This window comes from Phyllobates terribilis, unplaced genomic scaffold (assembly GCF_046119375.1).
Source record: "Phyllobates terribilis strain yellow unplaced genomic scaffold, ASM4611937v1 Scaffold_11__3_contigs__length_659146591, whole genome shotgun sequence".
Taxonomy (NCBI): domain Eukaryota; kingdom Metazoa; phylum Chordata; class Amphibia; order Anura; family Dendrobatidae; genus Phyllobates; species Phyllobates terribilis.
This window is the reverse complement of record NW_027362771.1, coordinates 235,490,235-235,634,413: the sequence shown is the minus strand read 5'-3', so window position 1 is coordinate 235,634,413 and position 144,179 is coordinate 235,490,235.

Here is a 144,179-nt window from a genome sequence, read left to right as displayed (position 1 = left end):
TCTATTATTCAGGTTCTGGTTGTTTTTTCCGTAAAGAAAAACAGTAGTGTCTCCTGACTGTTGTGACATAAAAATATATCTGTTGAAAATAGTCTTGTGTAGGCCCGACATCCCAGTGTGGTTTCGCAGTTCCACGGGTAAAATCGCTGTACTATCCAGTTTTGGGCCTTTGGTATCTAAAAAAAAAGCAGTTTGAGTGTGTCGCTCACTGTTCTGCCGCAAATATCTCTATTTAAAAAAGTGTGGTATACCCCAGTAAACAATAACTGTGGTTTTGCCATCCCACGGTAAAAAATCTCTATTATTCAGGTTTTGGTAGTTTTTTCCGTAAAGAAAAACAGTAGTGTCTCCTGACTGTTGTGACACAAAAATATATCTGTTGAAAATCGTCTTGTGTAGGCCCGACATCCCAGTGTGGTTTCGCAGTTCCACGGGTCAAATCGCTGTACTATCCAGTTTTGGGCCTTTGGTATCTAAAAAAAAAGCAGTTTGAGTGTGTCGCTCACTGTTCAGCCGCAAATATCTCTATTTAAAAAAGTGTGGTATACCCCAGTAAACAATAACTGTGGTTTTGCCATCCCACGGTAAAAAATCTCTATTATTCAGGTTCTGGTTGTTTTTTCCGTAAAGAAAAACAGTAGTGTCTCCTGACTGTTGTGACACAAAAATATATCTGTTGAAAATAGTCTTGTGTAGGCCCGACATCCCAGTGTGGTTTCGCAGTTCCACGGGTAAAATCGCTGTACTATCCAGTTTTGGGCCTTTGGTATCTAAAAAAAAAGCAGTTTGAGTGTGTCGCTCACTGTTCTGCCGCAAATATCTCTATTTAAAAAAGTGTGGTATACCCCAGTAAACAATAACTGTGGTTTTGCCATCCCACGGTAAAAAATCTCTATTATTCAGGTTTTGGTAGTTTTTTCCGTAAAGAAAAACAGTAGTGTCTCCTGACTGTTGTGACACAAAAATATATCTGTTGAAAATCGTCTTGTGTAGGCCCGACATCCCAGTGTGGTTTCGCAGTTCCACGGGTCAAATCGCTGTACTATCCAGTTTTGGGCCTTTGGTATCTAAAAAAAAAGCAGTTTGAGTGTGTCGCTCACTGTTCAGCCGCAAATATCTCTATTTAAAAAAGTGTGGTATACCCCAGTAAACAATAACTGTGGTTTTGCCATCCCACGGTAAAAAATCTCTATTATTCAGGTTCTGGCTGTTTTTTCCATAAAGAAAAACAGTAGTGTCTCCTGACTGTTGTGACACAAAAATATATCTGTTGAAAATAGTCTTGTGTAGGCCCGACATCCCAGTGTGGTTTCGCAGTTCCACGGGTAAAATCGCTGTACTATCCAGTTTTGGGCCTTTGGTATCTAAAAAAAAAGCAGTTTGAGTGTGTCGCTCACTGTTCTGCCGCAAATATCTCTATTTAAAAAAGTGTGGTATACCCCAGTAAACAATAACTGTGGTTTTGCCATCCCACGGTAAAAAATCTCTATTATTCAGGTTTTGGTAGTTTTTTCCGTAAAGAAAAACAGTAGTGTCTCCTGACTGTTGTGACACAAAAATATATCTGTTGAAAATCGTCTTGTGTAGGCCCGACATCCCAGTGTGGTTTCGCAGTTCCACGGGTCAAATCGCTGTACTATCCAGTTTTGGGCCTTTGGTATCTAAAAAAAAAGCAGTTTGAGTGTGTCGCTCACTGTTCAGCCGCAAATATCTCTATTTAAAAAAGTGTGGTATACCCCAGTAAACAATAACTGTGGTTTTGCCATCCCACGGTAAAAAATCTCTATTATTCAGGTTCTGGTTGTTTTTTCCGTAAAGAAAAACAGTAGTGTCTCCTGACTGTTGTGACACAAAAATATATCTGTTGAAAATAGTCTTGTGTAGGCCCGACATCCCAGTGTGGTTTCGCAGTTCCACGGGTAAAATCGCTGTACTATCCAGTTTTGGGCCTTTGGTATCTAAAAAAAAAGCAGTTTGAGTGTGTCGCTCACTGTTCTGCCGCAAATATCTCTATTTAAAAAAGTGTGGTATACCCCAGTAAACAATAACTGTGGTTTTGCCATCCCACGGTAAAAAATCTCTATTATTCAGGTTTTGGTAGTTTTTTCCGTAAAGAAAAACAGTAGTGTCTCCTGACTGTTGTGACACAAAAATATATCTGTTGAAAATAGTCTTGTGTAGGCCCGACATCCCAGTGTGGTTTCTCAGTTCCACGGGTAAAATCGCTGTACTATCCAGTTTTGGGCCTTTGGTATCTAAAAAAAAAGCAGTTTGAGTGTGTCGCTCACTGTTCTGCCGCAAATATCTCTATTTAAAAAAGTGTGGTATACCCCAGTAAACAATAACTGTGGTTTTGCCATCCCACGGTAAAAAATCTCTATTATTCAGGTTTTGGTAGTTTTTTCCGTAAAGAAAAACAGTAGTGTCTCCTGACTGTTGTGACACAAAAATATATCTGTTGAAAATAGTCTTGTGTAGGCCCGACATCCCAGTGTGGTTTCTCAGTTCCACGGGTCAAATCGCTGTACTATCCAGTTTTGGGCCTTTGGTATCTAAAAAAAAAGCAGTTTGAGTGTGTCACTCACTGTTCAGCCGCAAATATCTCTATTTAAAAAAGTGTGGTATACCCCAGTAAACAATAACTGTGGTTTTGCATCCCACTGTAAAAAATCTCTATTATTCAGGTTTTGGTAGTTTTTTCTGTAAAGAAAAACAGTAGTGTCTCCTGACTGTTGTGACACAAAAATATATCTGTTGAAAATAGTCTTGTGTAGGCCCGACATCCCAATGTGGTTTCGCAGTTCCACGGGTAAAATCGCTGTACTATCCAGTTTTGGGCCTTTGGTATCTAAAAAAAAAGCAGTTTGACTGTGTCGCACACTGTTCAGCCGCAAATATCTCTATTTAAAAAAGTGTGGTATACCCCAGTAAACAATAACTGTGGTTTTGCCATCCCATGGTAAAAATCTCTATTATTCAGGTTTTGGTATTTTTTTCCGTAAAGAAAAACAGTAGTGTCTCCTGACTGTTGTGACACAAAAATATATCTGTTGAAAATAGTCTTGTGTAGGCCCGACATCCCAGTGTGGTTTCGCAGTTCCACGGGTCAAATCGCTGTACTATCCAGTTTTGGGCCTTTGGTATCTAAAAAAAAAGCAGTTTGAGTGTGTCGCTCACTGTTCTGCTGCAAATATCTCTATTTAAAAAAGTGTGGTATACCCCAGTAAACAATAACTGTGGTTTTGCCATCCCACGGTAAAAAATCTCTATTATTCAGCTTTTGGTAGTTTTTTCCGTAAAGAAAAACAGTAGTGTCTCCTGACTGTTGTGACACAAAAATATATCTGTTGAAAATAGTCTTGTGTAGGCCCGACATCCCAGTGTGGTTTCGCAGTTCCACGGGTCAAATCGCTGTACTATCCAGTTTTGGGCCTTTGGTATATAAAAAAAAAGCAGTTTAAGTGTGTCGCTCACTGTTCAGCCGCAAATATCTCTATTTAAAAAAGTGTGGTATACCCCAGTGAACAATAACTGTGGTTTTGCCATCCCACGGTAAAAAATCTCTATTATTCAGCTTTTGGTAGTTTTTTCCGTAAAGAAAAACAGTAGTGTCTCCTGACTGTTGTGACACAAAAATCTATCTGTTGAAAATAGTCTTGTGTAGACCTGACATCCCAGTGTGGTTTCGCAGTTCCACGGGTCAAATCGCTGTACTATCCAGTTTTGGGCCTTTGGTATCTAAAAAAAAAGCAGTTTGAGTGTGTCGCTCACTGCTCAGCCGCAAATATCTCTATTTAAAAAAGTGTGGTATACCCCAGTAAACAATAACTGTGGTTTTGCCATCCCATGGTAAAAAATCTCTATTATTCAGCTTTTTGTAGTTTTTTCCGTAAAGAAAATCAGTAGTGTCTCCTGACTGTTGTGACACAAAAATATATCTGTTGAAAATAGTCTTGTGTAGGCCCGACATCCCAGTGTGGTTTCGCAGTTCCACGGGTCAAATCGCTGTACTATCCAGTTTTGGGCCTTTGGTATCTAAAAAAAAGCAGTTTGAGTGTGTCGCTCACTGTTCAGCCGCAAATATCTCTATTCAAAAAAGTGTGGTATACCCCAGTAAACAATAACTGTGGTTTTGCCATCCCACGGTAAAAAATCTCTATTATTCAGCTTTTGGTAGTTTTTTCCGTAAAGAAAAACAGTACTGTCTCCTGACTGTTGTGACACAAAAATATATCTGTTGAAAATAGTCTTGTGTAGGCCTGACATCCCAGTGTTGTTTCTCAGTTCCACGGGTCAAATCGCTGTACTATCCAGTTTTGGGCCTTTGGTATCTAAAAAAAAAGCAGTTTGAGTGTGTCGCTCACTGCTCAGCCGCAAATATCTCTATTTAAAAAAGTGTGGTATACCCCAGTAAACAATAACTGTGGTTTTGCCATCCCATGGTAAAAAATCTCTATTATTCAGCTTTTGGTAGTTTTTTCCGTAAAGAAAAACAGTTGTGTCTCCTGACTGTTGTGACACAAAAATATATCTGTTGAAAATAGTCTTGTGTCGGCCCGACATCCCAGTGTGGTTTCGCAGTTCCACGGGTCAAATCGCTGTACTATCCAGTTTTGGGCCTTTGGTATCTAAAAAAAAAGCAGTTTGAGTGTGTCGCTCACTGCTCAGCCGCAAATATCTCTATTTAAAAAAGTGTGGTATACCCCAGTAAACAATAACTGTGGTTTTGCCATCCCATGGTAAAAAATCTCTATTATTCCGCTTTTGGTAGTTTTTTCCGTAAAGAAAAACAGTAGTGTCTCCTGACTGTTGTGACACAAAAATATATCTGTTGAAAATAGTCTTCTGTAGGCCCGACTTACCAGTGTGGTTTCGCAGTTCCACGGGTCAAATCGCTGTACTATCTAGTTTTTGGCCTTTGGTATCTAAAAAAAAAGCAGTTTGAGTGTGTCGCTCACTGTCCAGCCGCAAATATCTCTATTTAAAAAAGTGTGGTATACCCCAGTAAACAATAACTGTGGTTTTGCCATCCCACGGTAAAAAATCTCTATTATTCAAGTTTTGGTAGTTTTTTCCATAAAGAAAAACAGTAGTGTCTCCTGACTGTTGTGACACAAAAATATATCTGTTGAAAATAGTCTTGTGTAGGCCCGACATCCCAGTGTGGTTTCGCAGTTCCACGGGTCAAATCGCTGTACTATCCAGTTTTGGGCCTTTGGTATCTAAAAAAAAATCAGTTTGAGTGTGTCGCTCACTGTTCTGCCGCAAATATCTCTATTTAAAAAAGTGTGGTATACCCCAGTAAACAATAACTGTGGTTTTGCCATCCCACAATAAAAAATCTCTATTATTCAGGTTTTGGTAGTTTTTTCCGTAAAGAAAAACAGTAGTGTCTCCTGACTGTTGTGACACAAAAATATATCTGTTGAAAATAGTCTTGTGTAGGCCCGAAATCCCAGTGTGGTTTCGCAGTTCCACGGGTCAAATCGCTGTACTATCCAGTTTTGGGCCTTTAGTATCTAAAAAAAAAGCAGTTTGAGTGTGTCACTCACTGTTCAGCCGCAAATATCTCTATTTAAAAAAGTGTGGTATACCCCAGTAAACAATAACTGTGGTTTTGCATCCCACTGTAAAAAATCTCTATTATTCAGGTTTTGGTAGTTTTTTCCGTAAAGAAAAACAGTAGTGTCTCCTGACTGTTGTGACACAAAAATATATCTGTTGAAAATAGTCTTGTGTAGGCCCGACATCCCAGTGTGGTTTCGCAGTTCCACGGGTCAAATCGCTGTACTATCCAGTTTTGGGCCTTTGGTATCTAAAAAAAAAGCAGTTTGACTGTGTCGCACACTGTTCAGCCGCAAATATCTCTATTTAAAAAAGTGTGGTATACCCCAGTAAACAATAACTGTGGTTTTGCCATCCCATGGTAAAAATCTCTATTATTCAGGTTTTGGTAGTTTTTTCCGTAAAGAAAAACAGTAGTGTCTCCTGACTGTTGTGACACAAAAATATATCTGTTGAAAATAGTCTTGTGTAGGCCCGACATCCCAGTGTGGTTTCGCAGTTCCACGGGTCAAATCGCTGTACTATCCAGTTTTGGGCCTTTGGTATCTAAAAAAAAAGCAGTTTGAGTGTGTCGCTCACTGTTCTGCTGCAAATATCTCTATTTAAAAAAGTGTGGTATACCCCAGTAAACAATAACTGTGGTTTTGCCATCCCACGGTAAAAAATCTCTATTATTCAGCTTTTGGTAGTTTTTTCCGTAAAGAAAAACAGTAGTGTCTCCTGACTGTTGTGACACAAAAATCTATCTGTTGAAAATAGTCTTGTGTAGACCTGACATCCCAGTGTGGTTTCGCAGTTCCACGGGTCAAATCGCTGTACTATCCAGTTTTGGGCCTTTGGTATCTAAAAAAAAAGCAGTTTGAGTGTGTCGCTCACTGCTCAGCCGCAAATATCTCTATTTAAAAAAGTGTGGTATACCCCAGTAAACAATAACTGTGGTTTTGCCATCCCATGGTAAAAAATCTCTATTATTCAGCTTTTTGTAGTTTTTTCCGTAAAGAAAATCAGTAGTGTCTCCTGACTGTTGTGACACAAAATTATATCTGTTGAAAATAGTCTTGTGTAGGCCCGACATCCCAGTGTGGTTTCGCAGTTCCACGGGTCAAATCGCTGTACTATCCAGTTTTGGGCCTTTGGTATCTAAAAAAAAGCAGTTTGAGTGTGTCGCTCACTGTTCAGCCGCAAATATCTCTATTCAAAAAAGTGTGGTATACCCCAGTAAACAATAACTGTGGTTTTGCCATCCCACGGTAAAAAATCTCTATTATTCAGCTTTTGGTAGTTTTTTCCGTAAAGAAAAACAGTACTGTCTCCTGACTGTTGTGACACAAAAATATATCTGTTGAAAATAGTCTTGTGTAGGCCTGACATCCCAGTGTTGTTTCTCAGTTCCACGGGTCAAATCGCTGTACTATCCAGTTTTGGGCCTTTGGTATCTAAAAAAAAAGCAGTTTGAGTGTGTCGCTCACTGCTCAGCCGCAAATATCTCTATTTAAAAAAGTGTGGTATACCCCAGTAAACAATAACTGTGGTTTTGCCATCCCATGGTAAAAAATCTCTATTATTCAGCTTTTGGTAGTTTTTTCCGTAAAGAAAAACAGTTGTGTCTCCTGACTGTTGTGACACAAAAATATATCTGTTGAAAATAGTCTTGTGTCGGCCCGACATCCCAGTGTGGTTTCGCAGTTCCACGGGTCAAATCGCTGTACTATCCAGTTTTGGGCCTTTGGTATCTAAAAAAAAAGCAGTTTGAGTGTGTCGCTCACTGCTCAGCCGCAAATATCTCTATTTAAAAAAGTGTGGTATACCCCAGTAAACAATAACTGTGGTTTTGCCATCCCATGGTAAAAAATCTCTATTATTCCGCTTTTGGTAGTTTTTTCCGTAAAGAAAAACAGTAGTGTCTCCTGACTGTTGTGACACAAAAATATATCTGTTGAAAATAGTCTTCTGTAGGCCCGACTTACCAGTGTGGTTTCGCAGTTCCACGGGTCAAATCGCTGTACTATCTAGTTTTTGGCCTTTGGTATCTAAAAAAAAAGCAGTTTGAGTGTGTCGCTCACTGTCCAGCCGCAAATATCTCTATTTAAAAAAGTGTGGTATACCCCAGTAAACAATAACTGTGGTTTTGCCATCCCACGGTAAAAAATCTCTATTATTCAGGTTTTGGTAGTTTTTTCCATAAAGAAAAACAGTAGTGTCTCCTGACTGTTGTGACACAAAAATATATCTGTTGAAAATAGTCTTGTGTAGGCCCGACATCCCAGTGTGGTTTCGCAGTTCCACGGGTCAAATCGCTGTACTATCCAGTTTTGGGCCTTTGGTATCTAAAAAAAAATCAGTTTGAGTGTGTCGCTCACTGTTCTGCCGCAAATATCTCTATTTAAAAAAGTGTGGTATACCCCAGTAAACAATAACTGTGGTTTTGCCATCCCACAATAAAAAATCTCTATTATTCAGGTTTTGGTAGTTTTTTCCGTAAAGAAAAACAGTAGTGTCTCCTGACTGTTGTGACACAAAAATATATCTGTTGAAAATAGTCTTGTGTAGGCCCGACATCCCAGTGTGGTTTCGCAGTTCCACGGGTCAAATCGCTGTACTATCCAGTTTTGGGCCTTTGGTATCTAAAAAAAAAGCAGTTTGACTGTGTCGCACACTGTTCAGCCGCAAATATCTCTATTTAAAAAAGTGTGGTATACCCCAGTAAACAATAACTGTGGTTTTGCCATCCCATGGTAAAAATCTCTATTATTCAGGTTTTGGTAGTTTTTTCCGTAAAGAAAAACAGTAGTGTCTCCTGACTGTTGTGACACAAAAATATATCTGTTGAAAATAGTCTTGTGTAGGCCCGACATCCCAGTGTGGTTTCGCAGTTCCACGGGTCAAATCGCTGTACTATCCAGTTTTGGGCCTTTGGTATCTAAAAAAAAAGCAGTTTGACTGTGTCGGTCACTGTTCAGCCGCAAATATCTCTATTTAAAAAAGTGCGGTATACCCCAGTAAACAATAACTGTGGTTTTGCCATCCCACGGTAAAAAATCTCTATTATTCAGGTATTGGTAGTTTTTTCCGTAAAGAAAAGCAGTAGTGTCTCCTGAATGTTGTGATACAAAAATATATCTGTTGAAAATAGTCTTGTGTAGGCCCGACATCCCAGTGTGGTTTCGCAGTTCCACGGGTCAAATTGCTGTACTATCCAGTTTTGGGCCTTTGGTATCTAAAAAAAAATGCAGTTTGAGTGTGTCGCTCACTGTTCAGCCGCAAATATCTCTATTTAAAAAAGTGTGGTATACCCCAGTAAACAATAACTGTGGTTTTGCCATCCCACTGTAAAAAATCTCTATTATTCAGGTTTTGGTATTTTTTTCCATAAAGAAAAACAGTAGAGTCTCCTGACTGTTGTGACACAAAAATATATCTGTTGAAAATAGTCTTGTGTAGGCCCGACATCCCAGTGTGGTTTCGCAGTTCCACGGGTCAAATCGCTGTACTATCCAGTTTTGGGCCTTTGGTATCTAAAAAAAAAGAAGTTTGAGTGTGTCGTTCACTGTTCAGCCGCAAATATCTCTATTTAAAAAAGTGTGGTATACCCCAGTAAACAATAATTGTGGTTTTGCCATCCCACGGTAAAAAATCTCTATTATTCAGGTTTTGGTATTTTTTTCCGTAAAGAAAAACAATAGTGTCTCCTGACTGTTGTGACACAAAAATATAACTGTTGAAAATAGTCTTGTGTAGGCCCGACATCCCAGTGTGGTTTCGCAGTTCCACAGGTCAAATCGCTGTACTATCCAGTTTTGGGCCTTTGGTATCTAAAAAAAAAGCAGTTTGAGTGTGTCGCTCACTGTTCAGCCGCAAATATCTCTATTTAAAAAAGTGTGGTGTACCCCAGTAAACAATAACTGTGGTTTTGCCATCCCACGGTAAAAAATCTCTATTATTCAGCTTTTGGTATTTTTTTCCGTAAAGAAAAACAGTAGTGTCTCCTGACTGTTGTTACACAAAAGTATATCTGTTGAAAATAGTCTTGTGTAGGCCCGACATCCCAGTGTGGTTTCGCAGTTCCACGGGTCAAATCGCTGTACTATCCAGTTTTGGGCCTTTGGCATCTAAAAAAAAAGCAGTTTGAGTGTGTCGCTCACTGTTCTGCTGCAAATATCTCTATTTAAAAAAGTGTGGTATACCCCAGTAAACAATAACTGTGGTTTTGCCATCCCACGGTAAAAAATCTCTATTATTCAGCTTTTGGTAGTTTTTTCCGTAAAGAAAAACAGTAGTGTCTCCTGACTGTTGTGACACAAAAATATATCTGTTGAAAATAGTCTTGTGTAGGCCCGACATCCCAGTGTGGTTTCGCAGTTCCACGGGTCAAATCGCTGTACTATCCAGTTTTGGGCCTTTGGTATCTAAAAAAAAAGCAGTTTAAGTGTGTCGCTCACTGTTCAGCCGCAAATATCTCTATTTAAAAAAGTATGGTATACCCCAGTGAACAATAACTGTGGTTTTGCCATCCCGCGGTAAAAAATCTCTATTATTCAGCTTTTGGTAGTTTTTTCCGTAAAGAAAAACAGTAGTGTCTCCTGACTGTTGTGACACAAAAATCTATCTGTTGAAAATAGTCTTGTGTAGGCCTGACATCCCAGTGTGGTTTCGCAGTTCCACGGGTCAAATCGCTGTACTATCCAGTTTTGGACCTTTGGTATCTAAAAAAAAAGCAGTTTGAGTGTGTCGCTCACTGCTCAGCCGCAAATATCTCTATTTAAAAAAGTGTGGTATACCCCAGTAAACAATAACTGTGGTTTTGCCATCCCATGGTAAAAAATCTCTATTATTCAGCTTTTTGTAGTTTTTTCCGTAAAGAAAATCAGTAGTGTCTCCTGACTGTTGTGACACAAAAATATATCTGTTGAAAATAGTCTTGTGTAGGCCCGACATCCCAGTGTGGTTTCGCAGTTCCACGGGTCAAATCGCTGTACTATCCAGTTTTGGGCCTTTGGTATCTAAAAAAAAGCAGTTTGAGTGTGTCGCTCACTGTTCAGCCGCAAATATCTCTATTCAAAAAAGTGTGGTATACCCCAGTAAACAATAACTGTGGTTTTGCCATCCCACGGTAAAAAATCTCTATTATTCAGGTTTTGGTAGTTTTTGCCGTAAAGAAAAACAGTAGTGTCTCCTGACTGTTGTGACACAAAAATATATCTGTTGAACATAGTCTTGTGTAGGCCCGAAATCCCAGTGTGGTTTCGCAGTTCCACGGGTCAAATCGCTGTACTATCCAGTTTTGGGCCTTTAGTATCTAAAAAAAAAGCAGTTTGAGTGTGTCACTCACTGTTCAGCCGCAAATATCTCTATTTAAAAAAGTGTGGTATACCCCAGTAAACAATAACTGTGGTTTTGCATCCCACTGTAAAAAATCTCTATTATTCAGGTTTTGGTAGTTTTTTCCGTAAAGAAAAACAGTAGTGTCTCCTGACTGTTGTGACACAAAAATATATCTGTTGAAAATAGTCTTGTGTAGGCCCGACATCCCAGTGTGGTTTCGCAGTTCCACGGGTCAAATCGCTGTACTATCCAGTTTTGGGCCTTTGGTATCTAAAAAAAAAGCAGTTTAAGTGTGTCACTCACTGTTCAGCCGCAAATATCTCTATTTAAAAAAGTATGGTATACCCCAGTGAACAATAACTGTGGTTTTGCCATCCCGCGGTAAAAAATCTCTATTATTCAGCTTTTGGTAGTTTTTTCCGTAAAGAAAAACAGTAGTGTCTCCTGACTGTTGTGACACAAAAATCTATCTGTTGAAAATAGTCTTGTGTAGGCCTGACATCCCAGTGTGGTTTCGCAGTTCCACGGGTCAAATCGCTGTACTATCCAGTTTTGGACCTTTGGTATCTAAAAAAAAAGCAGTTTGAGTGTGTCGCTCACTGCTCAGCCGCAAATATCTCTATTTAAAAAAGTGTGGTATACCCCAGTAAACAATAACTGTGGTTTTGCCATCCCACGGTAAAAAATCTCTATTATTCAGCTTTTGGTAGTTTTTTCCGTAAAGAAAAACAGTACTGTCTCCTGACTGTTGTGACACAAAAATATATCTGTTGAAAATAGTCTTGTGTAGGCCTGACATCCCAGTGTTGTTTCTCAGTTCCACGGGTCAAATCGCTGTACTATCCAGTTTTGGGCCTTTGGTATCTAAAAAAAAAGCAGTTTGAGTGTGTCGCTCACTGCTCAGCCGCAAATATCTCTATTTAAAAAAGTGTGGTATACCCCAGTAAACAATAACTGTGGTTTTGCCATCCCATGGTAAAAAATCTCTATTATTCAGCTTTTGGTAGTTTTTTCCGTAAAGAAAAACAGTTGTGTCTCCTGACTGTTGTGACACAAAAATATATCTGTTGAAAATAGTCTTGTGTAGGCCCGACATCCCAGTGTGGTTTCGCAGTTCCACGGGTCAAATCGCTGTACTATCCAGTTTTGGGCCTTTGGTATCTAAAAAAAAAGCAGTTTCAGTGTGTCGCTCACTGCTCAGCCGCAAATATCTCTATTTAAAAAAGTGTGGTATACCCCAGTAAACAATAACTGTGGTTTTGCCATCCCATGGTAAAAAATCTCTATTATTCCACTTTTGGTAGTTTTTTCCGTAAAGAAAAACAGTAGTGTCTCCTGACTGTTGTGACACAAAAATATATCTGTTGAAAATAGTCTTCTGTAGGCCCGACTTACCAGTGTGGTTTCGCAGTTCCACGGGTCAAATCGCTGTACTATCTAGTTTTTGGCCTTTGGTATCTAAAAAAAAAGCAGTTTGAGTGTGTCGCTCACTGTCCAGCCGCAAATATCTCTATTTAAAAAAGTGTGGTATAACCCAGTAAACAATAACTGTGGTTTTGCCATCCCACGGTAAAAAATCTCTATTATTCAGGTTTTGGTAGTTTTTTCCGTAAAGAAAAACAGTAGTGTCTCCTGACTGTTGTGACACAAAAATATATCTGTTGAAAATAGTCTTGTGTAGGCCCGACATCCCAGTGTGGTTTCGCAGTTCCACGGGTCAAATCGCTGTACTATCCAGTTTTGGGCCTTTGGTATCTAAAAAAAAATCAGTTTGAGTGTGTCGCTCACTGTTCTGCCGCAAATATCTCTATTTAAAAAAGTGTGGTATACCCCAGTAAACAATAACTGTGGTTTTGCCATCCCACGGTAAAAAATCTCTATTATTCAGGTTTTGGTAGTTTTTTCCGTAAAGAAAAACAGTAGTGTCTCCTGACTGTTGTGACACAAAAATCTATCTGTTGAAAATAGTCTTGTGTAGGCCTGACATCCCAGTGTGGTTTCGCAGTTCCACGGGTCAAATCGCTGTACTATCCAGTTTTGGACCTTTGGTATCTAAAAAAAAAGCAGTTTGAGTGTGTCGCTCACTGCTCAGCCGCAAATATCTCTATTTAAAAAAGTGTGGTATACCCCAGTAAACAATAACTGTGGTTTTGCCATCCCATGGTAAAAAATCTCTATTATTCAGCTTTTTGTAGTTTTTTCCGTAAAGAAAATCAGTAGTGTCTCCTGACTGTTGTGACACAAAAATATATCTGTTGAAAATAGTCTTGTGTAGGCCCGACATCCCAGTGTGGTTTCGCAGTTCCACGGGTCAAATCGCTGTACTATCCAGTTTTGGGCCTTTGGTATCTAAAAAAAAGCAGTTTGAGTGTGTCGCTCACTGTTCAGCCGCAAATATCTCTATTCAAAAAAGTGTGGTATACCCCAGTAAACAATAACTGTGGTTTTGCCATCCCACGGTAAAAAATCTCTATTATTCAGGTTTTGGTAGTTTTTGCCGTAAAGAAAAACAGTAGTGTCTCCTGACTGTTGTGACACAAAAATATATCTGTTGAACATAGTCTTGTGTAGGCCCGAAATCCCAGTGTGGTTTCGCAGTTCCACGGGTCAAATCGCTGTACTATCCAGTTTTGGGCCTTTAGTATCTAAAAAAAAAGCAGTTTGAGTGTGTCACTCACTGTTCAGCCGCAAATATCTCTATTTAAAAAAGTGTGGTATACCCCAGTAAACAATAACTGTGGTTTTGCATCCCACTGTAAAAAATCTCTATTATTCAGGTTTTGGTAGTTTTTTCCGTAAAGAAAAACAGTAGTGTCTCCTGACTGTTGTGACACAAAAATATATCTGTTGAAAATAGTCTTGTGTAGGCCCGACATCCCAGTGTGGTTTCGCAGTTCCACGGGTCAAATGGCTGTACTATCCAGTTTTGGGCCTTTGGTATCTAAAAAAAAAGCAGTTTAAGTGTGTCACTCACTGTTCAGCCGCAAATATCTCTATTTAAAAAAGTATGGTATACCCCAGTGAACAATAACTGTGGTTTTGCCATCCCGCGGTAAAAAATCTCTATTATTCAGCTTTTGGTAGTTTTTTCCGTAAAGAAAAACAGTAGTGTCTCCTGACTGTTGTGACACAAAAATCTATCTGTTGAAAATAGTCTTGTGTAGGCCTGACATCCCAGTGTGGTTTCGCAGTTCCACGGGTCAAATCGCTGTACTATCCAGTTTTGGACCTTTGGTATCTAAAAAAAAAGCAGTTTGAGTGTGTCGCTCACTGCTCAGCCGCAAATATCTCTATTTAAAAAAGTGTGGTATACCCCAGTAAACAATAACTGTGGTTTTGCCATCCCACGGTAAAAAATCTCTATTATTCAGCTTTTGGTAGTTTTTTCCGTAAAGAAAAACAGTACTGTCTCCTGACTGTTGTGACACAAAAATATATCTGTTGAAAATAGTCTTGTGTAGGCCTGACATCCCAGTGTTGTTTCTCAGTTCCACGGGTCAAATCGCTGTACTATCCAGTTTTGGGCCTTTGGTATCTAAAAAAAAAGCAGTTTGAGTGTGTCGCTCACTGCTCAGCCGCAAATATCTCTATTTAAAAAAGTGTGGTATACCCCAGTAAACAATAACTGTGGTTTTGCCATCCCATGGTAAAAAATCTCTATTATTCAGCTTTTGGTAGTTTTTTCCGTAAAGAAAAACAGTTGTGTCTCCTGACTGTTGTGACACAAAAATATATCTGTTGAAAATAGTCTTGTGTAGGCCCGACATCCCAGTGTGGTTTCGCAGTTCCACGGGTCAAATCGCTGTACTATCCAGTTTTGGGCCTTTGGTATCTAAAAAAAAAGCAGTTTCAGTGTGTCGCTCACTGCTCAGCCGCAAATATCTCTATTTAAAAAAGTGTGGTATACCCCAGTAAACAATAACTGTGGTTTTGCCATCCCATGGTAAAAAATCTCTATTATTCCACTTTTGGTAGTTTTTTCCGTAAAGAAAAACAGTAGTGTCTCCTGACTGTTGTGACACAAAAATATATCTGTTGAAAATAGTCTTCTGTAGGCCCGACTTACCAGTGTGGTTTCGCAGTTCCACGGGTCAAATCGCTGTACTATCTAGTTTTTGGCCTTTGGTATCTAAAAAAAAAGCAGTTTGAGTGTGTCGCTCACTGTCCAGCCGCAAATATCTCTATTTAAAAAAGTGTGGTATAACCCAGTAAACAATAACTGTGGTTTTGCCATCCCACGGTAAAAAATCTCTATTATTCAGGTTTTGGTAGTTTTTTCCGTAAAGAAAAACAGTAGTGTCTCCTGACTGTTGTGACACAAAAATATATCTGTTGAAAATAGTCTTGTGTAGGCCCGACATCCCAGTGTGGTTTCGCAGTTCCACGGGTCAAATCGCTGTACTATCCAGTTTTGGGCCTTTGGTATCTAAAAAAAAATCAGTTTGAGTGTGTCGCTCACTGTTCTGCCGCAAATATCTCTATTTAAAAAAGTGTGGTATACCCCAGTAAACAATAACTGTGGTTTTGCCATCCCACGGTAAAAAATCTCTATTATTCAGGTTTTGGTAGTTTTTTCCGTAAAGAAAAACAGTAGTGTCTCCTGACTGTTGTGACACAAAAATATATCTGTTGAAAATAGTCTTGTGTAGGCCCGAAATCCCAATGTGGTTTCGCAGTTCCACGGGTCAAATCGCTGTACTATCCAGTTTTGGGCCTTTAGTATCTAAAAAAAAAGCAGTTTGAGTGTGTCACTCACTGTTCAGCCGCAAATATCTCTATTTAAAAAAGTGTGGTATACCCCAGTAAACAATAACTGTGGTTTTGCATCCCACTGTAAAAAATCTCTATTATTCAGGTTTTGGTAGTTTTTTCCGTAAAGAAAAACAGTAGTGTCTCCTGACTGTTGTGACACAAAAATATATCTGTTGAAAATAGTCTTGTGTAGGCCCGACATCCCAGTGTGGTTTCGCAGTTCCACGGGTCAAATCGCTGTACTATCCAGTTTTGGGCCTTTGGTATCTAAAAAAAAAGCAGTTTAAGTGTGTCACTCACTGTTCAGCCGCAAATATCTCTATTTAAAAAAGTATGGTATACCCCAGTGAACAATAACTGTGGTTTTGCCATCCCGCGGTAAAAAATCTCTATTATTCAGCTTTTGGTAGTTTTTTCCGTAAAGAAAAACAGTAGTGTCTCCTGACTGTTGTGACACAAAAATCTATCTGTTGAAAATAGTCTTGTGTAGGCCTGACATCCCAGTGTGGTTTCGCAGTTCCACGGGTCAAATCGCTGTACTATCCAGTTTTGGACCTTTGGTATCTAAAAAAAAAGCAGTTTGAGTGTGTCGCTCACTGCTCAGCCGCAAATATCTCTATTTAAAAAAGTGTGGTATACCCCAGTAAACAATAACTGTGGTTTTGCCATCCCACGGTAAAAAATCTCTATTATTCAGCTTTTGGTAGTTTTTTCCGTAAAGAAAAACAGTACTGTCTCCTGACTGTTGTGACACAAAAATATATCTGTTGAAAATAGTCTTGTGTAGGCCTGACATCCCAGTGTTGTTTCTCAGTTCCACGGGACAAATCGCTGTACTATCCAGTTTTGGGCCTTTGGTATCTAAAAAAAAAGCAGTTTGAGTGTGTCGCTCACTGCTCAGCCGCAAATATCTCTATTTAAAAAAGTGTGGTATACCCCAGTAAACAATAACTGTGGTTTTGCCATCCCATGGTAAAAAATCTCTATTATTCAGCTTTTGGTAGTTTTTTCCGTAAAGAAAAACAGTTGTGTCTCCTGACTGTTGTGACACAAAAATATATCTGTTGAAAATAGTCTTGTGTAGGCCCGACATCCCAGTGTGGTTTCGCAGTTCCACGGGTCAAATCGCTGTACTATCCAGTTTTGGGCCTTTGGTATCTAAAAAAAAAGCAGTTTGAGTGTGTCGCTCACTGCTCAGCCGCAAATATCTCTATTTAAAAAAGTGTGGTATACCCCAGTAAACAATAACTGTGGTTTTGCCATCCCATGGTAAAAAATCTCTATTATTCCGCTTTTGGTAGTTTTTTCCGTAAAGAAAAACAGTAGTGTCTCCTGACTGTTGTGACACAAAAATATATCTGTTGAAAATAGTCTTCTGTAGGCCCGACTTACCAGTGTGGTTTCGCAGTTCCACGGGTCAAATCGCTGTACTATCTAGTTATTGGCCTTTGGTATCTAAAAAAAAAGCAGTTTGAGTGTGTCGCTCACTGTCCAGCCGCAAATATCTCTATTTAAAAAAGTGTGGTATACCCCAGTAAACAATAACTGTGGTTTTGCCATCCCACGGTAAAAAATCTCTATTATTCAGGTTTTGGTAGTTTTTTCCGTAAAGAAAAACAGTAGTGTCTCCTGACTGTTGTGACACAAAAATATATCTGTTGAAAATAGTCTTGTGTAGGCCCGACATCCCAGTGTGGTTTCGCAGTTCCACGGGTCAAATCGCTGTACTATCCAGTTTTGGGCCTTTGGTATCTAAAAAAAAATCAGTTTGAGTGTGTCGCTCACTGTTCTGCCGCAAATATCTCTATTTAAAAAAGTGTGGTATACCCCAGTAAACAATAACTGTGGTTTTGCCATCCCACGGTAAAAAATCTCTATTATTCAGGTTTTGGTAGTTTTTTCCGTAAAGAAAAACAGTAGTGTCTCCTGACTGTTGTGACACAAAAATATATCTGTTGAAAATAGTCTTGTGTAGGCCCGAAATCCCAATGTGGTTTCGCAGTTCCACGGGTCAAATCGCTGTACTATCCAGTTTTGGGCCTTTAGTATCTAAAAAAAAAGCAGTTTGAGTGTGTCACTCACTGTTCAGCCGCAAATATCTCTATTTAAAAAAGTGTGGTATACCCCAGTAAACAATAACTGTGGTTTTGCATCCCACTGTAAAAAATCTCTATTATTCAGGTTTTGGTAGTTTTTTCTGTAAAGAAAAACAGTAGTGTCTCCTGACTGTTGTGACACAAAAATATATCTGTTGAAAATAGTCTTGTGTAGGCCCGACATCCCAGTGTGGTTTCGCAGTTCCACGGGTCAAATCGCTGTACTATCCAGTTTTGGGCCTTTGGTATCTAAAAAAAAAGCAGTTTGACTGTGTCGCACACTGTTCAGCCGCAAATATCTCTATTTAAAAAAGTGTGGTATACCCCAGTAAACAATAACTGTGGTTTTGCCATCCCATGGTAAAAATCTCTATTATTCAGGTTTTGGTAGTTTTTTCCGTAAAGAAAAACAGTAGTGTCTCCTGACTGTTGTGACACAAAAATATATCTGTTGAAAATAGTCTTGTGTAGGCCCGACATCCCAGTGTGGTTTCGCAGTTCCACGGGTCAAATCGCTGTACTATCCAGTTTTGGGCCTTTGGTATCTAAAAAAAAAGCAGTTTGACTGTGTCGCTCACTGTTCAGCCGCAAATATCTCTATTTAAAAAAGTGTGGTATACCCCAGTAAACAATAACTGTGGTTTTGCCATCCCACGGTAAAAAATCTCTATTATTCAGGTATTGATAGTTTTTTCCGTAAAGAAAAGCAGTAGTGTCTCCTGAATGTTGTGATACAAAAATATATCTGTTGAAAATAGTCTTGTGTAGGCCCGACATCCCAGTGTGGTTTCGCAGTTCCACGGGTCAAATCGCTGTACTATCCAGTTTTGGGCCTTTGGTATCTAAAAAAAAATGCAGTTTGAGTGTGTCGCTCACTGTTCAGCCGCAAATATCTCTATTTAAAAAAGTGTGGTATACCCCAGTAAACAATAACTGTGGTTTTGCCATCCCACTGTAAAAAATCTCTATTATTCAGGTTTTGGTATTTTTTTCCATAAAGAAAAACAGTAGAGTCTCCTGACTGTTGTGACACAAAAATATATCTGTTGAAAATAGTCTTGTGTAGGCCCGACATCCCAGTGTGGTTTCGCAGTTCCACGGGTCAAATCGCTGTACTATCCAGTTTTGGGCCTTTGGTATCTAAAAAAAAAGAAGTTTGAGTGTGTCGTTCACTGTTCAGCCGCAAATATCTCTATTTAAAAAAGTGTGGTATACCCCAGTAAACAATAATTGTGGTTTTGCCATCCCACGGTAAAAAATCTCTATTATTCAGGTTTTGGTAGTTTTTTCCGTAAAGAAAAACAGTAGTGTCTCCTGACTGTTGTGACACAAAAATATATCTGTTGAAAATAGTCTTGTGTAGGCCCGACATCCCAGTGTGGTTTCGCAGTTCCACGGGTCAAATCGCTGTACTATCCAGTTTTGGGCCTTTGCTATCTAAAAAAAAAAGCAGTTTGAGTGTGTCGCTCACTGTTCAGCCGCAAATATCTCTATTTAAAAAAGTGTGGTATACCCCAGTAAACAATAACTGTGGTTTTGCCATCCCACGGTAAAAAATCTCTATTATTCAGCTTTTGGTAGTTTTTTCCGTAAAGAAAAACAGTAGTGTCTCCTGACTGTTGTGACACAAAAATATATCTGTTGAAAATAGTCTTCTGTAGGCCCGACATCCCAGTGTGGTTTCGCAGTTCCACGGGTCAAATCGCTGTACTATCTAGTTTTGGGCCTTTGGTATCTAAAAAAAAAGCAGTTTGAGTGTGTCGCTCACTGTCCAGCCCCAAATATCTCTATTTAAAAAAGTGTGGTATACCCCAGTAAACAATAACTGTGGTTTTGCCATCCCACGGTAAAAAATCTCTATTATTCAGGTTTTGGTAGTTTTTTCCGTAAAGAAAAACAGTAGTGTCTCCTGACTGTTGTGACACAAAAATATATCTGTTGAAAATAGTCTTGTGTAGGCCCGACATCCCAGTGTGGTTTCGCAGTTCCACGGGTCAAATCGCTGTACTATCCAGTTTTGGGCCTTTGGTATCTAAAAAAAAAGCAGTTTGACTGTGTCGCTCACTGTTCAGCCGCAAATATCTCTATTTAAAAAAGTGTGGTATACCCCAGTAAACAATAACTGTGGTTTTGCCATCCCACGGTAAAAAATCTCTATTATTCAGGTATTGGTAGTTTTTTCCGTAAAGAAAAGCAGTAGTGTCTCCTGAATGTTGTGATACAAAAATATATCTGTTGAAAATAGTCTTGTGTAGGCCCGACATCCCAGTGTGGTTTCGCAGTTCCACGGGTCAAATCGCTGTACTATCCAGTTTTGGGCCTTTGGTATCTAAAAAAAAATGCAGTTTGAGTGTGTCGCTCACTGTTCAGCCGCAAATATCTCTATTTAAAAAAGTGTGGTATACCCGAGTAAACAATAACTGTGGTTTTGCCATCCCACTGTAAAAAATCTCTATTATTCAGGTTTTGGTATTTTTTTCCATAAAGAAAAACAGTAGAGTCTCCTGACTGTTGTGACACAAAAATATATCTGTTGAAAATAGTCTTGTGTAGGCCCGACATCCCAGTGTGGTTTCGCAGTTCCACGGGTCAAATCGCTGTACTATCCAGTTTTGGGCCTTTGGTATCTAAAAAAAAAGAAGTTTGAGTGTGTCGTTCACTGTTCAGCCGCAAATATCTCTATTTAAAAAAGTGTGGTATACCCCAGTAAACAATAATTGTGGTTTTGCCATCCCACGGTAAAAAATCTCTATTATTCAGGTTTTGGTAGTTTTTTCCGTAAAGAAAAACAATAGTGTCTCCTGACTGTTGTGACACAAAAATATAACTGTTGAAAATAGTCTTGTGTAGGCCCGACATCCCAGTGTGGTTTCGCAGTTCCACGGGTCAAATCGCTGTACTATCCAGTTTTGGGCCTTTGGTATCTAAAAAAAAAGCAGTTTGAGTGTGTCGCTCACTGTTCAGCCGCAAATATCTCTTTTTAAAAAAGTGTGGTGTACCCCAGTAAACAATAACTGTGGTTTTGCCATCCCACGGTAAAAAATCTCTATTATTCAGCTTTTGGTATTTTTTTCCGTAAAGAAAAACAGTAGTGTCTCCTGACTGTTGTGACACAAAAGTATATCTGTTGAAAATAGTCTTGTGTAGGCCCGACATCCCGGTGTGGTTTCGCAGTTCCACGGGTCAAATCGCTGTACTATCCAGTTTTGGGCCTTTGGTATCTAAAAAAAAGCAGTTTGAGTGTGTCGCTCACTGTTCAGCCGCAAATATCTCTATTTAAAAAAGTGTGGTATACCCCAGTAAACAATAACTGTGGTTTTGCCATCCCACAATAAAAAATCTCTATTATTCAGCTTTTGGTAGTTTTTTCCGTAAAGAAAAACAGTAGTGTCTCCTGACTGTTGTGACACAAAAATATATCTGTTGAAAATAGTCTTGTGTAGGCCCGACATCCCAGTGTGGTTTCGCAGTTCCACGGGTCAAATCGCTGTACTATCCAGTTTTGGGCCTTTGCTATCTAAAAAAAAAAGCAGTTTGAGTGTGTCGCTCACTGTTCAGCCGCAAATATCTCTATTTAAAAAAGTGTGGTATACCCCAGTAAACAATAACTGTGGTTTTGCCATCCCACGGTAAAAAATCTCTATTATTCAGCTTTTGGTAGTTTTTTCCGTAAAGAAAAACAGTAGTGTCTCCTGACTGTTGTGACACAAAAATATATCTGTTGAAAATAGTCTTCTGTAGGCCCGACATCCCAGTGTGGTTTCGCAGTTCCACGGGTCAAATCGCTGTACTATCTAGTTTTGGGCCTTTGGTATCTAAAAAAAAGCAGTTTGAGTGTGTCGCTCACTGTCCAGCCCCAAATATCTCTATTTAAAAAAGTGTGGTATACCCCAGTAAACAATAACTGTGGTTTTGCCATCCCACGGTAAAAAATCTCTATTATTCAGGTTTTGGTAGTTTTTTCCGTAAAGAAAAACAGTAGTGTCTCCTGACTGTTGTGACACAAAAATATATCTGTTGAAAATAGTCTTGTGTAGGCCCGACATCCCAGTGTGGTTTCGCAGTTCCACGGGTCAAATCGCTGTACTATCCAGTTTTGGGCCTTTGGTATCTAAAAAAAAAGCAGTTTGAGTGTGTCGCTCATTGTTCTGCTGCAAATATCTCTATTTAAAAAAGTGTGGTATACCCCAGTAAACAATAACTGTGGTTTTGCCATCCCACGGTAAAAAATCTCTATTATTCAGGTTTTGGTAGTTTTTTCCGTAAAGAAAAACAGTAGTGTCTCCTGACTGTTGTGACACAAAAATATATCTGTTGAAAATAGTCTTGTGTAGGCCCGACATCCCAGTGTGGTTTCGCAGTTCCACGGGTCAAATCGCTGTACTATCCAGTTTTGGGCCTTTTGTATCTAAAAAAAAAGCAGTTTGAGTGTGTCACTCACTGTTCAGCCGCAAATATCTCTATTTAAAAAAGTGTGGTATACCCCAGTAAACAATAACTGTGGTTTTGCATCCCACTGTAAAAATTCTCTATTATTCAGGTTTTGGTAGTTTTTTCCGTAAAGAAAAACAGTAGTGTCTCCTGACTGTTGTGACACAAAAATATATCTGTTGAAAATAGTCTTGTGTAGGCCAGACATCCCAGTGTGGTTTCGCAGTTCCATGGGTCAAATCGCTGTACTATCCAGTTTTGGGCCTTTGGTATCTAAAAAAAAAGCAGTTTGACTGTGTCGCACACTGTTCAGCCGCAAATATCTCTATTTAAAAAAGTGTGGTATACTCCAGTAAACAATAACTGTGGTTTTGCCATCCCACGGTAAAAAATCTCTATTATTCAGGTTTTGGTAGTTTTTTCCGTAAAGAAAAACAGTAGTGTCTCCTGACTGTTGTGACACAAAAATATATCTGTTGAAAATAGTCTTGTGTAGGCCCGACATCCCAGTGTGGTTTCGCAGTTCCACGGGTCAAATCGCTGTACTATCCAGTTTTGGGCCTTTGGTATCTAAAAAAAAAGCAGTTTGAGTGTGTCGCTCACTGTTCAGCCGCAAATATCTCTATTTAAAAAAGTGTGGTATACCCCAGTAAACAATAACTGTGGTTTTGCCATCCCACTGTAAAAAATCTCTATTATTCAGCTTTTGGTATTTTTTTCCGTAAAGAAAAACAGTAGTGTCTCCTGACTGTTGTGACACAAAAGTATATCTGTTGAAAATAGTCTTGTGTAGGCCCGACATCCCAGTGTGGTTTCGCAGTTCCACGGGTCAAATCGCTGTACTATCCAGTTTTGGGCCTTTGGTATCTAAAAAAAAGCAGTTTGAGTGTGTCGCTCACTGTTCAGCCGCAAATATCTCTATTTAAAAAAGTGTGGTATACCCCAGTAAACAATAACTGTGGTTTTGCCATCCCACAATAAAAAATCTCTATTATTCAGCTTTTGGTAGTTTTTTCCGTAAAGAAAAACAGTAGTGTCTCCTGACTGTTGTGACACAAAAATATATCTGTTGAAAATAGTCTTGTGTAGGCCCAACATCCCAGTGTGGTTTCGCAGTTCCACGGGTCAAATCGCTGTACTATCCAGTTTTGGGCCTTTGCTATCTAAAAAAAAAAGCAGTTTGAGTGTGTCGCTCACTGTTCAGCCGCAAATATCTCTATTTAAAAAAGTGTGGTATACCCCAGTAAACAATAACTGTGGTTTTGCCATCCCACGGTAAAAAATCTCTATTATTCAGCTTTTGGTAGTTTTTTCCGTAAAGAAAAACAGTAGTGTCTCCTGACTGTTGTGACACAAAAATATATCTGTTGAAAATCGTCTTGTGTAGGCCCGACAACCCAGTGTGGTTTCGCAGTTCCACGGGTCAAATCGCTGTACTATCCAGTTTTGGTCCTTTGGTATCTAAAAAAAAAGCAGTTTGAGTGTGTCGCTCACTGTTCAGCCGCAAATATCTCTATTTAAAAAAGTGTGGTATACCCCAGTAAACAATAACTGTGGTTTTGCCATCCCACGGTAAAAAATCTCTATTATTCAGGTTCTGGTTGTTTTTTCCGTAAAGAAAAACAGTAGTGTCTCCTGACTGTTGTGACACAAAAATATATCTGTTGAAAATAGTCTTGTGTAGGCCTGACATCCCAGTGTGGTTTCGCAGTTCCACGGGTAAAATCGCTGTACTATCCAGTTTTGCGCCTTTGGTATCTAAAAAAAAAGCAGTTTGAGTGTGTCGCTCACTGTTCTGCCGCAAATATCTCTATTTAAAAATGTGTGGTATACCCCAGTAAACAATAACTGTGGTTTTGCCATCCCACGGTAAAAAATCTCTATTATTCAGGTTTTGGTAGTTTTTTCCGGAAAGAAAAACAGTAGTGTCTCCTGACTGTTGTGACACAAAAATATATCTGTTGAAAATAGTCTTGTGTAGGCCCGACATCCCAGTGTGGTTTCTCAGTTCCACGGGTCACATCGCTGTACTATCCAGTTTTGGGCCTTTGGTATCTAAAAAAAAAGCAGTTTGAGTGTGTCACTCACTGTTCAGCCGCAAATATCTCTATTTAAAAAAGTGTGGTATACCCCAGTAAACAATAACTGTGGTTTTGCATCCCACTGTAAAAAATCTCTATTATTCAGGTTTTGGTAGTTTTTTCCGTAAAGAAAAACAGTAGTGTCTCCTGACTGTTGTGACACAAAAATATATCTGTTGAAAATCGTCTTTTGTAGGCCCGACATCCCAGTGTGGTTTCGCAGTTCCACGGGTCAAATCGCTGTACTATCCAGTTTTGGGCCTTTGGTATCTAAAAAAAAAGCAGTTTGAGTGTGTCGCTCACTGTTCAGCCGCAAATATCTCTATTTAAAAAAGTGTGGTATACCCCAGTAAACAATAACTGTGGTTTTGCCATCCCAAGGTAAAAAATCTCTATTATTCAGCTTTTGGTAGTTTTTTCCGTAAAGAAAAACAGTAGTGTCTCCTGACTGTTGTGACACAAAAATATATCTGTTGAAAATCGTCTTGTGTAGGCCCGACATCCCAGTGTGGTTTCGCAGTTCCACGGGTCAAATCGCTGTACTATCCAGTTTTGGGCCTTTGGTATCTAAAAAAAAAGCAGTTTGAGTGTGTCGCTCACTGTTCAGCCGCAAATATCTCTATTTAAAAAAGTGTGGTATACCCCAGTAAACAATAACTGTGGTTTTGCCATCCCACGGTAAAAAATCTCTATTATTCAGGTTCTGGTTGTTTTTTCCGTAAAGAAAAACAGTAGTGTCTCCTGACTGTTGTGACACAAAAATATAGTTGTTGAAAATAGTCTTGTGTAGGCCCGACATCCCAGTGTGGTTTCGCAGTTCCACGGGTCAAATCGCTGTACTATCCAGTTTTGGGCCTTTGGTATCTAAAAAAAAAGCAGTTTGAGTGTGTCGCTAACTGTTCTGCCGCAAATATCTCTATTTAAAAAAGTGTGGTATACCCCAGTAAACAATAACTGTGGTTTTGCCATCCCACGGTAAAAAATCTCTATTATTCAGGTTTTGGTAGTTTTTTCCGTAAAGAAAAACAGTAGTGTCTGCTGACTGTTGTGACACAAAAATATATCTGTTGAAAATAGTCTTGTGTAGGCCCGACATCCCAGTGTGGTTTCTCAGTTCCACAGGTCAAATCGCTGTACTATCCAGTTTTGGGCCTTTGGTATCTAAAAAAAAAGCAGTTTGAGTGTGTCACTCACTGTTCAGCCGCAAATATCTCTATTTAAAAAAGTGTGGTATACCCCAGTAAACAATAACTGTGGTTTTGCATCCCACTGTAAAAAATCTCTATTATTCAGGTTTTGTTAGTTTTTTCTGTAAAGAAAAACAGTAGTGTCTCCTGACTGTTGTGACACAAAAATATATCTGTTGAAAATAGTCTTGTGTAGGCCCGACATCCCAGTGTGGTTTCGCAGTTCCACGGGTCAAATCGCTGTACTATCCAGTTTTGGGCCTTTGCTATCTAAAAAAAAAGCAGTTTGACTGTGTCGCACACTGTTCAGCCGCAAATATCTCTATTTAAAAAAGTGTGGTATACCCCAGTAAACAATAACTGTGGTTTTGCCATCCCATGGTAAAAATCTCTATTATTCAGGTTTTGGTATTTTTTTCCGTAAAGAAAAACAGTAGTGTCTCCTGACTGTTGTGACACAAAAATATATCTGTTGAAAATAGTCTTGTGTAGGCCCGACATCCCAGTGTGGTTTCGCAGTTCCACGGGTCAAATCGCTGTACTATCCAGTTTTGGGCCTTTGGTATCTAAAAAAAAAGCAGTTTGAGTGTGTCGCTCACTGTTCTGCCGCAAATATCTCTATTTAAAAAAGTGTGGTATACCCCAGTAAACAATAACTGTGGTTTTGCCATCCCACGGTAAAAAATCTCTATTATTCAGGTTTTGGTAGTTTTTTCCGTAAAGAAAAACAGTAGTGTCTCCTGACTGTTGTGACACCAAAATATATCTGTTGAAAATAGTCTTGTGTAGGCCCGACATCCCAGTGTGGTTTCGCAGTTCCACGGGTCAAATCGCTGTACTATCCAGTTTTGGGCCTTTGGTATCTAAAAAAAAAGCAGTTTGAGTGTGTCGCTCACTGTTCAGCCGCAAATATCTCTATTTAAAAAAGTGTGGTATACCCCAGTAAACAATAACTGTGGTTTTGCCATCCCACGGTAAAAAATCTCTATTATTCAGGTTCTGGTTGTTTTTTCCGTAAAGAAAAACAGTAGTGTCTCCTGACTGTTGTGACACAAAAATATAGTTGTTGAAAATAGTCTTGTGTAGGCCCGACATCCCAGTGTGGTTTCGCAGTTCCACGGGTCAAATCGCTGTACTATCCAGTTTTGGGCCTTTGGTATCTAAAAAAAAAGCAGTTTGAGTGTGTCGCTCACTGTTCTGCCGCAAATATCTCTATTTAAAAAAGTGTGGTATACCCCAGTAAACAATAACTGTGGTTTTGCATTCCATTGTAAAAAATCTCTATTATTCAGGTTTTGGTAGTTTTTTCTGTAAAGAAAAACAGTAGTGTCTCCTGACTGTTGTGACACAAAAATATATCTGTTGAAAATAGTCTTGTGTAGGCCCGACATCCCAGTGTGGTTTCGCAGTTCCACGGGTCAAATCGCTGTACTATCCAGTTTTGGGCCTTTGGTATCTAAAAAAAAAGCAGTTTGAGTGTGTCGCTCACTGTTCTGCCGCAAATATCTCTATTTAAAAAAGTGTGGTATACCCCAGTAAACAATAACTGTGGTTTTGCCATCCCACGGTAAAAAATCTCTATTATTCAGGTTTTGGTAGTTTTTTCCGTAAAGAAAAACAGTAGTGTCTCCTGACTGTTGTGACACAAAAATATATCTGTTGAAAATAGTCTTGTGTAGGCCCGACATCCCAGTGTGGTTTCGCAGTTCCACGGGTCAAATCGCTGTACTATCCAGTTTTGGGCCTTTGGTATCTAAAAAAAATGCAGTTTGAGTGTGTCGCTCACTGTTCTGCCGCAAATATCTCTATTTAAAAAAGTGTGGTATACCCCAGTAAACAATAACTGTGGTTTTGCCATCCCTCGGTAAAAAATCTCTATTATTCAGGTTTTGGTAGTTTTTTCCGTAAAGAAAAACAGTAGTGTCTCCTGACTGTTGTGACACAAAAATATATCTGTTGAAAATAGTCTTGTGTAGGCCCGACATCCCAGTGTGGTTTCGCAGTTCCACGCGTCAAATCGCAGTACTATCCAGTTTTGGGCCTTTGGTATCTAAAAAAAAAGCAGTTTGAGTGTGTCGCTCACTGTTCAGCCGCAAATATCTCTATTTAAAAAAGTGTGGTATAACCCAGTAAACAATAACTGTGGTTTTGCCATCCCACGGTAAAAAATCTCTATTATTCAGGTTTTGGTATTTTTTTCCGTAAAGAAAAACAGTAGTGTCTCCTGACTGTTATGACACAAAAATATAACTGTTGAAAATAGTCTTGTGTAGGCCCGACATCCCAGTGTGGTTTCGCAGTTCCACGGGTCAAATCCCTGTACTATCCAGTTTTGGGCCTTTGGTATCTAAAAAAAAAGCAGTTTGAGTGTGTCGCTCACTGTTCAGCTGCAAATATCTCTATTTAAAAAAGTGTGGTATACCCCAGTAAACAATAACTGTGGTTTTGCCATCCCACGGTAAAAAATCTCTATTATTCAGCTTTTGGTAGTTTTTTCCGTAAAGAAAAACAGTAGTGTCTCCTGACTGTTGTGACACAAAAATATATCTGTTGAAAATAGTCTTGTGTAGGCCCGACATCCCAGTGTGGTTTCGCAGTTCCACAGGTCAAATCGCTGTACTATCCAGTTTTGGGCCTTTGGTATCTAAAAAAAAAGCAGTTTGAGTGTGTCGCTCACTGTTCAGCCGCAAATATCTCTATTTAAAAAAGTGTGGTATACCCCAGTAAACAATAACTGTGGTTTTGCCATCCCATGGTAAAAAATCTCTATTATTCAGCTTTTGGTAGTTTTTTCCGTAAAGAAAAACAGTAGTGTCTCCTGACTGTTGTGACACAAAAATATATCTGTTTAAAATAGTCTTGTGTAGGCCCGACATCCCAGTGTGGTTTCGCAGTTCCACGGGTCAAATCGCTGTACTATCCAGTTTTGGGCCTTTGGTATCTAAAAAAAAAGCAGTTTGAGTGTGTCGCTCACTGTTCAGCCGCAAATATCTCTATTTAAAAAAGTGTGGTATACCCCAGTAAACAATAACTGTGGTTTTGCCATCCCACGGTAAAAAATCTCTATTATTCAGGTTTTGGAAGTTTTTTCCGAAAAGAAAAACAGTAGTGTCTCCTGACTGCTGTGACACAAAAATATATCTGTTGAAAAAAGTCTTGTGTAGGCCCGACATCCCAGTGTGGTTTCGCAGTTCCACGGGTCAAATCGCTGTACTATCCAGTTTTGGGCCTTTGGTATCTAAGAATAAAGCAGTCTGAGTGTGTCGCTCACTGTTCAGCCGCAAATATCTCTATTTAAAAAAGTGTGGTATACCCCAGTAAACAATAACTGTGGTTTTGCCATCCCACAGTAAAAAATCTCTATTATTCAGGTTTTGGTAGTTTTTTCCGTAAAGAAAAACAGTAGTGTCTCCTGACTGTTGTGACACAAAAATATATCTGTTGAAAATAGTCTTGTGTAGGCCCGACATCCCAGTGTGGTTTCGCAGTTCCACGGGTCAAATCGCTGTACTATCCAGTTTTGGGCCTTTGGTATCTAAAAGAAAAGCAGTTTGAGTGTGTCGCTCACTGTTCAGCCGCAAATATCTCTATTTAAAAAAGTGTGGTATACCCCAGTAAACAATAACTGTGGTTTTGCCATCCCACGGTAAAAAATCTCTATTATTCAGGTTTTGGTAGTTTTTTCCGTAAAGAAAAACAGTAGTGTCTCCTGACTGTTGTGACACCAAAATATATCTGTTGAAAATAGTCTTGTGTAGGCCCGACATCCCAGTGTGGTTTCGCAGTTCCACGGGTCAAATCGCTGTACTATCCAGTTTTGGGCCTTTGGTATCTAAAAAAAAAGCAGTTTGAGTGTGTCGCTCACTGTTCAGCCGCAAATATCTCTATTTAAAAAAGTGTGGTATACCCCAGTAAACAATAACTGTGGTTTTGCCATCCCACGGTAAAAAATCTCTATTATTCAGGTTCTGGTTGTTTTTTCCGTAAAGAAAAACAGTAGTGTCTCCTGACTGTTGTGACACAAAAATATAGTTGTTGAAAATAGTCTTGTGTAGGCCCGACATCCCAGTGTGGTTTCGCAGTTCCACGGGTCAAATCGCTGTACTATCCAGTTTTGGGCCTTTGGTATCTAAAAAAAAAGCAGTTTGAGTGTGTCGCTCACTGTTCTGCCGCAAATATCTCTATTTAAAAAAGTGTGGTATACCCCAGTAAACAATAACTGTGGTTTTGCATTCCACTGTAAAAAATCTCTATTATTCAGGTTTTGGTAGTTTTTTCTGTAAAGAAAAACAGTAGTGTCTCCTGACTGTTGTGACACAAAAATATATCTGTTGAAAATAGTCTTGTGTAGGCCCGACATCCCAGTGTGGTTTCGCAGTTCCACGGGTCAAATCGCTGTACTATCCAGTTTTGGGCCTTTGGTATCTAAAAAAAAAGCAGTTTGAGTGTGTCGCTCACTGTTCTGCCGCAAATATCTCTATTTAAAAAAGTGTGGTATACCCCAGTAAACAATAACTGTGGTTTTGCCATCCCACGGTAAAAAATCTCTATTATTCAGGTTTTGGTAGTTTTTTCCGTAAAGAAAAACAGTAGTGTCTCCTGACTGTTGTGACACAAAAATATATCTGTTGAAAATAGTCTTGTGTAGGCCCGACATCCCAGTGTGGTTTCGCAGTTCCACGGGTCAAATCGCTGTACTATCCAGTTTTGGGCCTTTGGTATCTAAAAAAAATGCAGTTTGAGTGTGTCGCTCACTGTTCTGCCGCAAATATCTCTATTTAAAAAAGTGTGGTATACCCCAGTAAACAATAACTGTGGTTTTGCCATCCCACGGTAAAAAATCTCTATTATTCAGGTTTTGGTAGTTTTTTCCGTAAAGAAAAACAGTAGTGTCTCCTGACTGTTGTGACACAAAAATATATCTGTTGAAAATAGTCTTGTGTAGGCCCGACATCCCAGTGTGGTTTCGCAGTTCCACGGGTCAAATCGCAGTACTATCCAGTTTTGGGCCTTTGGTATCTAAAAAAAAAGCAGTTTGAGTGTGTCGCTCACTGTTCAGCCGCAAATATCTCTATTTAAAAAAGTGTGGTATAACCCAGTAAACAATAACTGTGGTTTTGCCATCCCACGGTAAAAAATCTCTATTATTCAGGTTTTGGTATTTTTTTCCGTAAAGAAAAACAGTAGTGTCTCCTGACTGTTATGACACAAAAATATAACTGTTGAAAATAGTCTTGTGTAGGCCCGACATCCCAGTGTGGTTTCGCAGTTCCACGGGTCAAATCCCTGTACTATCCAGTTTTGGGCCTTTGGTATCTAAAAAAAAAGCAGTTTGAGTGTGTCGCTCACTGTTCAGCTGCAAATATCTCTATTTAAAAAAGTGTGGTATACCCCAGTAAACAATAACTGTGGTTTTGCCATCCCACGGTAAAAAATCTCTATTATTCAGCTTTTGGTAGTTTTTTCCGTAAAGAAAAACAGTAGTGTCTCCTGACTGTTGTGACACAAAAATATATCTGTTGAAAATAGTCTTGTGTAGGCCCGACATCCCAGTGTGGTTTCGCAGTTCCACGGGTCAAATCGCTGTACTATCCAGTTTTGGGCCTTTGGTATCTAAGAATAAAGCAGTCTGAGTGTGTCGCTCACTGTTCAGCCGCAAATATCTCTATTTAAAAAAGTGTGGTATACCCCAGTAAACAATAACTGTGGTTTTGCCATCCCACAGTAAAAAATCTCTATTATTCAGGTTTTGGTAGTTTTTTCCGTAAAGAAAAACAGTAGTGTCTCCTGACTGTTGTGACACAAAAATATATCTGTTGAAAATAGTCTTGTGTAGTCCCGACATCCCAGTGTGGTTTCGCAGTTCCACGGGTCAAATCGCTGTACTATCCAGTTTTGGGCCTTTGGTATCTAAAAGAAAAGCAGTTTGAGTGTGTCGCTCACTGTTCAGCCGCAAATATCTCTATTTAAAAAAGTGTGGTATACCCCAGTAAACAATAACTGTGGTTTTGCCATCCCACGGTAAAAAATCTCTATTATTCAGCTTTTGGTAGTTTTTTCCGTAAAGAAAAACAGTAGTGTCTCCTGACTGTTGTGACACAAAAATATAACTGTTGAAAATAGTCTTGTGTAGGCCCGACATCCCAGTGTGGTTTCGCAGTTCCACGGGTCAAATCCCTGTACTATCCAGTTTTGGGCCTTTGGTATCTAAAAAAAAAGCAGTTTGAGTGTGTCGCTCACTGTTCAGCCGCAAATATCTCTATTTAAAAAAGTGTGGTATACCCCAGTAAACAATAACTGTGGTTTTGCCATCCCACAGTAAAAAATCTCTATTATTCAGCTTTTGGTAGTGTTTTCCGTAAAGAAAAACAGTAGTGTCTCCTGACTGTTGTGACACAAAAATATATCTGTTGAAAATCGTCTTGTGTAGGCCCGACATCCCAGTGTGGTTTCGCAGTTCCTCGGGTCAAATCGCTGTACTATCCAGTTTTGGGCCTTTGGTATCTAAGAAAAAAGCAGTTTGAGTGTGTCGCTCACTGTTCAGCCGCAAATATCTCTATTTAAAAAAGTGTGGTATACCCCAGTAAACAATAACTGTGGTTTTGCCATCCCACAGTAAAAAATCTCTATTATTCAGCTTTTGGTAGTGTTTTCCGTAAAGAAAAACAGTAGTGTCTCCTGACTGTTGTGACACAAAAATATATCTGTTGAAAATCGTCTTGTGTAGGCCCGACATCCCAGTGTGGTTTCGCAGTTCCTCGGGTCAAATCGCTGTACTATCCAGTTTTGGGCCTTTGGTATCTAAAAAAAAAGCAGTTTGAGTGTGTCGCTCACTGTTCAGCTGCAAATATCTCTATTTAAAAAAGTGTGGTATACCCCAGTAAACAATAACTGTGGTTTTGCCATCCCACGGTAAAAAATCTCTATTATTCAGGTTTTGGTAGTTTTTTCCGTAAAGAAAAACAGTAGTGTCTCCTGACTGTTGTGACACAAAAATATATCTGTTGAAAATAGTCTTGTGTAGGCCCGACATCCCAGTGTGGTTTCGCAGTTCCACGCGTCAAATCGCTGTACTATCCAGTTTTGGGCCTTTGGTATCTAAAAAAAAAGCAGTTTGAGTGTGTCGCTCACTGTTCAGCCGCAAATATCTCTATTTAAAAAAGTGTGGTATACCCCAGTAAACAATAACTGTGGTTTTGCCATCCCACGGTAAAAAATCTCTATTATTCAGGTTTTGGTAGTTTTTTCCGTAAAGAAAAACAGTAGTGTCTCCTGACTGTTGTGACACAAAAATATATCTGTTGAAAATAGTCTTGTGTAGGCCCGACATCCCAGTGAGGTTTCGCAGTTCCACGGGTCAAATCGCTGTACTATCCAGTTTTGGGCCTTTGGTATATAAAAATAAAGCAGTTTGAGTGTGTCGCTCACTGTTCAGCCGCAAATATCTCTATTTAAAAAAGTGTGGTATACCCCAGTAAACAATAACTGTGGTTTTGCCATCCCACGGTAAAAAATCTCTATTATTCAGGTTTTGGTAGTTTTTTCCGTAAAGAAAAACAGTAGTGTCTCCTGACTGTTGTGACACAAAAATATATCTGTTGAAAATAGTCTTGTGTAGGCCCGACATCCCAGTGTGGTTTCGCAGTTCCACGGGTCAAATCGCTGTACTATCCAGTTTTGGGCCTTTGGTATATAAAAATAAAGCAGTTTGAGTGTGTCGCTCACTGTTCAGCCGCAAATATCTCTATTTAAAAAAGTGTGGTATACCCCAGTAAACAATAACTGTGGTTTTGCCATCCCACGGTAAAACATCTCTATTATTCAGGTTTTGGTAGTTTTTTCCGTAAAGAAAAACAGCAGTGTCTCCTGACTGTTGTGACACAAAAATATATCTGTTGAAAATAGTCTTGTGTAGGCCCGACATCCCAGTGTGGTTTCGCAGTTCCACGGGTTAAATCACTGTACTATCCAGTTTTGGGCCTTTGGTATCTAAAAAAAAGCAGTTTTAGTGTGTCGCTCACTGTTCAGCCGCAAATATCTCTATTTAAAAAAGTGTGGTATACCCCAGTAAACAATAACTCTGGTTTTGCCATCACATGGTAAAAAATCTCTATTATTCAGGTTTTGGTAGTTTTTTCCGTAAAGAAAAACAGTAGTGTCTCCTGACTGTTGTGATGTAAAAATATATCTGTTGAAAACAGTCTTGGGTAGGCCCGACATCCCAGTGTGGTTTCGCAGTTCCATGGGTCAAATCGCTGTACTATCCAGTTTTGGGCCTTTGGTATCTAAAAAAAAAGCAGTTTGAGTGTGTCGCTCACTGTTCAGCCGCAAATATCTCTATTTAAAAAAGTGTGGTATACCCCAGTAAACAATAACTCTGGTTTTGCCATCCCACTGTAAAAAATCTCTATTATTCAGGTTTTGGTAGTTTTTTCCGTAAAGAAAAACAGTAGAGTCTCCTGACTGTTGTGACACAAAAATATATCTGTTGAAAATAGTCTTGTGTAGGCCCGACATCCCAGTGTGGTTTTGCAGTTCCACGGGTCAAATCGCTGTACTATCCAGTTTTGGGCCTTTGGTATCTAAAAAAAAAGCAGTTTGACTGTGTCGCTCACTGTTCAGGCGCAAATATCTCTATTTAAAAAAGTGTGGTATACCCCAGTAAACAATAACTCTGGTTTTGCCATCCCACGGTAAAAAATCTCTATTATTCAGCTTTTGGTAGTTTTTTCCGTAAAGAAAAACAGTAGTGTCTCCTGACTGTTGTGACACAAAAATATATCTGTTGAAAATAGTCTTGTGTAGGCCCGACATCCCAGTGTGGTTTCGCAGTTGCACGGGTCAAATCGCTGTACTATCCAGTTTTGGGCCTTTGGTATCTAAAAATAAAGCAGTTTGAGTGTGTCGCTCACTGTTCAGCCGCAAATATCTCTATTTAAAAAAGTGTGGTATACCCCAGTAAACAATAACTGTGGTTTTGCCATCCCACGGTAAAACATCTCTATTATTCAGGTTTTGGTAGTTTTTTCCGTAAAGAAAAACAGTAGTGTCTCCTGACTGTTGTGACACAAAAATATATCTGTTGAAAATAGACTTGTGTAGGCCCGACATCCCAGTGTGGTTTCGCAGTTCCACGGGTTAAATCGCTGTACTATCCAGTTTTGGGCCTTTGGTATCTAAAAAAAAAGCAGTTTGAGTGTGTCGCTCACTGTTCAGCCGCAAATATCTCTATTTAAAAAAGTGTGGTATACCCCAGTAAACAATAACTCTGGTTTTGCCATCACATGGTAAAAAATCTCTATTATTCAGGTTTTGGTAGTTTTTTCCGTAAAGAAAAACAGTAGTGTTTCCTGACTGTTGTGATGCAAAAATATATCTGTTGAAAATAGTCTTGTGTAGGCCCGACATCCCAGTGTGGTTTCGCAGTTCCACGGGTCAAATCGCTGTACTATCCAGTTTTGGGCCTTTGGTATCTAAAAAAAAAGCAGTTTGAGTGTGTCGCTCACTGTTCAGCCGCAAATATCTCTATTTAAAAAAGTGTGGTATACCCCAGTAAACAATAACTCTGGTTTTGCCATCCCACTGTAAAAAATCTCTATTATTCAGGTTTTGGTATTTTTTTCCGTAAAGAAAAACAGTAGAGTCTCCTGACTGTTGTGACACAAAAATATATCTGTTGAAAATAGTCTTGTGTAGGCCCGACATCCCAGTGTGGTTTTGCAGTTCCACGGGTCAAATCGCTGTACTATCCAGTTTTGGGCCTTTGGTATCTAAAAAAAAAGCAGTTTGACTGTGTCGCTCACTGTTCAGCCGCAAATATCTCTATTTAAAAAAGTGTGGTATACCCCAGTAAACAATAACTGTGGTTTTGCCATCCCACGGTAAAAAATCTCTATTATTCAGGTTTTGGTAGTTTTTTCCGTAAAGAAAAACAGTAGTGTCTCCTGACTGTTGTGACACAAAAATATATCTGTTGAAAATAGTCTTGTGTAGGCCCGAAATCCCAGTGTGGTTTCGCAGTTCCACGGGTCAAATCGCTGTACTATCCAGTTTTGGGCCTTTGGTATCTAAAAAAAAAGCAGTTTGAGTGTGTCGCTCACTGTTCAGCCGCAAATATCTCTATTTAAAAAAGTGTGGTATACCCCAGTAAACAATAACTGTGGTTTTGCCATCCCACGTTAAAAAATCTCTATTATTCAGCTTTTGGTAGTTTTTTCCGTAATGAAAAACAGTAGTATCTCCTGACTGTTGTGACACAAAAATATAACTGTTGAAAATAGTCTTGTGTAGGCCCGACATCCCAGTGTGGTTTCGCAGTTCCACGGGTCAAATCCCTGTACTATCCAGTTTTGGGCCTTTGGTATCTAAAAAAAAAGCAGTTTGAGTGTGTCGCTCACTGTTCAGCCGCAAATATCTCTATTTAAAAAAGTGTGGTATACCCCAGTAAACAATAACTGTGGTTTTCCTCTTCCAAGGTTCTAATCTACTCTTTATTACCCTTTTTCCATTGATAGTGCAAGTGTAAGCTATTTTACTTCATTTACAATGGGCAAGGCGCGTGGCAAGGGACGTGGAAGTGGAAGTTCTGGTGATGGTTCGTGCAGAGGACGGGGCCGTGGCCAAGGTGAAAATGTGCCACAACCAACAGCCACATCTTCTCGCTCCCACTTTTTGACCGAATTACTAGGGTAGCACAGAACAACACCAGTATTGAGAACTGATCAGTGTGAACAGGTTATTAATTGGATAGCAGATAATACTTCCAGTTACCTGGGCACCATCACCTCCGGTCTGTCTTCCACATGGTCAACTCTTAGTAGCCGTGAGTCTCGACCGCATACTCCTACTCACCCTGATGCTCCTTTCTCCCACCATGCTGAGTGTCGTCAGACAGCAAGTTATCCCACACTTGGACACTCTGAAGAGCTGTTCACTGGTCCATTTCCATATTTGGGCCCCTCGCCTGATACGCTTGAAGTGGTGGAAGAGGAGATCCCATGTTGCGATGCCCAAATATTTGAACAGCCACGGCCACAGGAAGTCGACGTTGGCAATCTGTCACAAGAGGTGGACGATGATGAGACACAATTGCCAGGAAGTGAGGAGGAGGATCGTGGTGCGCAAGTGGAAGAGGAGGAGGTGGTGGATGATCTAGTAACTGACCCAACGTGGAAGGAGGACTTGCAGAGTGATGCCAGCAGCACACAGGAGGAGGGAGGCAGAGTACCCCAACAGGCAGGAAGAAGCAGTGTGGTGGCCGCAGACAGAAGGCAGGCAACCGTTCCCCGTAACACCAACACGAGGGATGTTGCCAGTACAAGCGGTAGGTCTTCCAGAGTCTGGAATTTTTTTAATGACTCTGCTGATAACCCCAAAAAGGCCATATGTTCCACCTGCCATGCCAGCATCAGCAGGGGTGACAAAACTACCAGCCTGACCACCACCAGCATGATCAGACACATGGCAGCAAAGCACCCGACTTTGTGGGGCGAAACCCAGGGTCCACAACCAGTGTCAGCGGGTGTCACCACTGCTTCTTCCACTGTTGTGCGTGCAATAGAACCCCCTGTTGTGTGTGCAAGACAATCCCCTGTCCCTAGTGCATGTAAAGATGCCCCCTCCTCTCAGTCTTCACTTGTTATGGCAGTTTCTCAAGAAACAGCATCAACGTCCACATCCACGTCCCACCGCAGCGTTCAATTGTCCATATCCCAGACCTTTGAACGAAAGCGGAAATTCACAGCTAACGTCCCACAGGCCACAGTTCTAAATTCGCACATTTCATGACTGCTTGCATTGGAAATGCTGCCTTTTAGGCTGGTGGAGACGGAATTCTTCCGCAATCTTATGGCGGTGGCCGTCCCTCGGTACTCGGTCCCCAGCCGGCACTATTTTGCCCGGTGTGCCATCCCCGCACTATACAAGCACGTGTCCCAAAGCATCTGCCGTGCCCTCAACAACGCAGTTACTGGGAGAGTCCACCTGACAACGGACACGTGGACAAGTGCTTGTGGCCAGGGACGGTCCATCTCTCTGACGGCACACTGGGTAAACATAGTGGAAGCCGGGACCCAGTCGCACCTTGGGACGGAACACATCCTCCCCACACCGAGGATTGCGGGCCCTATGTCAGTCAGAGTTGCCCCCACAGTGTACAGCTCCTGCGCATCCTCCTCCTCCTCATGGTCAGCCTCCATCTCAGATATCACCACATCAGTTACAAGCTGGAAGCATTGCAGTACTGCCTCCGCCAAACGGCAACAGGCTGTTCTGAAACTCATAAGCTTAGGTGATAAACCTCACACTGCTTGTGAGTTGTGGACAGCTGTGAAAGAGCAGGCAGATCTGTGGCTGAGACCGCTGAACCTACATCCCGGCATGGTCGTGTGTGACAATGGCCGTAACCTGGTGGCGGCTCTGAGGCGAGGTGAGATCACACACGTACCATGCCTGGCTCATGTGCTTAACCTCGTGGTTCAGCAGTTTCTTAAATCGTACCCCGAGTTGCCAGATCTGCTCGTGAAAGTACGCCGCCTGTCAGCTCATTTTCGCAAGTCGGCTACAGCTTCCGCCGCCCTTGCTGTGTTGCAGCAGCGTTTGCAGCTTCCGGCACACCGACTGGTGTGTGATGTCCCCACACGTTGGAACTCTACCCTCCACATGTTGCAAAGGATTTGTGAGCAGAAGAGAGCAGTTGTGGAGTACCAGCTGCAACAAGGCCGTCGATATTCAGGTCAGACTCCACACATAAGACCTCAGGAGTGGACCTGGATGTCTGACATATGTACCATCCTGACAAACTTTGAGGAGGCCACCAAGATGGTGAGTGGCGATGACGCCATCATTAGTGTCAGCATCCCACTTGTCTGCCTTTTGCAACGCTCTCTGCAGAGAATTAAAGAGGAGGCATTGCAGCCAGAGTATGATGAGATGGATCAAGAAGCCGTAGCGGGCGATTACACACAGCCCAGCCTCATCTCATCCCAACGTGCATTGGGGGACAATGAGTGAGAGGAGGAGGAGGAGGAGGAGGAGGAAGAACAGGAGCTGCTATCATGCGTTGTAGACGGTAGTACCTGTACAAGTGTCATACCGTCGGTTCAGCGTGGGTGGCCTGAGGACAGGGGGGAGGAGGAAGAGGAGGAGGAGGAGGAGAGCATGGTCAGTCGTCATCTTGGTGAGGACACGGAAATCTTGCCCGTTACCAGTCTGGCACGTATGGCTGACTTTATGTTACGCTGCCTTAACCATGACCCTCGCGTTGTCAAAATGTTGGGTGACAGTCATTACTGGTTGGTGACACTTGTAGAACCCCGCTACAAGGAGAACTTTCACTCTCTTATTCCTGAGGTGGAGAGGTCTACAAAAATGGGGCTATACCAGAAGGCCCTTACTGCAGAACTCTTAAAAAAATTCCCATCTGAACACGCTAACGGCAGAGGTCACAGTTCGTTGCCCAACCAAGGCGTACAGGCGAGAGAGATGCAACTCCAATCCAGCAGAGGCAGGGGAACACTGTCAACGTTCTGGGACAGTTTTCTGACACCCGCCCAGCTTACAGGCCCTGAGGCGCGGGGTACTCTCACAAGGAGTGGAAAGTTTCAAAAGATGGTGACGGAGTGCCTTGCCGATCGTACCAGCGTCCTCCGTGATTCCTCTGTGCCTTTTAATTATTGGGTATCCAAGCTGGACACTTGTAATGAACTTGCTCTGTACGCCTTGGAGGTCCTGGCCTGCCCTGCCGCTAGCGTGTTATCGGAGCGTGTTTTTAGTGCCGCTGGGGGAATTATAACTGATAAGCGCACTCGCCTGTCAACTGACAATGCTCACAAGCTGACCCTTATCAAAATGAACAAGGGCTGGATTGGGCCAGACTTTTCATCACCACCAAATGACAGCAGAGTAACATAAAGTCAAATCCACTGTGTTATTTCGGGAGGTGTATTCACATGCACCGCTTCACACCCACACATGGGTATACGCTTCCTCGTTTCGGCTGTTTAATCTTCTTCTCCGTATCCTCAGCCTCCACCACCACTATACCACCAGGGTGCCAGCATTGAAAGTTCCTCCGTCCTTATTTTTGGCAGCTTTTGCTTGCAAGGCATAAGCAAATACTATGGGACACCCACTCCCCAATAATGGGACTTATGTTTGTAATATGCTGTACTGCATGGCTCTTGTAAGGGGCATTTCAAGTTGCTCCGTCCTAATTTTTGGCAGCTTTTGCTGGGAAAGCATAAGCAAATACTATGGGACACCCACTCCCCAATAATGGGACTTATGTTTGTAATATGCTGTACTGCATGACTCTTGTAAGGGGCATTGCAAGTTGCTCCATCCTAATTTTTGGCAGCTTTTGCTGGGAAAGCATAAGCAAATACTATGGGACACCCACTCCCCAATAATGGGACTTATGTTTGTAATATGCTGTACTGCATGGCTCTTGTAAGAGGCATTGCAAGTTGCTCCGTCCTAATTTTTGGCAGCTTTTGCTTGGAAAGCATAAGCAAATACTATGGGACACCCACTCCCCAATAATGGGACTTATGTTTGTAATATGCTGTACTGCATGTGACGCGCCCCCTGGGCCGTGTGTACACGTGTGTGGGATACCCGGTGCCGGGTCTCTGGGGTCTGTAGTCTCCGTGGCGGTGACCCGGTCCCGTGGCTCAGGCTGGTCAAACCAGTGGCAGTCTTTCTTAGGTTTTGAGGTTAATTGTCCGACTGCGCCACCCGTGGATTGCGGTCAGGGAGTACCACCGCTGCGAAGCAGACCGCTGAGGCTGGTGTTGTGTGCGCAGCATAGAATGGGATAACTCCCCTCGGGAGAAGTATAGCCTCAGGGCAGTGAGTGTGGATGATGGGGGTGATGGTGCACGAGCGCAGCAGGAATGACTCAGAGTCTTAGCAGTGCAGTTCAGGGTCTTTACTGATGATTATAAGGTAGACCCTCCCGGGACTACTGGCTAGCATAAGAGGCCTGGTCAGTCTGTGAGCAAGCAGGAGTTCCCCTGGCCAGGTGGAGTTGTAGGCCTCCCCGTCTGTCTGCACTCTTCTTGGCTACCTTGCTGTAAGCGGGTAGAAGTAGCCCACGTCCCTGAGTGTACCGTGTAGTGCTCACCTGTATGGCTGGTGACTTGGGGCCTTCTGTTAGCCTCCGCTCCACGACGGCAGTGCTGGTCCCTTGCTTGTGACTGAGCCTCCGGGCTTCTATGGCCAGAGGACCTGAAATCCCCTGCCGGCTGGTTTCTGCTGCTGGATATATAAGTCCTCACAGCTTTGGACTCCTGTGTCCGGTTTCTATTGTCTTCTGCCAGGGCGAGCTCTGCTCAGCTTCCAGCCCCTGGTCTTCAGCTCCTAGCTCCTACAGAACTCCTTGCTGTTACTTTCCCTTGCTCTCACTCTGACTCTGACTGTTCTCTGACTCACTCAACCCAGCCCCAGATCCAGTTTATAAGGGCAGAATTCTCCCCTCCCAGGATTGGGGCAGGAGGATGTTGCATGTTTAAGGGATCCTGACCAGGAAACCTCCCACTTGCTCTCCGACGTAATATCTCTATTACTGTGGTGACCAGACCCCTGGGGTGCCACACATGGCTCTTGTAAGGGGCATTGCAGTTCCTCATCATTTTTGGAAAGCTTTCCATTCACTGCTTAGGCCAACAGTGCACGGGAGACCCAGTTGCTATAAATGGAAAAAAAGGTTTAGTTAACGCCCTTTTCTCCATGTCATTTCCAAGGGGCATTGGAGTGCCTCAAAATTTTTGGTAGGCATTGCACTCACTGTATGCCCTATAACTGTGTAGCCGAACCGCTCCTTTTGTTACAGAAACATATCCTACAAGACATATCTGGTTGACTGGCCTGATATTGATGTGAATGGTTCCTGTTCCTCCTGCTCTTTCTCCTTTGCCACTACCTCATCCATCATTTATCACCTGAAGCTTTGTTTTAACGGGAGTCATAGAACTTGGATAGTAGCAGGAAAACATCCAGCAATCCTCGGATGAGGTAGGATATGCGCCAAAACGCTGACCACCTCAGGCCTAGCCGCTACTACATACATGCGCTTGCATTACAACAAAACAAAGCAGATGCTAACTTCTATCATCCTCATCATGCTCCTCACCTTGGCACTCTCAACTCCCCTGATGGAGAAGCCAGGGCCCACCGGAGGAGTCTGATAGTCCGGTGGGCTCGGCCAATGCTGCCCTAAAGCAGGCCAGGCTAAGAAAAGTGTGGGAAAGGTTACCGGGACAAATAGGGGTGGCTGGGGACCGAGTATGGACACCCGGCCACCCCCTGGAGGCTGGGGAGCAAGCCGGGACACCCGGCCAAAAGGCGGCTGGGGACTGAGTATGGATACCAGGCCGCCGACACAGCCATGGCGTGGTGGCCAGATTCCGCCTCCACATGCCTAAAAGGCCCAATTTAAAGTGCAAGCAAGCAATCAGTATGGTATTGCAGCCTGGGGGTGGGTGGGTGGCAGGCTGCATACTTGCGCTTGCATTGCAAGGAATGGGAGAGGTACAATTGAACACTGCCCTGGGACAAGGACTTGAATGGGGATAGTTGCAAGTCTGCAATGACAGGTGCAAGGTGGGAGGCATCTTCGCATGTACCATGAACAGGGGTTTGGCATGCACACACTACAGCGGAATAGGCTCTCCTTCCCACTAAATGCACTGGGGAGTGCACAGGTAATGTTTTGGTATACGCGCTTAATCTTATGTATAAGGCACACCAGGACAAATATGGGCGGCTGGGGACTGAGTATGGATAACTCACTGCCGAAGCAGCCATGAGGTAGTGGCCAGCTTCGGCCTCCTCCAAACTAAAAGGCCCCATTTCAAGTGCAAGCTAGCAGTATGGAATTGCAGTCTGGGGGTGGGTGGGTGGCAGGCTGCACACTTACACTTGCATTAAAAGAAAACATAGCAGATGCTAACTTCTGTCATCATCATCATGCTCCTCACCTTGGCACTCTCAACTCCACCGATGGAGAAGTCAGGGCCCACCGGAGGAGTCTGGTTCTCTGGTGGGCTCGTCCAATGCTGCCTAAAGCAGGCCGGGCTAAGAAAAGTGTGTGGGGGGATGTTCCAAGGAGAAATAGGGGCGGCTGGGGTCCGTTTATGGACACCTGGCTGCCCCCAGGCGGCTGGGGACCTTGTGTGGACACCCGGCCGCGGGGCGGCTGGGGACCGAGTATGGACACCCGGCCGCCGGGCGGCTGGGGACTGAGTATGGATTCCAGGTCGCCAACACAGCCATGACGTGGTGGCCAGATTCCGCCTCCACATGCCAAAAAGGCGCAATTTCAAGTTCAAGCAAGCAAGCAGTATGGTATTGCAGCCTGGGGGTGGGTGGGTGGCAGGCTGCATACTTGAGCTTGTATTGCAAGGAATGGGGGAGGTACAATTGAACTCTGCCCTGGGACTAGAACTTGCATGGGGATAGTTGCAAGCCTGCATCTTCTGATGCGGTAAGGATCACTTATGATGGGCACACTTTTAGACAGTAACCTGGGAGTCAGAGATGCTTCCAGGGGTCTTCCCCATGCTGTTCCCTTGTCTTTTCAGCACTTTATGCATGTGTCATACAGCACATGGCCAGATAAGGTTGTAAAATGTTAAAATGACATTTCACGGTGAATGCATTTGTCATAGTTGAAAGCAATACAAAAGTGCAAAAACGCATAAAAAATGCTAATTGTGAACATAGCCGAAGGTGTGGAGGAGTATTTTTGTTTTTGGTCATTTATTTTAACTTATACACAAGTATAAGGATGTTCCTTAACATATTTCACAGGAAAAAAGTTTCACTTTCGTTTTTGAACGTTTTATTGTGAGCCTGTAAAAGTGGCTTAATACCTCTGACCACGTTGTTGACAGCAGTGACCTGGGGGTCAGAAATGCTTCCTGGGGCGATCCCCATGCTGTCCCCATGTCATTTGAGCACTGTCACTATCGTTTTGGGCACTTGTTAGGCTTTTAAAAGACTGCCGGGGGTGCCACCGCAAAAATGCTCGAGTCTCCCATAAACTAACATTGGGCTCGTTGCTCGGGTCGAGCACCCGAGTATCACGGCGAGCTCGGCCCGAGCTTCGAGCACCCGAGCATTTTAGTGCTCACTCAACACTAATACTTATATGTGTAAGTGCTCTGCGCATACATGTGTGCATGTGCTTTGCGTATACATGTGTATATGTATGTGCTCTGTGTATTTGCTGTGTGAGTACATGTGTGTATGTGTTCTGAGTATATATACTGTATGTATGTGCTCTGTGTACATGCTCTATGGACGTGCACAGATACTCAAACAAACAGGTGGCTTGTTCAGGTCTACATTATTTATTTTCCATAAATATTTGCTTCATCTTTGTTCTAGCAGTTACTTTCTTTCACATCTACCACCCTTTTACACATTCTGCACATTTTCTTCACATAGGTTCCTCTATTCTCTCCTCTCTCATGTACAGCACTCAGGCTCAACTGACATTTCTCAATCACTCCAAATCATCCACTACCACTATACAGCGCACAAAACACTCTTATAAATCCCTGATTCACATGCTCTTTCTCTTTTTTCTCCTTCTCCTAGTTGTTGGCTACATCTCCCCTAAAACTGGCCCTCCTTCCACTAGTATTTATAACTCTCTTCCTGCAGCATATCGAAAGTATGCTAATCTTATTAACATTCAGTGCTTGCATTCTCATGTATCTTGTAATTGTGCCCTCTGGACCTCACAGTCAGCATATAACAAACTACTCTCCATTACTTCTTTCTTTATAATTCCTTTAAACTCCTAGCTCTACTGAAACCTAGATTCAGCATTCAGACACCACAGCTGAATACAGTTTTCACATACCCCCAGAGCTGAGAGCAGACAAAGTGAAGGCGTTGGTCTGCTCCTTTCATCACAATGTGCTTTCCAGGTTATCTCCCCTGTACTCTCGCTTATGTTTCTCTCCTTTGGAGTCTACACTTCAAACCTTCAAGTGGCGATTGATTATTACTCTCCAGGCAAAACCAACCAATTCCTCGATCACTTTGCCACTTGGCTTCCACAGTTTCTTTCCTGTAACATTCCCACTCTCATCATGGGTGATTTTAACATCCCCATTGATGATCCGCTCTCTACATCAGCCACTCATCTTTTTTCTTTAGCTTCCTTCTACAGTCTTTCACAGTTTGCTAACTCTCTTACACATAAATAAGGTAATACTCTGGACATAGTCTTCTCCCGGCTCTGCTCAGTGTACAACTTTACTAACTGCCCTGTCCCGCTCTCTGACCAAAACCTTCTTTCCTTCTCTGTTAAGAACTTTCTCCATGCCCAGGACACCCCGACTTATCACACATACAGAAATCTACATGCCATCAATACTAGGCAGCTTATGAACAATCTGCAGTCATCTTTGGCTCCGATCTCCTCCCTCTCCTGTCCAGACTCAGCATTGTCATATTATAATAATACATTGCAGAATGCACTGGATGAAGCAACACCTGCTACATGCCGAAAGACCTAACACAAACAACAGCGACCCTGGCACATGCTGCAAACACACTTTTTCAAGCATTGCTCAAGGTGTGCTGAGCGTCAGTGGTGAAAATCGTATTCGGTAGAAGATTTAAAGCTCAACTGTCAGCAGGATTGTGCTTAGTAAACTACACACACTGTCAGGTGGGCGCCATTACACTGAATAAAATGATACCTTTGATGATGAAATCCGTCCAGTGATTCTTGTATAATCTTTATTTTCAGTTCTGCCATAAGGATATGCATGTGCTCTGGTGCTCTCATTATGTATTCATGTATTCCTATCTGTGCCTGGTGACAGGTCACTGTTAGTGATGAGCGAGCATGCTCGCTACTGCTCGGTGCTTGCCCGAAGATCTCACTGCTCGAGATGCTCGGCGCTCGCCAAGTATTTCCGGGTTGCTCGGGTGGGAACTCGGGTCCCCTCCCTGCATGTTTGGCGCTCTTTAGAGAGCCAATGAACATGCAGGGATTGCCTGCCATGCACTGTAATGCCGTAGCAATGTTGGTTGTGGGCATTACAGTGATTGGCTGGCCGCACAGCGTCACAGTCACTACGGATCAGACAGTGAAGGGAGAGCTGCTGCTGCATCAGGGAGAGATTTGATTCTGTATTAGGTAGTGTAGGGAGAAAAAACGTACACTACACATATCCATCTTAACAAACAGTCTTTCTGAGGACTAATCCATCTGCAAAGATATCAGGTAGGCAGGGAGTATAGGCAGGCAGTGTATACAGCAGATTGCAGTGCATATAGCGCAAGAGGCTCCATTCCAATTCTGCCTTCTGCTGCTGTTAGATATTTCTATACAAAGGCCCAGGTCTCAGGGGCCAGGAATACTTTTCTTTGGACCTTAATCCTCATTATTTGCTTAAAAAGCAATCCAGAGAACACCGTTTTTCTGCGCCATTTGCTTGTGTAGGGAGAGGTGCTGCTTCGTCAGGGACAGATTTGCTTGTGTATTAGGTAGTGTAGGGAGAAAAACCGTACATTACACATATCCATCTTAACAAACTGTCCTTCTGAGGACTAATCCATCTGCAGAGATATCAGGCAGGCTGGGTGTATAGGCAGGCAGTGTATATAGCAGACTGCAGTGCATATAGCACAAGAGGCTCCATTCCAATTCTGCCTTCTGCTGCTGTTAGATATTTCTATACAAAGGCCCAGGTCTCAGGGGCCAGGAATACTTTTCTTTGGATCTTAATCCTCATTATTTGCTTAAAAAGCAATCCAGAGAACAACATTTTTTCTGCGCCATTTGCTTGTTGGCACTACAGAATACAGCCAGGTCCTTTCCATATTAGAGCGCTAGAAATCCAGCTATTTAAAACTGTGCTTTCTCTGTCAAATGGATCACATATACGTTGTCAGTAGTGATGAACGAGCACTAAAATGCTCGGGTGCTCGAAGCTCGGGTCGAGCACATTGGAATACTCGGGTGCTCAACCCGAGCAACGAGCCCAATGTAAGTCTAGGGAAAACTCAAACATTTTTCTGGTTGTAAACCCCCCCCCCCCGGTGGTCTGCACAAGGTCAAAAATTGTACAAATCGATGGGAACGGTGCTCAATTAAACATCAGGCAGGCAGAACATATAGGCAGACAAGCAGGCAGGGTATACAGGAGGGTGCATGAAAAACATAGCAGGGCACTTGGAACACACCAGTGCCTTCCGATTTTCATGCACCCGTCTCTTTAAAAAAGCCGGCCGGCAATTCATCAGTGGCATACACCGGTACCCGACAATTTAGAACAGAAAGAATAGAGCATCACACATAGATCAGATAGATAGAAACATGTCAGTCACATATATAATAAGTACAGTAACAGTGTTGATTACTGTACTTGTCATTTATTGTTAAAATAAAGGATTTATTAAAAAAACAATAGGCGTGGGGTTCCCCGCAATTTTAGTCTCTAGCGGAGGATAAGCAGACGGCTGGGGCAGATGTTTGAAGCCTGGGAAGGGGGTAATACCCACGGAGCTTCCCAGGCTACTAATATCAGCCCCCAGCTGAATACCTAGCCTTTACTAGCTATTAAAATGGGGGACGCCAAAAAAAATGACGTGGGGTCCCCACTATTTTAATCGCTAGCAAAGGCTAGAAAGACAGCTGGGGGCAGATATTAATAGCCCAGGAAGGGTGCCATGAATATTAGCCCCCTCCCAGGCTAGAAACACCAGCCGTCAGCCACCCCAGAAATGGCGCATCCATAGGATGCGCCAGTTGTGGCACTTAGCCTCGCTCTTCCCACTGCCATGTAGCGGTGGCAGTGGGGTAATAGGGCTGGGGTTGATGTCAGCTTATAATGCCAGCTGACATCAAGCCCAGGTTAGTAATGGAGAGGCATCTATAAGACACTCCCATTACTTACCCCATAGTCAAAGTTAAAACAACACAAACACCCAGAATAAAGTCCTTTAATTGAAATAAACACACAATTCTTTAATGTTCTAAATTAAACCATACTTACCATCACGCCCATTCCAGCTGAAGCCAACGATCTCCAGCAATAAAAATAAAATAATAAACCAACCTCATCCTTACCTTTCCATGGTTCCCAGGATGGCTCGAGCTCTGCTACATTCACATGACAGGCTGGATCACAGACGAAAGCTGCAATCCAGCTTGCCATGCTGCAGACACTCAGAAGCGCAGGCATGCTTGCTCTCCTCAGTGTCTAGCTGTGACGGCATCCAGATGAGCCGAGTTCATGTCCAATGAACTCAGATCACCTCATGCACGTCAATGACAGAGTGGGAGAATTCTCTCACCCTCACCGCAAGCGCAGGAGAATTTTTCCACGCTGTCAGTGACGTGCATGAGGTGAGCCGTCACAGCCAGACACTGAGGAGCGCAAGCATGACTGCACTTCTCAGTGTCTGCGGCATGGCAAGCTGGATGCAGCTTTCGGCTGCGATCCAGCCTGTCATGTGAATGTAGCGGAGCTGGAGCCGTCCTGGGAACCATGGAAAGGTAAGAATGAGGTTGGTTTATTATTTTACTTTTATTGCAGAAGACATTGGCTTCAGCTGGAATGAGTGTGATGGTAAGTATGGTTTAATTTAGAACATTAAAAATATGTGTGTTTATTTCAATTAAAGGACTTTATTCTGGGTGTTTTGTTTTTTTAAATACTTTACTAGAAATTCATGGCAGTCATGTCTAATATTGGCATGACCCCATGAATTTCGGGCTTAGGGCCAGCTGATAATAGCAAGCTGGCCCTAACCCCTTTATTACCCGGTGAGCCACCGCAACAGGGCCCTGGATGAGTTGGGTACAGCGCCAGAAGATGGTGCTTCTATGATGGCTGCGGACTGCAATTTGCAGTGGGGGGGCAGAAAGCTTGGGCCTCCCTGCGCTGCGGATTCCAGCCCCCAGCTGCCTAGTTGTACCTGGCTGGACACAAAAGTAGGGCAAAGCCCCACGTATTTTTTTTTTAAATTATTTCATGAAATTCATGAAATAATAAAAAAAAAGGGCTTCCCTATATTGTTGTGTCCGGCCAGGTACAAATAGGCAGCTGGTGGTTGGGGGCAGCCCGTTCCTGGATGCTGTACCTGGCTGGACACAAAAATAGGGCGAAGCCCCACGTATTTTTTTTTTAAATTATTTCATGAAATTCATGAAATAATAAAAAAAAATATTGACGTGGGGCTTCGCACTATTTTTGTGTCCAGCCAGGTCCAGCAGGCAGTGTGCAAATTGAGGTGGTCAGTGGGGCGCTAGAAACTGGATAAGGCACTGGAAAAGGATAAATCAAACCTCTTTATTGAAGTTCTAATGCCCACAACGCGTTTCTGCAGCGATCTGCTGCTTTCATCAGGTGGAGTTATGGGAAAATGGCAGAAACAGGCACTTTTAAACATAAAGCAAAGGAACTCAATGGGAGGTACCAAGGGAAAATTTGGTACTTAACCCCCTAATCAGCATTAAAAAAGACAATTACAATTTAATAACAAAGGGGACTTAAAAAAGCATTACGGGTCAATAACTACACAATAAACATACTATGAAGATACAAGATGCAGACATTAACGGCAATGCTTTAAAATACAGTATAGACCAAAAGTTTGGACACACTTTCTCATTTTAAGATTTTTCTGTATTTTCATGACTATGAAAATTGTACATTCACACTGAAGGCATCAAAACTATGAATTAACAAGTGCTAAGCATCTCTGGGAACTCCTCAAGATTGTTGGAAGACCATTTCCGGTGACTACCTCTTGAAGCTCATCAAGAGAATGCCAAGAGTGTGCAAAGCAATCATCAAAGCAAAAGGTGGCTACTTTGAAGAACCTAGAATATAAGACATATTTTCAGTTGTTTCACACTTTTTTTGTTAAGTATATAATTCCACATGTGTTAATTCATAGTTTTGATGCCTTCAGTGTGAATGTACAATTTTCATAGTCATGAAAATACAGAAAAATCGGTAAATGAGAAGGTGTGTCCAAACTTTTGGTCTGTACTGTACATACAGTACATTTAAAAATTCATATATAAATGAGGGTAAATAAGCATATTACATAAAAATTGGTGAGGCATATCCTAAGTATACACCTCAACCAGTTTTTATCCCAAAAAAATATATATATTAATATTAATAATTCATCTGCACACATTATCAATCTCTAAAGTCAAACCTTCCGGATATAATGTACCCAAATTAAAAATCCAAAAATTCTCTCTCTTCATAAGATAATTAAGCCGATTTGTTAGATTATCAGGGACTTGTTCTAAAATCGTGAGTTTCAATCTAATGGGATCTCTCTGGTGGGCAGTCAGAAAGTGCTTGGAAACACTATGCCGCACATACCCATTCTTAATATTAGAGCGATGTTTATTAAGGCGGGCCTGCATTCTTTGTATGGTTCGGCCCACGTATTGCAGACCACATCCACACTGCAACAAGTAGACCACATAGTCAGAATGACAGTCCACTTTACAGGTGATGGTGAATTGTTCACCAGTGGTTTGCGAGCAGAAGGATACTGCCCCATTATTAATGGTACTACAGCATAAACAGCCAGGAGATCTGCAAGCAAAACAACCTACTCCTTTTTGCCTTTGCCTCCCATATCTCCGTACTGAAGCTGCAGATTTCAATGTCGTGTTACTGGGCGATATGAAGGACCGTAAATTCCGATTCTTCCTATAAACAATCTTGGGTTTACATGGCAAATGCTTGGACAAAAGCGGATACCCCAACAGGACGCAATAGTTCCTGTATGTACACTCTAGATTTATTGAAAGTAGTCACTAAACTCCAATCTTTATATCCTGTATTCGCATGCTCACAGTTAGGGCCAAAATATCGAGCCAACCATGATTCCTGACTGAGCGGCTTAATTCTTTTATGTGCATCCCTAATCAATTTCTTAAGATACCCCTTCCTCAAGAATCTTTTCTCAAGGACATCAGCCTCCTTTTCAAAATCTTCATCCTGCGTACAATTTTTCCGTATACGCCAATACTGGCCCCACGTATTTTTTTTTTAAATTATTTCATTAAATTCATGAAATAATAAAAAAAATTGACGTGGGGCTTCGCCCTATTTTTGTGTCCAGCCAGGTCCAGCATGCAGGAACGGGCTGCCCCCAACCACCAGCTGCCTATTAGTACCAGGCCGGACAACAATACAGAGAAGCCCTTTTTTTAATTATTTCATGAATATCATGAAATAATTAAAAAAAAATATTTGGGGCTTTGCCAGGTGTCTAGCCAGGTACAACTATGCAGCTGGGGGCTGGAATCCGCAGCGCAGGGAGGCCCAAGCTTTCTGGGCCCCCCCGCAGCAAATTGCAGTCCGCAGCCATCCCAGAAAATGGCGCATTCATAGAAGCGCCATCTTCTGGCGCTGTACCCAACTCATCCAGGGCCCTGGTGCGGTGGCTCACTGGGTAATAAAGGGGTTAGGGCCAGCTTGGTATTATCAGCTGGCCCTTAGCCCGAAATTCATGGGGTCACGCCAATATTAGACATGACTGCCATGAATTTCTAGTAAAGAACACAACACCCAGAATAAAGTACTTTAATTGAAATAAACACACAATTCTTTAATGTTCTAAATTAAACCATACTTACCATCACGCCCATTCCAGCTGAAGCCAATGTCTTCTGCAATAAAAGTAAAATAATGAACCAGCCTCTTCCTTACCTTTCCATGGTTCCCAGGACAGCTTCAGCTCTGTTACATTCACATGACAGGCTGGATCGCAGCCGAAAGCTGCCATCCAGCTTGCCATGCCGCAGACACTGAGAAGCGCAGGCATGCTTGCGCTCCTCAGTGTCTGGCTGAGACGGCATCCAGATTAGCCGAGTTCATGTCCAATGAACTCAGCTTACCTCATGCATGTCACTGACATTGTGGGAAAATTCTCCTGCGCTTGCAGTGAGCGTGAGAGAATTCTCCTGCGCTCACGGCAGGAGAATTCTCCCACGCTGTCAGTGATGTGCATGAGGTGAGCTGAGTTCATTGGACATGAACTCGGCTCATCTGGATGCCGTCACAGCGAGACACTGAGGAGCGCAAGCATGCCTGCGCTTCTCAGAGTCTGCGGCATGGCAAGCAGGATTGTAGCTTTCTGCTGCGATCCAGCCTGTCATGTGAATGTAGCAGAGCTGGAGCCGTCCTGGGAACCATGGAAAGGTAAGGATGAAGTTGGTTTATTATTTTATTTTTATTGCAGGAGATCGTTGGCTTCAGCTGGAATGGGTGTGACGGTAAGTATGGTTTAATTTAGAACATTAAAGAATTGTGTATTTATTTCAATTAAAGGACTTTATTCTGGGTGTTTGTGTTTTTTTTTTAACTTTGACTATGGGGTTAGTAATGGGGGCGTCTTATAGACGCCTCTCCATTACTAACCTGGGCTTGATGTCAGCTGGCATTGTAAGCTGACATCAACCCCAGCCCTATTACCCCACTGCCACCGCTACATGGCAGTGGAAAGAGCAAGGCTAAGTGCCAGAATTGGCACATCCTATAGATGCGCCATTTCTGGGGTGGCTGATGGCTGGGGTTTCTAGCCTGGGAGGGGGCCAATATTCATGGCACCCTTCCTGGGCTATTAATATCAGCCCCCAGCTGTCTGCCTAGCCTTTGCTAGCTATTAACCCCTTAACAACATCTGACGTACTAATACGCGTCTGTGCCCTGGGACTTAAGAGCCAGACCCGTATTAGTACATCATGGCGATCGCGCGCGCACACAGGCTGTGCGGGCGCGATCGCCGCCGGGTGTCAGCTGACACACGATACTATATGCAGGGAGCGGCCCTGCACCGCTCCCAGCACATTAACCCCCGCGATGCTGCGATCGAAGTCGATCGCAGCATTGCGGGGGCAAGGGGAGGTGATCGCAGATACTCACCTCCTCTTCCGGCTTCCAGCGCTGTCTGCAAAGGCTTCCCGGGTGTTGCCATGACGACCCGATGTCGTCATGACAACATCCGGGTCACCAGGCAGCAGGAAGATTGTTTGGACATGCGCAGTGCATCTCCAAACAATCTTCTCCCTGTCCAGCGCTGACAGCCTGCATGACACAGGGATGGTGCTGCATTCCTGTGCCATGCAGGCGATCAGAGAAAAAAAAATGAAAGTCCCAGAGTGGGACAGAGTAAAAAACTGTAAAAACACCCAGAAAGTGAAAAAAAAAAAAATTGCAAAAAAAAAAAAATAATCCACCAAAAATAAAAATATAATGTACCCATCAATAAATATTATTATAAAAAAAAAAAAAACAATAAAAGTACACATATTTGGTATCGCCGCGTCTGGAACAACCTGACCTATAAAACTGTCCCACTAGTTAACCCCTTCAGTGAACACGGTAAAAAAAAAAAAAAAAACGAAGCAAAAAACAATGCTTTATCACCATACCGCCAAACAAAAAATGGAATAACACGCGATCAAAAAGACAAATATAAATAAAAATGGTACCGCTGAAAACTACATCTCGTCCTGCAAAAAACAAGCCAACATACAGCTCCATCAGCCGAAAAATAAAAAAGTTATAGCTCTCAGAATAAAGCTATGCTAAAAAATATTTTATTTTAAATATTTTATTTTAAATATTTTTTTCTATAAAATTGCTTTTATTATGTAAAAGTGCAAAACATAGAAAACCGATATAAATGTGGTACCGCTGTAAATGTACTGACCCGAAGAATAAAGCTACTTTATCAATTTTACCACACGTGGAACAGAATAAAAAAAAACAAAAAAAACACAATTTCTGAATTGTTGGTTTTTGTTTATTCTGCCTCCCAAAAATCGGAATAGAAAGCGATCAAAAAATGTCACGTGCCTGAAAATGGCACCAATAACAACATCAAGTCATCCCGCAAAAAACGAGCCATCACATGACTGTCTGCCAAAATATGGAAAAATTATAGCTCTCAAAATATGGCGATGCGAAAACTAGATTTTACAAAAAATGCGTCTTTTAGTGTGTGACAGCTGTCAGTCATAAAAAACCCATATGATTCTGGTACTGCTGTAATCACATCGACCCGAAGAATAAAGTCGTCTAATCAATTATACCGCACGAGGAAAGGCGTCAAAAATAAACTCTTGGGTGAGGATTGGGCTAGGGTTAGGGCTGGGTTTGGGGTTAGGGTTGTGCTAGGGTTAGGGTTGTGCTAGGGTTAGGGTTGTGCTAGGGTTAGGGTTGTGCTACGGTTAGGGCTGGGGTTGGGGTTAGGGTTGGGGTTAGGGTTGTGATGGGGTTGGGATTTTTTTCAAAAGAAAAAAAGATGACGATATGGCGACTAATGTTGAGCGCAAGTGCTCGCTACTTGAGTTTGCATCGGGTGCTCTGGTATGCATTGAGTATCGTGGGTATTTGAGTGACATGCTCGAGTCTCTGCCCCATAGGGTTCGCGGCCAAAAAAACTTTACAGGGATTGCCTGCCATGCACGAGCGATCCCTGCATGTTTTTTTTTGGGTGTCTAATAACCGTGAAACATGCGGAGCAGGGACTCGAGCATGTCACTCGAGCACACGCTGTACATGGTGCATACCTGAGTACCCAATGCAAATTCAAGTAGTGAGCACTTGCGCTCAAGACTAATGACAACTTATTCAATATGATGACCTAATGTAAACAAATTCTGTGTCGTACCTCTGGGTTCAAAATGTTCACTATACACCTTAATAAAATCCTTGAGGGGTATAGTTTCCAAAATGGGATCACTTGTGGGGGAGCTCCACTGTTTAGGCACATCACGGGCTCTCCAAACGCAACATGGTGTCCGCTAACAATTTGAGCCGATTTTCCATTCAATTTGTTAGCGGATACCATGTTGCATTTGGAGAGTCCCTGTGTGCCCAAACATTCCAGCTCCCCCACAAGTGACCCCATTTTGGAAACTAGAACCCCCAAGGCACCTATCTAGATGCATAGTGAGCACTTGGAACCCCTAGGTGCTTCACAAATTGATTCGTAAAAATGAAAAAGTGAAAAAAAAAACGCTTTTTCATTTTTACGAATCAATTTGTGAAGCACCTGGGGGTTCCAAGTGCTAACTATGCATCTATATATAGGTGCCTTGCGGGGTCTAGTTTCCAAAATGGGGTCACTTGTGGGGGAGCTCCAATGTTTGGGCACACAGGGGCTCTCCAAACACAACATGGCGTCCGCTAATTATTCAAGCAAATTTTACAATCAAAAAGTCAAATGGCGCTCCTTCCCTTCCGAGCCCTGCCGTGCGCCCAAACAGTGTTTTTTCCCCACATATTGGGTATCTGCGTGCCCAGGGTAAATTGCACAACAAATTTTGGGGTCCATTTTTTCTTGTTACCCCTGTGAAAATAAAAAAAATTGGGTCTAAAGTAACATTTTTGTGAAAAAAGTTAAATGTTCATTTTTTTCTTCCACATTCAAAAAATTCCTGTGAAGCACCTAAAGGGTTAATAAAGTTCTTGAATGTGGTTTTGAGTACCTTGAGGGGTGAAGTTTTTAGTATGGTGTCACTTTTGGGTATTTTCTGTCATAAAGACCTCTCAAAGTGACTTCAAATGTGATGTGGTCCCTAAAAAAATGGTTTTGTAAATTTTGTTGGAAAAATGAGAAATCGCTGGTCAACTTTTAACCCTTATAGCTCCCTAACAAAAAAAATTTTGGTTCCAAAATTGTGCTGATGTAAAGTAGATATGTGGGAAATGTTATTTATTAACTCTTTTGTGTGATATATCTCTCGGATTTAAAGGCATAAAAATTCAAATTTTGAAAATTGCAAAATTTTCAAAATTTTCTCCAAATTTCCATTTTTTTCACAAAAAAACGCAAGTGATATCAAAGAAATTTTACCACAATCATGAAGTACAATATGTCACGAAAAAACAATCTCAGAATCAGGGGGATCTGTTGAAGCGTTCCAGAGTAATTACCTTATAAAGTGACAGTGGTCAGAGTTGTAAAAATTGGCCTGGTCATTAACGTGCAAACCACCCTCGGGGCTTAAGGGGTTAAAATAGGGGGGACCCCACATCATTTTTTTTTGGGTCCCCCATTTTAATAGCTGGTAAAGGCTAGGTATTCAGCTGGGGGCTGATATTAGCAGCCTGGGAAGCTCCGTGGGTATTACCCCCTTCCCAGGCTTCAAACATCTGCCCCAGCCGTCTGCTTATCCTCCGCTAGAGACTAAAATTACGGGGAACCCTACGCCAATTTTTTTTTTAATAAATCCTTTATTTTAACACTAAATGACAAGTACAGTAACCAACACTGTCACTCTACTTATTATATATGTCACTGACATGTTTCTATATATCTAATCTATGTGTGATGCTCTATTCTTTCTGTTCTAAATTGTTGGGTACCGATGTATGCCGCTGATGAATTGCCGGCCGGCTTATTTAAAGAGACGGGTGCATGAAAACACTATTATTTATTTTTAAATAAATCCTTTATTTTAACACTAAATAACAAGTACAGTAACCAACACTGTCGCTGTACTTATTATATATGTGACTGACGCTCTATTCTTTCTGTTCTAAATTGTCGGGTATCGGTGTATGCCCCTTATGAATTGCCGGCTTTTCATGTTTCACTGTGAGCACTGTTCCCATCGATTTGGGCAATCACTGTAATGCCACAACCACCATGGCTGTGACATTACAGTGAGTAGCAGACAATCCCTGCATGATTAGTGCTCTAAATAGCGCCAAACATGCAGGATGGGGACCCGAGCTCCCGTCCGAGCATCTCGACAGAACTCGGCGAGCTCCGAGCATCTCGAGTACTGAGATACTCGGGCGAGTACCGAGCAGTGGCGAGCATGCTCGCTCATCACTAGTTGTCAGAAAATACTGCCATTTCTGGCCTCCATTGAAAATCTCCTTTAGTGTGTCATTGAAGCAATTCACAGCAGTTTGCTGTTCAAACTACTTACCTATAGGCCAGGTATTTAAAACTCTGTTATCTCCATCACACGGATCACATATACATTGTCTGAAAATACTGCCATTTCTGGCCTCCATTAAAAATTGCTTTCAGTGTGTCAGTGAAGCAATTCACAGCAGTTTGCTGGTCAAACTACTTACCTACAGGCCAGGTATTTAAAACTCTGTTTTCTCCATCACACGGATAACATATAAGTTAGCTCCAAACTCAGTCATTTGTAGTGAGCGTGGAAGATACTGTCCTCCATTTAAAATGGGCAAGGCATGTGGCAAGGGACGGGGAACTGGAAGTGATGGTAATGGTGCATGCAGATGCCGAGGACAAGGCCGTGGGCAAGCCGAAATTGTGCCACAACAAACACCCACATCTTCTCGCCTGACCTTCGTGTCCCAATTTCTAGGGGACCGCACCACACCACTATTGAACCCCGAGCCGTGTCAAAAGGTTGTTGGTTGGATAGCGGATAATGCTTCCAGTCACTTAGCCACCACCACCTTCATCCTGTCTTCCACATGGTCAAGTCTCAGTAGCCGTGAGTCTGGACCGCATATTCCTCACCCTGATCCTCCTTCCTCCCACCATGCCGAGTACCCAGAGACAACTAATCCCACACTTGGACACTCTGAAGAGCTGTTCACTTTTCCATCTTTAGATTCGGGACTCTCGCCCGGTCTACTTGAAGCAGGGCAAGAGGAGACCACATGTAGCAATGTCCAAATATTTGAGCAGCCAAGGTCACACGAAGGCGATGGTGGGAAAGTGTCACAAAAGGTGGACGATGATGAGACACAATTGCCAGAAAGTCAGGAGGAGGACCAGGGTACAGAAGTGGAAGACGAGGTGGTGGATGATATAGTAATTGACCCAACCTGGCAGGAGGACATGTAGAGCGAGGACAGCAGCACACAGGGGGAGGGAGGCAGAGCACCCCAACAGGCAGGAAGAAGCAGTGTGGTGGCCGCAGACAGAAGGCAGGCAACCGTTCCCCATAACACCAACATGAAGGAAGTTGCCAGTACAACTGTTAGGTCTTCCCAAGTCTGGTTGTTTTTTAAAGACTCTGCCGATAACCCCAAAAAGACCATTTGCACCACCTGCCATGCCAGCATCAGCAGGGGTGGCAAAACTAGCAGCCTGACCACCACCAGCATGATCAGTCACATGGCAGCAAAGCCCCTGACTTTGTGGGCCGAACCCCAGGGTCCAGGAACAGTGTCTGCGGGTGGCACCATTGCTTCTTCTGCTGTTATGCATGCAAGCCAATCCCCTGTCCATGGTGCATGCAAAGATGCCTCCGGCCCTGCACCTGTCATTGCACACTCTCAAGTAGCAGCATCTGGAAGCACGTCCATGTCCTTGTCCCAGCGCAGTGTTCAGTTGTCCATACCCCAGTCCTTGGAACGCAAGCGCAAATATTCAGCCAACGTCCCACAGGCCACACTACTAAATTCTCACATTTCTCGACTGCTTGCGCTCGAAATGTTGCCTTTTAGGCTCGTGGAGATGGAAGCATTCCACAACCTGATCGCAGTGGCCATCCCTCGGTACTCGGTCCCCAGCCGCCACTATTTCTCCCGGTGTGCCATCCCCGCATTACACAAGCACGTGTCCCAAAACATTAGCCATGCTCTGAACAACGCAGTTACCGGTAAAGTCCAACTAACCACGGACACGTGGACAAGTGCTTGTGGGCAGGGACGGTACATCTCACTGACGGCACACTGGGTTAACATAGTGGAAGCCGGGACCCAGTCGGACCTTGGGACGGAACACGTCCTCCCGACGCCAAGGATTGCGGGCCCAAGGTCAATCAGGGTTGCCCCCACGGTCTACAGCTCCTGCACGTCATCCTCCTCAGCCTCCTCCTCCTCTTCAGCCTCCATCTCCGAAATGACCACATCAGTCACAAGCTGGAAGCACTGCAGCACTGCCTCGGCCAAGCAGCAACAGGCTGTGCTAAAGCTAATATGCTTAGGTGAAAAATCGCACAATGCTGAAGAGTTGTGGACAGCTCTGAAAGAGCAGGCAGATCTGTGGCTCACACCGCTGAGCCTACAGCCAGGCATGGTCGTGTGTGACAATGGCCGGAACCTGGTGGCGGCTCTGAGGCGAGGCGAGCTCACACACGTACCATGCCTGGCGCATGTGCTTAACCTCGTGGTTAAGCGGTTTCTCAAATCCTACCCGGAGCTGCCAGATCTGCTTGTTAAAGTACGCCGCCTGTGTGCCCATTTTAAAAAGTCAGCTACAGCTTCCGCCGCCCTTGCAGTGTTTCAGCAGCGTTTGCAGCTTCCGGCTCACAGACTGGTGTGTGATGTCCACACGCGTTGGAACTCTACACTGCAGATGTTGGGAAGGATTTGTGAGCAGAAAAGGGCAGTTGTTGAGTGCCAGCATCAACAAGGCCGTCGGTATTCAGTTCCGACTCCAAACATAAGACCTCAGGAGTGGACATAGATGTCAGACATATATACCATCCTCTAAAACTTTGAGGACTCCACCAAGATGGTGAGTGGCGATGTCGCCATAATTAGCGTCACCATCCCGCTTCTCTGTCTTCTGAAACGCTATATGCTCACAATCAAAGAGGATGCATTGCAGGAGGAGCACAATGAGATGGAGCAAGGAACCATACAGGGTGATTACACACAGTCAAGCCTCATCTCATCCCAACATGGATTGGGTGACAATGAGGAAGAGGAGGAGGAGCAAGGACAGGAGCTAGTTTCATGCACTATAGACAGTACTACCTGCACAGCTGTCATACCATCTGTTCAGCGTGGATGGCCAGAGGACAGAGAGGAGGAGGAGAGCATGGTCAGTCATCCTCTTGGTGAGGACAAGGAAATCTTGCCTGTTAGTAGTCAGGCACGCATGGCTGAGTTTATGTTACGCTGCCTTTCCCATGACCCTCGAGTTCTCAAAATTTTGGGTGACAGTCATTGCTGGTTGGTGAAACTTCTAGACCCACGGTACAAGGAGAACTTTATATCTCTTATTCCTGAGGCGGACAGGTCTACAAAAATGGGGCTGTGCCAGAAGGCCCTTGTTGCGGAACTATTAAAAAAATTCCCATCTGAAAACGCTGGCGGCAGAGGGCACACTTCGCTGGACAACCAAGGAGTACAGGCGAGAGAGACAGAACTTCAATCCAGCAGAGGCAGGGGAACACTGTCAAAGTTCTGGGAGAGATTTCTCAGACCATCCCATCGCACAGGCCCTGAGGCGCGGGGTATTCTCACAAGGAGTGCAAAGTTTGGGTAGATGCTGAGGGAGTACCTTGCCGACCGTACCAACGTCCTCGGTGATTCCTCTGTGCCTTATAATTATTGGTATCCAAGCTGGATACGTGGAATGAACTGGCTCTCTGTGCCTTGGAGGTCCTGGCCTGCCCTGCCGCCAGCGTTTTATCAGAGCTGGTTTTTAGTGCCGCTGGTGGAATTATAACTGATAAGCGCATCCGCCTGTCAACTGAAAATTCTGACAGGCTGACTCTTATAAAAATGAACAAGGGCTGGATTAGGCCAGACTTCTCAACACCACCGAATGATAGCAGCATAACATAAACTCCAATCCAGTGTCTTTTCTTTGGAGGTGTATTCTCATGCACCTTTTCACACCCAGACATGGGTATACGCTTCCTGATTTTGGCTATTTGCTGTTGTCCTCCTCCTTCTCCTCATACTCCACCACCACATCACCAGGGTGACCGTGGTCCGTGATGCAACACCCACATAATTTTTTTAAAGGGTGCTTATGATGCCCGTAAAAAAAAATTTTTATACAGTATGTTCATGTATAACCCCCAGGGGTAAATGTTTGTCAGCCCATACACTTAGTGCATGGGCATTACAAGTATAGGAGACCCGCTCCTTTCTAATGGGAAAAATTTTTTATGAGTCCCTCCTCCACGTTTCTTCCAAAGGTCATTGAAGTGCCTCCAAATTTTTGGCAGCCCTTGCATTCACTGCATAGGCCAACACTATAGGAGACTCTCCTTTCTAATGGGAATTTGTCGTTACTGTGGCCCTGCTCTATGTGTCTTTAAATTGTTAGTGGGGTTTTTCCTAAAATTGGTCAGCCGTTGAACTCACTGCATACCCTATAACTGTATAGCGGACTCTCTCCTTTCTAATGGGAACATGTCGTACCTTGTTACTGTGGCCCTGCTCCGTGTGTCTTTAAATTCTTAGTGGGGTTTTTCCTAAAATTCGTTAGCCGTTGCACTCACTGCATACCCTACAACTGTATAGCAGACCCTATCCTTTCTAATGTGAACATGTCGTACCTTGTTACTGTGGCCCTGCTCTATGTGTCTTTAAATTCTTAGTGGGGTTTTTCCTAAAAATCGTCAGCCGTTGGACTCACTGCATACCCTATAACTGTATAGCAGACTCTCTCCTTTCTAATGGGAATTTGTTGTTACTGTGGCCCTGCTCTATGTGTCTTCAGTTTCTTAGTGGGGTTTTTACTAAATTTGGTCAGCCGTTGGACTCACTGTATGCCCTACAACTGTATAGCAGACTCTCTCCTTTCTAATGGGAACATGTCGTACCTTGGTACTGTGGCCTTGCTATATGTGTCTTTAAATTCTTAGTGGGGTTTTTCCTAAAATTAGTCAGCTGTTGGACTCACTGCATACCCTATAACTGTATAGCAGACTCTCTCCTTTCTAATGGGAATTTGTTGTTACTGTGGCCCTGCTCTATGTGTCTTTAATTTCTTATTGTTTTTTTTTCCTAAATTTGGTCAGCCGTTGGACTCACTGCATACCCTTTAACTGTATAGCAGACCCTCTCCTTTCTAATGGGAACATGTCGTACTTGTTACTGTGGCCCTGCTCTGCGTGTCTTTAAATTCTTAGTGGGGTTTTTCCTAAAATTGGTCAGCCATTGGACTCACTGCATACCCTTTAGCTGTATAGCAGACTCTCTCCTTTCTAATGGGAATTTGTCATTACTGTAGCCCTGCTCTATGTGTCTTTAATTTCTTAGTGGGGTTTTTCCTAAATTTGGTCAGCCGTTGGACTCACTGCATACCCCATAACTGTATAGCAGACCCTCTCCTTTCTAATGGGAACATGTCATACTTGTTACTGTGGCCCTGCTCTGTGTGTCTTTAAATTCTTAGTGGGGTTTTTACTAAAATTGGTCAGCCGTTGGACTCACTGCATACCCTATAACTGTATAGCAGACCCTCTTCTTTCTAATGTGAACATGTCGTACTTGTTACTGTGGCCTTGCTCTGTGTGTCTTTAAATTCTTAGTGGGGTTTTTCCTAAAATTGGTCAGCCATTGGACTCACTGCATACCCTATAACTGTATAGCAGACCCTCTCCTTTCTAATGGGAACATGTCGTACTTGTTACTGTGGCCCTGCTCTGTGTGTCTTTAAATTCTTAGTGGGGTTTTTCCTAAAATTGGTCAGCCGTTGGACTCACTGCATACCCTTTAGCTGTATAGCAGACTCTCTCCTTTCTAAATGGAATTTGTCGTTACTGTGGCCCTGCTCTATGTGTCTTTAAATTCTTAGTGGGGTTTTTCCCAAATTTTGGCAGCTCTTGCAGTCACAGCATGGGCATTACCACTATAGGAGACCCGCTCCTTTATAATGGGAACATTTTTTTTTACTGAGACCCTCCTCTATGTCTCTTCAATGGGGTATTGGGTTGCGTCCAAATTTTTGGCAGCCCTTGCAGTCACTGGATGCTCAATAACAGTATAGGAGACCCACTTGTTAATAATAAGAACAACAAAGCTTAGCCGGCTGATGGCTCTCTAACTATAGCGAGGGCCGACTGCTGGCCTTTTAAGAATAGTAAGGGCCGTCTGATGGCCCTATAAAAATAGGCTTTATGACTTTCAGAGCCCCTCCATCATAAATAAAACAGGATGTGTCTGATGATGTGTCACACACCACATTGCCAGGTAAGGTTGTAAAATGTTAAAATGACATTTCCCGGTGAATGCATTTGTCTGAAAAAATTACGTAAAAAAAACTTTACAATAGGATCTTTCTTTTGTATAAAAAACAGCATCACCAATTTAACCTCAATGTAATCACATTGTTCAGCTCATGCACCTCCTCCTGCATCTCCGAAATGACTACATCAGTCACAAGCTGACAGCACTGCAGCACTGCCTTGGCCAAGCAGCAACAGGCTGTGCTGAAGATAACATGCTTAATACTTAATTGACAAACCGCCCAATGCTCCAGAATTGCTGAAAGCTGTAACACAGCAGCCTGATCTGTGGCTCTCACCGCTGAACATACAGCCAGCCATGGTCATGTGTGACAATGGGCGGAACCTGGTGACGGAGAAATGACAGCCGGGGTAGATACATTTTCCCTCTATGTCAGTCCTTTCACCGAGCTAAAGAATATGGCTGTGGTGAAATTCAACTCCCACTGAGAAGCTGTTTCAGATTGAAAAACATTGTACCCACCAGAGGATTTAATTCTGAGGGATAACCTTTCTTACCCGCTCAAGAGCCCCACAGCAGCTGCAAAGTTAGCGCTATCATGAACTCTCCTGAGGTAGAAGCCATGGCACACAAGAGGATTCTCTGATGGGACAGTTCAACCCTGCCGACAAGCAGTTCTTGCTATGAAAAGTGTGTGGGAAGGTTCCAGGACACTCTATTTTCACGGAGGAGGAAACACACGCAAACACAGGGAGAACATACAAAGTCCTTGCAGATGTTGTCCTCGCTGGGATTTGAACCCAGTATCCCAGCGCTGCAAGGCTTCAGTGCTAACCACTGATCCAATGTGCTGCCGTTCATCCTCTAATATCTAACAGGCTGGAGAAACTGGCACCTACTGCCACTCTATCTTCAGCTCCTTTTGAGAAAATGTACTTAGGCAGCCACTCAGTCTACCAACTAAAATTCCTGAGAAGGAAATTGAGGATGGCTTTGCTACTGGTACTGGGGGCAGTGCTAATACCATGGCGTCGTACCATAGTTTGCTGGAAATATTCCAGGCTGTTAGGAGGCAAGCAAATTCCCACAGAAAAGTACCAGCAGTAATGTTCAGGCCACATTTCAAGTGCAAGCAGCTTTAGAGGACTTCCTGGGAGAAATGACACACAGGGTAGATACGGTTTCCCTCTATGCCAGTCCATTCACCAAGCTAAATGCAACTCTCAGCAAAAAAAGTTGTGGACTGGCTCCGTACCTTCCCTGGCCACATTCACCTGGCCAAGTGTTTGTGATTAGGCGGTCCTTTCCCGTAAGTGCACTGGGGAGGGCATGGGTAATTTTGTGGGACCCGTGCTTGTGGAAGGCGGAGGGGACACCCGGAGAAACAGCGGTGGCTGGGGACCGAGTATGGACACCCGGCCGCCGCCGGCATGAGGTTATGAAAAGCTTCTGCCTCCACGAGCCTAAAAGGCCACATTTCAAGTGCAAGCAGCTGTTAAAAATTTGGCAGTATAGTATTGCAGCCTGTGGGTGGGTGTCTGCCCGCATACTTGCGCTTGCATTCAAAGGAATGGGGTAGGGACAACTGAACGCTGCAGTGGGACAAGGACGTGGACGGTGATTGTTGCAAGTCTGCAATGACAGGTACATGGTGGGAGGCATCTTCGCATGCGCCAAGGATCACTTATGATGGGCACACTGTTAGGCAGTGACCTGGGAGTCAGAGATGCTTCCAGAAGCCTTCCCATGCTGTTCCCATGTCTTTTCAGCACTGTATGCATGTGTCTGATGATGTGTCACACACCACATGGCCAGATAAGGTTGTAAAATGTTAAAATGACATTTCCTGGTGAATGCATTTGTCTTGGTTGAAAGCAATGCAAAAGTGCAAAAACGCATCAAAAACACTACGTGTGAACATAACCCAAGTTGTGGAGGAGTATTTTTGTTTTTAGTTATTTATTTTGCTTTATATACAAGTCATTACCCTGGAAAGGATGCCCCTTAACATATTTCCCAGGAAAATCCATTTTGGTTTCATTTTTGTATGTTTTATTGTGAGTCCGTAAAAGTGGCGTAATACTTTGACCACGTTGTTGACAGCAGTGATCTGGGGGTCAGAAATGCTTCCAGGGGTCTTCCCCATGATGTTTCCATGTCACTTGAGCACTGTTCCCATTGATTTGGGCAATTTTTAGGCCCTCTGCAGACCGCCGGGGGGAGCTGCCTGCAAAATGCTAGAGTTTCCCATAGACTTACATTGGGCTCATTGCTCGGGTCGAGCACCCGAGTATTCCAATTTGCTCGACCCGAGCAATGAGTACCTGAGCATTTTAGTGCTCGCTCATCACTAGTCACTGTGCTTTCAGTGACCTGCTTACTGTTTTAAATATTGCCTGTGTAATTTCTGTTCAAAAGTGAATATGGCCGCCGTGGCCCGCGCATGTGAAGTAGCATCTTTTGGTTGCCGAGATGCAAGGCAGGCGCCATTTTGCTTCAGGAAAAAAAAATTGGGTACCGCAATATGACGCCACGCATGCATAGTAGCATCTCTCGGGGATCGAGAAATGCTACTGCGCAAGCACGGGCGGCGGGGGCCATATTGCTGCAAACAAAAATGCGCAGTAGCATCTATCACTTGCCGATGCTACTGCGCATGCACGGGCGCCATTTTGCTAGAGGAAAAATAAATTTGTCTGCAGAAACATGGCTCCCGCCGCCCACGCTTGCACAGTAGCTGTTAAGTTATGCAACTTAGAACTAAGGAATAGGAGGGAAAAGCTGTCCCTGCACTGAGACTCAGCTTAACCCTACTCTGGGGTGGGTGCCCTATTCTTTATGAATAGCCCCACCGAAACTCCTGCACTGAACTCAAATGGAGACCTGAAGGAAGGGGAAAGCGGTCCCTAAAAGATCTAAGGACAGGGAGCAAAAACAGGAAACCTCCTAACAGAAAATTTAGTTGCAGAAACAAAGATTAAAGGGAACAAAACTGGGGGAACAAGAAGTCCCAGGATAACAATTGTCAAAAGCACAAAGAACTTAACAAGGCAACTTAGCCAGAGTAGAAGCGTAGCAACACTGATGTCCAGTGGAGAATGGTAGACAGGTGATGAGTAATAAAGAGTGAAGAGATCATGTGACCAAGACTCCCAGCACCAAAGGTAAAGACTAGAAGCCAGCAAACCACAACAAGATGGCCGATAGATAAACAACATAGATTCTAACAGTAGCATTTCTCGATCGCCGAGAGATGCTACTGTGCATGCGTGGCACCATATTGCTGCACCAAAATTCTTTTCCCTGAAGCAAAATGGCTCACGCGCGTGCGCAGTAGCATCTCTCGGCAACCAAAAGATGCCACTGCGCATGCGCGGGCCGCGGCAGCCATATTGGGAGATGTATATTTTCACTTTTGAACGGAAATTACACAGGCAATATTTAAAACAGTAGGCAGGTCACTAAAAGCACAGTTACCTGTCACAAGGCACAGATAGGAATACATTATGGCAGAACTGAAAATAAAGATTATAAAAGAATCACTGGACGGATTTCATCATCAAAGGTATCATTTTACTCAGAGTAATGGCGCCCACCTGACAGTGTATGTAGTTTACTAAGCACAATCCTGCTGACAGGTGCGCTTTAAATCCACCATAGGTTCATGCTCAAAACTTATAACTTTGCTCTCCATCTGGCCAAACAAGTCTACTTCACCACCTTCATCATGTCACTATCCGACAATCCAAAATGACTCATTAAAACTTTCCACTCCCTCCTGAGACTTAAAGCACAGGCCTTGGTCACCAACCTCAGCACTGGTGATCTGGCCACTTATTTCCTAGACAAAATCAACCATATCCATCATGACATTTTGCACAATGGATTCAAAGCCTGGATCCTCTGAAGAATGAGTCAGAGTGAAACGCATTGACATTAAACCAACATTTCTATTCCATCGTGGCTTGTCATTAATCCAGCAGCGTAGGTTGCTTCCATTACCTGTTGCATATTTCTATTTATTATAATGATGGCTGGACCACACATGACAAGCACTTTCTACCTATTGTATCCCCTCTATTTCCTTATAGATTATAAGCTTGTGAGCAGGGCCCCCACTCCTCCTGTAACTGTTGAACTATGCGTTACTTTGTCATGTCTTTATTGTTGGTACATATCCTCGCTTAATTGTAAAGTGATGCAGAAATTATTGGCGCTATATAAATAAAATTATTAATATACAAGTGCTTCTCACAAAATTAGAATATCATCAAAAAGTTAATTTATTTCAGTTCTTCAATACAAAAAGTGAAACTTATATATTATATAGAGTCATTACAAACAGAGTGATCTATTTCAAGTGTTTATTTCTGTTAATGTTGATGATTATGGCTTACAGCCAATGAAAACACAAAAGTCATTATCTCAGTAAATTAGAATACTTTGTAACAACAGCTTGAAAAATGTTTTTAAAATCCGAAATGTTGGCCTACCGAAATGTATGTCCAGTAAATGCACTCAATACTTGGTCGGGGCTCCTTTTGCATCAATTACTGCATCAATGCGGTGTGGCATGGAGGCGATCAGCCTGTGGCACTGCTGAGGTGTTATGGAAGCCCAGGTTGCTTTGATAGCAGCCTTCAGCTCGTCTGCATTATTGGGTCTGGTGTCTCTCATCTTCCTCTTGACAATAACCCATAGATTCTCTATGAGGTTAAGGTCAGGCGAGTTTGCTGGCCAATCAAGCACAGTGATACTGTTGTTTTTAAACCAGGTATTGGTACTTTTGGCAGTGTGGACAGGTGCCAAGTCCATCTGGAGAATGAAATTTCCATCTCCAAAAGCTTGTTGGCAGAGGGAAGCATGAAGTGCTCTAAAATTTCCTGGTAGACGGCTGCACTGACTTTGGTCTGGATAAAACACAGTGGACCTACACCAGCAGATGACATCGTTCCCCAAACCATCACTGATTGTGGAAACTTCAGTTTCATCTCACTGAAGTTAACATCCTTGGTGGTACATATCTCCCTTCCAGTACTTTACAAGTGACCTTGTCACTGTATATGACGCGCCCCTGGGCCTGCTGTGTCGCGCAGCGTCTCGCGCACGGGGGCTTACCCGGAACCGGATCAGATGAGGGTTGTAGTCTCCGAGTGGCGGGGACCCGGTCCGTGCCCAGGGGGTCAGACTCAGTGTGTGGCAGTCTTGATAGATGTTATTTGAGTGTCGACTACGCCACCCGTTGATTTGCAGCTATGGAGCTGCCGCTGCAGGGCAGACCGCTGAGGCCGGTGTAGAATTGTGCAGCGTGATAGTATAACCCCCAACGGGAGGGGTATGGCCTCAGGGCAGCCGACGTGGAAGATGGGGGTAGCAGGAACCACTCAGAGACGGTGCGGTGTAATTCAGGGTCTTTACTGGTAACAACGATAGACCCTCCCGGAGTACTTGCTAGCGAACGGGGCCTGGTCAGTCCTTGAGCAGATGGGATCTCCCCTGGCCAGGCGGAGTTGTAGGCCTCCCAAACTGACTGTACTCTTCTGGCTACCTTGCTAGAAGCGGATATAAGTAGCCCACGTCCCTGAGTGTACCGTGTGGTGCTCACCCATATGGCCGGTGACTCGGGGCCTTCTATTGGCTTCCGCTCCACGATGGTGGTGCTGGTCCCACACGTGTGACCGTACCTTCGGGTTTCTGGGCCTGAGGACCTGAAATCCCCTGCCGGTCGGCTTCTGCTGCTGGGTAAGAGTTAGTCCCCACAGCCTCGGACGCCGGGTCCGGTAAGAAAGCTTCTCAGTCAGGGCGAGCTCTGCAGCTGCCAGCCCCTGACTCGTAGTAGTATTGCTCCCACTGAGCTCCAGCTGTTTCTTCCTATGACTGTCTCTTGTCTCTACTCTCCTTGACTCCTAACCCTGCTTCAGCCCCGGGTTTATATAGGGGAAGTTCTTCCCCTCCCAAGACTGGGCAGGAGGTGTGGCATGCACAGGATCCCTGACCAAGAGACCTCCCACCTGCTCTCAGACGTAATATCTCTATTACTGTGGCAACCAGACCCCTGGGGTGTCACATTCCCCCCTAGTGAAATTTAGTACTCCGGGACTAAACATATTTTAGAAAAAACATAACAAGGTATAAACAATAATAGTACAATAAGAAAAACATATAAAGATGGTCACGGCGTGTCCGCAACCGGGTGCAGTTTTGAAAAGCAAGGTGTCCATTTCACCAAAACAGGGAGACGTAACCAGGTAGGGGTCTGTCCTACCCCGAGTCCTTAACAGTCTTTAGTCCGTCCTGGGTTACGCTCCAACTATGTACAAGGATTCCCGGTAAATCCACCAAGGACTCCTACAAATAACTAGAAACACAAAATTATACACAAGCAACAATACACAGGTAAACATAAATAAAACAATTTATACACTTCAAATCCTCCACCGTGCGGGTAACTGGCCTCTAGTGGCCCTAGTGGACCTACGGAGCTGACTGCCTAGCCCTGAACTACAGGGTGTAGGAGCTGTCAAGGGTAAACTGGGCAGCTGTCTACCGGCTCTTTGGCTCACTAGGGATATGGCAGGCTCACTGCAAGCAGAGGGTTGATCCTCCTGGTCTGCGGGTGTGGGGTCTTCTGCCTCCTGGACCGGCTGTTCTTCCAGCTCTACCTGTTGCTCCATAGGTGCTTGGGATGCTGGTTGGAGGAAGGTGAGTACGGGTACCACAACTGCACCATTGACTTGAGTCCAAGACCGAGGGAAGTCCCCGAGCACAGTACTAACCATATCTTCCCTTTCCTCTACGGGTCGATGGTCTTCTTGTTCCTCTTCAGGGTTCCTCAGTTGTTCGGGACACTTCTTCAGGTGGTCCCGGGATACAATAGCTGTGGTTTCCCCTCCGTCTTTACTGATGGTACAAACCTTCGGGTTCTCGTGGCTTGAGGGCAGTACGGTGTACGGGTCCTTTTCCCACTGGTCGTCCAACTTGTGGAGCCGTCTCTTCCTCTTCAAGACCTGCTCTCCGGGTACCAGGGGAACAGCGGGAGCATACTGGTTGTAAGTTTTCTCTTGTCTTTCCCTAGCCTGACAGAGACTTCGCTCCACGCTCTCCTGTACTCTCCGGTACTGCTGCTGCCTCTCCGTGTCCCAGTCTGTTTCTGGTGAAGTGTCCTCGGGTGTCAGGACTCCCATTTCCAGGTCAACAGGTAACTTACCAGGTCTTGCCCTCATTAGGTAAGCCGGGGTACAGTTGGTGGAACCTACCGGGATGTGGTTGTATAGGTCCACCAGATCGGGCAACTTCTCAGGCCACAGACTGCGTTCTTCCAGGGGCAACGTTTTTAAAAGATCCATTACCACCTGGTTCATTTTCTCACAAAGTCCATTAGTTTGCGGATGGTAGGGTGTCGTCCTTATCTTCCGGCAGCCATACAGATTGCAGAATTCCTGGAAGACCTCCGCTTCAAAGGCAGGTCCCTGGTCCGTCAGCACTTGGTCCGGGTACCCGTGTGGACGGCAAAAGTGCTGCTGGAAGGCTCTAGCTGCTGTTTGAGCCGTTAAGTCCTTGACGGGGACGACAACCAAGAACCGGGAGTAATGATCCACGATGGTTAACGCGTAGACGTAGCCACTTCTGCTTGGGGTCAGTTTTACATGATCCAAGTCTACCAGTTCCAACGGTTGCCGGGTGACGATGGACTGCAGGGGAGTCTTCTGGCTGGCACGGTCCTTCCTTCTCAGGTTGCACGGGCCACAGTCTCTGCACCACTTCTCAATGGTTCCCCTCATGCCTACCCAGTGGAATCGCTCGCGCAGCAGGAACTCCAGCTTCTTCCACCCGAAGTGTCCAGCTCCGTCGTGGTATGCCTCCATCACCATGGCTGCGTCTCTTCGTGGCACCACTACTTGCCAGAGTAGTTCATGCGTCCGGGAGTTAACCATTCTGCGGCACAACTTCCCCTTGTAAAGGAACAGTCGACTCTTCTCTGCCCATAGTTGTTTGGCTTCCTCCGGAGCATCTGGTTCAAGGCAAGCCTCCGGGCGAGTCAGCATCTCCTTCACCAGTCGGACGGCAGGGTCGCTGTCTTGCGTTTCCGCCCAGTTGTAGTGAGGTAAGGGGTTCAACGTAGCAGCCTGCTTACTCCTTACCCGGTGGGAATACTGGATAGTCCCATGACGGTGGAACGCAGGGAGTTCAACTTCTTCCAGTCCCTCCGGATCTTCTCCTTCGTCCGGCAGGTTGGGCATCCTGGACAGGGCATCCGCGTTGGTATTGGAGCGTCCGGCCCGGTATTTGATTGTGAACTCGTAGTTGGACAGACGGGCCATCCACCTCTGCTCCAGGGCACCGAGTCTTGCCGTGTCCAGGTGTGTCAACGGGTTGTTATCCGTGTACACGGTGAACCGGGAAGAAGCGAGGTAATGCTTAAAGCGCTCGGTGACTGCCCATACTACGGCCAGGAACTCTAGCTTAAATGAGCTGTAATTCTCGGGGTTCCTTTCGGTGGGTCGCAGTTTTCGGCTGGCGTAGGCGATTACTCGTTCCTTCCCCTGCTGGATCTGGGACAGTACGGCTCCTAGCCCGATGTTACTGGCGTCGGTGTAGAGGATAAAGGGCTGGCTATAATCCGGGTACGCCAGGATTTCGTCCACCGTGAGGGCCATCTTCAGCTGGCGGAAGGACTCTTCTTCCAGCTCCTCCCATTTGAAGGGCGGCTTCTGGTTCTTGGCCTTCCGGGACTGGCCTATCAGGAGGTCCTGCATAGGTGCTGCCTTTTTGGTGAAACCGGGAATAAACCTTCGGTAGTAGCCTACCAACCCGAGGAACTGCCGCACTTCTTTTACGCTGGAGGGGCTTGGCCATTCCTTAATTGCAGTGATCTTATCAGGGTCGGGAGCCACTCCGTCAGCGCTCACCACGTGTCCCAGGTACTGCACCTTTGGTTTCAGGAGGTGACACTTGGAGGGTTTCACCTTTAGGCCGTAACTCGCCAGAGCTTCGAACACTTCCGCCAGGTGTTTCAGGTGGTCCTCATACGTCTTGGAATATACGATGACATCGTCCAGGTACAACAAGACCGTCTCGAAGTTTCTGTGGCCCAGACAACACTCCATTAGTCGTTGGAAGGTTCCTGGTGCGTTGCAGAGTCCGAACGGCATGCAGGTGAACTCGCTAAGTCCCATCGGGGTGGTGAATGCGGTCTTCTCCCGGTCCGCCTCTGCTACAGGAACCTGCCAGTACCCGCTAGTGAGATCCAAGGTAGAGAAGAAGTTAGCAGATCTTAAAGCAGCCAATGACTCCTCTATCCTTGGTAAGGGGTACGCATCCTTGTGTGTGATACGGTTGATTTTCCGGTAATCTACACACATCCTCATGGTGTTGTCTTTTTTTCTGACTAAGACTAGTGGAGCTGCCCAGGGGCTACAGCTATCCCTGATCACCCCAGCCTCCTTCATGTCTCTAAGCATCCCCTTGGCGTGTTGGTAGTGGGCAGGGGGTACGGGTCGATACCTCTCTTTTATAGGAGGATGGTCTCCCGTGGGGATGTGGTGTTCTACCCCCTTGACTCGCCCGAAGTCTAACGGGTGTTTACTGAACACTCTCTCGTACTCTTGAACCACCCGATAGACTCCTTGTTTCTGGTGTGCGGGAGTGGAGTCAGTACCCAGATGTAGTTGCTGACACCAGTCCTCCATGTTTTTCTTAGAGCCGTTACCTTCCTCCGGGTGAGATGGAGGCAAGGGTTCCACAGATTGTATAGAATTTTGGTTAATGGTATATAATTTAGCTAGCGTGGCATACCGGGGCAGATACACTTCCCTCTCCCCGATATTTATTATGCGAACGGGCACCCTCCCGTGGCATACATCAACCACCCCCCGTGCTGTCAAAATGGTGGGCCTACTGTCTGAGTAAACTGGTTCTACCATTGCCTGGTAATCCCTACCTCTCAGACCAATAGCTGCCCGGCACCAAATCATCATTTCACTTTTTGGGGGCATGGCAATAGGAAAAGGGTCACACATTCTTACGCTACCAATCTCACCGCCGGAGAGTTCCACCTGTTGCCGTCGCATCAGTGCCCGGATCTCTTTCTGGAGCACCCGCTGCTCGCCGGAGCTGGCGTTCTTGGCAACCTGCTGTAAAAGGAAAATCACCTCTGCAAGACAATTTTCAATTACATTAGTTCCTAGAGTTATTTTTGGGTGACTCTCATGTTTGTCAATATCTACAATGATCAGTCCCTGTGCTGCCAGTTCGACTCTACCGATTTTGATGGTCACCTCTTTAAATCCGATCTGTGGCACGGGCTGGCCATTGCTGGCGATGATACTCAAGTCGTCGTCAGGGTAGCGGGTAATATCCGAGTCATTCCAGTACTGCTTAAAGAGCACGTACGGGATGGTGGTGACCTGTGACCCGGTGTCCAGTAGGGCACTCATGGGAATGCCATCCAGTACCACAGGCAAGACTGGACGTCCTCCCACATATCTGTCGCGCCAGTTCGATGGGCCTGGTGATCTTTTTCCTGGGGGTTGGCCCTCTACCCCAGGTTGTGCCCGTTTAAAGAACAGTACCTTGCCATATGTCCGGGTTGATTGCAGCGGCGGCAGATGGGTCGTCCGTCCTCGCTGTATCGGTCACTGGGTCTTCCTCTGGCCGGTGGGGTCCTCCTTGGTCGACGCCACGGGATGTCCTCCGGTCCGGATGCCAGCTGGATCTTCCCTGGGGTGGAAACCTGTAAAGACTGCACAGTTCGGGTTAGCGCAGCAACGCTCTTAGCTAGCTCTTGGACCTGATGGTGTAGGTCTGGAGCCGGGTCATTGTCCAAAGCCTGCGCATCAGCTCCCACAGGCCCTGCCGACAAGGGCGCCGCCTCCTGGTGGTAAGTAATAGCTGGGCGCCTGTGGGTCATAACGCCACCCGGTGCCGGCTCTCGGAGCACCCGGATGGCTCTGTCCTTGAACTGTGCAAAGCCCAGATGGGGATCCTGTAAGGCCATCGCCCGCAACTGAGTTCGGTGGGCATTACAATACAGTCCCTCTATAAATTGTTCGGTCAACAGCCTGTCCTCGTTTCCCACTCCATCAGGGTCGGTCTGCTTAATGGCCCTCAGGGCCTCTTGTAGGTTTAGTGCATAGTCCCTTATACTCTCATGCGCTCGCTGCTTGCACCCGTAGAATCTAAGCTTAATCTCGGCTGAGGTGCGGGTATCAAAGGTATCCTTCAGCCGGGTTAGTATCCCTGCGACAGTCTTCCTCCCAGGTGGCCAGGATTTTACTTCCCTTTTGGCTGCCCCGGTTAGTTGGGCCACCAGGATGCTCACTTTTTGATCTTCTGTGAGGGGGTACACCTGGAAGAGGCTATCCAGCTTTTCTCTAAAGTCATGCAGGGTATGTGACTCCCCTGAGTACTGGGGTAGCCAAGCGGCTCCCGGGATATAGGGCATGGTGAAGGGCATAACTGCAGCAGCGGTGGCGCTGGCGGGGGTTGAGGCAGTGAAGCTCTCCTCCGTATCCGACATCTTCCTCCCCCCTAGTGGACCGTGGCCTACCTTGCGATGATCCTGTTCCGTAGGCCGCGGCTCCGCAGTAGATCGTCAGGGTTGAGGACCTTCCGTCGCGCTCCGGTGACGTCGGCGTCTGCTGGGCTCCTTCCAGGACCTTACGCAACGTCCGGACGTGAGGCGGGGCTTCAGTTCTCGCGCGCTTTCGAAGTCCACGCCCCTCTTCTTCCCGCGCGGCGTCCTCAAGATGGCGTCCAATGGCGGGAAAACTCCACGGATGGCGGGAAGAAGGCCGAAGATGGCGCCGGATGGCGGGAAAACTTCGCGGATGGCGGGAAGAAGGCAGAAGATGGCGCCGGATGGCGGGAAACCTCACCACTGGTAAGTTTGAACAGTCTTTGCTTTTCAGGCACGCAGTACCCGGTGGTTGCGGGCACGAAATCCTGCCGACTACGCCAAAGTTGACGCGCCCCTGGGCCTGCTGTGTCGCGCAGCGTCTCGCGCACGGGGGCTTACCCGGAACCGGATCAGATGAGGGTTGTAGTCTCCGAGTGGCGGGGACCCGGTCCGTGCCCAGGGGGTCAGACTCAGTGTGTAGCAGTCTTGATAGATGTTATTTGAGTGTCGACTACGCCACCCGTTGATTTGCAGCTATGGAGCTGCCGCTGCAGGGCAGACCGCTGAGGCCGGTGTAGAATTGTGCAGCGTGATAGTATAACCCCCAACGGGAGGGGTATGGCCTCAGGGCAGCCGACGTGGAAGATGGGGGTAGCAGGAACCACTCAGAGACGGTGCGGTGTAATTCAGGGTCTTTACTGGTAACAACGATAGACCCTCCCGGAGTACTTGCTAGCGAACGGGGCCTGGTCAGTCCTTGAGCAGATGGGATCTCCCCTGGCCAGGCGGAGTTGTAGGCCTCCCAAACTGACTGTACTCTTCTGGCTACCTTGCTAGAAGCGGATATAAGTAGCCCACGTCCCTGAGTGTACCGTGTGGTGCTCACCCGTATGGCCGGTGACTCAGGGCCTTCTATTGGCTTCCGCTCCACGATGGCGGTGCTGGTCCCACACGTGTGACCGTGCCTTCGGGTTTCTGGGCCTGAGGACCTGAAATCCCCTGCCGGTCGGCTTCTGCTGCTGGGTAAGAGTTAGTCCCCACAGCCTCGGACGCCGGGTCCGGTAAGAAAGCTTCTCAGTTAGGGCGAGCTCTGCAGCTGCCAGCCCCTGACTCGTAGTAGTATTGCTCCCACTGAGCTCCAGCTGTTTCTTCCTATGACTGTCTCTTGTCTCTACTCTCCTTGACTCCTAACCCTGCTTCAGCCCCGGGTTTATATAGGGGAAGTTCTTCCCCTCCCAAGACTGGGCAGGAGGTGTGGCATGCACAGGATCCCTGACCAAGAGACCTCCCACCTGCTCTCAGACGTAATATCTCTATTACTGTGGCAACCAGACCCCTGGGGTGTCACATATGCATATAAGGATGCATATGTTACTGTGGGACATATGTTTGGCAGGATTGTTTCAAAATGTCCTTCGACTAAAAACTACTATTGTCTACTATATCTATATTTATTTGGTATAAATTTACTATAGTATCAGTCATATCTTTGTATTGTTTACTATAGTAAAAAATTCTGCAAAGTGTATGAAATACTGAGATCAAGTGCCATGTGTGAAAAGTGCCTTTTGGGAAAAGGAATAAATGTTTCACATTGGGTACAGCAACCTTATAATCAGCATGTGTTCTGTTCAGATGCCAGTTGCTGAGCAACTGTGGCATTGTCACAGCAATGGCTTTTGTACTCAGTAAAAAAAACATTAGCTGTACATTTGTAAAAAATACAATTATTTATAACTTTTCTTTTGGCACAGATGGTCCCAAAAGAACATCATGCTGCACAGTGAAGCATTTTACATTTCTGTTTTCTTTGCTGTATCCACAAGAATACTTCATTTGAGAGTTCTCCAATTATCAAATGAGTTTGCAATGGGCCATAGAGTTTTATACAGCAAGCACTATACCAAAGGAAATGCAACACTTTACTAGAGATGTCCTAAATGAATAAAGAAGCCTTATGGTCCCATGATAAACAGACTGCAGTTTTGAATTGGTGCTATTATGAGAATCTGTCAGCAGGTTTTGCAATGTAATCAGAGAGTAGAATAATAAGGTGGTCAGATTGCTGAGCTGTGTATAACACCACCCACACCCCTGATTGAAAGCTTCTTGAAAAATGGAGCTCTCTTGGATCTGTTTGGGATAGGTTCTTTCTGCTGTTGTGTTCTTTCAAAAAATCTTGATCCCCGGGCCCAGTTTGTTAACAGAAAACAAACGGCGTTGTACTCACTGTTCCTAGATCCAGGGCTGAGACTCTACCGCTGCTCCCAGTGTCCGGTATTGGCTGGGGTGGTGATGTCCGAGATGTCTACTACCACTGATAGTGCCCCTACCTTCACAGATTGCAGAACTACACTGTGTGCAGAATTATTAGGCAAGTTGTATTTTAGAAGATTATTTTTATTATTGATCAACAACTATGTTCTCAATCAACCCAAAAGACTCATAAATATCCAAGCTTAATATTTTTGGAAGTTGGAGTGGGCTTTTTTTCGATTGGGCTATCTTAGGAGGATATCTGTTTGTGCAGGTAGCTATTACTGTGCTGAATTATTAGGCAACTTAATAAAAACCAAATATAATCCCATCTCACTTGTTTATTTTCACCAGGTAAACCAATATCAGTGCACAAAATTTAGAAATAAACATTTCTGACATGCAAAAACAAAAACAAAAAAAATTAGTGATCAATATAGCCACCTTTCTTTATGATGACACTCAGAAGCCTTCCATCCATAGATTCCGTCAGTTGCTTGATCTGTTTTTGATCATCATTGAGTGCAGAAGCCACCACAACCTCCCAGACACTGTTCTGAGAGGTGTACTGTTTTCCCTCCCTGTAGATCTCACATTTTATGATGGACCACAGGTTCTCTATGGGGTTCAAATCAGGTGAACAAGGGGGCCATGTCATTATTTTTTCTTCTTTTAGACCTTTACTGGCCAGCCACGCTGTGGAGTAGTAGGATGCATGTGATGGAGCATTTTCCTGCTTGAAAATCATGTTTTTCTTGAACGATACCGACTTCTTCCTGTACCACTGCTTGAAGAAGTTGTCTTCCAGAAACTGGAAGTAGGTCTGCGAGTTGAGCTTCACTCCATCCACAACCCGAAAAGGTCCCACAAGTTCATCTTTGATGATACCAGCACATACCAGTACCCCACCTCCACCTTGCTGGTGTCTGAGTCGGAGTGGAGCTCTCTGCCCTTTACTAATCCAGCCTCTGGCCCATCCATCTGGCCCATCAAGAGTCACTCTCATTTCATCAGTCCATAAAACCTTTGAAAAATCAGTCTTAAGATATTTCTTGGCCCATTCTTGACGTTTTATCATATGTTTCTTGTTCAAAGGTGGTCATTTTTCAGCCTTCCTTACCTTGTCCATGTCCCTGAGTATCGCACACCTTGTGCTTTTTGATACTCCAGTAACGTTGCAGCTCTGAAATAAGTGAAAACTGGTGGCGAATGGCATCTTGGCAGGTCCCCGCTTGATTTTCCTCAATTCATGGGCAATTATTTTGCGCCTTTTTTGGCCAACACGCTTCTTGCGACCCTGTTGGCTATTTGCCATGAAACGCTTGATTGTTTGGTGATCACGCTTCAAAAGTTTGGAAATTTCAAGACTGCTGCATCCCTCTGCAAGACATCTCACAATTTTGGACTTTCAGAGCCCATCAAATGTCTCTTCTGACCCATTTTGCCAAAGGAAAGGAAGTTGCCTAATAATTAAGCACACCTTATATAGGGTTTTGATGTCATTAGTCAACACCCCTCCTCATTACAGCGATGCACATCACCAGATTTACTTAATTGGTAGTTGGCTCTCAAGCCTATGCAGCTTGGAGTATGACAACATGTATAAAAAGTATCAAAGTGATCAAAATATGCATTTGCCTAACAATTCTGCACTCGGTGTAGTGACGCGCCTACTGGGGCCGTGGGGTACTCGGTAGCCGGGCCTGTCGGTGCTGGGGATGTCACGGTGGCAGTGACCGGTCTGTGGCCCCGGGCAGTCAAATAAAGTGAAAAGGGGAATAAAGTTTTAAGGAATAATATTCAAGACACCACCCGTGGTATGCAGCTATATGAGGTCGCCGCTGCGGTGCAGATCCACTGGAGCTGATGGTGAAGCTTCAGAGTTGGTTCAGCTCTCCACAGGCAGAACTAAGCTCCAGGGCAGTAAATGATGAATTGTCGAAGAGGATGTTGTTGGTGCGGTGTAGTGCAGGGCTGAGGGCGCAGATAATGACCAGACAAAAAATTAATGGCGGTTTCCTCTATCTTTACTTGCAGTTTTTCAGAGCAGACCGGGGCACTGGCACTAGCTGGTGGTGGAGGTCCGGGCGGCCTAAAAGCAAGTTGGGGTTCCACCTCGCCAGGTGGAGTTGTAGGCCTTCCCTCTGCGCTATCCCCTTTGGCCCTGCTGCTTAAAGCTATGCTCCGGCCCTCATTCCTGAGCAAAACGTCTATTCCTCACCCGTATGGCAGGCAGCTCGAGCCTTCTTCAAGTGTCGCTCCTTTGTGGCGACGCTGGGCCCTAGGATGCTGCTGTGCCGCCGTGTGTCTGGTGGGACCAGGAAACCTGCAGTCTCCTGCCCTCTGGATTTAGCTGCGGGCCTTCCATCGCTTAGTCTTTACGCCTCTATCCAGGAATTGTCTTTTTCCGGATACCTGAAGGTTGGTTGGTGGGAACCGCCTCAACCCATTTCGTGTATCGTCCCTAGGCATGGCTTCAGGGCACTCTGTCGGTGGGCTTGGTTTTTGGGCATGCCTGCAGTTTATTTTCAAGGCCAACAATTAACTTTACTCAACATTGTTCTGACCACATCTAGTCCTGTGGTCCATTTGTCCATAAATATAATAACTATATACACTCACGATTGCTTAAAAGGTTCTTACAGGAAGTCTCTGTAGGTTCTCATACTTAACGGTTCCAACTATATACTATACACTATTATCTTATTACACCTTAGTCCCTATAAGGGGCAGGGAGCTGACCTGTGGTACTACGGGTTGATCTACATAGTACAGTTATTGCCAATGACCTACCCGGGTGTTTGAACCCTCCTGTTTGTTTTTTCCATCTTGTGTTTTGCGGTCACGTGACCTTCTGCCTTTATATTCCAGCTCTGCCTTTTTGGCTGTGCTGGACTTCAGTGTTGTTTGACTGTTTTGCTAGCCAGGTGTTTCGGTGCCTATATCTCTCAGTTCGCTTGGTCCTTTGGGATCTCTAGTACCTTTTTGTCAGTTTATCTTCTGTTTTCTGCAACAACTTTCTCTGTTCAGGTGTCCTATTTTTGTTCCAGTCCTTAGTTCTTTTAGGGACCCCTTCCCCTTATTCTATAGGTCTTCGTTCTGACTAGCCTAGGACTAAGGCGGGTCTGTTCGCTAGGAACATGCAGCCCGCTACATCGTAGGGATTCAGCTTAGTCTTACTGTAAGGAAAGCTTTCCCCTTCTTTCCTTAGTTCTTGTTTGCAGATCATAACAGTAAGTCCAGCCCAAAAAAAAATTAAGGAAATATTAATACGGGGATCAGTATGGCTTCAATCCAGGATTTGGTTCAACGCTTGCAGGTGTTGACTCTGGAGATGGCCGAGCTCCAGCAACACGTGAGTAACTGTTCCGGAGCGCATTTTGTGGAACCAAAAGTAGGACTGCCAGATGTTTTTTATGGTAAACAGCAAGATTTTTTTCCTTTAAAAATGCTTGTTTGTTATATTTTCGCTTGAGACCAAGGTCCTCTGGGAATGAATCACTTTTGCCCAATGAACCACAAGGGTGGGCCTTTTCACTTCAACCTAATGATCTATGTTTGAGGTCGGTAGAAGAGTTTTTTTCTGCTATGGGTCTATTATATGACGATCCTGATCAAATCTCATCTGCTGAGGCGCAACTCAGGCATTTGAATCATGGGTCAGATGATGCTGAGATTTATTGCACACACTTTAGAAGGAGGGCTTCAGAAGTCAGATGGAATGATCCTGCTCTGAAATGCCTATTTCTTGCTGGTCTGAGTGAAAGGGTTAAGGATTTGCTAATTGCATTCCCTGCACCTGAGACTCTGCAGGATGACATGCAATTAGCTGTTCGTGTCGATAGGAGGCTGAGATCTAGGCAGAATGAGGTAAAGACTCCTGTAATGCCAGGTCCTAGTCCCCAGAAAATCTGCTCAGGCGGTGGAGAACCGATGGAGGTTGGTGCGATGTGGCTCCGCTCTCAGGAAAGAGATCGGAGGTTCGCCGAGCGATTGTGTCTTTATTGTGGTAAAGCTGACCATTTGATTAAGTATTGTGAGCTTTGTTTAAGTAAAGAAGAAAAAAAAAGGTCAGGTACGCCCGTATAGCTTGTTAATGCTCTGCAGGAGTATTTCTTTCTGGGAGTACTACTTTGCAGGAAAATTTGAATAAATTTCAGGTATTTGTGGATTTTGGTTCAACACTTAATGTGATTGATAAAGGGTTTTTGGAAAAACTTAAATTGAAATCCAAACCTTTGTCATCACCTATTTCTGTGATTGCAATTGATAACACTCCCTTGAAATGTATTACTCACAAGATTGCTGCATTACCCCTCACTATCAATGGTCTTCATCAAGAAATTTTGGACTTGGTTGTATTAGATAATTTACCCTCTCCGGTTGTTCCGGGATTGCCTTGGTTAAAACTGCACAATCCTTTGCTTGACTGGTCTACTAATATGATTAAGTCTTGGAGTCCGAAATGCTATGATAAATGTTGTAATGGTCGCATTGCGGCTGTGGGAAAAGGGGAATAGCCTGTGTCTATTCAGGATTTTTGGAGGGTTTTTTCGGAGGAGGAGTCGCAAGTTTTACCTCCTCATAGGGATTATGATTGCGCCATTGAGTTTATTCTGGGAGCTACTCTTCCCAAGAGTCGCTTGTTTAATCTAACTGTCCCTTAAGAAAGGCCTTGGAGGAGTACATACAGACTAGCCCGGCTGCTGGCCACATTAGACCTTCTAAGTCGCCTGTGGCAGTTGGATTTTTCTTTGCGTCCGTGTCTGGATTTTCGTGAAATTAATAAGATTACCATAAGCAATTCCTACCCATTGCCGTTAATTTCTGACTTGTTTAACCAGTTAGTGGGGGCCAAGTTACGAGTGAAGGAGGGTGATGAGTGGAAAACTGCTTTTAACACTCCGGTAGGTCATTTTGAGAATCTGGTGATGCCTTTCGGTCTTATCAATGCTCCTGCATTTTTTCAGTACCTTAATGACATCTTGAGATCTTTGATTGGTAAGAATGTGGTTGTGTATTTGGATGACATTTTGATTTATTCGCCAGATGGAGTCCCATTGGCAGAGTGTACGTGAAGTTTTGCAGTTATTGAGTGATAATTCACTCTTTGCTAAGAAATGGAGAAATTGCTGGAGAAATGTGAATTCGCTGTGCAGAAAATTAGTTTTTTGGGCTACATTGTCTCCAGCGAGGGCTTTGAGATGGACCCGGTGAAGGTTCAGGCTGTGCAGGAATGTCCTAGGCCTATTAGTTTGAAATCTATACTAAGAATTTTGGGTTTTGCAAATTATTACAGGAAATTCATTAAGAATTTTTCTGTAATTGTTAAGCCTTTAACCGATCTCACCAGGAAAGGTGCGAATACAGTCCAATGGACTACTGAGGCCATTGAAGCGTTTAAGTATCTCAAAGAGAGGTTCAGTTCAGCCCCTATCCTTATGCAGCCTGATGAGACCAAGCCTTTTTTGGTCGGTGTCGATGTTTCATCGGTGGGGGGTCAGAGCAGTTTTGTCTCAGGAGAACAGGGATGGAGTACATCCTTGTGCCTTCTTTTCGAAAAAAATTTCAGAAATAGAATTGAATTATGATGTTGGAAATCGGGAGTTGCTGGCTATTAAACTCACGTTTGAACATTGATGTCATTTTTTGGAAGGCGCTAGATTTCCTATTCAGGTTTTCACAGATCATAAGAATTTGATCTATCTGGATGGTGCCAAGCTCTTGAATGCCCGTCAAGCTAGGTGGGCACTTTTTTTTTCTCGGTTTCAATTTTCTGTTACCTATATCCCTGGTCCGAAGAATGTTAAAGTCAATGCTTTATCTCGCAGCTTCTCTCCTGCGGTCGGTGCCGAGGAGGAGGAGAACATTTTACAGAAAGGAGTTGTGGTGGTAGCATTGGACTCCGTTTTAGTGAATGGGATTCTAAAAGCTCAAGATGATGCTCCATCTAACACTCCCCATGGGAGGTTGTTCGTTTCTAGAACCTTTAGGAGAGACTTGTTTGTGGAGTGTCATGAGTCTCGGTTGGCAGGTCATCCAGGAATTTCTGAGACTAACAGACTGATCAGTCGCAGTTTTTGGTGGCCTGGATGACTTAAAGAAGTCATCAAGTGGGTGCGTCAAGGTACGGTGTGTGCTAGGTCAAAGGCTTCACATACTCCTGCTGCGGGGTTGCTTTGCCCTCTGGAGGTTCCTAGTGCGCCTTGGACGCATCTCACAATGGATTTTATTACTGATCTGCCCGTGTCCGAGGGTTTTACTGTCATCTGGGTGGTCGTGAACCGTTTTAGTAAGTTGTGTCATTTGGTTCCATTCATTAAGTTGCCCTGCGCCAAGACACTTGCTAAGGCATTTGTTAAGGAGATTGTCAACCTTAATGGCGTTCCCACGGATATTGTTTCTGATAGAGGACCTCTGTGGCGGACAATCAAGAGGTGTGGTCTGAGTTTGTGCCTCTCACAGAATTTGCTCTTAACAATCATACATCCTCCTCAGCTGGATGTTCTCCTTTTTTTTGTTGTACTGGGAGACATCCGTCTCTTGGTTCGCTCTCCAAATTGGGGTCGGCGGTGCCGAAGGAGGAGAATTTTTCCGGTGATTTGGAGAGATTTTGGACTAATGTAAGTTGCAACCTTCAAGAGGTTAACAAGAAGCCCAAGAAGTATTTTGACAGGAAACGAAAGGAGGTTTTGTTTACTGTGGGTGACAAGGTTTGGTTGTCCTCAAGGAATCTGCAGTTGAGGATTCCCTCTAAAAAACTGGGTCCTAAGTTTGTGGGTCCATTTGAAGTGCTTCAGGTTGTTAACCTGTCTACGGTTAGGTTGGATGTTCCTACTTCCTGGAAGATTAATCTTGTGTTTCATGTTTCCTTTTTGAAAAAGACGGATGTATCTGATAGGGATGCCACTGTCTCAGTTCCTCCTGTGGTGTAAGAAGGCGACTATGAAATGTCACGTATCTTGAATTCTAGATGACATAGAGGGAGAGTACAGTATCTCGTCTCCTGGAAGGGTTTCGGTCCCGAAGATAACTCCTGGGTAAGGGCGGATGATGTAGAGACAACCAGCAGACACATAGCCCCCCTAAAAAATACCTTTTATTAATAATCTCTAAAAAGGACTCGAAAGTCCATAGACAAACAACATTAATACTCCTAATGGTAGGACATAAAAAATCAGGCAATACACCGACCGGGAGGGAATACAAATTAAAGCTGTCCCTGTTCTATCCCTAAATCTTCTCCCTTCCTGACAGCGGAGGTTGGCACCCTAATTTGTACTTCGTGGCGCCCCCGCTCAACGTCGGTGTCCCTAATGTCCCTACAAGGGCCCTTATCTTAAGTTAAACAAAACCACAATGGTGAGAAAGGGTAGAAAAAGTGAACGTACAAGTAAAGAAGCCGATAATGAATCAGTAGTTATAGATGGCCAAAATCATTTGGTAGGGTACATATAAATGCTCTAGAGTAAAAGAGCACAATGTTCATTTTGCCATAGCCAGATCAAATCAGATAGTTGCCAGAGCAGTCAATCAATATATAGACACATGCTCCACTTTGATAATCCAGCTATGAACCCCAAGGGGCTCCAAAATCAAAATCCCACCCAGGCAAATGTCTCCCCACACATCAAATGGGATTCTGATACAGGTATCTGAAAAAGCATAACATATATAACATAGTATCAGATCCAGATTTTATCAATTATAGATGTACAAAATAGTAGACAGAAAGAAAAACGCTTATCATCAATAGTCCCTATTCCTTTTCAAATGACTAGAAAATGGCAATCAGATTATAAATTTTCATTGATAAGAAAAAAATATAACACTTATCCTTAATGGTCTCTAGTCCCAGCAGTCAAAAAGACAAATTTTCATTGGTAAGTAAAGAATGACACTTATCTTAGTAGTCCCTTCATTGGTAAGTAAAGAATGACACTCATCTTAGTAGTCCCAACGCGTTTCCCCCTAGTTTCCACCAGGGTTCATCAGGGGACCTGGGGAGGACATCAATCCCTCACCCCAGATTGCCAGTCAATGCTGCGTGTATCAACCTTCAAGAGGTTAACAAGAAGTCCAAGAAGTATTTTGACAGGAAACGAAAGGAGGTTTTGTTTACTGTGGGTGACAAGGTTTGGTTTTTCCTCAAGGAATCTGCAGTTGAGGATTCCCTCTAAAAAACTGGGTCCTAAGTTTGTGGGTCCATTTGAAGTGCTTCAGGTTGTTAACCTGTCTGCGGTTAGGTTGGATGTTCCTACTTCCTGGAAGATTAATCCTGTGTTTCATGTTTCCTTGTTGAAAAAGGCGGATGTATCTGATAGGGATGCCACTGTCTCAGTTCCTCCTGTGGTGGAAGAAGGCGAATATGAAATTTCTCGTATCTTGAATTCTAGATGGCATAGAGGGAGAGTACAGTATCTCGTCTCCTGGAAGGGTTTCGGTCCCGAAGATAACTCCTGGGTAAGGGCGGATGATGTCTCTGCTCCTAGGCTTGTTAGAGCTTTCCACAAGAGGTTTCCGGATAGGCCTGGGCCTGGAGGATCCGGAGGATCCTTTTACAAGAGGGGGTACTGTTAGAACCCTCCTGTTTGTTTTTTCCATCTTGTCTTTTTGCGGTCACGAGCCCTTCTGCCTTTATATTCCAGCTATGCCTTTTTGGCTGTGCTGGACTTCAGTGTTGTTTGACTGTTTTGTTAGACAGGTGTTTCGGTGCCTATATCTCTGTTTGCTTGGTCCTTTGGGATCTCTAGTACCTTTTTGTCAGTTTATCTTTTGTTTTCTGCAACAACTTTCTCTATTCAGGAGGTGTCCCATTTTTGTTCCAGTCCTTAGTTCTTTTAGGGACCCCTTCCCTTTATTCTATAGGTCTTCGTTCAGACTAGCCTAGGACTAAGGTGGGTCTGTTCGCTAGGAACATGCAGCCCGCTACATCATAGGGATTCAGCTTAGTCTTACTGTAGGAACAGCTTTCCTCTTCTTTCCTTAGTTCTTGTTTGCAGATCATAACACCGGGTCTCTAGTGTTTACCGCTGGTGTGGTGGGAGCACTATGGACTACACTACGGTTAGACTGACCTAACACCAGTAGGCTTGGTAGTCTTCTACGACCTCTTTGACTCACCATGGGCACGACAGATTCACCGCTAGCAGGGGGTAGATTCACTCGTTCCACTGCGGTTGTGACACAGGGGCTGTCTGGTCTCCCAGCTGCTCTGGAGTCTCTGCGGCTTCCGGTAAGGCTACTTGGGGAAAGGTCAGGACAGGTACCACAATTGCTTGGTTCACCTGCGTCCAAGACCGGGGAAATTCTCCAAAGATGGTTTGAACCGTCTCTTCCACCTTTTCTGTGTGCTGGTGGCTGTTTTGGTCTTCCTCTTGGTGTCTCAATTGATCAGGGCATATCTTCAGGTGGTCTCTTGAGACTGCTGTCGAAGTCTCTCCTCCATCTTTACTGATGAGGCATATCTTGGTGTTGTCGAAATTTGAAGGTAAGACGGTGTATGGCTCAACATCCCACTGATCGCATAATTTGTGAACTCATCTCTTCCATTTGAGTACTTGTTCTCTAGGTGACAAGGGAACTGCAGGTGCGTGCTAATTATAAGTTCTTTCCTGCCTCTGTCTCGCCTGGGACAAACTTCTCTCTACACATTCTTGCACCTTGCGGTATTGTTGCTGCCGCTCCGTATCCCATTCTGCATCTGGTGATGTTGTCTCAGGTGTTAAAACTCCCATGTCTAAGTCAATGGGTAACTTGCCACGTCTTGCCCTCATCAGGTAGGCGGGTGTACAGTTGGTGGATTTCACAGGGATGTGGTTATATAGGTCTACCAAATACGGTAATTTCTCTGGCCACAGGCTACGTTCTTCAAAGGGCAACGTCTTCAACAGGTTTGTTACCATCTGATTCATTTTCTCATACAAGCCGTTGGTCTAGGGACGATAAGGCGTCGTCCTTATTTTCTTGCAGCCGTACAAGTTACAGAATTCATGAAACACTTCTGCTTCCAAGGCTGGGCCTTGGTCGGTAAGCACTTGTTCAGGGTAACCGTGCGGGCGACAAAAGTGTTGTTGAAACGCTTTGGCTACCGTCTTAGCCATCTGATCCTTCACTGGCACTACTACCAGGAACCGGGAGTAGTGGTCTACTATTATGAGAGCGTAGACATAGCCTGACTGGCTTGGGGCTAGTTTCACGTGGTCCAAGGCTACCAATTCAAGTGGTTGTTTAGTGATTATGGGCTGCAGGGGAGCCCTCTGGCTATCACGGTCTTTCTGTCTCAGGCTGCATGGACCACATTCTTGACACCATCTCTCGATTACTTTCCTCATGCCAACCCAGTAGAATCACTCACGTAGCAGGACTTCCAACTTTTTCCACCCGAAGTGTTGTGCTCCATCGTGGTACACCTCTAAGACCATTGGCGCATCCCGCTTTGGGACTACCACCTGCCAGACCAGTTCGTGTGTCCCCGAGTTGATGCTTCTTCGACACAGCTTTCCCTCGTAGATGAACAGCTTGCCCTTCTCCTTCCACAACTGTTGGGTCTCCTGTGGAGCATCTGGACCAGGGTGCGAGTCAGCTTGTGTCAGCATCTCCTTTACTAGGTGGACAGCCGGGTCACTATCCTGCATCTTTGCCCATCCATGGTGGGGCAATGGGTTAAACGTGGCCTCTCTGTTGGCGGAGCGCTTGTCCCTCACACAGTGGGAGCACTGGGTCACCCCGTGATGATGGAAAGCCGGTAGCTCTATCTCCTCCAGCTCTTCCGGGTCTTCTCCCCCATCTGGCAAGTTGGGCATCCTGGACAGCGCATCAGCATTAGCGTTTTTATGCCCCGCCTGATACTTGATGGTAAACTCGTAGTTAGACAGCAGGGCCATCCATCACTGCTCCAGCGCACCTAGCTTTGTCGTTTCAAGGTGGGTCAGCGGATTATTGTCTGTGAAAATTGTAAACTTCGCTGAAGCCAGGTAGTGTTTGAAGCAGTCTGTTACAGCCCAGACTATGGCTAAAAACTCCAACTTAAAGGACCTATAGTTGGGATTCCTTTCCGTGGGACGGAGCTTCCTGCTGGCGTAGGCAATCACTCTCTCTCTTCCCTGCTGTACCTGGGACAGCACCGCTCCCAATCCCACATTGCTGACATCCGTATGGAGTATAAAGGGTTGGCCATAGTTGGGGTAGGCCAGGACTTCGTCTCCCGTAAGAGCCACTTTCAGTCGAGTGAAGGATTCGTCTTCTGATTTACCCCATTTGAACGGAGGATTCGGGTTCTTGGCCTTCTTGGACTGGCCCACTAAGTGGTCCTGCATGGGTGCCACTATTTTGGTGAAACCCTTGATGAATCTCCTGCAGTAGCCTACCAGCCCGAGGAACTGCCGCATTTCCTTGGTAGTGGAGGGTCATGGCCAGTCCTTGATCACGGTGACTTTTTCAAGGTCTGGTGCTACACCTCCAGCGCTTACCACATGGCCTAGGTACTGCACCTTGGGCTTCAACAGGTGGCACTTGGACGGCTTTACTTTCAGGCCAAAACCGGATAAGGCCTCGAACACCTCGGCCAGGTGCTCCAGGTGGTCTTCGTACGTCTTTGAGTAGACAATTACATTGTCCAGGTACAGCAGAACGGTTTCAAAGTTTTTGTGTCCTAGGCAACACTCCATTAACCGCTGGAATGTTCCCGGAGCATTGCAGAACCCGAATGGCATGCAGTTGAACTCGCAGAGGCCCATTGGTGTCTTTTCTTCAGCCGCCTCTGACACAGGAACCTGCCAATACCCACTAGTGAGATCCAAAATGGAGAAATAGTTAGCAGATCTCAGTACTGCTAATGATTCCTCAATTCTGGGTAATGGGTAGGCATCCTTATGTGTAATGTGGTTAATCTGCCTATAATCAACACACATCCTCATTGTACCATCTTTCTTTCTAACGAGGACTAATGGAGCTGCCCAGGGGCTACAACTATCTCTGATCACCCCAGTCTCCTTCATCTCCTGTAACATTCCCTTGGCACATTGATAATGAGCTGCGGGTACAGGCCGGTACCTCTCTTTAATGGGCGGATGATCTCCTGTGGGGATATGATGTGGGACCCCTTTTACCTGCCCAAAGTCTAGTGGGTGTTTGCTAAAGACTCGCTCATATTCTTGGACCACCCGGTACACCCCATGCTTTTGGTGCAAAGGGGTGGAGTCTGTGCCTACTTGTAGCTTCTGACACCAATCCTCCATCTGCCCCTTGGAGCCATTGTATTCCGCCTGTTTGGACGGAGGCAAGGGTTCCACTGCCTTTATTGTGTTGTTACTGACAGTGAACAACTTAGCAAGGGTGGCATACCGAGGTAAATGGACCTCTTTTTCCCCACAATTCAGGATGCGTATCGATACTCTCCCTTGCGGACATCGACTACCCCCCTGGCTGTCAAGATGGTGGGCCTACTATCAGAGTACACGGGTTCCACCAGGGCCTGATAATCTTGACCCCCTGAGACCTATTGCTGCCCAACACCATATTAACATTTCACTCCAAGGGGGCATTGCAATGGGGAATGGATCACTCACTCTGACACTGCCGACTTCTCCACCAGACAGCTCTACCTGTTGTCTCTGCATCAGGGCTTTAATCTCCTTCTGCAGAACTCGCTGCTGACCAGAGCTGGCAGTCTCTGCGATCTGTTGCAACAAAACAATAATTTCACCTAGACAATTTTCTATCACATTGGTGCCTAAGGTTATCATAGGGTGGCTTTCTTGGAGATCAATATCTACAATAATCAACCCTTGTAATGGCAATTGTACTCAGCCAACCTTTATGGTCACCTCTTTATACCCCACCTGAGGCAAGGGCTGACCATTGCTGGCAAAGATATTTAAGTGTTCATCTGGACTGCGGGTAATGTCTGAATCAGCCCAGTATCATTTAAAAAGGATATATGGCATCGTTGTCACCTGGGAACCAGTGTCCAGCAATGCGTTCATCGGGATGCCATCAAGCACGACAGGTAGGACCGTTCATCCTCCCACATACTTGTCTCGCCAGCTTTGTGGGCCTGGTCATCTTACTCCTGGGGTCTGGCCCTCTGCCCCAAGGGTTGCTCGTTTAAATCACAGAATCTTGCAAGGTGCCCCGCCTTTTGACAGCGGCAGCAGATGGGTTGTCCGTTCTTGTCGTAGCGATCGCTGTTTCTCCCTCTGGTCGGTGGAATTCTTCTCTGCCGTCGCCACGGGATGTCATCTGGACTGGAAGCCAGCTGGATTCTTTCCTTTGGAGACACTTGCATGGCCTGCATGGTTTTGGTTAGTGTAGCCACACTTTTGGTCAGCTCCTGAACTTGAAGGCGTAGGTCTGCAGAGGGGTTATTATCTAGGGTCCTCTCGTCAGCCTCCACAGGTGCTGGGGAAAAGGAAGCCACCTCCTGGTGGTATGTGATAGCTTGGCGCCGGAGGGGTGCAGTGCCACTTGGGGTTGATTCTCGCAGCACCCGGATGGCCCAGTCTTTAAATTGCGCAAAGTCTAGATCAGGGTTTTGCAGAGCCATAATGCGCAGCTGTGTCCGGTGAGCATTAGACAGGAGCCCCTCATTAAACTATTCGGTTAGCAATCTGTCCTCGTCTCGCACACTGTCGGGGTCTACCTGTTTAATGGCCCGCAGCGCCTCCTGCAGGTTTAGCCCAGTACACTGTCCTGCACCCTTTGTTTGCACCCGTAGAGCTTCATTTTAATCTCTGCTGCTGTGTGTGTGTCAAAGGTGTCCTTTAACCTGGCCAGAATTTGCTTAACAGTGCTTTTGTCCCTGCCCAGCCAGGACTTCACTTCCCTCTGGGCTGCACCGATTAGCTGGCCTATAAGGATGCTGACTTTCTGCTCCTCAGACAGAGGGTAAACTTGGAACAAACTGCGTAGTCTCTCCTCAAATTCACTCAGGGTGTGCGACTCCCCTGAGTACTGGAGCAACCACGCCGCCCTTGGAATATACGGCATGGATAAATGCATTACAGTGGCGGCTGCCGCGCCCACAGCTGGATCCTCTTCCAGATTGGGCATCTTCCTCCCCTCCTAGTGAACCTCAGCCAGGTCCTGGGTCTCTTTTCTCGCCTACCAGTCTGCTGCTCTGCAGGCAAAAGGGATCGCTTACCCACCGGTTCCAGATCGGGGCCTCCTGCTTCCCCTCGGCTGACGGCAAATGACATGATGATACAGTTCAGCAAAGTTTATGGCACACAGTACCCGGTTATACCGGGCTTCATTTATCCTGTTCATGACGCCAAGTTGACGCACCCCCTGGGGCAGTGGGGTACTCGGTAGCCGGGCCGATCGGTGCTGGGGATGTCACGGTGGCAGTGACCCGGTCCGTGGCCCCGGGCGGTCAAATAAAGCGAAAAGGGGAATAAAGTTTTTAGGAATAATATTCGTGACGCCACCCGTGGTGTGCAGCTATATGGGGCTGCCGCTGTGGTGCATATCCACTGGAGCTGATGGTGACGCAGCAGAGTTGGTTCAGCACTCCAAAGGCAGAGCTAAGCTCCATTGCAGTAAACAATGAATTGTCGAGGTGGATGTTGTTGGTGCGGTGTAGTGCAGGGCTGAGGGCGCAGATAATGACTAGACAACAAATTTATGGCGGTTTCCTCTATCTTTACTTGTGGTTTATCACAGCAGACCGAGGCACTGGTACTAGCTGGTGGTGGAGGTTCGGGCGGCCTAGAAGCAAGTTGGGGATCCACCTCGCCAGGTGAAGTTGTAGGCCTTCCCTCTGCGCTATCCTCTTTGGCCCTGCTGCTTAAAGCTATGCTCCGGCCCTCATTCCTGAGCAAAATGTCTATTCCTCACCTGCAATCTCCTGCCCTCCGGATTTAGCTGCCGGGCCTTCAGTGCCCACACAACCACGGACTCCGGTGTCTGATTCCCTTGCGCTTCTCTCTGGGGCGAGCTTGTTCACAGCTCCCTTCCCCAGGTCCTTCCTCATCGCTCTCTTGTCTCTCACTCCTTTCAACTTACTTTTCTAACCCCGCCTCCAGGCTCCAATTTAAAGGGGAGGAGCTCCCCCTTCTGGTCTGGAGCCAGGAAAGTGTTGGATGCTGGTATACCTGATCAGGGGACCCCTCCTTGCTTCTAGGCATGGCATCACCCCCTGTGAGGGAGGCAATGCCAATGTGGCAACCGGACTCCTGGGGTGCCACACCAGCAACACAGCTTGCTACTAAAATCATGTTGTCCATCTTCTCCAGACCCATGTCAAAGGCTGATTGTTCTTCTCTTCCAATAAATCAACTGGAAGAAGTTGTTTTGGAATAGTATATTCCTTAGATCCTGCAGTGTCATGGATTAGAGGACTATTGGGGAGAACAGAAACAGTTTTCATCGATAGAATGGTAATGCCTATTCAAATAAATAGGTGGCGGATTTGCAGTTCCCGACTGTGACCACTATGCAGTCGATGGAGCTGTACTGTGCAGCTCCGTAACTAATCATTTCCCGCTGCTGCCAACACCGGGAACAGCTGCTTGGCGGGGGTGCACAGGTGTCGCACCCCCACTGATCAGACATTGATGACCATTGGTCAAAACATTACACACTCTCTAAAAAGTCTGGATTTTGTAGCATACAAGGACCAACTTATAAAAATTCTAATCTTTAATATAAAAATTAAAGTACTTACAAGAAAATGTATAAAAAGTTAAATATAAAGCCATGCACTTTAAGCATAATGGTGATAAAATTAGGAGAAACAACAGAAATACAAAAACGTTTTCGTCTACAATTGTTCTGTTTCCTTGAGGGTAGGAATGGTGTATGGATCACACTCAGCTAAAGCTGACAACTAACATGCAAATAAATTGCCATTGTTTAACCCATCTTTTACATGATTGGTCCTGGGTAGGGATGGACGGACTCGTGGATATTCGGGTCCATCGGGTTCAGCCGACCTTTATAAAAAAATTTGGTTCGGGTAACAGAACCAAACTGTGGCATTGTCCCGAACTTGATCCTGAAACAGGACCCCATTCAAATGAATGGGGGGTCCAAACATCCGGCGGTTCCTGCGCTGTCATCTATGTGATGGCATGGGAAACACCGGCTCTGATCGGCGGTAACCTTACTGATGTTACGCCTTTCACAGCGCTGCGGTAACCACGCTGTCACACAGAGGACAGAGTGTGAGCCAGCAGATGAAACCGGCAGTGAAAAGGTTACTGTCAGTCCGGCGTTTGGTGATGAGTATTACTCTCATCAGCGTATTCCTGGTCTCACTGATAGAAGGAAGAGCACGCAACGCTGAAGAGAATATTCACCAGCCGGCTACTGTGCATAGTAATAAAGATGTCCGTGTGATATATAATTAGTGCAGTGCATGTGTAGCTTACTGTACATGTATTTAGATAATAAATAAAAGAAAAAAATGACATGATGTTCCCCTTATTTTTACTAACCAGCTGAGGGAAAGGAGACAGCTTGGGGGCTGGTGTTAATATTCTGGGAAGGGTTCAATATCCATGAAGCTTGCCAGGCTATTAATATCAGGTTACAGCTTTTAGCGTGGCCTTTATTGATCATTAAAAAGGGGGAACCCAAAAAAAAAAAGAATGATGTGAGGCCCCACCTATTTTTAATAACCAGCAAAGGCTAAACAGACAGCTGCGGGCTGATAATAATAGGCTGGATATTGGCCCCCTCCCAGTCTAATAACACTAGCCCTCAGCCACCCCAGGCATTAGATGCGCCAATTCAGGCACTTAGCCTCAGCTCTTCCTGCTTGCCCTGGTGCATTGGCAGGCGGGGTAATAGCCAGAGTTAGTAGCATCTATCAGATGCTCCAATTACTAATCCCATAGTGAAAATTAATAAAGGCACACACAAAAAAAAATTATTTAATAACAAGTACAGTAAAATACGAACCCAAGGTAACCTCAGTTCGCAGCCTCCAGGTGTTCCAGCAGCTGGAAACTCCAGTAACCTCACAGCTGCCAGGAGACCCGGTGGCTGTGAACTCTGGTAACGTTAAATTACCTGAGTTCACAGCCACCGGGTCTCTCAATAGCTCTAGTGTTAGACTGATGAGTTCCGCACTCGCTGTCATTCATCAGTCCAGCGCTGGACAGCGGCTATGAACTTAGGTGACCTTACAGTAAGGTTACCGCACGTCACAGAGAACCACCGCCTGTGACCTGCGGTAACCTTAATGACATCACCGCCGCCAGCTGCGTTCTCATGCTAAGCTCAATGTATTCTGGCTGCCAGGCTGAGCGGTCGCATTACTGTTGTCACCACTCAGCAATGTAACCAGATGTAGCAGAGTTGGGGATCATCATGGGACCTCATCATTATGGATTAAAGTCGAGGACAGGTGAGGATTACTTTTTTTTTGTTAATAAATGGGAAAAAGAGAGGATTTGTTAGGGAGTGTTTTGTTCAATTAAGACTTTTCTCTGTGTCTGTCTTTATTAATTTTTCACTACAGGGTTAGTAATGGGGGTGTCTGATAGACCATTACTAACCTCTGGACTTGATGTCAGCTGACATTACAAAGCTGACAACAACCCCAAAAATATTACCCCACTAATGCACCAAGGCAAGCAGGAAGAGCTGGGCAAAGCACCAGAATTGGCGCATCTAATAGATGGGGCAGCTGCGAGCTGCTATTTTTAGGCTGGGAAGGGCCAAATATCAATGGGTCTTACCAGCATTACAAAGAAAAAGCGTGGGGGTGCCTCTAGTTTTGATAACCAGCCAAGATAGGCTGACAGCTGAGGGCTGCAGCCCATAGCTGTCAGCTTTACATGCGATTATCAAAAATAGAATAGACTCCACGTTTTGTTTTTTTACACAGCCAATCACAGCCATACCAATATTTGACATGGCTATGATGGGGACGGAAGTGCCATACAGGATAAGGTTATTGATCAGCTGCGCTGCAGCCTTTTAACAAGCTTTGTTCATTCTGCCATAAGTCAGTGTTCGGGGCCTGTGCACAGATGCTAGATCCTCGAACTTTACCTTTCAAGTTCGCCCATCTCTAGTCCTGGGCTCAAGTTTCCAGGACAGCCTATATTATATTATAGAAATTGCAGGTCTGCAACAGGGCCGTGGGTTAATAATGAGGCGATTACACTACATATTAAATACCCTGATTTTTTCAACCTGTATCGCAATAGTAAAAGGGAGATGTCCAGCTTGGCTATAAAGGATGATCTGTCTAATGTTTGAAGCTCATGGCATGACTCACAAGGGTGAGGTGTCAGGAATGACACTTTCTGTAGTTCTAATGATATCTCTTTGGTTCTTGTTAGTCTCTTGACCCGTATTAAAAGTTCAAAGATGTTATTGCCCTTTCTGTAGTGTTAATCATGTGAATGGCAGATGTAATCTAATGTTAAATTACTAATATTATAATTTCCTTTTCAGCGTGGAATAACAAATTTCAGAAAATTTGACTCGAACTTGACCATCCATGGATGATAGATCTAACTCCATCACACCATCTCTAGTGTGAATATGACCTTAGATTTCTTTCACATAGCTTTCTTTGCAGCATATTTCATTTTTAGTCTTTCAAAAGCCGATATTAGTTTCATGAGACATATAGTACAGACCAAAAGTTTGGACACATCTTCTCATTTAAAGATTTTTCTGTATTTTCATGACTATGAAAATTGTACATTCACACTGAAGGCATCAAAACTATGAATTAACACATGTGGAATTATATACTTAACAAAAAAGTGTGAAACAACTGAAAATATGTCTTATATTCTAGGTTCTTCAAAGCAGCCATCTTTTGCTTTGATGACTGCTTTGCACACTCTTGGCATTCTCTTGATGAGCTTCAAGAGGTAGTCACCGGAAATGGTCTTCCAACAATCTTGAAGGAGTTCCCAGAGATGCTTAGCACTTGTTGACCCTTTTGCCTTCACTCTGCAGTCCAGCTCACCCCAAACCATCTCGATTGGGTTCAGGTCTGGTGACTGTGGAGGCCAGGTCATCTGACGTAGCACCCCATGACTCTCCAGCTTTGTCAAATAGCCCTTACACAGCCTGGAGGTGTGTTTGGCGTCATTGTCCTGTTGAAAAATAAATGATGGTCCAACTAAACGCAAACCTGATGGAATAGCATGCCGCTGCAAGATGCTGTGGTAGCCATGCTGGTTCAGTATGCCTTCAATTTTGAATAAATCCCCAACAGTGTCACCAGAAAAGCACCGCCACCCCATCACACCTCCTCCTCCATGCTTCACGGTGGGAACCATGCATGTAGAGTCCATCTGTTCACCTTTTCTGCGTCGCACAAAGACATGGTGGTTGGAACCAAAGATCTCAAATTTGGACTCATCAGACCAAAGCACAGATTTCCACTGGTCTAATGTCCATTCCTTGTGTTCTTTAGCCCAATCAAGTCTCTTCTGCTTGTTGCCTGTCCTTAGCAGTAGTTTCCTAGCAGCTATTTTACCATGAAGGCCTGCTGCACAAAGTCTCCTCTTAACAGTTGTTGTAGAGATGTGTCTGCTGCTAGAACTCTATGTGGCATTGACCTTTCTCTAATCTGAGCTGCTGTTAACCTGCGATTTCTGAGGCTGGTGACTCTTGGTCTTCCTTTCCTGGGGCGGTCCTCATGTGAGCCAGTTTCTTTGTAGCACTTGATGGTTTTTGCAACTGCACTTGGGGACACTTTCAAAGTTTTCCCAATTTTTCGCACAGTACTCATGGCTAGTCGTTTTTCTTTACTTAGCTGCTTTTTTCTTGCCATAATACAAATTCTAACAGTCTATTCAGTAGAACTATCAGCTGTGTATCCACCAGACCTCTGCACAACACAACTGATGGTCCCAACCCCATTTATAAGGCAAGAAATCCCACTTATTAAACCTGACAGGGCACACCTGTGAAGTGAAAACCATTTCCGGTGACTACCTCTTGAAGCTCATCAAGAGAATGCCAAGAGTGTGCAAAGCAGTCATCAAAGCAAAAGGTGGCTACTTTGAAGAACCTAGAATATAAGACATACTTTCAGTTGTTTCACACTTTTTTGTTAAGTATATAATTCCACATGTGTTAATTCATAGTTTTGATGCCTTCAGTGTGAATGTACAATTTTCATAGTCATGAAAATACAGAAAAATCTTTAAATGAGAAGGTGTGTCCAAACTTTTGGTCTGTACTGTACATGAAAATGAACTTTACAGGTCTATAGGTACGTGAAGATCACGGACATCAGATGGATGGCTTCTGTGTGCAATCTGTATATTGTGTGTTTATTTTCATCATTAAAAATGCCTGATGAAACATTGATGGTAAAAACTGAAACAGTGACCAAACACTGACGAAACTCAGATCCAAAATACTGGTGAACAACGGTTCATGTTTTTACGTACAAGAAAAATTACGGAAAAATTATGGATTTCTGAATGAGGCCTTAAAAGGTTTAACATAATATTGTACAAGTCATTGACCAATGTCAAGTTAGATGTCAAATTATACTTTTATGTGCCTTGATATCCCAATTCTATTATGTGAGTCAATGTAACCTTAGCTAGATCTTTAGAGATCCTTCCTTTATATTTCTCATTCCGTTTGATTTCATGTGGGACTTTGGCTCAAAATCTATATCAAAACTGTATTAAAAATGCAACTAAAACCTATACATGTGATTCCAGTCTAATAAAAGAGTTCAAACATGAGCATCTGTCCTGTGACCTAGGGCTGACTATGAATTGTGGCCATTTGGTGGAGTCACGGGCTGATTTTGAGGGCCCCTACAATATATGAAATTGACTATCACCTCAACTCACCAACCTAACTCTCCCCTGTTCCCTCCTAAATCTTAATCTTAATCTGTCCCAGCATATTCATCTGTCTCCACATCCTCCATGCACCTAATAGCACACGGTAACTGCTCTTAGACAGATACTGGCTGATGACCATGTTCTACCTATTGTGTCCCCCTTTTCCATATAGATTGTAAGCTTGCGAGCAGGGTCCTCACTCCTCATGTAACTGTTGAAATGTGATACATTGTATTGTTTATATTGTCTGTACATGTCCCTACTTAATTGCAAAGTGCTGCAGAATATGTTGGCGCTATATAAATAAAAATTATTATATTATTGTTATTATTATTACTGCTTTAAATGAAACTAATTTACATCTCCTCTTCTGTAGATACAGGGTGACAATTATCATTGGTATGTAAAAGAAAAAGTATGTCCTGTAACTGGTAAGGATTTCATTAACATTTTAGAGATGATGACAGGTCTGACTTGCAGTAAAAATAGTAATAAGAAAATATTAATTAAATTGAATAAATACTACAATAATTTTCCAGCAATGAAATCCAGGTGCAGGGAGTCCAACATCTTTATTTTGTGTCAATTGGAAGCAAACTCATTCCTTTTTATTTTATCTACAGCATGATGAGATATTTTTAATGAAGTCTGAAGATGGAGAAGTGCAGATGGTGAAGAGAAACAAAGAAATAGTGTCTTATAGTATAATAAAGGTTAACTATGTGCAATGTTTTCAATCTGACCCTGCAGTATTATATGGAGACAGTCAAACTTGACCTCTTGATGACAGCAAAGTTTTTGGCCTTTTGTAACTTCACAGTAGAGTACACATGCACTATGCAAACCATATTACGACTCTGTACAAAACAAATCTGTACTACAGCCATGTGCATGAGCACTGAGACACTGCAGCAGCTGCACACATTTCTGTTTTCTACAATGTATCAATGCTCTGTTTAATGAATATTGCTTAGCCTGGATACTATTGTACAGGAGGCCTAGTTCAGAGCTAAGTATGAATGTATTGGCTGCCTCTTGGAGTGTGTTCACATCTGTGTCAATAGGCAAAGTGACTCTTTATTTTATAAGGTCTAATTTAAGTTCTTAGATATTGAAGATGATTCCTTGGGTCAATGTATCATTCTCTTTTCAATTAGGTGGTATTCCTTAACTGAGGGGAGAACGTCTAAATTACATTTGGTTTTACCCTCCTATCTATTTGACAGTGAGTCTTTTGCCACCAACCACACCAATCTATTCCTTCCAGTACACTATGTTGTATAAATTGGTACTTAATGTTAAATTACTTAAAGAGGTTGTCCTTTTTAAATTTTAATTTCCATACGGTTTTGGACCTATAAAATAGCAAACATTACTTAACCTCCTAGGGGCCTATGTTGACAGGTTGTATTAGACTGCTGCAGCTAATCACTGGGTTCAGTGGCTTTGGCAATCACATGCACTGTAGTCGTGATTTCACCACTGTCACCTATCATCAAAGACTTGAGCAGTAGCAGAAAGGAAGCACTGGACCTGACGAGATGGGTACCTGTTCCGTTTGTTATTTTATAGGTCCAAACCCCTATGGAAAAATTAAATTTTAAAATGGACAGCCACTATACAGTAAATGATTTTCTAAAGGTTAAATAGTTTGTGTTCAATTTACATTAATTTCACCAATGACTGCTGCAAGAAAAAGCTGATAATCGTTAGTGGTTGGCTTATAAAGGTCCTTTATAGAAAACTTTTTGTTGTAGGTAGAAAGCACAAAACAGTTCACCATATTTACAACCAACATTCATTGTTTTAATGTAATTAGGCTGGGTTACATATGTGTTATCTTGAGGAAATGCTGGTAGTTCTTTTCCTGAAGTGTGTTTTTTGCTTTTCTTTTTGGTCATTTACCTGAAGGGGATTCTTCATCGTTTTTGGCTGCTGCCATTTTTTGAGCCATCTCATTGCTTTGTATTGTAAAGATAGAGTGACTTGAGAGAGAAAAACACCACTTATTTTAAGCATTTGATGACTTTGGAAATGTGAAGAATTTAAAAGACACTGAAAATACTGAACATATGAACAAGTCGTTTATACATAAAAGTGCTCATGTTCATTATATAGTATAAGTGATCATATGTTCAAGTCACCTAAGGCTATGTTCACACTAGGCGTTTTTTCAGCATTTTTTTTCTATAGCAAAACCTGATCTCTTGGCAAGAAAGAAGCTGCAGCAAAAATGCAGTTTTTGGTGCTTTTTTGTGCATTTTTTGGTGGGCTTTTGGTGCGTTTTTCAGGATCCCAAAGTTCAGCTTTGCTTCCTCCACAGAAACATGAACACAGGTCACCAATGCAAGACACATGTAAAACCATATTAGCAAGAATTACAAATGTAACCATGGGGGGAGGTGAATTGTTCAGGAATAGTTTACCTAAGACACTGAGTTTGTAGGACACTGTTTATTTTCACACTATGGTCTGCCATTGAGTTGCTCAGGCATTGTTCAATTTCACACCTTCTTGGGCCACAAGTATTGTTCTATCTTGCATGTATTTTAGCCAATGTTTACTGTGTTACAGGTCACTAATTTAATTAAACTGTACAAATCCCTATCTCAGGTGACCAAGACAAAATGGTAAACTTGGGAAAAATCACAATACTAAACGAGCTTCACATACTGCTGTACTTGTTTTTTTCACTAAAAAACGCAGCAAAACCTGATAGCTATGTTCACACTTGGCGTTTTTTCAGTGCTTTTTCACCACCCATTGCTTTCAATGGGTGAAAAAGGCTGAATAAATGCTGAAAGAAGTGACATGCTTTGTTGTACAAAAACATGCAAAATACAAAATGCTGATGACACAAAAACAATGTGTGTGCATGAGATTTCTGAAATCTCATAGACTTTGCTGGTACTGAAAAACTCAGCTGAAAGTTTGCAAAAAAATGCATAAAAAAAAGTTGAAAAAACGCCTAGTGTGAACATTTTGTCATTTTTATTGTTAAACCTTTTTTTTTGCTTAGTCCCCTTAGGGTATATAAAGGGACTAAACAATAAAAAATAAAAGTTTTAATAATAAAAAAATATAATGATTTGAATAATCCAATTTTTTCCCCATTATAAGGCTATGTGCCCACGATGCAGAAATGAAGCAGAAAATTTCTGCTTCATTTCTGCATCTCCTTGGCCGGAAAAACGCGTGCGGAATTTGACACGCATTTTTCGCGCGTTTTGCACATGCGGAATCGCCATGCGTTTTCTAATGCATTGTAGATGGCAATTCCGCATGCGTAAACGCACAAATAATGGACATGCTGCGGATTTTTGAGCTCATCAAAAATGCTGCGGAAAAATCCGCAGCATGGGCATTGAAAGTGCGGAATTTCATTGGGGACAATGGGGGAAGGATTACCAAGCGTTTCCCAAGCGTTTTCGCTGCAAAAATTCCGCAGCATAAACGCTTGAAAAAGGCATCGTGGGCACAGACCCTAAATGAAGAAATGTAAAACATAAAAATTAAACATATATGATATCTTCACACATGTAAACATCCAATCTATCAGAATATAAAATTACTTGAACCCGATTGGTAAATGTAGAAGCAAGAAAAAAATCTAAAAGCAAGGGTTACAGTTTTTCACCCTCCGCAACACTGCAAATAATTCAATAAAAGGCACTAATAACATCCTACTTACACCAAACTGGTATCAATAAAAATGTTAGCTTTAAAATGTCGTATTGAACCCAAATTGGCATAACAAAATGCCATCAGCTTGTCATGCAAAACACAAGCACTCACAAAGATGAACCGACAGAAAAATAAAAATGTTACATGGCAACACAAACCAAAAATCTTATTCTTTCAATTTCTGAATTTTATTTTATTTTCCCAACTTACATGAAAAAAAAATCTATACCAGTTTGGTATCAGCAATAATTGTGCTGACCTGGATAATCATAATTCAAAATAATTTTTATTATACAATAAACACCATAAAAAACAAAATCTAAAGAGCCATGCATTTCTTTCACAATTTTACCACATTTAGAATTAATTTTTTACTGTTTGCCAGCAAATGAATGTTAAAAGGAATGGTGTCATACGAAAGTACATCTCATCCCACAAAAAGCAAGCGTTCATATGGCTATGGCTATAAAAGCGATGGCACTTGGAAGTAGGGTAGGAAAAGAAAAAAAAGGGGATAAAAACAAAAAAATTCCCTCTTTTTAAGATGTTAAAGCTCAATAATGGCCTTCTTAATTTGGCCTAATGTTCCTGATACTGGTTTATTTATTATGACAGTATCTATTTACACTACCGTTCAAAAATTTGGCATCATTTAGAAATTTCATTATTTTTGAAAGAAAAGCACATTTTTTTTCAATGAAGCTAACATTAAATGAATCAGAAATACACTCTATACATTGTTAATGTGGTAAATGACTATTCTAGTTGCAAACATCTTGTTTTTATTGCAATATCTACATAGGTGTATAGAGGCCCATTTCCAACAACCACCACTCCAGTGTTTTAATGGTACATTGTGTTTGCTAACTGTGTTTGAAGGCTAATGGATGTTTGGAAAACCCTAGAAAACCCTTGCACAAGTATGTTAGCCCAGCTGAAAATGGTTTGGCTGATTTCAGAAGCTATAAAATTGACCTTCCTTTGAGCTAGTTGAGAATCTGGAGCATTACATTTGTTTGTTCTATGAAACTCTCAAAATGGCCAGAAGAAGAGAACTTTCATGTGAAACTCGACAGTCTATTCTTGTTCTTAGAAATGAAGGCTATTCCATGCGAAAATTTGCCAAGAAACTGAAGATTTCCTACAACGGTGTGTACTACTCCCTTCAGAGGAGAGCACAAACAGGCTCTAACCAGAGTAGAAAGAGAAGTGGGAGGCCTTGCTGCACAACTGAGCAACAAGACAAGTACATTAGAGTCTCTAGTTTGAGAAATCGACGCCTCACAGCTCCTCAACTGGCAGCTTCATTAAATAGTACACGCAAAATGCCAGTGTCAACGTTTACAGTTAAGAGGCGACTCCGGGATGATGGCCTTCAGGGCAAAGTGGCAAAGAAAAAGCCATATCTGAGACTGGCTAATAAAAGGAAAAGATTAATAAGGGCAAAAGAACACAGACATTGGACAGAGGAAGATTGGAAAAAAGTTTTATGGACAAATGAATCAAAGTTTGAGGTGTTTGGATCACACAGAAGAACATTTGGGAGACGCAGAACAACTGAAAAGATGCTGGAAGAGTGCCTGACGCCATCTGTCAAGCATGGTGGAGGTAATGTGATGGTCTGGGGTTGCTTTGGTGCTGGTAAAGTGGGAGATTTGTACAAGGTAAATGGGATTTTGAATAAGGAAGGCTATCACTACATTTTGCAACGCCATGCCATACCCTGTGGACAGCGCTTGATTGGAGCCAATTTCATCCTACAACAGGACAATGACCCAAAGCACACCTCCAAATTATGCATGAATTATTTAGGGAAGAAGCATGCAGCTGATATTCTATCTGTAATGGAGTGGCCAGCGCAGTCACCAGATCTCAACCCCATTGAGCTGTTGTGGGAGCAGCTTGATGGCATGGTACGCAAAAAGAGCCCATCAAGCCAATCCAACGTGGGGGAGGGGATTCAGGAAGCATGGGGTGAAATTTCTCAAGATGACCTCAGCAAATTAACAACTAGAATGCCAAAGGTCTGCAATGCTGTAATTGCTGAAAAGGGAGCATTCTTTGACGAAAGCAAAGTTTGAAGGAGAAAATTATTCTTTCAAATAAAAATCCTTATTTCTAACCTTGTCAATGTCTGGATTATTTTTTCTATTCATTTTGTAACTCATTTGATAAATAAAAGTATGAGTTTTCATGGAACACACAAATTGTCTTGGTGACCCCAATCTTTTGAACGGTAGTGTATTTCTTTATTTTTAGAGGATTTTACAACTCTTTTCTTCATATCCACTATACTTTCTGCAGTTACGGTAATATTTAAACCATAACATAGTTTGTACAGAAAAGAGCATTTTAACCTAGATATTTTGTCAGTGATGTGCTTAATGATTTCTAGAACTGAGAGTATTATTGTGGAATTACTGAGTGTTCATGGAAATAAAAAAGACATCAGAACTGAACAATTATACTCCAGATTCATGAAACAACCATTCTGTCCTTTGGGATGGGCATTATAAATCATCTTCTATGTTTCTGCAATGACTGTGAAAAATCCATTAATGTATTTAAAAAGATTTTCCATTTGTTACATCGGTTAGTGAAAGGAGAATATGGTTTAATCTAAATAATTTCGCAAAGTAATACATTAAGTCTTAATTGGAGAGATTTAATTTACATTTTTTTTGGGCAAATCTTTTGATTCAACATTTTTAGCATTTTAAGAGTAGTAATGATGAAAAAAAGCAAAATACAAATTGATAACACAGTCTGCAAGGGTAAAATTGTTTGAAAAGTAAGAGGTGATTTCTATATACTTTCCATCAATGAGCTCAATAAAAATATTGAAAAAATTCCATCACCTACAGTTTTTTACAAACACTAACTTCATAGTTTTTTTTGCACCATACTTTGACCCCTTTGCGTGACTTTTGGTGGATGATTTTGGTGTCATTAGATTGGTTAGAAATAGTGTTGAGCCACCCCCGTAGTGTTCGAGTTCGGTTCGGTTCGTCGAACACCCTTGTGTTCGCCGAACTGTTCGTCGAACTGTTCGTCGAACACCTTCGAACACCGTTAAAACCAATGGCAGGCAAACAAAAACACATAGAAACACATAGAAAACACCTTCAAAGGTGTCCAAAAGCTGACAAACTGCTCAGAAGACATAACTAACACATGGAAAAGTGACAAGTACATATAGTCATGCGAAAAGAAAAGAGGTGGAGGAGTAAAAGGAGGGGGAGACACAGATATAGGCATGTCATGCCCTTCTAAAATCCAAAAAGTGAGAAGCCGACACGGCCAGTCCGTTCCTGCCCGTGCCACCTCCGTTTGTGCCAGAGCCGCGGTGGACCCTGACGGCCAGCCCCCCTCTCCCAATACTGGTGCCTGTCCGCTGGTGGGTCGAGCGAGCCCCCCTGTGGTGGAGGCAGCTCTAAGCTTTTTAATTTAAATTGTCTCTCTAATTTGAATGAATACACTTTAAATCCTTTTACAAGGATCTATTGAAGGACAAGTCTCATGCCAGCAGCCGCGTAATTCCAGCTCCAGTAGCGTCCACTAAAGCTGCTGCAGTTAAAAAGCTTTTATAAGGATCGAGCTAGGCTGTCCACCGCAAGGCGTCCTACCGCCAGTCCCAGCCCCTATGCCTTGGGGTGCCTCCCGATGCTCTTCACTGAGTATCCCGTGGTCCCGAAGCATTTCCTTTGAAAAAATTAAGTGTATAAACTACAGGTGGTGTAACTTGCTTAACAGCCGGGATAATCCACTGACTAGCAGACACTGCTACTAGGCACAAAGTATTTCCTGGGCTAGATGCAGTTTAAAATTTGTAATTAGATACTCTCGTTGGATGCTGAGAAAGCATTCCATAGAGTCTCCTGGCACGCCATATATTATTCTCTTAAAAAGCTTGGGGTAGGGGTCTAGGGGACCCTTTTATAGCCAAAATCACGGCCCTGTATCGCAATGCGTCACCTAGGCTGAAGATAAATGGAACTGCAGCACCCCGAGGGCTCGGTTGCTGCAGAGGTATTGCACCTCACCCAGAGGTGTGATATCTCACTCTCAGGTAAGGATGGAGTGTGGATCAGGACCCCGACACCTGCATGCATTACACCACATTGCCATGGGGCAGGGCGACCAATATGCCCCTGAGATGGGCACTACAGTCCCTGTCCCTAGCTGGAGTGGGGGGAGGGAACACTGAGGAAGGGGAACCCTGTAGTGCAGGAGCAGGGAGGAAGCAGTTCCTGGGTGCATTGAGAAGGGAGTATAAAAGGTGGGCACCATCTTAGTTCAGTGCAGAGAAGTCTGAGCAAAAGTGACAGGGAGCAGGGGCTCTGCATGAGCAATGCTCCAGAGGCGGGCCTAGTAACAGAGGCCCAGGCCTGGAAGAGGGAGAAGGAAGGAAGAGGAGTGGAGAAGGCTCCAGGAACGAGGAACGAAGGGATCCCAGGGGTGTGGACGGGCGAGTCGCCACCGCACGCCCGAATCCACCTGCGTGGAGGGGTCAGGCCAAAGGGGGAGACCGGTCCCCGAAACTAGTGGAGGCGGGAAACGACCCTCAGCTAGAAACCGGAGGCTGTGACATTTTATGTGGCGCAGCCCCTCGCTACACCCGCTAGGAGGGCAGCACATAGGGTCAGGGAAACTGGCGCCAAGTTTACCAAGAGGAGGCCCGAGGCAGCCGGACAGAAGGGTTGGTAAGAAAGGCCAGACAAAGGACACACAAAGGTGGTCCTGTGAAGCGCTCCAAAGTTATCTGGGAGTTGTCTGAGCCCCTCACCTGGTGAGCACAGTACGACGTGGGCAGCCGTTACCTGCAGAAGTGGTCTGGATAATAAGAACTGTGAGTAAAGGCCCTGGACTGCATCACTGACTCTGTGTCATTACTGCTGCTGCTCTGCACCATCACCTCCATCCTCCGCATACACTGCCCTGAGGCTATACTCCTCCCGTGGGGAGTTATGCTACGCTCTGCTGCACCCACAACACCAGCCTCAGCGGTCTGCCCTGCAGCGGCGGTTCACTCTGACCGCAATCCACGGGTAGCGTAGTTGGACATTTAAACATCAAAACCACATAAATAGTTCCGCCACTGGTTTGACCGCCCTGAGCCATGGAACCGGGACGCCGCCACGGAGACTACAACCACCAGCATCCGGCTCCGGATGTCTCAAGGCCCAGGGGGCGCGTCAGAACATTTTCATCACCTTTCATAATCACCAATGGGACAAGGCAGGGATGTCCTCTGTCCCCTCTCTTATACATCCTAGTGACGGAGCACCTGCTCTCATCAATTCGCCATAACCCCAATATTAGGTGGATTGAGGTGGGAGGCACCGAGTACAAGTGCTCTGCATTTGCTGATGATGTCAATCACATATATCCATCAGCAGGCTGTTATGGCTGAAATAGATCACTTTGTTACATGGTCAAATTTTAAAATCAATACAGCGAAGTCTGAGGCCCTCGATGTCTCCCTCCCCAAATCCATACAGGATTCCATCCAGTCCAACTTTCCCTTTGCCTGGCCCTCACAGGGTGTCAATTTCTTAGGAATTCCTATTCATAGAGACCTCTCCCGTCTATGTTATCTTAATTTTGGGCCCTTTATTGAACAACTCCATACAGACCACGGTTGGCAAGTTAGAACTGTAAGATTCACTACGTGAACCACTGGTGTTTTATGGAAAAGCACATGTACACTGTGTTCCAAATTATTATGCAAAAAGTGTTTAAGAGTGATAAGGGAAGAATTTGTTTGTTTGTCAGTTAAACTCATTGATGGTGATGTGTGTCAGGGCTCTTTATATCACTGTAAGCAATTGCAGACACCTGTGCTAATTAGTTTGGCAGGTGTGTCCAATGAATGGCAAGACTACTTAAGAAGGCAGTCCCACATTATTAAGCAGCCTACATTTTCTGCCAAAATGGGAAAGAAAAAGGATGTGTCGGCTGCTGAGAAGCAACAAATTGTGGAGTGTTTAGGTCAAGGCATGACTACAATCAACATTGTGCGATGATCAGGATGAAGTGTCTTGGCAATCAAGAAGTATGTAGCTGATTCACAGTACACACATGTGCGTGCTGATAAGGGCAAATTGAGGACTCTTTCCTACAGGCAATTACGTCAGGTTAAAAGAGCAGCGGCAAAAAAGCCTTGTCATAGCAGCAGACAAGTTTTTGAAGCTGCTGGTGCCTCCAACGTCCCCCGAACAACAAGATGCAGGGTCCTTCAGAGGTTTGCAGCTGTGCATACGCCATCCTGTCGACCTCCTCTATCCACTGCACACAAGCAGAAACGGCTCCAGTGGGCCAAACATTACATGAAAACTGATTTCAAAACTGTTTTGTTCACGGATGAGTGCCGTGCAACGCTCGATGGTCCGGATGGATGGAGTGGAGGATGGCTGGTTGATGGACACCCCACGCAAACACGGCTACAGCGCCAACAAGGAGGAGGTGGAGTAATGTTTTGGGCTGGAATCATGGGGAGAGAGATTGTCAGCCCCTTTAGGATCCCTGAAGGGGTAAAGATGAACTCCATAATGTATGTGGAGTTTCTCAAACAGCACTTCCTGCCATGGTTCAAGAAGAAGAACCGTGTATTCCACAGCAAGATCATTTTCATGCATGATAATGCACCGTCTCATGCTGCACATAACACATCTGCATCTCTGGCTGATATGGGCATAAAAGGGGACAAACTTATGGTGTGACCCCCATGCTCCCCTGACCTCTACCCCATTCAGAACCTCTGGAGCATCATCAAAAGGAGTGTCTATGATGGCGGGAGGCAGTTCACATCTAAGCAACAGCTCTGGGAGGGTATTCTGTCCTCATGCAAAACAATTGAAGCAGAAACCATCCAAAACCTGACAAATTCAATGGACGAGAGAGTTCAGAAGCTGCTTTCGAACAAGGGGTCCTATGTGCAAATGTAACATCACCTAGAATAAAGTTTTTAGTTGAAAACTGTTTGATTTCAGTTTTTAATAACCTGCTAATGCTTATAATTTCAAAAATGACAATTTTTTTGGTCTTTATTAAAATGAAAAGGTTGATCGAAGAGTGTGGGGGATCTAAGAGTGTGGCAACCCAGTAGTCAGGATTACTTCGAATTCTGACAATCTGAGGGTCATGTTGCAGGTAGTGCAGCAAGAAGGCACTTATGTGTCTTGCGCATCTCGGAGCCCCAAAATTATTTTTCAGGCTAGATGCAGCTAAAAATTATTATTAATTTTAAATCTGGTGGAGCTTAGTATAGATGGCCTAATAGAATCAGTACTGCACACTGCTACAAAGCCCAAATTATTTTCCAGCCAAGATACAGATAAACATGATTAGTAATTTTAAATCTGGTGGAGCTTAGTATAGATGGCCTAATAGAATCATTACTGCACACTGCTACAAAGCCCAAATAATTTTCCAGCCAAGATACAGATAAACATGATTAGTAATTTTAAATCTGGTGGAGCTTAGTATAGATGGCCTAATAGAATCATTACTGCACACTGCTACAAAGCCCAAATTATTTTCCAGCCAAGATACAGATAAACATGATTAGTAATTTGAAAGCTTAAAACGGTTGGTGAGGTGGTTTTAACCAATCATCAAGCTTTTACTCTCCCCAGGATGACACAGGGGTAGAAAAGTCGTTTCGGATCCATGATTTGTTCATCTTTATGAACGTGAGTCTGTCTACATTATCAGTGGAGAGCCGCGTGCGCTTATCTGTCAGCACACCACCAGCAGCGCTGAACACACGTTCAGACAGAACGCTGGCTGCGGGGCATGACAAGATCTCCAAGGCGTAAGTGGCGAGCTCCGGCCATTTATCCAGATTGGAAGCCCATAAAGAGCAAGGGTCCAGTGACACAGTCATGGCTTCAATGTTTACTTGGAGATACTCCTGTACCATCGTCTCTAGGCGTTGACTATGTGTCAGACTTCTTGTCTCCTGTGGCCTTGCAAAGGATGAGCTAAAAAAGTGGTGAAATGATTCCGCAAAATTGATGTTACCAGCAGATACTGTGTTTCTGTTACGGTTTGAGTGCTGAACACTATACGGTCCCACGGTTGGCAAGTTGGAACTGTGAGATTCACTACGTGCACCACTGGTGGTTTGTGGAAAAGCACATGTAAGATTCTGCAACAGTCTCTGCTGATACTCCTGCATGCGTGCATCCCTTTCTATGGCAGGAATTATTTCTGCAAATGTACTTTTGTACCGGGGATCTAACAGTGTGGCAACCCAGTAGTCAGGATTTTTTCTAATTCTCCCAATTCGAGGGTCATGTTGCAGGTAGTGCAGCAAGAAGGCACTCATGTGTCTTGCGCATCCAGGAGCACCAAGTCCCTGTTGTGTTGTTGGCGAAGTAACAATCATGCTTCCTTCCTCTGTCCTCTCCCCCCAACCTCGCACAACAGAAATGTGATTAAGGTCTCCCTCATCTGATGAGTCTTCCATCAGTTCGTCCTCCACTTCTTCCTGGGCTCCTACACCTTCCTCACTAGTTTGGCTGCTACCATGCGCCCTGGTAAAACCATCTCCCCCACCCTCACATGCCTGCTGCCTTGGTGCTGCTGACTGTCTGGACCTTGCTGATGTTAGCCCTTCCGCATACAACTCCTCCTCCTCTACTTCCTCCACCTCCTCTTGTGCCACCATCTGACTCCGAATTCTGTTTAACATGTGCTCCAGCATGTAAATCACCGGAATAGACATGCTGATAATGGCATCGTCAGCAATAAACATCTTCGTCGCCATTTCAAAACTGTGCAGAAGGGTGCATAGGTCCCTGATCTGAGACCACTCCTCCAGCGTGATTTGCCCCACCTCTGGATCCCGTTGGCCCAGGCTATACGTCAGAACTTATTGCACCAGGGCTTGTCGGTGCTGCCACAGTCGCTGCAACATGTGCAGAGTTGAATTCCACCGGGTATGCACATCGCATTTTAGCCGGTGAAGAGGCAGGCCCAACGACTTCTGTAGAGATGTAAGTCGCTGAGCTGCGGGATGCGAACGACGGAAGTGAGCACACAGCGACCGTGCCCTCTGCAGAAGGCCATCTAGTCCGGGATAGTGAGCTAAAAATTGCTGGACAACCAGGTTCAACATGTGAGCCATACAAGGCACGTGTGTGACATTGCGCCGGCGAAGGGCCGCACCCAGGTTTGCAGCGTTGTCGCACACGGCCTTCCCTGGTTTCAGGTCCAGTGGAGACAACCATTCATGAAATTGGTTCTCCAGAGCTGACCACAACTCCTCAGCTGTGTGACTCACATTTCCCAGACATTTCAAAGTAAAAACCGCCTGATGACGTTGAGCCCTACTGCGAGCATAGTAAGGAGGTGTGCAGGATCCCTTCTGCGCAGTTAGAAAGCTTGTGGCATGACCAGACAGGCTTTGGGTGCAGGTGGAGGACCAAGAGGAGGTTGAGGAGGCAGAAGCAGTGGAGGAACTTTGAGATAAAGAGGATTGACGCACAACTCGTGGGGACGGCAAGACTAGGACAGCAGCCCCTTGTCCTGCTGTCACCATAGTTACCCAGTGCCCAGTCATGGACATGTAACGCCCCTGTCCATGCCTACTCGTCCAAGTGTCTGTGGTGAAATGCACCCTGTCACACACAGAGTTTCTCAAAGAAGCGGTGATGTTGTGTGCGACATGCTGATGGAGCGCAGGCACACCTTTCTTTGAGAAGTAGTGCCGACTGGGCATCTGGTACTGGGGCACTGCGACGGACATAAGGTCTCGAAAATCCTCTGTGTCCACCAGGCGGAAAGGCAGCATTTCTGTAGCCAAGAGCTTGCAGATGGTGAAATTCAACCTCTTAGCTTTCTCATGGCTAGGAGGAAATGGTCTTTTACTTGTCCACATCTCAGGGACTGAGGGCTGGCTGTTGTCCTTAGACGGGGTTGATAAGGGTGTCCCCAGCAAACTGCCGGTCAGTGAGGAAGATGCAGGCGGACCTGTTAGGTTGCCTTGATCCAAAGGTGGTGCTATCGATGTTGGACAGCGCTCAACACCAGCTGGTGTTACCACCTCCAAAGAAAATGATGACCTGCCAATCACGCTGGCTGTTGCGGGTAAAGAGGTGGCAGGTCTGCGTCCCAAAACAGGTGTGACTGCTGTCCCCCCAGTCACAGAGGATGAAGAGGCCACAGATGCACAAGATGGGGCAGATGGTGGTTGGCCCGGCCGGCTAGGCCTCATTGTAGCGCAGTGAGCTTCCCACTGCAACTTATGCTTCATGTCCATGTGCCGGTTCATGCATGAAGTACTCAAACTATGTATTTTTTGGCCTCTACTTAGCTTTTGTTGACAAATGTTACAGATAACACGAGTTGGGTCATCTTTATCGATCTGAAAAAATGCCCAGGCTATGCAAGGCTTAGCACCCATGCGACCTGAAGAGCCACCACGACTTGTGGTCAGAGGCAGAGTTGTGTTTGAGGATGCAGTTGTTGACGTGCTTCCAGTACTACGTCTCTGTCCAGGAAGGCGCAACCTGACCTCGTCGTCACTAGCATCCTCCTCCACTTCCTCTGCTGACCTCATCTCTTGGCTGACTGTGGGTTGACAGTAAGTGGGATCTCCAACCTCATCATCATCATCTCCCTGTGTGTTATCACACCCGTCGTCCTCAGAGCCAACCTGTTCCAGCCCTGACAAAAAACTAAAGTTGTCGCTCCAATCAGGTATTTGAGTCTCATCATCGTCTTCCTCATTGTCTCCACCAACAGGAGTTACAGTTTGGGAATGAGGGTCTACATTATGGTCAGAACCTTCTGCGTCTGGTCCTGGATCCGACTCATAAAGATTCTGAGCATCAGTGCAGATCATTTACTCGTCTGGATTCACAGAAGCACTGGAGCCGACCTCTGATTCCCAGGCTATAGTATGAGTAAACAGCTCTGCAGACTCAACCATCTGTTCTACCTCATACTCAGACGGGCAGCTGGAGATTTGGGAGCTGTGAGGAAGCAAGTGCGATTGGGGTGACACCTCTGAGGACTGGAGTATTTGTGATGTTGAAGTTGATGTGGAGGAGAGCCCACTTAAAGGAGCACTTGATATCCAATGAAGCACCTGCTGTTTTTGTGCCTCATCTGGAATTTGTAGCGATTGGCGTGGCCGTAAGAAAGGGATCTTATCACATTGTCCGCTAAAAGAAGTAGACATTTTAGTTTTGCTGGAAGATGGTCTTTCTTCTGCAGATGTTACTGTTGCTTTAACACCTACTCCACGGACACAACCTTTTTTCCCCTTCCCAACACGCCTATTCCCCTTTCCACCAGCAGCAGGCCTTTTTCCACTCATTTTGGTGGTTAACTAATTCACAACTCTGGAGTTGTTTGCACAAAAAAACAATGGATGGGAACCGAGCAGAGCTAAGTGGCCAAACTGTGGTATTAGGCCAAAACTATTGTCTGGGTTAGATGCAGAAAATTTTTTTATTCAGTTTGCAACCTGATGGAGGTCAGTATAGATGGACTAATAGAACAAGTCCCACACACAGCTAGAAGGCCAAATATTTTTTCAGAGCTAGATGCAGAAAAAAATTATATTCAATTTGCAACCTGATGGAGGTCAGTATAGATGGACTAATAGAACAAGTCCCACACACTGCTAGAAGGCCAAATATTTTTTCAGAGCTAGATGCAGAAAAAAATTATATTCAATTTGCAACCTGAAGGAGGTCAGTATAGATGGACTAATAGAACAAGTCCCACACACTGCTAGAAGGCCAAATATTTTTTCAGAGCTAGATGCAGAAAAAAATTATATTCAATTTGCAACCTGATGGAGGTCAGTATAGATGGACTAATAGAACAAGTCCCACACACTGCTAGAAGCCCAAATATTTTTTCAGAGGTAGATGCAGAAAAAAATTATATTCAGTTTGCAACCTGATGGAGGTCAGTATAGATGGACTAATAGAACAAGTCCCACACACTGCTAGAAGGCCAAATATTTTTTCAGAGCTAGATGCAGAAAAATATTATATTCAATTTGTAACCTGATGGAGGTCAGTATAGATGGACTAATAGAACAAGTCCCACACACTGCTAGAAGGCCAATTATTTTTTCAGAGCTAGATACAGAAAAAAATTATATTCAATTTGCAACCTGATGGAGGTCAGTATAGATGGACTAATAGAACAAGTCCCACACACTGCTAGAAGCCCAAATATTTTTTCAGAGCTAGATGCAGAAAAAAATTATATTCAGTTGCAACCTGATGGAGGTCAGTATAGATGGACTAATAGAACAAGTCCCACACACTGCTAGAAGGCCAAATATTTTTTCAGAGCTAGATGCAGAAAAATATTATATTTAATTTGCAACCTGATGGAGGTCAGTATAGATGGACTAATAGAACAAGTCCCACACACAGCTAGAAGCCCAAATATTTTTTCAGAGGTAGATACAGAAAAAAATTATATTCAGTTTGCAACCTGATGGAGGTCAGTATAGATGGACTAATAGAACAAGTCCCACACACTGCTAGAAGCCCAAATATTTTTTCAGAGGTAGATGCAGAAAAAAATTATATTCAGTTTGCAACCTGATGGAGGTCAGTATAGATGGACTAATAGAACAAGTCCCACACACTGCTAGAAGCCCAAATATTTTTTCAGAGCTAGATGCAGAAAAAAATTATATTCAATTTGCAACCTGATGGAGGTCAGTATAGATGGACTAATAGAAAAAGTCCCACACACTGCTAGAAGCCCAAATATTTTTTCAGAGCTAGATGCAGAAAAAAATTATATTCAATTTGCAACGTGATGGAGGTCAGTATAGATGGACTAATAGAACAAGTCCCGCACACTGCTAGAAGCCCAAATATTTTTTCAGAGGTAGATGCAGGAAAAAATTATATTCAGTTTGCAACCTGATGGAGGTCAGTATAGATGGACTAATAGAACAAGTCCCACACACAGCTAGAAGGCCAAATATTTTTTCAGCGCAAGATACAGAAAAAAATTATATTCAATTTGCCACCTTATGGAGGTCAGTATAGATGGACTAATAGAATGATGCTATGCCCAAAAGGTTTTACTTCACTAGGTGCAGTAAAAAAATTGGTATTCTATACACAGGTGGTGTAGCTTGCAACACAGGTAGGCTACTCCACTGACTAACACACTCTGCAATAGGCCAAAAAGGATTAGCTTTGCTAGATTTAGCCAAATGCTGTGAAAAAAAACTTGCACAGCACTGGCACAGACCTGCCTGGCAAAAACTGATAGGAACTGATGTAACTTAGTCCTGAAAAGGACTGCGATTACAATTAGTCTTTACTCCCACAACCTATCTATTTAAGAGCACAGACCTGCCTGATAAAAGTCGTAGGAAATGCTGTAACCTAGTCCTTAAAAGGACTGCAATCACAACTATTCCCTACTCCCAAGCTATCTGTAGATTTGTGCGAAAATTGGCTTGAAATTAACAAGGTATAGCGCACACAGCAACAGCGGTGCCGTCTAACACGCAGCTGCAGCAGTGAGAAAATGGTGGCGACGGGGAAAATGGCTGGGTCTTATAGGGCAAGGACATGTGACATACACAGCCAATGACACATGCCCTTGATTGTGTGAAAAAAAGCACTTCACTCCGTGTGTGCTCTGCTGATAGGCTGACAGATTGCACCTCCCCACTGTAAATGCGGGAAAGAGAAATAAAAATGGAGATCTTCATTATTCCTGCAGAGATCCATCCCCTGCCCCTCCCCCGCCCCACTGTACACTCAAACTGCGTATTAACATTAATTTTCATCATTACTGAGAAAAAATCCAGTTATGATTTTGATGCACGAACAGTTATCGAACATAACCTCGAACAGCCGAATTTTTTTCAAATCGTTCGTGTTCGCCGAACGGCTCGAACACCGCCCAAAACAGCTCGAATTTGAGATTGGCGAACAGTTCGAGTAGAACAACGCTCATCTCTAGTTAGAAATTAATGGCCGATGTGCTGCGATTGGAAGCTGTGGGCAGAGAAGATTTTCTTAACTCAGCTTCCAAATAGTGTGATGGTCTCCATAGTGTCCACTCATAGTTATTTCATTTTGCCTCAGCAGTAGTGTTGAACAATCCGATACTGAAATATCGGGTATCGGCCGATATTCGCGGTATCGGAATTCCGATACTTAGTTCCGATACTTTTAGAATATCGGATACTGGAATCGGAAGTTCCCATAATGCAATGAGCCAGTTTCATTTTATTCAGCCAATGAGGATCCTAAAAAGTGTGGGCACATCCTGTTAGGCATGTGGGCATGTTAACTAATGGCATGGCTGTGATTGGCTGCTGAAATTATGTCATGATGCACTATAAAAGCCGCCGCCGCCATTTTGAGCTCATTCTGCTGTGAATTCAGTTAGGGATAGGACGCTGCTGTTCTGAGGGACAGTTTTAGCTACCTATTTGCTCTATTCTGCTTTACCCAAGCTACTTTATAAACCGCTGTGCCTTGCAGCGCTAGTGCACAGTTCTCTGTGCTGTTCACGGCTGTCTGCACGGTCTCTGTGTGTGAGTGCAGCTCATGCTGTAGTGTGTGCTTCAGCCACATCTGGTTGTAGTGAGCTCAGCGTGCGTCACTGCCTCATACATTGTCCTTTTTTGCTAATTAATCATTTTTCCTGATTTCTCCTATTAGTGTGGCGATTCCATCCGTATCCAGCTACATTGGTTCCAAACACACTATATAGGAGTAGATAGAGAAGATTTATTTTGCCTTGCAGCGCTAGTGCACAGTGCTCTGCATCTGCACTGTTCACGGCTGTCTGCAAGGTCTCTGTGTGTGAGTGCAGCTCAAGATGTAGTGTGTGCTTCAGCCACATCTGGTTGTAGTGCGCTCAGCGTGCGTCACTGCCTCATACATTGTCCTTTTTTGCTAATTGATAATTTTTCCTGATTTCTCCTATTAGTGTGGTGGTTCCATCTGTATCCAGATAGATTGGTTCCAAACACACTATATAGGAGTAGATAGAGGAGCCTTTCTGCCGCCTTGTGCCCTGCAGCCCCAGCCAGATTAGTATTAGCCTATTTTTTGTAGCCTCATCTATTGCATTGTAGGTTACCTTCCTGCATTAATAAATAGCAAGAGGGTAAAACATAGCCTTTTTTCAGTATTATATTAAAAAAAGGTTCAAAAAGGTGCAAAGTGCATGCATAAATACAAGAAGTACCAAAGTACAATAATATAAAGACACAATAGGAAACTTATCCTTATCCTGATGGTGTTCCTGTATAAGAAATAGGTCACATAAAACCTTTGAGGAAATGATTTCTCAGGTAAATGATGAATACAAACAAAGATAATCTCACTGGTATAGTTCACCAAACAACCGTGTCCTCTCTAGCTATTTCCCATCCATAATACAACCAAATAAGATAAGGTATTGATGTAAATACAATACACAGCGTATGGGAAAGGTATATGCTAGTCAGTGTATAAAGCATTACCACCTCTTCAGCTCGTGTTGTAGCCTCTTCCTCCAGCTCACACACAGCTGGTTCCGCTTCCTCACAGGATCGCCATGGAAGAACCTCTGGCACTGTTGTACAGAGACACACAGTGTCATTCTACCCACAGCACCACGTTCCCTGTCATCCTCACACTCCCAGGCCAGTCTACAGCCATCGTTAGTACAGGCATGGGAGAAAAGGCGCCCATACTCGGCAAACCACCCCCGAGCACAGGCTCTGAATGCTGGCTTTGCAAACCTACTGGCCCTTGAAATGCTATCATTCAGGCTGGTGGAGACTGACAACTTCCGTAACTTAATGGCATTGGCAGTCCCACAATACAACGTGCCCAGCCGCTTTTATTTCAGCAGGCAAGCCATCCCTGCCCTGCAACAGCATGTGGAGGGAAAAAATTAAACATGCGCTACAAAACGCCGTCAGTAGCAAGATCCACCTGACCACCGATGCATGGACCAGTAAGCATGGACAGGGACAATACCTTTCCCTCACTGCCCATTGGGTAAATTTTGTGGAACTGGGTACAGATCTTGAGAGTGGGGCTGTACGTGTTCTGCCAACTCCAAGGATTGCAGGAATCCAGTCTGTACACATTGACTCCTCCTCATACTCCAGTTCCTCTGAATCAGCGCTGCAGGAGCCGCTGCAGAGTTTTTTGAGGGACTATCCGGATCTTGATGCACTGCTGCACAAGGTTCGCATAGAGTGCGCATCATATGTGACCTACCCACCAGGTGGAATTCAACGTTACATATGTTGGAGAGGTTGTGTGAGCAGCAGGCTGCAGTAATGGAGTACCAGCTGCAGCAGGCGCAAACAAGTCACAGTGCACGCTGTTCACACTTCACCACCACTCAGTGGGCCTCTATGAAGGACATTTGCCACGTTTTGCGTGCCTTCGATTATTCCACGTGGATAGCGAGTGCAGATGATGCACTAGTCAGCATGACTATCCCCCTTATCTGACTGCTTGAAAAAACACTGCAAGCACTAAGGGAGGAGGTTTTGGAAGAGGTGGAGGATGAGGAGTCACAAATGCCATCTGCTTCTGTACAGTCTGGTTCCTCAGAAAGGCCTAGGCAGGGGACACTTTGTGAGGAGAATGAGGAGGAGTCAGTGGGGGAGGAAGACATCTGTCCAGAGGAGGGAGGTACACAATGCTCTAGTAGTCAGTATCTAGAGCGAGGGTGGGGTAATGCAGAGCAGGCAGAGATCACGCCTCAAGAAGGGGACAGCGTTTCTTGGCCAGTTGGCAGTCTGCAGCACATGGTTGATTTCATGCTGCAGTGCCTGAGAAACGACCGTCGCATCGCCCACATTCTCAATACGGCTGATTATTGGGTGTCCACCCTCCTAGATCCTCGCTACCGGGACAACTTACAAAGCCTCATAACACTGTTGAACCGGGAGCGTAAAATGCGGGAGTACCAAGACGCACTGGTGCATTCCATCATGTTCTCCATTCCACCCGAGAGCAGTGCTGCTAGTGCTTTACAAAGCTTCTCAGTTTGTCGAGGCAGTGGAGGAAGCTCTGCACAAAGAGGGAGCAGAAGCATGGCCTCAGCACAAGGCAAGACCAGTATAGCCCAAATGTGGCAAAGTTTTGTGTCCCCGCCACAAATGTCTACACCATCACAGACGGCTCCAGTTAGCAGGAGACAACGTTTCCATCAGATGGTGACAGACTACATGTCTTGCCCTCTCAGTGTACTCCCAGACGGCTCTTCCCCTTTCAAGTTTTAGGTCTCTAAGCTGGATACATGGCCAGTGCTTAGCCAGTATGCATTGGAGGTGCTGGCTTGCCCTCCTGCTAGTGTATTATCGGAACGCGTCTTTAGTGCCGCAGGTGGTGTACTATCAGACCGTCGCATGCGACTATCCTCCGATAACATTGACTGGCTTACTTTTCTGAAAATGAACAAGGCCTAGATCTCGCATGAATTTGCCAGTCCTCTTCCAGAATAAATAATTGGTTGGCAACAGTATCCAGGTCTCCTGTTGTGTTCATGTTTCTACCACCTTAACTGTAATCTCTGGGCTCCAACACCGCCAGTTGCTGCTCAGAAGTGCCGTCTGCACAGTCAACGCTTGGTTCAGTGTTATTGAGGTTCAGTAACGTCAGCTGATCCCCTGCTGTGTGTCCGGCAAATTCTCCTGCTCTGTCCACATTCTCACTACTACTACAGATTTAAAACTTGCTCCAATTATACCTGCTCTGTCCACATTCTCACTACTAATTTCAAACTTGCTCCAATTACACCTCTGGCTCCTCTCTGTTTTCAGTATTTACCCTGGGCTCCAACACCGCCAGTTGCTGCTCAGAAGTGCTGTCTGCACAGTCAACACTTGGTCCAATGTTATTGGGGGTTCAGTAACGTCAGCTGATCCCCAGCTGTGTGTCCGGCAATATCTCCTGCTCTGTCCACATCCACTCTACTACTAATTTAAAACTTGCTCCAATTACACCTCTGGCTCCTCTCTGTTTTCAGTATTATCCCTGAGCTCCAACACTGCCAGTTGCTGCTCAGAAGTGCCGTCTGCACAGTCAATGCTTGCTCCAGTGTTATTGGGGTTCAGTAACGTCAGCTGATCCCCAGCTGTGTGTCCGGCAATATCTCCTGCTCTGTCCACATTCTCACTACTACTACAGATTTAAAACTTGCTCCAATTACACCTCTGGCTCCTCTCTGTGTTCAGTATTTACCCTGGGCTCCAACACCGCCAGTTGCTGCTCAGAAGTGCTGTCTGCACAGTCAACACTTGCTGCCGTGTTATTGGGGTTCAGTAACGTCAGCTGATCCCCAGCTGTGTGTCCAGCAATTTCTCCTGCTCTGTCCGCATTCTCACTACTACTACAGATTTAAAACGTGCTCCAATTACACCTCTGGCTCCACTCTTTTTTCAGTATTTACCCTGGGTTACAGCCCCGCAAGCTGTTTCCCGGCAGTGTCTTTGGCACAGGTACTCCCTCCTGCCCAGCCTGGTTCCAGCACGCCAGCTGTTTCCAGGTAGTGTCAACGTCACTTTGCCTGCAATACGTTGTCCTGTCGTGTTGCGGTCGGGTTAGCCGACTCTATGGTGCCTGCAGTTTAGGTGACTCCTATGTGGGCTGCGGGATCTGGCAATGAAGGCTGGTTCCATAGTGCAAATAGGACAAGTACCCCCTGTAGGACTGTGGGTTTCGATAACTCCAGCCGGCTCGCGGCCTTGCAACTTTTTTTTTCTTGGGTACCTTCTGCTGCCTATCTGAGTTCCAGTACCATTAGCTGGTCCTTGGTAGTTCCATTTGCTCTTGTACCTTCTGCTACCCATCCGGGTTCCAGTACCGTTAGCTGGTTCTCGGCAGTGCCTTTGGCTTAGGTGCCTCCTTCTCGGTATCCGAGTTCCACCAACATCTGCTGGTCCTTGGTAGTACTTTCTGGCACAGGTACCTCCTGCTCAGTAACCGGGTTCCAGTACCGTCAGCTGGTCCTCGGTAGTTCCATTGGCTCTTGTACCTTCTGCTACCTATCCGGGTTCCAGAACCGTCAGCTAGTTCTCAGCAGTGCCTTTGGCTTAGGTGCCTCCTTCTCGGTATCCAAGTTCCACCAGTATCTGCTGGTCCTTGGTAGTGCTTTCTGGCACAGGTACCTCCTGCTTAGTAACCGGGTTCCAGTACCGTTAGCTGGTCCTCGGTAGTTCCACTGGCTCTAGTACCTTCTGCTACCCATCTGGGTTCCAGTGCCGTCAGCTGGTTCTCGGCAGTGCCTTTGGCTTAGGTGCCTCCTTCTCAGTATCCAAGTTCCACCAATGTCTGCTGGTCCTTGGTAGTGCTTTCTGGCACAGGTACCTCCTGCTTAGTAACCAGGTTCCAGTACCGTCAGCTGGTCCTCGGTAGTTCCATTGGCTCTAGTACCTTCTGCTACCCATCCGGGTTCCAGTACCGTCAGCTGTTTCCCGGCAGTGTCTTTGGCACGGGTATTCCCTCCTGCCCAGCCTGGTTCCAGCACGCCAGCTGTTTCCAGGTAGTGTCAACGTCACTTTACCTCCAATACGTTGTCCTGTCATGTTGCGGACGGGTTAGCCGACTCTATGGTGCCTGCAGTTTAGGTGACTCCTATGTGGGCTGCAGGATCTCGCAATGAAGGCTGGTTCCATAGTGCCAATAGGACGAGCACCTGCTGTAGGACTGTGGGTTTCGGTAACTCCGGCCGGCTCGCGGCCTTACATAGTTACATAGTTACATAGTTTATAAGGCCGAAAAAAGACAAACGTCCATCCAGTTCAGCCTATTTCTTGTGCACTGCAGCTATTCCACAGCGTTGATCCAGGGGAAGGTAAAAAAAAAAATCATGCGGTATAGGCCAATTTACATCATTGAGGAAAAATTCACTTCCCGACACCAATCTGGCAGTCAGATTTAATCCCTGGATTAATTAACTATCACTAAGCATAAGATGTAATTTTATTGTTCTCAAGAAAGGCGTCCAGGCCTCTCTTGAACTCATTAAGTGAGTTGGACATCACCACTTCCTCTCCCAGAGAGTTCCAGAGTCTCACGGCTCTGACCGTAAAGAATCCCCTTCTATGCTGGTGCAGGAACCTCCTTTCCTCCAGACGCATAGTGTGCCCCCTCATCTTTGTCACCATCCTTGGTATAAACAGGTCATGGGAGAGATCTCTGTACTGCCTCCTGATGTATTTATACATGTTTATGAGGTCTCCCCTAAGCCTTCTCTTTTCCAACGTAAATAGGCCTAATTTTGACAACCTCTCTGGGTATTCTAGTCCCTCCATTCCCTTTATTACCTTAGTCGCCCTCCTTTGTACCCTCTCTAGCTCCAATATGTCTTTCCTGAGCACCGGAGCCCAGAACTGTGCACAATATTCTAAGTGTGGCCTTACCAGCGCTTTATACAGAGGAAGAACAATGTTCTCATCACATGCCCCTATTCCTCTTCTGATGCATGCCATGACTCTATTTGCCTTCGCAGCTGCTGCCTGACACTGGGCACTCCAATTTAATTTGCTATTAACCAAGACGCCCAGGTCCTTCTCCATATCAGATTTCCCCAATGGTTTCCCATTTAATATGTATGGGTGACTGCTGTTTTTCTTTCCCATGTGCATGACCTTACATTTATCGGCATTGAACCCCATTTGCCATTTTTTGGCCCAACTCCCCAATTTATCTAAATCCTCCTGTAGCTGTGCCCTATCCTCATCTGTATTAACTACTTTACAAAGTTTAGTATCATCTGCAAATATTGCTATTTTACTATGCAACCCTTCCACTAGATCATTAATAAATATATTAAATAATATAGGGCCCAAGACACACCCTTGAGGCACCCCGCTAGTAACCCTGACACACCCTGAGCTTACTCCATTGATAACCACCCTCTGCTTTCTATCACTCAGCCAGCTATTTACCCACTTGCACACATTATCCCCCAGACCAAGCATTCTCATTTTATATACCAACCTTTTGTGTGGCACGGTATCAAACACTTTGGAGAAGTCAAGGAATACAACATCCACTGACTCTCCCCGGTCCAGCTGTGAGCTCACCTCCTCGTAGAAGGCGATCAGGTTTGTTTGGCAGGAGCGATCCCTCATGAATCCATGTTGATATGGAGTTAGACAGTTATTATCATTAAGATATTCTACAATAGCATCTCTAAGAAATCCTTCAAACAATTTACCCACAACAGACGTTAAGCTGACTGGTCTATAGTTCCCAGGGTCACTTTTAGACCCCTTTTTGAATATTGGTACCACATTTGCGTGGCGCCAGTCTAGTGGGACAGTCCCTGTCCATAAAGAGTGCTTGAATATAAGATACAGCGGTCTGTCTATCACATTACTTAATTCTTTTAGTACCCGGGGGTGTATGCCATCTGGGCCTGGTGACTTGTCTATTTTGATATTATTTAGGCGTTTCTGAACTTCCTCCTGGGTTAGGTGGGTGATATTTAGCGGAGGGTTTACTTTATCACTCTGCATTTCCTCCGATAAATTGTTTTCTTTTGTGAAAACAGTGGAGAAGAAGCTATTGAGTAGGTTTGCTTTACCCTCATCGCCCTCTATGATTTTACCCAGGTTATTTTTCAATGGGCCAACTCCATCAGTTTTAATCCTTTTACTGTTTATATAGTTAAAGAACAGTTTGGGATTCGTTTTACTTTCCTTGGCAATTAGTCTCTCTGTCTCCTCTTTTGCTATTCTTATTTGTTTCTTACAGATTTTGTTTTTTTCCCTATAAGATATTAGCGCTTCCTCGCTGCCTTCTTGTTTAAGTTTACCGAAAGCCCTTTTTTTGTTTTTCATTGCCCTCTTGACTTCCTTATTTAGCCACATTGGCTTCCTCCTATTCCTAGGCCTTGCAACTTTTTTTTTCTTGGGTACCTTCTGCTGCCTATCTGAGTTCCATTACCATTAGCTGGTCCTCGGTAGTTCCATTTGCTATTGTACCTTCTGCTACCCATCCGGGTTCCAGTGCTGTTAGCTGGTTCTCGGCAGTGTCTTTGGCTTAGATGCCTCCTTCTCAGTATCCGAGTTCCACCAACGTCTGCTGGTCCTTGGTAGTGCTTTCTTGCACAGGTACCTCCTGCTTAGTAACCGGGTTCCAGTACCGTCAGCTGGTCCTCGGTAGTTCCATTGGCTCTTATACCTTCTGCTACCCATCCGGGTTCCAGTACCGTCAGCTGGTTCTCGGCAGTTCCTCAGTCTTCTTGTACCTTCTGCCACATTTCCAAGTTCAAGCTTTTTGAAATGGTTCTTGGTAATCACTCTGGATCTCCCTGACGACGACCCTGAAGATGAGGACCCTGAAGACCACCCCGAAGAAGACGAGGACCCCGAAGACGATGACTCTGAAGACGAGGACCCTGAAGACCACCCCGAAGAAGACGAGGACCCCGAAGATGACGACCCTGAAGATGACCACCCTGAAGACCACCCTGAAGAAGACGAGGACCCCAAAGACGATGACCCTGAAGATGAGGACCCTGAAGACCACCCCGAGGAAGACGAGGACCCCTGAAGATGACGACCCTGAATACCACCCCGAAGAAGACCAAGAAGATGACCCTGAAGAAGATGACCAAGAGGACAAAGAACAAGAAGACAACCACCAAGATACAGAAGAACAAGAGACAGAAAACCAATAAGCAGAAGAACAAGAAGCTGCAGAACAAAAAGCAGAAGAACATTAAGCATAAGACTAAAAATCAGAGCAAAGGATATTATCTAAATTATAAGCAGAAGAAGACTAAGCAGTGTATGGGGGTGAGTCCGTTCCTCCTCGTGGTGCCCCTGGAAAAGACCTGCTGCTTGCCAAACTGAACGCGGACAAATCCTGTCATCTTTTGTGACAGGCAGAACGAAAGGTGTAATCTTCAAACTTTTATAGATAACAACTACAGGAATGCCTGTCACAAATAAGAATATGATGAAGAAGAAGAATATGAAGAAGATGAAGAAGTAGAATATGAAGAAGAATAATAGTTGAATAAGAAGAATATGAAGAATGTAAAAAAAAAGAATAATACAAAGAAGGTGAGGAAGAAGAAGATGAAGAAGGTGAAGAAGAAGTTGATGAAAAAGATGCTGAGGATGATGAAGGAGAAAGTGTGGGAGAAGTAAAAAAGAAGGTAAAGAGCATGGAAGTAGTGAAACATAAATATCTGACAAAATATAAAAAAGCTTAACATAGTCACTATTTTTGTAACTCAGAACGTCTTAAAAAAAATATTAATTCCTGCTATTCCATTTGATTGGGCTAAACCTCTATGCCTTTATTGTCTCCCCCACCTTCCCCAATACATTCTACATTATTCTTAGCTGTTTTCCTTCATGTAGAATTAACCTACAAGGAAAGAAAGGGTTTATTTTCATTCCGATATTTGTGTCCCATTGACTTGCATTGGTTTCCGGTATCGGAATCGGCGATATCCGAGATTTTTTGGGTATCGGTCCAATCCGATATTTCCCGATATCAGAAGGTATCGCTCAACATTACTCAGCAGTATTAGAAATGAAAGCTGCCTGTGATTGGTTGTTATGGGCAGTAAAGACAGATTTTTATTTATTAACAGTGTGGTGGTGTCCATATCAACTAATCAGAGCACAGCTTTCATTTTATTTCAGCAGCACAAAAATTGAAAGCTGCACTGTGATTGGTTGCCATGGGAAGCAAAGGCAGATTTTACTTTAGACAGAGTTCATAAGAGTGTGGTGGTGTCCTTACCATGATTGCTTTCAGTATTTAGTGGTTGTGGTGGATTAAGCTTCTGTTTTTAACAACGTGATCAAAATGACTACATTTGCTGTTGTTTTGTACTGAAGAAACAACAAATGTACATTAGGGACTTCATTAAAAAAGTGTATTATGCATACTTTGGTGTAAAACTAGGTGTTTCGGACAAGTCGTCGGCTCCACATGTAGTGTGTTCTGTTTGTGTAGAAGAATGACGACAGTGGTCTAAAGGGAAGATATATAGAGTTTTTGTTTTGGCGTGCCTATGATCTGGGAGGAACCGCAAAATCATAGTGATGACTGCTACTTTTGTATGTGCAACATGGAGGGATTCAACCTTAAAAATAAGAAGGAAATGATATACCCATACCTCCTGTCAGCAATTCGCCCTGTGCCTCACTGTCCAGGAATACCTGTCCCTTCACCTCTGGAGAAACTTGGAGATACACCTGATTCTGAAGATTCCGAACATGAAGAGCAGGATTTTGATGAAGACATTCACAGTAGTCCCAATGAGCTACAGCTTTTTTCACAGCTCAAATTAAATGATTTAGTCAGGGACTTGGACCTTTCCAAACATTCTGCAGAACTTATAAACTCTAGACTAAAGGAAAAAGAACCTGCTAGCTCCCAGTAACTGTTTTTCATGGTACCAGAAGCAGAGAAAAGGAATTCCTTCCATACTTATCTCAAGACGATGCACTAGTGTATTGCAGTGATGCTCTTGGGATGAAGGAAAAGTTTAACATGAGTACAATGTGAGCAAGTGCAGACTCTTTATTGATTCATTCAAAAAAAGTCTGAAAGCTGTGCTACTGCACAAAAGGCATCAAGTGCACTTGAAGGAATGCTATAAGAATTTGGACTTTATTATCAAGAAACTTAACTACGAGGATCAAGGATGGTCAATATTTGGTGATCTGAAACTTCGCTCTTTGTCTCTTTGCTCCATGGACAGCAAGGAGGATACACTAAGTACCCTTGCTTTTTGTGTGAATGGGACAGCCAACCTCATCACTGGAGCCAAAAAGGTTGGTGTTAGAACCTTGCTCTTAGGTTTTTTTTCCTTTGCTGGTCACATGACCTTGTTGGCCTATTTAATCCTGCTCCGCCCTTCTGGCTTTGCTGGACTTCATTGTATATCTACTTTCTAGCTAGCCTGTGCTCTGTGTCTTGCTCTGTTAGTTTGCTTGGTCTACTGACCTCTATGTTCTATATATTTTGTTTGTTCGTCTGTCTGCTACTATTTCTGTTAGGAGGTGTCCCATATTCCTCCCAGTCCTTAGTACTTGTAGGGATTCCTTCCCCACATCTATAGGTCTCCGTACAGACTAGCTTAGGACTTTAGCAGGTCTGATCGCAGGATCAGGTTCCCTGTTACATCGTAGGGATTAAGCTGAGTTCTATCGTAGGGACAGATCTCCTCTCTTTCCTTAGCTCTGGTAGCAGAACATAACAGTAAGTCCAGCCAGCAAATTCTCTAAGGAAAGATTTTTCTGTTCCATCATGGTGTCGGTTCAGGATTTGGTTCATCGCCTGCAGGGACTCTCTCTGGAGGTGGCCGAGCTCCGTCAGCACGTGAGTAACTGTCCTGGAGCACATTTCTTGGAGCCTAAGGTATGTTTGCCGGATTTATTTTTTGGTGAACACCGAGAATTTTTTTCATTCAAAAATGCTTGCTTATTGTATTTTCGTTTGAGACCTATGTCCTCTGGGGATGAATCCCAGCGCGTAGGGTTCATAATGTCACTTTTGCGCAAAGAGCCTCAGGAGTGGGCCTTTTCTTTGCAACCTAGTGATACATGCTTCAGATCAGTGGATAGTTTTTTTTCTGCTTTGGGACTATTATATGATGATCCTGACCGTGTCGCATCAGCTGAGACTGAGTTGAGACGTTTAAAACAAGGATCAGGTAATGTGGAAAAATATTGTACTCATTTCCGTCGTTGGTCTACTCAAACAGGGTGGAACGATTCTGCTCTGAAAAGTCTATTTCTTGCTGGGCTCAGTGAAAGGGTTAAAGACCTGCTAATTGCTTATCCTACACCTGAAGATTTGTAACAGGCTATGCAATTAGCTATACGGGTGGATAGAAGATTGCGTGCAAGGGTTAATGAGGGCAAATCCTCTGCTATGTCAGTTTCTGGTTATGAGAATGTGTGTACTAACAGTGGTGAACCGATGGAGATTGGATCGGTGGCACCTCGCTCTCAAGAAAAAGACCGTCGATTTTTTGAAGGCTTGTGTTTCTATTGCGGAAAATCTGGTCATTTGATTAAAGGCTGTGAGCTTCGTATGAAGAAAAAAAAAAAATGGTCAGTCATGCCCGTATTGCCTGTTTAAATTCCAAGGGTGTATTTTTAGCTGCTTCCACGATTGCTCAGGAAAAATTGATTGTTTGATGGGGGATTCGTGGAAAGACTCAATTTAAAACCTGAACCTTTATCATCCCCCATTGCTGTGGTTTCTGTGGATGGTTCCCCTTTGAAGAATATTACTCTCAAGGTCTGTGAATTTCCTCTCACTATTAATGGTGTTCACCATGAGAAATTGGATTTGGTAGTGTTGAATAACTTGCCTTCTCCAGTAATATTGGGATTGCCCTGGTTAAAATTTCACAATCCTGTACTGGATTGGTCTACCAGTGAAATTAAATCCTGGAGCCATAAATGTTATGACAAGTGTTGTAATGGGCGTATTGCAGCTTTGGATAGGGGAGAATTGCCTGTTCCTATTCAGGATTTTTGGAGAGTTTTTTCTGAGAAGGAATCGCAGGTTTTGCCTCCCCATAGAGACTATGATTGTTCTATTGAATTTGTCCCTGGAGCGACTCTTCCTAAAAGTCGTTTATTTAACCTTACTATTCCTGAGAGGAAGGCTTTGGAGGAATGCATACAGACAAGTTTGGCCGCGGGTCACATTAGGCCCTCTAAGTCTCCTGTGGCGGTTGGATTTTTTTTTGTAAAAAAAAAGGACGGCGGTTTACGTCCTTGTCTGGATTTTCGTGAGATTAACAAAATTACTGTACGCAATCCTTACCCACTGCCATTGATTCCTGATCTGTTTAACCAGTTAATGGGGGCCAAGTGGTTCTCTAAAATTGACCTTAAGGGGGCATACAATCTGTTGCGCATGAAGGAGGGTGACGAATGGAAGACTGCTTTTAACACTCCTGTGGGTCATTTTGAGAATCTGGTTATGCCTTTTGGTCTTACTAATGCTCCTGCATTTTTTCAGAATCTGATTAATGACATCCTTAGACCTTTGATCGGTAAAAATGTGGTTGTGTATTTGGATGACATTTTGATTTATTCGCCGGATCTGGAGTCTCATTGGCGGAGCGTGCGTGAGGTATTACAGTTATTAATGGACAATTCGCTTTTTGCTAAGCTGGAGAAATGTGAGTTCGCTGTACAGAGAATTAGTTTTTTGGGCTACATTATCTCCAGCAAAGGTTTTCAGATGGATCCGGTTAAGGTTCAGGCTGTGCAGGAATGGCCTAGGCCTATTGGTTTGAAATCGATACAGAGGTTTTTGGGTTTCGCCAATTACTATAGAAAATTCATAAAAAAATTTTCTAGTATTGTCAAACCTCTGACTGATCTCACCAGGAAAGGTGCTGATGCGGTTCAGTGGTCTTCTGAGGCCATTGAAGCTTTTGTGTATCTCAAGGAGAGGTTCACCTCTGCTCCCATCCTTATGCAGCCTGATGTTACTAGGCCGTTTTTGGTTGAGGTTGATGCTTCCTCTGTGGGGGTTGGCGCAGTATTGTCTCAGGATAACGGGGATGGATTACATCCCTGTGCCTTTTTTTCAAAAAATTTTTCGGAGACTGAACTGAATTACGATATTGGTAATCGGGAATTATTGGCTATTAAACTCGCATTTGAACACTGGCGCCACTTCTTGGAAGGTGCGGAATTTCCCGTTCAGGTTCTTACGGATCATAAAAATCTGATATATCTTGATGCTGCCAAGCGCCTGAATGCCCGTCAGGCTAGGTGGGCACTGTTTTTCTCGCGGTTTAATTTCTCCGTTACTTACATCCCTGGTACTAAGAATGTTAAGGCGGATGCCTTGTCTCGCAGTTTTTCTCCCATAGTCGGTGCTGAGAAAGAGGAGAACATTTTACAAGAAGGTGTTGTGATAGCTGCTTTGGACTCCGTTTTGGAAAATGAGATTCTTAAAGCACAGGAGAATGCCCCTTCTAACACTCCTCATGGGAGGTTGTTTGTGCCTGGGACCTTTAGGAGAGATTTGTTTGTTGAGTGTCACGAATCTCGGTTGGCAGGTCATCCCGGAATCTCTGAGACCAAGAGACTGGTGGGTCGCAGTTTTTGGTGGCCTGGATGGCAGAAGGAAGTCATTAAGTGGGTGCGTCAATGTACTATATGTGCTAGATCTAAGTCCTCACATACTCCTGCTGCGGGGTTGCTTTGTCCTTTGGAGGTTCCCAGTGCTCCTTGGACACATTTGGCTATGGACTTTATAACTGACCTTCCCCCCTCTGAGGGTTTTACTGTCATCTGGGTGGTCGTGGACCGTTTTAGCAAGATGTGTCACTTGGTTCCTTTCGTCAAACTGCCCTGCGCTAAAACTCTCGCTAAGGCCTTTGTCAAGGAAATTGTCAGACTTCATGGCGTTCCTACTGACATTGTTTCTGATAGGGGTCCTCAGTTCGTGGCTCGTTTTTGGCGTGCCTTTTGTGATAGGTTGGGAGTTCATTTGTCGTTCTCGTCCGGATATCATCCTGAATCTAATGGCCAGACAGAAAGGAAAAACCAGGATGTTGAGCAGTTCTTGCGTTGTTTTGTGGCAGACAATCAAGAGGGGTGGTCTGAGTTTCTGCCACTTGCTGAATTTGCTCTGAACAATCATACATCTTCTTCTGCTGGTTGTTCGCCTTTTTTTTGTTGTTCTGGGAGACATCCGTCGTTTGGGTCGTTCTCCAAGTTGGGATCTGCCGTGCCTGAGGAGGAGAATTTTTCCGGTGATTTGGAGAGAGTTTGGACGGATGTGCGTGGTAATCTTCAGGAGGCCAACAGAAAATCTAAAGACTACTTTGATAGGAAACGACAGGAGGTTTTGTTCGCTGTTGGTGACATGGTTTGGTTGTCCTCTAGGAATCTGCGGTTGAGGATTCCTTCAAAGAAATTGGGTCCCAAGTTTGTAGGGCCCTTTAAGGTGCTTCAGGTTGTCAACCAATCTGCTGTTAGGTTGGAGGTTCCTACCTCCTGGAGAATTAATCCGGTATTTCATGTCTCTCTGTTGAAAAAAGCTGTTGTATCGGATTGTGACGCCTCTGCCTCTGTTCCTCCGGTGGTGGAGGACGGGGAATATGAAATTTTTCGCATCCTTAACTCTAGACGGTATAGAGGTAGTTTGCAGTATCTTGTGGCCTGGAAAGGTTTCGGTCCCGAGGATAACTCTTGGGTGAGGTCGGATGATGTTTCCGCGTCCAGACTTATCAGAGCGTTTCACAGGAGATTTCCTGATAAGCCTGGTCCTAGGGGATCCGGAGGATCCTCTTAGAAGGGGGGGTACTGTTAGAACCTTGCTCTTAGGTTTTTTTTCCTTTGCTGGTCACATGACCTTGTTGGCCTATTTAATCCTGCTCCGCCCTTCTGGCTTTGCTGGACTTCATTGTATATCTACTTTCTAGCTAGCCTGTGCTCTGTGTCTTGCTCTGTTAGTTTGCTTGGTCTACTGACCTCTATGTTCTATATATTTTGTTTGTTCGTCTGTCTGCTACTATTTCTGTTAGGAGGTGTCCCATATTCCTCCCAGTCCTTAGTACTTGTAGGGATTCCTTCCCCACATCTATAGGTCTCCGTACAGACTAGCTTAGGACTTTAGCAGGTCTGATCGCAGGATCAGGTTCCCTGTTACATCGTAGGGATTAAGCTGAGTTCTATCGTAGGGACAGATCTCCTCTCTTTCCTTAGCTCTGGTAGCAGAACATAACAGTTGGCCAACGAGAACATCTATGCAACTCAAGAACATAGCTGCGGAAAGTTGACTTGATACCACTAAAGTTCTCCTGACACCACTCCACATTATGCTTGGACTGATGAAGCAGTTTGTGAAAGATATACCAAAAGAAGGAGAGACTTTTAAGTATCTGTTGTTGTAGATCGGCTCACTCAGCTGCACACGGAGGTAGACTCAGGAATGCTGTCACTTTAAATTTTCTCACTGGCTTATTAAAGTACGGCATAAACTATTGTAAAGTTCATCCAAACAAACACGGCCTTTCTGGCATAATGAGAAAGCAAAAGAAAATGTATAGCACAGTCTATACGCATGCTGGGATCCGCCCGCTCAGGATATAACTGGGTTCATCAAAGCTTAACAGAAAACTTCTCTGGAGGTGTCACTTCCAGACCCACTGAACAACTAATGACTCAAGAGGCTGGTTATTTATCCTCTAGACCCCACCCTAGTGTGGAGATATGGTGAATAGCCTCCCAATCACTCTACAGCTGTTCACATAAAACCTAGCCCATTTAAAAAGGCCGATTAACCCCTCTCAGCACTTAGTGTGCTGGAACAAACTTCTAGGTTTCAAATCACTGAGAAACATATCTCCCTTCCGGTACTTTGCCAGTGATTTGTCACACTGTGTACCAAGTTTCAGGGACTGTGCAAAGCAAAACTGAAAAAAGTCATTTTTGTGTGTCCGGATATTCGGAAACTCATGAAGGATGATGTGTTCGAAACAAAAATGAAAGCTGTTCCAAAAAGGGCTTGGGATTCTTTTAAAGAAGTTGTGAAGAAATTTCTAGGTAACAACAAAGATCCAAAATTTAAGTCCTTAGTGGAGAACATGCTGAAACGTTTCAAACTCCTGGGTTGTCTGATGAATTTGAAGTTACATTTTTTACATTCCCATTTGGACCTTCCTGAAAACCTTGGTGCTGTTATCGAAGAGCAAGGAGAAAAATTTCATCAGGATATCAAGAATATGGAATGACGATACCAAGGTAGATGGAACATAAACATGATGAGGGACTACTGCTGGATGCTTCACAGAGAAGATCCGCAGAGCTTCTATAAGAGAAAAGGTATCAAGAGAAGCTTTGAAGAGAAAAGGAAAATAAGTAATTTCCAAAAATTGCAGAATGAATGTTCAATACATTTTTAGATATAATTGTCTCAGGTGTGTCAGAAGTGACAGACAGTTGCACGGCAGTGGGTTGCAGGAGATCTCTACATTTGGCATCACAGACATCTTATTAGAGGCGGTCTCTAGGACCCAGTGGCTACCTTCCTCTGGCTAATTAACACACTGGCCTGGGTGTATAAATACCTGCTGTGTACCAGAGGGAGGTGCCAGCAATATTCATTACTCCTTGTGAAGGCTTTAGCAAGAGCAGTACTTCTTCCTTTCTGAAGCTTGAGGACGTGTATGCATTTTTCTCCAGTCATCTAAAGCTAAGCAATTTCCCCCTGTTTGTCCTCCCTTGTTGTCTTTAGTGTTCAGTGGGGATTGACTAGTGCTCATCTCCTCCTTTCCCTAGCCTTAGCCATACACCAGGGAAAGACAGGGCGAGGCACGCGTGCGGCGATTGGTGAAGAGCCAATATAGGGTCATTAGGGGAGACAGGGTGACACTAGACCAGCCTAGGAGGTCTTCACTCCCCCCTTGCCCTAGAGTCTGGGCTCCCTTTCCTTTTTCCCTTTATGTTGCGCTAAGTCTTTCCCACACCTTGCGTGACAATAATATTGTGCAGATTTTTGGCAACAATAAATATTTTTCTTGTTCATCTCGCTTGTACTTAATTTCACACGCGTTTTGTGCAAAATCCACATGAAATGGTTAAAAATAGAAGTGTTTTATTAAATCAGGGCATAAGAAAACATGAATATCAGTCACTGAATTTGAAAACATTTTCATAAACTCAAATTTTGCATACCTGTGTAACTAAACTGTAAATATAGGAGAGGGGACTTTTTATTTTTTGTTAAATAATTTTTATTTTCCCGTCTCTTTAAATAGGTGCATCTGAAGCCTAAAGGGATTAGAAATATATAGTTGCTTTCTTTTCTGGAGCAGCATCACACATGTCGATTGCTTGTGACCGGTACTGTAGCTGAGCTCTATTGAAATCAATGTGGTTGAGCTACAATAGCACAGATAACTTATGTGTACATAAAACAAAGTAATTGAAAGGCAGTAAACATATGTAAAATATTATGTGGAGTTAAACCCATGCCATTAGCAGCATGTGATCTGTAACATACAACTGATACTCTGCTGCAATGGCTTAGATGTGAGTTAGTTCCAAATCGGAGCATTTCATACTTTAGATGATACATTTAATAACAACTGTGGAATCTACGCAGTTAAACAGAGTGATCCGTCACCTCCCAGGTGCACCCATAATGCTATTTTGAGTGATGATGGGATTTTATGGCAACCAGGGGCATAACAAAGTCATCCCAGCCTGTCATATTAGTAACACCAAGTGGATGAATGAAAAAAGGGCAGAAAAGTCATCGTAATGTCTTGGGAACTTTTTTATACCATTTACTGTGATACCATATTACACTATAAAGTTTATTAAACTTTATTTTATTTGACATATTTAACATATTTGCTAGCGTAATACGAAATACTTAAACACAGGCTAAAACAATATTATATTAAGGTTTTTTTTATACTTAAAAATAGGCTGTCTGTGAATAAAAATGGGGGGTTGACAATTCATCCTTTGTTTCAAAATAATCTTAAAAACGATACGAAGATGAAAGAAAGAAACATCTTTTTAGCAAAGGCCTAAATGTTTTAATTAACTGATTTTTAGAAGTGTTCATAATTCCCTCCACCATGACTAAAGCCCCAATTCCAACAGCTGAAAAACAACCACAACGTATAATGCTGCCTGCATCATGCTTCACTGCGGGTATGGGGCGTTTTTGGTTTGCGCACTATTCCCCTCGCGTCAAACATACCTATTGGAATCATGGCCAAAAAGTTCAACTTTGGTCTCATCAGACCATAACACCTTTTCCTACAAGGTTTTTGCAGACCCATTGTAAGTTTCGGCAAAACATAGCCAGACTTTTCTTTATTTTCTTCGCAAGAAAAGGCTAGCCCCACATGCCAGACACATGAAATATACGGTAGATTGTTGTCACATACTATACACAATGAGTACTTGTACACTTCTACAGATCCTTTAATGTTATTGTAGGCCACTTGGAAGCCTCACAGACCAATTTTGTTCTGGTCTTTTCATAAATTTTTGAGAAACGTCCAGTTCTAGGTAATGTCACTGTCACTGTGTTGGCAGCGGATCAATCTCTGTACTGACCAGCCGTTCATCAGTGCATATATTTATTCAGGAACAGAGATAACAGCTTTCAACTGATATTTCTTATAGGCTAGTATCTTAGCATTTTGCCTGTCAGCTTGCAAAGTGAAAGAAAAAGTGTTCCAGCTACACATACCGAGTGAGTGAACAGGAACTTCCTGTTTTTATTTTTTTAACAGTTTATGATTGCCAATATACGGTGGCTTGCAAAAGTATTCACCTCCTTGGCATTTGTCATGTTTTGCTACCTCACAACCTGGAATTTCACTGTTTTTTGGGGGGTTTGCAACAGTTCATGTAAAGAATGTGTCTTCACCTGTAAACAACGGTGAACATTTGGTTTTCTTTTTATTATGAAACAAACAATAAATAGGACAAAATAACTGAATACTTCAGTGTGCATAACTATTCACCCTCCTATAGTCAGTACTTTTGAAGAGCCTCCTTTTGCTGCAGTTACATTTGCAAGTCGCTTTGGATAAGTCTTTTTCCACATTTTGAAACTGGGATTTTTGCCGATTCCTCAAGGCAAAACTGCTTCAGCTCCTTCAAGTTAGATGATTTCCTCTGGTGAACAGAAATATTCACATCTGACCACAGATTCTCAATTGGATTAAGGTCTGAGCTTTGACTAGGCCACTTCAAAACATTTACATACTCCCTGCCAGTGGGTGTGGCCTTGTTTCCATACAGTTGTTTGGCCACGCCCAGTGGACAGCCTCATCACTAGACTAGTCAATACAAGTATATGGAGAATAGCCACACCCACTAGACGGGCTATGGACGGGAGTACATATAACGCATACATGCCCTCCGATCCCGGGTCAGAAACTGGTGAATCCCCACAGTGCAAAGTGTGTGCGCTGGGAGGATTTGTAAGCGACTGAAAAGAGTGACTGCAGATGTCAAGCCAGGTGTGAGTGCAACACAAAGAATCACGCAAGGTGTGAGTGCAACACAGGGGGAAAGGTAAAGGGAGCCCAGACACTAGGGAAAGGGGAAGTGGTGACCTCCTAAACTGGTCTAGTGTCACCCTGTCTTTCCCTACCGTCCCTATAAAGCTTCCGCAGCTGTCGCCGATCACGTGCCTCACCCTACTATCCCTGGCGTAAGGCTACAACTGGGGGTGGAAGGAGATGAGCACTAGTCAACCTCCATAGCACTCTAAAGACAAAAAGGGAAGACAACACAGGGGAATAACAACTTAGCTTTAGAAGAACTCCAACAGTGCATACGGCCTCAAGACTCCAGAGAGGATGTGCTGCTGCTTCAGCCAAGTTCCAAGTAGAAATGAGTATAACCGGCAACACCCACCTAAACACAGGTATATATACACCCAGACTAAAGGGGGGTAGTCGCTGGGTCTTAAATACAGCCTCCTATCTAGGCAGCTGTCTGCATTGCCAAACGTGGAGATCTCCTGCAAACCACTGCAGGGCGTCTGTCTGTCACCTCTGACACACCCGTGACAGTACCCCCCTTCTACGAGTGGCCTCCGGACACTCAGGACCGAGTTTCTCAGGAAAAGAGGTGTGAAAAGAGCGAACCAATCTAGGAGCGTTCACCTCTGACGATGAAACCCACGTCCTCTCCTCCGGACCATAGCCTTTCCAGTGCACCAAGTATTGTAGAGAACGACATTGGAGACGAGAATCTACTATCCTCAAAATCTCGAATTCCAAATTACCATCAACCATTACTGGGGGCGGTGGTAGAAGTGAGGGCTCAAGAAGTTCTACGTACCTTTTGCATAAGGACCTGTGAACCTTAAGGGCCCGAGGAAGTTCAAGATGAAACGCTGCTGGGTTAATGACGGCGGTAATTTTGTAGGGACCAATAAACCTAGGTCCCAGCTTCCAAGAATGAACTTTCAATCTTATATTCTTGGTAGACAACCACACAAAGTCATTCACATTCGGGTTCGGACATAGCAAGCGTTTTCTGTCAGCCATACTTTTATACCTGTCACCCATGGTCTGCAAATTACACAGAACACCCTGCCACACCGAGGAGAGCGACGAAGCAAACCGTTCCTCTTCAGGAGCTACTGAAGCTCCTCTCCCACTGAAAGTACCAAACTGTGGATGATAACCGTATGCACCGAAAAACGGTGACCTGCCAGTGGATTCTTGATGATGATTATTGATGGCAAATTCTGCCAGCGGTAAGTAGGATGCCCTTTTGATTTTCGGAGACGAAACACCTGAGGTATGTCTCCAAGTTCTGATTGACCCGCTCGGTCTGACCATTCGACTGAGGGTGGAAGGCAGAGGAAAAGGACAGCTGCACCCCCAGTCGAGAACAGAATGCCTTCCAGAACTTTGAAACAAACTAGGTCCCCCGATCAGACACCACATCGGAGGGAACCCTGTGAAGCTTCACAATCTCATTTATGAACACCTGAGCAAGTGTCTTATCATTGGGAAGTGCAGGTAAAGCGACGAAGTAAACCATTTTACTGAACCTATCTACTACTACCAAAACCATCATTTTGCCTGCAGAAACCGGTAGGTCAGTAATAAAATCCATGGACAAGTGTGTCCATGGCCTGCTAGGCATAGGTGGCGGTAGAAGAGTACCAGACGGACGGGTGTGCAAAACCTTGGAACGCGCGCAAATACTACAAGCAGCTATGTGTTCAATTACATCCTGATGCAACCCAGACCACCAAAAACGACGAGAGAGCAGGTCCGCGGTTACCTTACCACCAGGATGCCCAGCAAGCAGAGTTATGATGTTCCTTGATTACTTTACGGCGAAGAGCAGGTGGTACAAATAACTTTCCTGAAGGGCAGGAGGCAGGGGCATCTCCCTGAGCCTCCAGCACCTCACCCTCCAGTTCAGGAAAAAGAGCCCAAATAACTACCCCTTTCTGTAATATCGGGGCAGGGTTCTCATGGTCACCACCACCAGGGAAGCTCTGGGAAAAAGCATCAGCCTTGACGTTTTTGACCCCTGGACGAAAAGTAACGAAAAAATTGAACCTAGTAAAAAACAGGGACCATTTGGCTTGCCTAGGGTTGAGACCTTTAGCTGACTGGAGATATGACAGGTTCTTATGGTCAGTAATAAAAGTAATAGGATGGACAGCCCCCTCCAACTAGTGTCACCATTCCTCGAACCTCAATTTGATCGCCAAAAGTTCCCTATTACCTACGTCATAATTTCTCTCAGCCGAAGACAATTTTTTAGAAAAGAAGGCGCATGGACTCCATTTACCAGGGGACAAACCCTGAGACAACATAGCCCCAACCCCGACATCCGAAGCATCGACCTCCACAATAAAGGGCTGAGAAACATCGGGTTGACTGAGTATAGATGCAGTGGCATAATGATTCTTTAAGGAAGAAAAAATCTGGAGGGAAGCCTCTGACCAGTTGGAAAAATCAGACCCCTTCTTAGTCATGTCAGTAAGGGGTTTCACAATCACCGAGTAATTTTGGATGAATTTCCTGCAAAAATTAGTAAAGCCCAGAAAACGTTGTAGGGCATTCAGGTTCTCTGAACGTTCCCAGTCAAGGACTGCACGGATCTTCCCCGGATCCGAAAACCTGAAAATGACAACAAGTACCCCAGAAACTGTACCTCCTGAACAGCAAAAACACATTTTTCTAGTTTGCCATAATGTTTATTATCCCTTAATATCTGGAGCACCTGCCTAACATGCCCCTGATGGGTCTCAAAATCAGGTGAATAAACCAAAATATCGTCCAGATAGACCACCACAAACCTCCCCACCAACCTTGGGCTCAGGTTGGACAGGCCTACCAGCAGAGACCCCCACATTGGTGACCTGCAGCCGTTGAAACTGCTGCTACACTTCACTGTGAAGGTCATTCACCTCCAGAGACAGCCTGTGCAGCCACTCTGCAAGCTCTGCAACCGATCCTATACCAAGGGAGAAAGGAAAAAAAAAAGGTACACACCGAAAAACACACAGAAAACAAAAGGAACCCAAAGTGTCAGATTGGTGTATTTTTTTTTTAAAAAAAACGTGCTCTGCCGGTTATAATGTCACGCCAGGTGTGAGTACAACACAGAGAATTACGCCAGGTGTGAGTGCAACACAGGGGGGAAAGGTAAAGGGAGCCCAGACACTAGGGAAAGGGAAAGTGGTGACCTCCTAAACTGGACTAGCTTCACCCTGTCTTCCCCTACCGTCCCTATACAGCCTCCGCAGCTGGCGCCGATTACGTGCCTCGCCCTACTATCCCTGGCGTAAGGCTACAACTGGGGTGGAAGGAGTTGAGCACTAGTCAACCTTCGCTAGCACTCTAAAGACAAAAGGGGAAGACAACACAGGGGAATAACAACTTAGCTTTAGAATAACTCCAACAGTGCACACCGCCTCAAGACTCCAAAGAGGACGTGGTGCTGCTTCAGTCAAGTTCCAAGTAGAAATGAGTATAACCAGCGACGCCCACCTAGACACAGGTATATATACACCCAGACTAAAGGGAGGTAGTCGCTGGGCCCTAAATACAGCCTCCTATCTAGGCAGCTGTCTGTATTGCTAAATGGGGAGGTCTTCTGCAAACCACTGCAGGGCGACTGTCTGTCACCTCTGACACACCCGTGACAGCAGACTTATCGATTTGGATTGGACAACCCCTGTAAGCAAAAAACAGTCCGAGTTTTATCAGTTTTTTGAGATCCCATTTTCATAACTGTGGTCAGTTTTTACTATGTGTTTCATCTGTAATTTTCACGTGAAAAATAAATCAATAAACTGTAACTTATAAAGCTTCTCCCATTACAATGTTAAAGAATCCCTCCTATGAACTATTTTTGTCTAAACATGTGTATCTGTGTAAATAGTGAAGTGTCATTCTACTCACCTACCGCTGTCTTCTCTGGGATCCAGCTCCGTTCTTCTCCTCTTATCAGTGACATCACCGCTCTGCAGACTGTCAAGGTCACACTGCTCTCTGTGTGACCCGTAAGTGACTTTTACAATGTAAGCCTATGGAGCATCAGAACAATGCTTCATATACTTACATTGTAAAAGAGACATGCATAGAGTATAGAGTGTGCCAGATAGTCTGATGAGTGGTGACGTGACTCATAAGAAAAGCAGAACGGCTCAGGATATCGGAGATGAGGACTGTAGGTGAGAACGTATATTAACACACTAATACTACAGTGCATACACATTTACACATGTTTAGGCAAAAAAACAGTTAAAGGGAGTCCTTTATTCACGGACAGCATGCGCACTGATGCCGTCTGTGTGCTATCCATGTCTTTCATGGACTCAAACTTGTATGGGTAATTTTGTTTAGTACATTGCCTTTATATTAGGACCATTTATTATTATTTTTGTTGCATATTTAATGTGCAATTTTGTTCTTAGCAACCCTGGTTTATTTATTTATCTCCAGTAGTGTTGAGTGAGCACTAAAATGCTCGGGTTCTCGAAGCTCGGGCTGAGCTCGCCGTGATACTCGGGTGCTCGACCCGAGCAACGAGCCCAATGTTAGTCTATGGGAGACTCGAGCATTTTTGCGGTGGCACCCCCGGCAGTCTTTTAAAAGCCTAATAAGTGCCCAAAACGATAGTGACAGTGCTCAAATGACATGGAGACAGCATGGGGATCGCCCCAGGAAGCATTTCTGACCCCCAGGTCACTGCTGTCAACAACGTGGTCAGAGGTATTAAGCCACTTTTACGGGCTCACAATAAAACGTTCAAAAACGAAAGTGAAACTTTTTTCCTGTGAAATATGTTAAGGAACATCCTTTCCAGGGAAAAGACTTGTGTATAAGTTAAAATAAATTACCAAAAACAAAAATACTCCTCCACACCTTCGGCTATGTTCACAAGTAGCATTTTTTATGCGTTTTTGCACTTTTGTATTGCTTTCAACTAAGACAAATGCATTCACCGGGAAATGTCATTTTAACATTTTACAACCTTATCTGGCTATGTGCTGTGTGACACATGCATAAAGTGCTGAAAAGACATGGGAACAGCATGGGGAAGACCCCTGGAAGCATCTCTGACTCCCAGGTCACTGTCTAAATGTGTGCCCATCATAAGTGATCCTTGCCGCATCAGAAGATGCAGACTTGCAACTATCCCCATGCAAGTTCTAGTCCCAGGGCAGTGTTCAATTGTACCCCCCCCATTCCTTGCAATGCAAGCGCAATTATGCAGCTTGCCACCCACCCACCCCCAGGCTGCAATACCATACTGCTTGCTTGCTTGAACTTGAAATTGGGCCTTTTAGGCATGTGGAGGCGGAATCTGGCCACCACGTCATGGCTGTGTTGGCGGCCTGGAATCCATACTCAGTCCCCAGCTGCCTGGTGGCCGGGTGTCCATACTTGGTCCCCAGCCGCCCCGCGGCCGGGTGTCCACCCACGGTCCCCAGCCGCCTGGGGGCAGCCGGGTGTCCATAAACGGTCCCCAGCCGCCCCTATTTCTCCTTGGAACATCCCCCCACACACTTTTCTTAGCCCGGCCTGCTTTAGGCAGCATTGGATGAGCCCACCAGAGAACCAGACTCCTCTGGTGGGCCCTGACTTCTCCATCGGTGGAGTTGAGAGTGCCAAGGTGAGGAGCATGATGATGATGACAGAAGTTAGCATCTGCTATGTTTTCTTTTAATGCAAGTGTAAGTGTGCAGCCTGCCACCCACCCACCCCCAGACTGCAATTCCATACTGCTAGCTTGCACTTGAAATGGGGCCTTTTAGTTTGGAGGAGGCAGAAGCTGGCCACTACCTCATGGCTGCTTCGGCAGCGAGGTATCCATACTCAGTCCCCAGCGGCCCCTATTTGTCCTGGTGTGCCTTATACATAAGATTAAGCGCGTATACCAAAACATTACCTGTGCCCTCCCCAATGCATTTAGTGGGAAGGAGAGCCTATTCCGCTGTAGTGTGTGCATGCCAAACCCCTGTTCATGGTACATGCGAAGATGCCTCCCACCTTGCACCTGTCGTTGCAGACTTGCAACTATCCCCATTCAAGTCCTTGTCCCAGGGCAGTGTTCAATTGTACCTCTCCCATTCCTTGCAATGCAAGCGCAAGTATGCAGCCTGCCACCCACCCACCCCCAGGCTGCAATACCATACTGCTTGCTTCCTTGCACTTTAAATTGGGCCTTTTAGGCATGTGGAGGCGGAATCTGGCCACCACGCCATGGCTGTGTCGGCGGCCTGGTATCCATACTCAGTCCCCAGCTGCCTGGTGGCCGGGTGTCCCCGCTTGCTCCCCAGCCTCCAGGGGGTGGCCAGGTGTCCATACTCGGTCCCCAGCCACCCCTATTTGTCCCGGTAACCTTTCCCACACTTTTCTTAGCCTGGCCTGCTTTAGGGCAGCATTGGCCGAGCCCACCGGACTATCAGACTCCTCCGGTGGGCCCTGGCTTCTCCATCAGGGGAGTTGAGAGTGCCAAGGTGAGGAGCATGATGAGGATGATAGAAGTTAGCATCTGCTTTGTTTTGTTGTAATGCAAGCGCATGTATGTAGTAGCGGCTAGGCCTGAGGTGGTCAGCGTTTTGGAGCATATCCTACCTCCTCCGAGGATTGCTGGATGTTTTCCTGCTACTATCCAAGTTCTGTGACTCCCTTTAAAACAAAGCTTCAGGTGATAAATGATGGATGAGGTAGTGGCAAAGGAGAAAGAGCAGGAGGAACAGGGACCATTCACATCAATATCAGGCCAGTCAACCAGATATGTCTTGTAGGATATGTTTCTGTAACAAAAGGAGCGGTTCGGCTACACAGTTATAGGGCATACAGTGAGTGCAATGCCTACCAAAAATTTCGAGGCACTCCAATGCCCCTTGGAAATGACATGGAGGTCAGAGGGCGTTAACTAAACCTTTTTTTCCATTTATAGCAACTGGGTCTCCTGTGCACTGTTGGCCTAAGCAGTGAATGGAAGGCTTTCCAAAAATTATGAGGAACTGCAATGCCCCTTACAAGAGCCATGTGTGGCACCCCAGGGGTCTGTTCACCACAGTAATAGAGATATTACGTGGGAGAGCAAGTGGGAGGTTTCCTGGTCAGGATCCCTTAAACATGCAACATCCTCCAGCCCCAGTCCTAGGAGGGGAGAATTCTGCCCTTATAAACTGGATCTGGGGCGGGGTTGAGTGAGTCAGAGAACAGAGAACAGTCAGAGTCAGAGTGAGAGCAAGGGAAAGTAACAGCACGGAGCTCTGTAGGAGCTAGGAGCTAAAGACCAGGGGCTGGAAGCTGAGAAGAGCTCGCCCTGGCAGAAGACAATAGGAACCGGACACAGGAGTCCGAGGCTGTGAGGACTTATATATCCAGCAGCAGAAACCAGCCGGCAGGGGATTTCAGGTCCTCTGGCCATAGAAGCCCGGAGGCTCAGTCACAAGCAAGGGACCAGCACCGCCGTCGTGGAGCGGAGGCTAGCAGAAGGCCCCAAGTCACCAGCCATACGGGTGAGCACTACACGGTACACTCAGGGACGTGGGCTACTTCTACCCGCTTACAGCAAGGTAGCCAGGAAGAGTGCAGACAGACGGGGAGGCCTACAACTCCACCTGGCCAGGGGAACTCCTGCTTGCTCACAGACTGACCAGGCCTCTTATGCTAGCCAGTACTCCCGGGAGGGTCTACCTTATAATCATCAGTAAAGACCCTGAACTGCACTGCAAAGACTCTGAGTCATTCCTGCTGCGCTCGTGCACCATCACCCCCATCATCGACACTCACTGCCCTGAGGCTATACTCCTCCCGTGGGGAGTTATCCCATTCTCTGCTGCGCACACAACACCAGCCTCAGCGGTCTGCCTCGCAGTGGTGGTACTCCCTGACCGCAATCCACGGGTGGCACAGTCGGACAATTAACCTCAAAACCTAAGAAAGACTGCCACTGGTTTGACCAGCCTGAGCCACGGGACCGGGTCACCGCCACGGAGACTACAGACCCCAGAGACCCGGCACCGGGTATCCCACACACGTGTACACACGGCCCAGGGGGGCGCGTCACATGCAGTACAGCATATTACAAACATGAGTCCCATTATTGGGGAGTGGGTGTCCCATAGTATTTGCTTATGCCTTGCAAGCAAAAGCTGCCAAAAATTAGGACGGAGCAACTTGCAATGCCCCTTACAAGAGCCATGCAGTACAGCATATTACAAACATAAGTCCCATTATTGGGGAGTGGGTGTCCCATAGTATTTGCTTATGCTTTGCAAGCAAAAGCTGCCAAAAATTAGGACGGAGCAACTTGCAATGCCCCTTACAAGAGCCATGCAGTACAGCATATTACAAACATAAGTCCCATTATTGGGGAGTGGGTTACCCATAGTATTTGCTTATGCTTTCCAAGCAAAAGCTGCCAAAAATTAGGACGCAGCAACTTGCAATGCTCCTTACAAGAGCCATGCAGTACAGCATATTACAAACATAAGTCCCATTATTGGGGAGTGGGTGTCCCATGGTATTTGTTTATGCTTTCCAAGCAAAAGCTGCCAAAAATTAGGACGGAGCAACTTGCAATGCCCCTTAGAAGAACCATGCAGTACAGCATATTACAAACATAAGTCCCATTATTGGGGAGTGGGTGTCCCATAGTATTTGCTTATGCCTTGCAAGCAAAAGCTGCCAAAAATTTGGACGGAGGAACTTGCAATGCCCCTTACAAGAGCCATGTAGTACAGCATATTACAAACATAAGTCCCATTATTGGGGAGTGGGTCTCCCATAGTATTTGCTTATGCTTTCCAAGCAAAAGCTGCCAAAAATTAGGATGGAGTAACTTGCAATGCCCCTTACAAGAGCCATGCAGTACAGCATATTACAAACATAAGTCCCATTATTGGGGAGTGGGTGTCCCATGGTATTTGCTTATGCTTTCCAAGCAAAAGCTGCCAAAAATTAGGACGGAGCAACTTGCAATGCCCCTTACAAGATCCATGCAGTACAGCAAATTACAAACATAAGTCCCATTATTGGGGAGTGGGTGTCCCATAGTATTTGCTTATGCTTTCCAAGCAAAAGCTGCCAAAAATTAGGACGGAGCAACTTGCAATGCCCCTTACAAGAGCCATGCAGTACAGCATATTACAAACATAAGTCCCATTATTGGGGAGTGGGTGTCCCATAGTATTTGCTTATGCCTTGCAAGCAAAAGCTGCCAAAAATTAGGACGGAGCAACTTGCAATGCCCCTTACAAGAGCCATGCAGTACAGCATATTACAAACATAAGTCCCATTATTGGGGAGTGGGTCTCCCATAGTATTTGCTTATGCTTTCCAAGCAAAAGCTGCGAAAAATTAGGATGGAGCAACTTACAATGCCCCTTACAAGAGCCATGCAGTACAGCATATTACAAACATAAGTCCCATTATTAGGGAGTGGGTGTCCCATGGTATCTGCTTATGCTTTCCAAGCAAAAGCTGCCAAAAATTAGGACATAGCAACTTGCAATGCCCCTTACAAGAGCCATGCAGTACAGCATATTA